Source organism: Camellia sinensis, unplaced genomic scaffold (genome assembly GCF_055761805.1).
Source record: "Camellia sinensis isolate YWXY unplaced genomic scaffold, ASM5576180v1 Unanchor6, whole genome shotgun sequence".
NCBI classification, from domain to species: Eukaryota; Viridiplantae; Streptophyta; class Magnoliopsida; order Ericales; family Theaceae; genus Camellia; species Camellia sinensis.
Window position 1 is genome coordinate 12,767,679 of NW_028129474.1, and position 144,179 is coordinate 12,911,857.

The following is a 144,179-nucleotide window of genomic DNA, read 5'->3' on the forward strand; positions in this document are numbered from 1 at the left end:
TTTGTGGGTTGAAAAGATAAAATTAGTCTCATATTTTTAATATAATTATACGACTTCTCATTTGGTAAGACTAAAAACAATCGAAACCAATGTAGATAGCAAATAAATATCGAAATAAATAAAGACAAACATTCATTTTGGTAGAAAAAAATGATAATAAATATCTATATATATTTATATGATTAACGAATTATTGATGAAAAAAAGACTTAACTGGAGTGAATTATAATCTCAAGGGAGGCCAATATAATTCTATGAAAAATATGTGACTAATTGTATTTTTCTCAAATCTCAAGGGAGGTAAGTGTAATTTACTCATTATTTTTTTAATAGTAATGCCAAGTGTACAAAATTAGTACACACACACAGTACAAAAAATGTATTTGTGATTGTGGGTCATTCTAAAATATATACACCTTTTACCGTATGCAAAGTTATGATATTTATGGTGTTGATTATTACAAATGTATAACTAAATTAGTTTCAATCATAACTAAAAAAAACATAATCAGTTGTAACCAAGTACCACGTAAGGTATAACTAAAGATTTTTTTCGATTATAATTAAAATAATAATCATAATAAGACATAATTGGGCACATGATACATATTCCAAAAATAGAGTGTGTTATAAACTTTTTCGTGATTTGATAATATAACTAATTAAAGGGGCCAAAAAAGTGATATTTCCTTCTTTTTGTTTGATTAAACAATAATTAGCAGCATTGTTATTCAGGCTCAAAAGTTAGACCCACTTTTTAGATTCAGTGATGTGTCAAAAAGATGATTGATTGATAATTTGAGAATATTTAATTATCAACCAATTACTATCTAGAAAAAAAATGGGTGTCAATTTTCTTATAATTATAGCAGAAAGACAGTTAAATACGATGAATTAATAAAAGAAAAAGATTGAGTTTCACATTTTAAATCTTACGATTTTATTCATAATAACATGACAAGTTATAAGTTAATTTTTTAATTTGTCATAAGCTCAATTATGTAGACTTAATTTTTTAACATGTCATTGTGAGACTTAAATTGCCGTCTCTAAGCATTTCTCATTATAACTATCCCTAAAGTGAAAAAAAATATTAAGCATAATAGTGATATTATCTTATGTGTTGTCACTGGTCAATAAAAAGTCATAAAGAGATTAAGTAGATAAGTTTTATTTCCCATTAACTTAACATTATTATGGTCCCTATTATAAATTAAAATTACTTATTAAATGGTGGCCATGTCATACTACATTTAATATTTACTCAATAAAGTGTCACCTCACGTATCTCTTCATCATTAGAAGCCATTACTAGGGCAGTAAAAAAACAAATAGAACTGAATATTTTTGCCAGTTTCACAAGTACTTTTTTTTATCAGTTTATATGTACTTTTTGATAATTTTTTTTGATAACTTTGGCATTGCTCATTTTTTACATCGACAACGATCAAAGGGAATCTACTAGTTTTTATAGAACCATTAACACCTCTTATAAATCTCTTATTTATACGAAACTGAAACGGTGGTGCTACATTTGCTTCCGATCAATTGATACCTATAACATTATTCAAACTAAAAAAGGCGATTCAATATTAAAATCCTCAACTTTGACGGAAAACATTAAAACCAAGCCACCACCTTTTCTTCATCTTTATAAAGCCCTTTACATTTGACCCGACCCATTTTCATTTTGCCTAAGCCTGCCAACCCCTATCTATTAGGATACATAATTATTGTCTAGTTCTCTTTAATAAACTTAAATACCTATAGGTTTTACACATTTTTTGAATGCACCAATAAATCCTAATATCTTTCTTTAACCCTCATCCTCTTATCTTCTCTCTCTACAACATTTCTCTAAGAGCCTTACACTACCACGACCATCGCTATTGTAGCCAACCACCACCACCATCGTTGTCCACCAGTCACAGTCATCATCGCCGTCGACCCATTACCGCTGTCATCTTCCACTCGCCACCGTCGATGTCCGTTCACTACACCTATCAATCTACACTCCACCGTTTACCAACCACCTTCACCATCACTGATTTACACCCTGTTGCCGCCGATCTATACTGTACATCTTCGATCTCCACTCTACCGTCTTCGATCCACCGATCTAGTTCTAAATTTACATCGATCTAGTTCTAGATTTACACCGATCTAATTGTTTCAATGGTGAATTCTACTCCAAATGGCTTCAAGCAACAATGTTTTCCAAATCTTACCCCTCTTCCTCTTTGTCTCTCTTCTCTCTGTCTCTGTCTTTCTATTTTTCAAACCAAATCTGTTGCAAATTTATTTTTCAGTAATGAATTTATCAATCTTTGGTTCTGTATGTGTATGTAAGATGAGAATGTCTTGTGAGTGAGTGTAAGTGTGAATGTGAATGAGTGATTTGGTATCTGTAATTTTTTACAAATCACTCATCACTGAATGTATGTTTAATTCTTTTATTGAACTATTATGGTAAAGACTAATGTGAACAATTTTCAGGTAAAACTATTTTTCCTCTCTCTCTCTCTCTCTCTCTCTCTCTCTCTCTCTCTCTTTCGTGTTGCTACTCAAACTAAGGAGGTGATAGTGACAGTGATGCGATGGAGATGAACGTTTGTTTTTGTTGAAAAATGATCAGAAAAATATCATTGAAAGTCGCCTAAGATTAGAGGTAATTATTTGTAGTTAGAAACGACAGATGGAGGTGGCCACCGGAGGTCAAAGGTAGTTGTCGGAGATGGCTTCCAGAGGTCAGAGATAATTGTCAGAAGTCAGAGGCTGTTGCTCGTAATTGGAGATAACAGTACTGCTGGGGACCCAGTGGGGGTGACCCCAGCGAGTTCGGATCCTCGGCAGCCTTCTTCTGCCGCCCTTCTTGCGGTGTCCCAAAACGACATCGTTTTGGGGCAAGCTTTCAACAAAAAAAAAAAAAAAAGAAAAAAAAAAGAAAGAGGCAAAACAGAACAACCTACAGAGGGAGAGAGAGAAGAAGAAAGAATGGAGAAGGAAGGCAGAGAAAGAGAGGAGGAGGAATATAGGAGTAGGAGGAAGAAGAAGAGAGACGCCGGCGATGGCTTCGTCGGCCTAATGGGAACCCGCAATCTGGCCACTTCGAAGAAGAAGAAAGAGAAGGGGTAGAAGAAGAGGATCGAAACGACCCAGGTCCTTCGAAATCGATCTCAACGAGACCCCCTGCCCTTTCATCGCGAAACCCTCGACGTTGCCCCGGATTTGTGGTGGTTGCGGGCTATAGGTTTGTCCCATTTTTTTTTTCTCTCTCTATGTATATATATATATATATATCTTGGATTTGGTTGTTAATTTTGAACACCTAGTGTTAATTTTTTTCTCTCTCTCTATGTATATATATATTTATCTTAGATTTGATTGTTAATTTTAAACACCCAGTGTTTGTGGTGGTTGCGGCCTACAGTTTTATCATTTGGTTGTTAATTTTGAATGGTTTTTGGAATGTATGAACGTTTGAATGGTGTTTGAATGCCTCTGCTTGGTTCTTTCTCTGCCTTCTCTTCTGGTTCTTGCCTTCTGAATCTGTCTTCTTCTTTTTCTTTTTTTTTTTTGTTGAAAACTTGCCCCAAAACGACGTCGTTTTGGGGCGCCGCAGGAAGGGCGGCAGGAGAAGGCTACCGAGGATCCAGACTCGACCCGAGCACCCCTCACCTCCACGTGAGGGGCTGTGATAACAGGACTTAAAAATAAATAAATTTTTTTTTTTCCACCAATCAGAAAACAGTGGGGTGGTGGGGTCACCCCACTTGGGGTTTGGGCCATTTTCCTGAAGGTAATTGCTAGCAGCAGGGGTCATGACAATAGTGTTATGGTTGATGTGTTGAATGAGATAAGGTAAGGGTATTTTAGGAATATTAATAATTAAAAGAAAAATTTATAGGTAAATAAAAAAGGTTACTATTAGCACTTACCTAATTTGTTTAGACCCCTCAATTCTCACTTTTTTATTATTATTACAATTATATCTTGAAGTAAAATTATATTACAGGACAATCTTTAATGAAACATTTACCCACTAAATAAAGACAACTCTACAATATTGTACATATACACCCTCACTTAAACGTATTTCTCACCCACATAAACCCAACGTATTCCTCTTTATTAATGCCCCGCTTCATCACCATCTTTAAATCCAACATTCCTCTTTATCACCATCCTAAACTCAACATATTCCTTTTCATCACAATTCTAAACCCTGAACTAGAAATCAATAACTGAACTAGAATGGATATATGTTATTTTGTTTATTATATTGAATTTGAAAGGAAAAAAGTGAATTGAGAGTTAAGTTACACAGTGCCGCAATAATTATCTATGTTCAGTAACACAATTTTAAACAAATAATTTATGTTCGGGACCGGATGACATAACTAAACAAAAAACAGTCCTCGACTCAACTAAAACAAAAATTGAATCTCTCCCATTTCTTCCCCATAACGTATCAAACCACATATAACTAAACAATTCATTTAACCATCAAAACAAAACTTACCAATATATTTGGAGTAAAAATTATATATCTGACATTAGTTTAAAGTTTAATGAGTAGACTATGGAAAATAAAATAAAAGAACATTTATCTTTCATGAAGCATATATGTATATATATGTTCATATACAATATATGGATAATATGTATGGATATGCTTATACATGCGATTAAAAAAAGAAGATTTGAGTCTAGGTCCTACTAAGGTTCTAATAAGTGAACTTATTGTCCAATAAGTCATATTATAATTGATGACATTTTTTATCAAACACTACTAAAAAACGTCACTAATTTTTAATTTTTAGTGATAGTTTGAAAATTTTAACACAAAAAAAGTCACTAATTATAAGTTTTAGCGACAGTTTAAAAAAATCATCACAAGAAAATGTTGCTAATTTTCAATTTTCAACAATAGTATGAAAAATTCGTTACAGAAAAAATGTCACTAATTATAAGTCACTAATTATAAGTTTTAGCGACAATTTACAACAACTGTGACAAAAAAAAGTCATTAATTGTCAATTTTTAGCGACATGCACAAAAAATCGTCACAGAAAATTATTTTTAGCGACAATTTTATTATGATTTATTTTCAATAGGATTTGATGGGAATATAATCTAATTATTAGGATCTATTCGTAGTTCACCCTTAAAAAAAATTATTCAAAAAGGGGGCAACATAAAATAAAAAGCCAACCCCAAAATTAAAAAGAACGGAAAGAAATTGTATCTAGGTAAACTTTTATTCAAAATAAAGTAAAATCAAGCATGAAAAAATTATCAAACTACCCAAGGTACTTCATATTAAAAACTTAAAAGAATATACATATTTATTTATAGAAAGGTTAGAATTAGAATTTTTAATCTGAATACGTGCAACAGGGTATAATTAGAATTTTTACATACTACTAATACTTCCCGTACACACTATTACTTAGTACACACATAAAATAATTTTCATGGTTAAAAAATATCTTACTTCATATATTAACTTTCCATTACTAACCCTCAGCAGTGCTTCAGACCCCCCAATGCCACGTGGCAGCCTGCCACTGGCTGAAACCCAAAAAAAAAAAAAAAAAAAAACTATTTTTTTGGCCAATCAGGGAAGACCCCCAGCACCCCCACTGAGGGTCTAAGTCATTTTTCTACTAACCCTATATTAATATACCACTAACTATTTGAATACACACCATTACACACACCCAAAATTATTCATCTTCCCCACAACACAACGGCTAGCAAAACCACTACGCCGTCCTCAGCATCTCACCCACCACCCACCACTTCCTCCGATATCAAGAGACCTATCCTTTTCTTGCTCTCAAGGTAATAAGCTCTGTACACATGGAAAAGTAATGGAAGCCTGATTTGATTTGATTTGATTTGATTTAGGGTATGTTTTTGTAGTTGAAAAAACTTTTAATTGCTATAAACTAAAAAAAGAAAAGTTTCAACATTTACAAATGCAAATTTCATCACGTATATTCACAATTGCTTTGAGTAAAGTGATCGTGTTCAACTTGTGGCTAATAATTATTCAAAATAGAGACATTAGATTTGATTTACACATTGTACTTCCATAGCAATTTATACTTCTAGTTTAGCTCAACTTTAGTTGTTTGAACATAATATTAATGTATAAAATAATAAAATTGAATGAAGTAAATATGTTTAGAATATTTATGTTGAACAAAATAAATAAGTTCATTCTTTATATGTTGAACAATTTCAATTCGTTTTGTTCAAATATAAATAATTAAACATTGTATAAATGTTCAATTTTGATTAACCGAACATGATGAACAAACTCATCTTTTTAACATACGAACGAGACAAATAAAAAACCAAAAATGTAAGTCATAAACTAACATTTTCAATGTTAAAATCAATATTTTCAATGTTTATATCAGAATCAACCATCTCAGTGTCATCCATGGTGTGCAAAACTTCAAAACTAATTGTATTTAATGTTCTTAAACCCTAAATCTTCAAAATGAGTTTGAAAAATAAATATAATGGAGACGAGAAAGAAGTGAACCAATTGATAATGAATGAAATCATTTGTGTATGTTAATGGTGAATATGATGAAATACAATGTTTACATGTTAAAACTCCAAACCCTATAGAGATGATGGTTTGTGAAGAGTATTTTCTACTTTCAAATATGAAATTTTTGAATGGATAAAACACACCCCAAGTTGTCTTTAATGGTCATTTCATTGAAAAATATTATTATAATATAAATTTAATCTATTAATGGTATTAATGGTATGTACTGAAAGTATTAATGATGTGTAGATAGAAGCACCTTTTCAATTTGAATGTCACCATTCCACCAAACAATAGCCTCTTGACAAAAAGAACCAATTAAAAGGATAAAAAATTATGGCAGGGCTTCAGTACAAGTGAAGGTGCTAGCTTTATAGGAAAGTAGTAACATAATTACATAATACACAATCATGATTAAGAACTTAACACATGCATCTGTTTGACTGCATCCATGTACTTGAGCATGTGAGGGCAAGCACCCCTACAATGTGTTTTATACTGTAGGGGTATCTACGTCTACATTGAGAGAGAGAGAGAGAGAGAGATTTCTAGCTGTACATAAATCAGTTTGGAAGGCATTGATTTATGTCTCAAATCATTTAACAATCCTAAGGTTATTACAGAGATGGCCAAGTTCAGGCCTTGCATCCATCCAGGATGAGAATTGCATCTCGGTTGCAGAAGTGCAGTAGAGGTAGGATCTAAACGTGATCAGGAAAAAGTACCGCCTGCAAATGGACCCCCCAAAAAAAAAACAAAAAAGTCAGTCAAACAAACCATCACTTACCCTGCTTCCCCCAAAGAAATTAGTTCTTGGGTATGCATTTATTTTTTCTTCAATTTAATTTATGGTCAACCCATGATATGGACTTACGTACAATGCATATCATTTCTCGGTTTTGACATATTGGTACTGTGTATTGATGCCCAGAGCTTTGTGAAGGATAAAAAAAAGAAACAACAAATAGTTGCACAAGCAAAGGGAAAAACTTCTAAGCTAGTAAGGTAAAATTGACTAGGTATCTGCAATTTGAATTTCAAATCAATTTGATTTCGAATTTTGAAATAAATGCATTTGATAAATCCATTCCATTAGCTATTATGCATAAAGCAACTATACATATCATATACATGCAGTGCACGTCAAAGTTTCATGTTTAAATGGACTGAGGAATGCATAAACACTCAATAGATCAGATGCATGCCAATTACAGATTGAGACCACCAACTTAAGTCAAAAGCAGACTCAGCACCTACTGCAAAATAGACATAGTAGGGAGGGCATATTTTCAATCCATTTTAAACAAGACGCTGCTCTCATTAAAGATTATAAAAAATGAGACATTATGCTCTTGAACAACATATCAAAAACTGCATCTAGAGTAATCAAATCAATCTGAAGTAAATCAGGAGCAAATGCTGGGCTGGCAAAGATCAATTAATTAAATTTGTTTCATCCATGGAATCAAGGCCTCTTCTATCAGAAAGGAAGGAGGAAAACAATGTCCCACGGAGCTAGAGCTGTTAGATTCCATTATTCATTACTTTCGGAAACTTGAACTGACCTTAATGCCTTAGTACCCATATCCATGAGGTATGCTTGATACTCATCATCACCATCTAGAAAGTTTTCAAGCTCCTTACTGTAACAAAAGATATCATCTCGCAAATGCCCAGCACCTGCACACCTGTAGGTTCATTTATTTTTCTTAGGAACTAGTATGAAATAACATGCCGACACAAGAGTAGCATGAATGCAGCAGTCTTTCAGGCCAGAAAATTCCAGTGTCAGCCAAACATTATAAACACCTTGATTGTTATTCAATGCCAATGCCAATGCCAAGAGACAATCCAATCCATCATGCAGCATGCACCCCTTTATCAACTTATAATATGTCAGACTACAATCTATCACCCACCAAATTAGCAAATATCACATTCTAGGCTTTTTGGTAATGAGAACATGATGGGTACCATCCATAAAATAGAGAGAGAGAGAGAGAGAGAGAGAGAGAGAGAGAGAGAGAGAGAGAGAGAGAGAGAGAGAGAGATTTGACTGAGGGAGATATATTGATGAGGTTTTCTTTTCACCAAGAGATGTACAATGATGACAGAATTTTTTTTCTTCTTATTTAACAATTAATTTTATGAGAATATTTACATTTTCTTATTATCTTTTTGTTTTGATAGAAAGAGAGGGCAGAGTATAATTATGACTGATGAGATACATAACAATGATAGAGTTTGTAACCCCTGATATAATAATGATTAGAGATTTTAAAAAAAATGATAGTAGTTTGTTTTAATATGTATGAAATACAATTTAATGAGACAATCTTTTGCCTACTTTTATTTTTTAAAATTTTCTTTTCACTGTTGTTTTTATTTTTATGTGATATATAGATTGTATGACTATCTAGAATAAGATAACCAATAACAGACATATCTTCTTATTAATTTATGATTCTCACCTCGATTCTTTAATTTGTAGTAATATTATGAGCAAGCAGGGAATAGCATCTTCATATGAGAAGCTTTGAAGTTCCACTAGTCAGCTAAAGAGATTGCATACCTTTCTATAATGACGTCAACATCTGCTTTACTCTTCGGACCACATACAAGAACTCTAGTAAGGCTTAGTATATCCCTGTAATCTCCCATTTCCTGTGCCTCTATATCAGAAGCTTGATGAAGCAAAACCGGTGAATGAGGTGTCTGTGATGCTAATTTTGCATCTGCATCAAGTCTTACACAAATAATGGCCATTGCATAAGCAACCCCTCCAAATCCAGTGTGTGACACAAAAAGATAAGACCCTGCAGAGCTGTAGACAGAAGTTATTTTAGTGTAACGACATCATTATTAAAATAAAAACCTAATTTCAAAAACCTAGAGTTCTAAATTAAAAGAAACCTGTCAATCCACAAATTCTTTTGATTGGTAAAGCTAATAATGCCAAAATTGTATTCCAGAAGCCAAACCACAACCAACTTCCACCTTTTTTTCTGAATGGAAAAAGGAAAATACCCTTGCCAGTTCAAACTATTGGCAAATGCCCCAAGATTATGTTTCCTGTTAGGAAAGAAAATTTGGATCCTTGGCAACTCAAAAGTAAAAATGGTCATTTAGAGTTGTGGCATTTGTCTTTTGATAAGTAAGGAAAAATGAAGAACACCAGTGATTCTATTTTCTTGAAACACATCATCTTTGTGTTATGATCCATTACTAAAGCTGTACGGGGATGAAATATCCTTTGCTTTCCGTACTCCTTGAACTCAAGCTTCACATAACGACGTCTGACCTGGAAACAAAGAAATGGTGAGCTGCCCGGCGGTGTGTCGCCGGATAGACCCTCTGACGATCAAGTCAGATCACTTGAAGAAGAAGGAGAATATCGTTAGAGAGAGAGAGAGAGAGTGAGAGCTGTTCTGATAGCATACCTCCAACGTTCCCCTTCCTCTCTTTTTCTAGGCTGGCCATGCAGCCTCAGGGATTGTGCGCGCACTACCTCTGATGTCCTTCCCTGGACAAGTGGCAGTGCTCGCCTCTCACCATCTTACGCGTGTAAAGGCCAAAACCTCCAAACAGTACGTGTAGAACTACCAAACGGTATTGACGCGTGCTTGGAGCGGGTTTCCCCTCTACCACACCATTGGCCCAGGTGGCACACTTAACCGGGACATCAAGACCGAGCTATCCCTTGAAGAAACACAGCTATGATCAATACGGCCGAGCTGTAAGAAGTCGGTCCTTCCGGACTGATTGGCTGTGAGGCGCACCGGCCTTCGCCCTGGTCTAAATTCAATCCGGGCTATGCTTGGCCCGGTCCCAGTCAGGAACGTGAATGCCCAGCTGAACGCCCGTACGAACTCACAGCTCGGTTAGGAACACGAATGACCCCATGCTCCAGTCGACTGATCCAGCTTGGCCCTGCATTACGGCCTGTGGAGCTGCTCCGATCGAGCAAACAGTCCGGTCGCGATAACCTGCGTTAGTGTAGCTCGGCCGTACTTATCTCGGCGCAATTCTCCCTCTCAAAAGCTAAATCGATGGCCATTAGAAACAAAACAAGTGCCCTGAAAGCTCGACTTATAGTATTATCGCTGTTGAAGAACAAGAAGTTTTCGCTAGGTTCAACCTCTCAGAAGATTCAAGGAATCCTAGGGCACCAAGACAAGAGAGGTGATGAAGAAGACGATGATGACCAAAACAAGGCCATTGTGCTCTACAATGCCTTGGAGTTGGTGCCTTCAAGCTCAAGTCACACTCATCTGGTTGAAGATGGTGGTCAGGAAGCATAACAATATTAGTAAAATAACTATTCCAGTATCTAAATAGAGCCACTAAGGCATATGCATTTCATTCATAAATCGTATCTAATATTTAATTTTTGGCATTCTTTAGTATTAAACAACACGTACAAAAGTATTCATTATTGTTTCCTGATAAAGACAAATTAGAGGCATTAAAGACTTCATTAAAAAACTTTTATGCAGATAGCTTTCGAATTCATTTATGTTTTTTATTTACAAATTGGCAGCATTGTTATGCACCTAATTGCCTCAAATAATATTCAGCCTCTTGAATTCTAGTCTGCCAATTTAATGATCTGGTCTTTCAGTTGGACAGTCAGCTTCTCAATTGGCAGGAGCACCAAAGAATCACAATTATTTCATTATCTTAATTCTTAACATCCAATCTGAAGATAAAGTATTAGCATCTGGCTGTTTCAATGATCTTATTGGTATACTTATCAAAAAAATATTATCCATAGGTGGTCCACTGACTGAATTTAAGCATTGGGTGGTTCCTACCTTTATTCCTGGGTCAGTTTATGGACTATTTAAACATGCAGCTACAAGAAAACATTATTCAATCTACAAAGTAATATAAAATACATATTACATGAAAGTTTGGAATTGATGCTTACTCATCTCTACAATATTGGATTGCATCAACATCAGAAGCTAATGCATCTCTCTCTCTAGTTAGTGGTATCCTCCTATATTCAATGTTGTATCCTTCATCTTTCAGAGCAGCATATACTTCCGCAGGTGTCTTTAAATCATCTACGAAAATGTTTTCCCAGTATCCTATAACACTTGCCTGATTTGATGCTGGACTGAATTCTTCGCGATGTAGAAGCATTCGACCACCGGATTGTTTGACCTCAGATATTATATCTTCTTTCAGACGTGCCTCCATGTGTTCCACCTGTGAATGGTCAAAGAAAAGGAAGTCAGTACACCAATTTGGCTTATGTAGTACAGTATTCTTAGTATAAATGATGTTCTGGAATGATGACATACCACTGGACCAGTGATTCCCACATGCTTGAGTGTATCAACAGGTTTATTTAGTTCCCTAAGCACAAATGGTATGCCATTGATATAAACAACAGCTTCTTCTCTTAGATCTGTTAAAATCACTTTCTTAGTGATGCTTCCTTCTGCAGTGGGCTGGGCACCTAAATAGGCCAACATCTCTTTGGCACCAGAAATTGTTGGAGTTGCCATGCTATACACAGGGTAACCATCCACCTGGAGAAAAAAAAAATAGTTTTAGGTTAAAAAGATCTGTGCAATTAAAGTAAAGTTGAAGCCTAGGCAAGCAAATGATGACACTGTTCATTTGAGATATATGCCGAAGATACACAAAGGAATGCTCACATTCACATTCCCAATGAAAGTGCAATTCATAGGTTACTGTTTTCCAAAAGATAGCGTTAACGACGATTTGCATTTCTGCAAGAACTCAAGCAAAGGATGGCAAATCTTGACACTGAATAGAGTCAGTAGATTTTCATTCCTGCTAAACCTAATATTGTTTGGGTTAGGGTCTGTTTCCCATATAAATTAAAGTTCTAACAACCATGTAAGGAGCTTTTTGAATATTCATTAGTTTCGCCTTCAGTTGGTTTGTTCTTTCAGAAAACATTAGGCTTGCTTAACCAGTATTCCTGCAGGAGGCTTTTCCTTTGTTCCCCCACAGAAACATTGCCCTTAAGACATCAAATGATGGTTTTGTTATCTCATTCTACTGATTACCTCAGTATTAAACTTGAAGACAGTTCACCACTTTGAGTCATGAATAAAACCAGAAGTCCGAATAAAAACTTAGCCCAAAAGTTGATCATCATATAAACAAACAACAAATTAAAGTCCATGCGGAGATATACAAAAATGCAAATTCAAAATTTTAGCCATAGCTAAAGGTAGTCTTGATGAGGAAAATTTCGGATATTGTGTTATTAAAGGTGCGTCTAGGCCCAAGTTCCATCCTGGTCCAAGGTTTGCACCTTCTAGTGTTCCAGGCCAGGCGACTTCGATAAGGCGCGCTTACGCGTGCGCTTAGGCCAAAGTCCCATCCAGGCCTAAGGTTTGCTCCTTGTAGTGTTTCAAGCCAGGTGACTTCGATAAGGTGCACAATTGGTTCAAGGCATAGTAAGGCCCAAGGCTTGTGTCTTGAGAGTTTTTTTTTTTATTATTGTTTTAATTAATTTTGTTTAAAATTTGACTATTGATTTAATATGGTGCAGCTACAAAAGATCCCTACTCTTGTTACATATGCCAATACATTGGCCATTCAACCCCAAATCAACAATAGAAGAAAAATTAGCCCTAATTCCTAATCTCTGAAGAACACTTCATTGATGCATGCCTTCATTATCCAATTCAACAGCTCCAAAAATTCTTTTTCATGTTGTTGTATTCTTCTTCTTCTCTTCTTACGTTTCTGTCTCATCTTCTCTACGTTGTTGTCTTCTCTACATCTATTCTCTACGTTGCTATCTTCTTTTCTTCCATCTTCTTATGCTTATTCTTTGGTCTCCTTTTCTTTCACGTCATTCTTTAGACTTCAACCCCGCCCCCCCCCCCCTTCTTATTCTTCTCCTCCTCTCTTTTTTATTCATGTTTTATGCTAAATTTTGAAATATTGTTCATTTGTTTATGTTAAAATAGTAGTGTTTGTTGGTATTTATATTTTTAAATGTTTAGGTGCCGTTTGATAACACTTACATTTTCAGTTTTCAGTTTATATTTACAAAAATTTAAAAAACTCAAATAAAAACTTGTTTGGTAAATTTTTGATTTATAAATCAGTGGTCTCAGTTTATAAATTTGGACAAAAAATGTAAACTCAAAAAATGTGTTTCCATTTTGAGTTGAGTTTTTTTTTTTTTACCACCCAACACTAGCCACCACTCGCCCCCATTTTCCACCACCGTCTTTCGCCACCACCGTCTTTCGCCACCACCACTCGCCCCCCACCACCACCACCTGCCATCACCACTCACCACCCACTAGCCACCACCCACTCGCCACCACCACCACCACCATCACCACCACCACCACCACCCTCCGCCACCCGCCACCCGCCCGCCACCAACCACCCACCACCCACCTGCCACCACCACTCACCACCCGCCGCCACCACCACCACCACCCACCACCTGCCACCGTCACCTACCCACCCACCCACCACCACCACCACCACCACCACCCGCCACCACCATCCATCCACCCGTCACCGCTTTCCACCACCGTCTTCTGCCACCACCACCCACCCACCCGCCACTTGCCACTACTTTCCACCACCGTCTTGTGCCACTATCACCCACCACCTGCCATCATTTTCCACCACCGTCTTCCGCCACCACCACTCGTCATCATTTTCCACCACCGTCTTCCGCCGCCACCACCCACCACCCGCCACCACTTGCCATTTCTCACTTTTTTTTTATATTTTTAAATTTTTTAAAACATTGTCTAAACCAAACGCGTTTGTAGTTTATGTTTTTCTAAAAATAAACAAAAACCAATTTATAATTTTTTTTTAAATATAAACTGAAAACGTAAACGTTACCAAACAGGCCCTTAACATTTCATTTTGCTTATGTTGAATCTTAAATTATTTACTTTTGTTAAATTATATATTTTTTTACGTACAAGGTGCGCCTCACTTTAGTGAAGCCTGCGCCTCTCCTTGTGCCTTGCGCCTAAGCCTCAGAAGACCATGGCACCTTGGTGCACCTATCGCCTTTAATAACACTGAACATTTATTCTTGATTCAACAATTTTTTTATGACAATTCTTGCAATGTCTTTGAGACAACTTTTCACAGCCATGCTATGAGGTTCTTGAAGATTGGGATGTTTGTCTAGTGTTTGATGAAAATTGTAAGTGTGATTTTTCAAGGAACTGATTGTCAGTCCATAATTGTTAATAGCTAAGCCCTGTGGAACTTGATGATATCCAATCACATGTAGTATTCAAACATTTCTCGATGCTTCATGTGTTTTCCTTTATACCAATGAGTTTGAAGTAAGAGAAACATTAGAAGTGAAGTCACCGTGGTATCCAATCACATGCAGTAGTCAAACATTTACTTGACACTTCATGCGTTTTCCTTTATACCGAGAAGTTTGAAGTAGGAGAAACATTTGAAGTGAAGTCACTGTGGCGATATTATTGATTGGTAGTTAATCATTTTACTTGCTCATCCCAAGCTGGTGAGGAGGTATGGTATCTTCTTTGGGTTTTTACAGGATGTCGTTAGTGACTATGACCGGTTTACCCTTAGGTTGAGAGGGAGTAGGATTCTCAAGAAAAGAAGATGATCTTGAATGCTGCTCTATTTTGCATGATGAGAAGCCAATTCATAAATTGAAGTGTTTTTGGCACACTTCCTTCCAGGTGATAGTGACAGGATTTCGTAGTTCTTAGCTTGCGTGTAAGTTGGGTACACATCTTTATTTCCTTCTTAATATGATATTATTCATGTTACTGTAGCACATCACCCTTCATGCTTTTGTGGTAGCTATTAAGATCGATTTTAATATATTTTACTACTTCTTCGGCTTCAGTGGAGTTGTATGGCTAAGATTAGTGTTGTTCAAAAATTAAAAGTCACAAGAGTAATGGTCTTATTCTCTTGTAAATAATATATTCTTAAAAGCGCAGACACATACTTTTAAGAATGTGTCGTATCCATGTGTCACATTTTTACTTTTACCTAGTAAGCTAAATTAAATGCCCTATCAATCACAAAGCTATATTAAACCTACATTCTGGCTATATAAGAATGTCCCTCAGCTGTCCCACCACATATTTAGGTATTGAAATGGATAAGTTTTAGATAACTTTAGCTCAATTATAGTCTTCAAACAGTAAATGATGCCTGCCATACAAACATCATTAACTACCAAAAGAACTTAAATTATAAGACATACTACGAAACGCTAAATCCAAGCATGCATGCTTTATTAGTCTGCCAGCTCCCATCCTCGTCAACCCAGCAAGGCTAACATGGCATTAAGTATTAACATTAGGACTCACGGTTAGATTTTAAAGTTTATTTGGTTTCCATCATACCTTGTAAACATGTGGTGCACCATGAATCTGAATGTTGCTGGAAGTTCTTTGGCCGGGAAAGAAGTACATCTTAAGTATAGAGCCTTTCCCCAGAACTGAACCATTACGAGTCTTCACAATGGCCTCCATTACTGCATCTCCATGTTGAGATTCATGTGGTGCTCTTAACTCCTCCTGGACATAAGACATCCAATCAGATTGAAGTTAAATAGAAAAACCCAACCTCAAGGAACAGCATGTTTTGTGAAAGACGATTTACAGGGACTGTAAAGAATCGCCCAGGCCTTAGTCTTATGCTCCATTTCATTGCTTGGACCTCTGGTCTCTGATACAACCAATTCTTGAATGTCATTCTGGATTCACCTTGTCCACAAAACCCATCAAAAGCTTCACTTCCAAGATATGCTGCAAAAGCAATTAAACGAAAATAACGCTCCAAGTACTCTGCTCCGCGGTTCAGTGCCAGTCTCCTTTCCCTCGGCTCAACATGTTGCTGATTGAATCGTTTTCTGTATTGCAAGACAGCTTGGCGAATATTCTGGAGAGCCGAGCATCTATCAATAATAACATCCAAGGCCTCCCGGCATTCCACTCCATTATCAAATAATCGTGTTATCTTCCACAACAATAAGATGTCATTTATCCCAAATGCATGACTTGGCTCTTTTCTATGTCTACCTTTAGTAGAAACAGAGGTAAATGAAGCACTGTGACCACCAGTTTCTTCACCACTCGATGTACCACCATCCACCTCCTCATGGGCTGTATCATCAAGCAGGATTCTAATGGGTCTCCCATAATCAATTCGCAGTTTAAGAAGGCAAGCAATTACAGTACCGGTGGTTGTCCTTCCTCTACCCATCTGTGAAATTAACTAGCATGAAGGGAAGAAAAGAAAGAAAGGATAGACTATTTCACATGGAAACAAATAAATTTATGGTCACACCAAAGTGCAACAATCTACAACAAATTAAAAGTTTTACCTGGCAGTTGAAAACAAAAGCAGTATCCTTGGGTGCTGAAGCAATATTCATAGCCAAAGTGTCAAAGTCAGAACTTTTGGGAGCTTTACCATCAGTGATAGGAACACGGGCATACTTGACAGGAAAACCCTTAGACTCTAAGCATCTGAAAACCTCCAAGGGGGTCTGAATTACATCAGAGCTCACATGCTCCCAAGCATCAAATATCTGCCTATCATCAGTTTCATGTATAACCATTATAGCACCTCCATAGCGTTCAGCTTCTCGCAGAATATCTTCTTTCAGTCGAGCTTCCATTCTTTGTACTCTTTCACGATCAATTCCCTAAATACAAAAATCATATTATTTAGCTTTTACCAGTATGGTCCACATGACAAATAAAAAGAACTGAAGGAAAATAATATCTAAGCATTGAGATAAAGATACAAGCAAATAGATATATGGTCCTCTAGCATCATGCACCAAACTGCTAGTTTAGATATCATTCTTCATTTTAAGACAGGATTCTGTGAAGAGCTAATTGAAAGACTATAAATTGTTTTCATTTTGTGGAGGAATTAATTAAGACTAGAAAAGATAGAATTAGAAATTAATATATTCGTGAAATAGTAGAAGTAGCACCTATTGGAAAATACGTTGAGAGAGAATATGCTAAGATGGTTTGATCATATACACTGAAGACCTATACATGCAATGGTAGGAAAGAGTGATATGATCACCATAAATGGAGATGTTGGGGGCAAGGGAAGACCTAAGCTGACATGGGATCTAATGAAAAAAACTGATACATATATTTTAAATTTAACTGAGTAGGCAGCCTTTAATAGAGCTGAATGGCGAAAAATGATTCATGTAGTTGACCTCACTTGATTGGGACACACGGCTTAGTTTGGTTTAATTAATATTTGGCACATTCAACAATTCTTCCAAAATCACAGTTGTGTCATCAAATCAAAATGGAATTGGCATGTAAGGTAAAACCAAACCAAACCAAGCCTTGAGTCCCATCAAATGGGGTCGGCTACATGAATCTTTCTTCTCCACACGGCCCTATCGAAGGCAATTTCGTTGGTCAAATTAAGTAGATCCATATCTCTATTTACAACGTTAGCCAATGTTAATCTAGGCCTATCTCGTCCCCTAACACTCCCTTCTACCGTTACAGCATCGCCTCTCTTCACTACTGCCTCTGTTGGTCTCCGTTGAATGTGACCAAACCATCTCAATCGATTATCTCTCAACTTATCTTCTATCAGTGCTACTCCTACCCATTCCCGAATACACTCATTCCTAATTCTGTCTTGTCTAGTCTTGCCACACATCCACCTTAGCATCCTCATCTCTGCCACACTCATCTTATCTACATGTTGTTTCTTGGTTGCCCAACACTCCGTCCCATACAATATCGCTGGTCTAATAGCCATTCTATAGAACTTACCTTTTAGTCTAGTGGGTATTTGTTTATCGCACAGTACCCCAGACGCACTTTTCCACTTATACCATCTCGCTTAATCTTATGGGCCACATCTGCATCAATCTCCGCCGCTGTTGAGATAATTGACCCTAAATAATGAAAATGTTCACTCTTAGACAGTTCTTGGTTCTCAATCTTCACTTCTCTTCTGCTTTCATTGTTACTGTTACTAAATTTACACTCCCTATACTCTGTCTTAGTTTTACTTATCCAGAATACTTTCGATTCAAGAGTTTTTCTCCAAATCTCCAACTTTGTGTCAACTCCTTCTCTAGTTTCATCCATTAGCACGATATCGTCTGCAAAAAGCATACACCATAGCACGTCATCTTGAATATTTCTCGTCAACTCATCCATAACTAAAGCAAAAAGATAAGGGCTTAAGGTAGATACTTGGTGTAACCCAACAGTGATAGGAAATTCATTTGTCTCTCCAGTAGGCGATCTAATAGTGGTCACCACCCCTTCGTACATGTTCCTAATCACATCAATGTAACCTTTTGTCACCCCTTTCTTCTCTAACACCCACCATAGTATATCTCGGGGCACTCTATCATATGCTTTCTCAAGGTCGATAAACACTATATGAATGCCTCTTTTCTTTTCTCTATACTTTTCTATTACTCTCCTCAAAGGATAAATCGCTTCCATTGTTGACCTACCAGGCATAAATCCAAATTGATTCTCTAATACCTCTGTTATATATCGCAATCGGCGTTCCATCACCCTCTCCCACACTTTCATTGTATGACACATTAACTTGATTCCTCTATAGTTGTTGCAATTCTGGACATCTCCTTTATTCTTATATATTGGCACTAAAATACTCTTCCTCCACTCATTTGGCATGTTCCTAGTCAACAAAATTTTGCTAAACAACCTAGTCAATCAAGCAACCCCCCCCCCCCTCTTTTATCCAAACACTTCCGAGCTTCAATAGGGATATCATCGGGTCCTAAAGCCTTATTTCATTTCATCTTCTTAAGTGCAATCTCTACTTCAAAGTTCCTAATCCTGGATAAAACCTATAGTCTTGGTTTATCGTATTACTGGCCATTTCTCCCCCTATTGTCGTACCTCCATGTTCCTCATTTAATAGTTTCTCAAAATAGTTCTTCCATCTTTCCTTAATCTCTTCATCCTTCACCAATACCTTAGAATCCTCACTCTTGATACACTTAACTTGATTAAAATCTCTTGTTTTTCTCTCTCGTATCTTAGCAAGTTTGTATACCCTCTTCTCTCCTTCTTTACTATCCAGTCTAGTGTATAGGTCATCATAAGCTTTCAACTTCGCCTCACTCACTGCTTTTTTGACCTCCTTATTAGCCAATCTATAGCTCTTAAGGTTTTCCTCAGTTCTATCCTTCTGCCACTTTTTAAAGCACTCTTTTTTTGTCTTAACTACCGCTTGAACCTCTTCCCTCCACCATCAAGTTTCCCTAGAGCTGGGTCTCGTCCCTTTCGACTCTCCAAGCACTTCCTTTGAGATTCTCCTCATACAATTAGCCGTCGAGTTTCACATAGCATTAGCATCATCTTCCAAGTCCCAAGAACCTTCCTTATCCATTCTATTCTTAAATATTTTTAGTTTATCTCCTTTTAGGTCCCACCATCTCATCCTACAATGCCCACCATCCTTAATTGGCGTGTAAGGTATAGCAACAAAATTAACATATGAGTCAAGGATCAAAATTTTGCTTCAGTGTGTTATTATGATCATCTTGGAAACAAAAATGTTTTGGAAACATTTTGGAAATGTTTCAGAAATATTAGGGAAATGACAAAAGAATTTGGAAACAATATGAAACATAATTTGACAAAAACTAAAACCTACATAAATTTTAATGCATTCTCAATAATTACATAATTGAACATGTTGATGCACAATCTAGTTAAGATTGTTCATAATTCATCCAACCCATTTCCTAATAGGCAGTTTTGAAGAGTGAGTTGGTTGACTATGGGTATAAGAGTTTAGTTTTGGTGGGGATATGGTCGGGTGTCATATTTGGTGCAAAAAAATCCGTACAACCACCCGAGTATACTTAAAATTAATTCTTATCCTACATGCATCAATTGCTTATTGGCTCTACCGGATTACACTCTATCACGACAATCACCTATCTCTCAGCCATATCTAAATATCTCTTTACAGTTTCTCACCCCTCACCTCCTTCCCTCACAATCTGGCCTCTGCTCAAATCCCTCATTCTCTGCCTTCCTTTCTCTCTCATCTCTCTGTAACTCCCTGTCAAGTCTTACCCTAATCTCCTCACTTTCTGTATATCCTCTCTCTCTCTCTCTCTCATTCATTTGAGGCGATGAGATGGCAGCGACAGCAATGGAGCTGAGACTTTGGTATTGGTGATGACGCTTAGATTGTGGCAATGGCGATTTGCCTCACCTCACCTCACCTCCTCTCCCTCAATCCCTAAAACCCTTTGATTTCCTTCCCCAAAACCCCCTGATCTCCATCTCCCTCAACCCTCAACCCCTCCCCCTCAGATCTTCCTCCCCGGAAACCCTCATCCCCCCTCTGATCTCCCTCTTCCGGAACCATTCTCTTATCAACTCCACCCAAACCCCTCTACATTGAGAACTGTTGTGTTGATGTGCCTTGAAGAATGGACCTTTGTTGCAAGCCAAACAGGTTTTTTGCCGCAAAAAATGATCGGGTTTTGAACCATTGTTCTTTCATAATTGGTTGAGATGTTCTCCAACTGTAAGTACTAGATTCAGGTGATGGGTGGTTGGCAAAACCAAATTGATCCGACCTGTAAACAATCCTAGCACAAGTGACAATCTTTATACAAAAGGTACTTTTGTAATAAAGAAAGAAAATAACCGAATAATGCTTTTTTTACCTTCTCTCTATATCTCCTATTTTCCTTCCCAATTTCTCACATTCTCTAATAATTTAATATTTTTCTTCCTCAAGTCTTTTCTTTTGACAAAAAGAGCAAATAGAAATGACATTTGGCAGATACTAGTAGGATTTGAAGTAACTCATTGTTTTGGTAAGCTTCACATTGTTTCGATGCATTTCTGTGTGTTTTGGGTGGAAACATAAAAATTTTGGTATTAAATTAATCTTTCGTTTCATTTTCCTAAGAAATGGAATCGTTTTGACCATTTCAATAGAAATAAAATAAAAATTTATTCCTTGATCTGAGCGATATACACTTCCACACCCCAGTTTTGCGAAAATGAAATACAAGGTGACAATAGGTGTACCGTGTACTCTAGCATGTTTTTATATGGTCTTTCAACCTCACGAAGCACAAATGGCTTTCCATTGATGTAGATAACAGGTTCTTCTCGCATGTTGTGCCAAAAAACTGGCCGACCACCTTTAGAGCTGCCTATCCTCTGAATGACAGATCTAATTCCATCAATTGTTGGATTTGCAACACCATAAACTGGAAACCCAGGAATTTCTCTAAAATTAGGGGCACCCTCCACTCTTTCTGGTAAGCTAGGGTTTTGACACCCAGGACAATGGTCACTCTTGAGAACAGTTTGACTTCCGAGAACCTCCCCATTTCTCAAGGCAGCAACTACACTCATCTCGCAAGGGCGCCCATCAGCAGATTCAACAATTCTCGTTATTTTCGGTTTTGCATTTGCATAACCAAGTGCTCCCATTGGGTCTCTCCTAAGCAACCTGCAGCGAGGCACAATTGTGACATAAACATGTGCTCATAAATATTTCTAGCATTACAATCCAAACTAAGAAGGGTGATCTAACTTTTACCTGATGCTTGATGGACTGAAAAATGAAACTGGACAGCATTTATCATATAACAAATACTAGAATGTTTACCTGCGTATTATGCTATACAGTTCTGGCCTGGCTTTCATCCAGTCAGCAAAACTGCTTTGATCAGGGGATCTAGGGTGGAGTGCTGCTCTCTTTGTATGGAGGTATACAGCAAAACATATAAGGAAGTAATATCTTTCCAAGTACTCCACAAAAAAAGAAAGTGATGCCTCCCTCTTCATCTCATCTGGTTGATGCAAAATTCTATTGCGATAAGTGGCAATGGCTTCACGTAAATTCTGTAACTTGAGCGACAACAAATGCATTAAAAGCCATGAAGGTCTAAGATTAAATATGAAAATATAAACCTCAAGGACATGAGGTAATGAGACACTGTTGTTAATAAGCGAGAGTACAAGCTTCAAGAGGCAGCAACAAATGGGCACAATAAAGTGAATGTCGTGGCCCCATCTTCTGGGATTTATATCAGATAAACTTTCATGACAAGAACAACAAGATCCTAGAAGCTACAACTGAGTAACGAACCATATAGATAGCTATACCTGCATGGAGGCACATTTATCGATGACCTTATCCACTTGTCTTTTGCCTTCAACACCGCCCTACAGGTATATCACAAGCAATACAAAATTCACAAACCATCTACTTGTAGAAATTAAAGCAATGTAAGTAATAGAACCCAAATCAAGCTACTTTCAACTACCTCTAAAACCCGAATCAAGCTTCTAATGACTACATATTCTCCTCTGCGAATTGCCTCCTCTGAATTTGGAAAAATATCGGTAACACTGGAACCTGAGTTAGAAACTTTCCCGATTGAATTGGTCCTTGGAATACCTATTTCACGCATACATCAGATAATATATGGTACACTAGAGAAGCAAAGAGGAAGAGAAATTTAAAATGGTGGTTCCTCTAGACTAAATAGAAAATTAGCAAAGATAATTGTGAATAAGACACTCCTAATCTTTTTTCCTTTTTAGTCCTAACCCCAAATTTTACTTGTTAATTGCCTTCATCAATTGTGTTGGGTTGGTCACTACGAAGTATTTACCTTTTTGTTCCAAGGCCAATCTTTTAACCATGGTGGTGTTCTGCTTTCCTCTTTTAAATGACAATCATCAAGTATTACAATCAAGGCACATTCATTCAAATGTTAAACCAACTAGGTATCTGCATTCATATGTTAAATCTAATCAATACTCTTTTGGTCATTCAATCAAGATTAACATATGCATCCATTTATGCATTCATATCAACCATCAGAAGTATATAAATTAAAGTGCAAGTATTGTAAAGAGACGAACACCAATAATTATAGTGGTTCGGCACACCCTTATGCCTACGTCCACTACCAGTCTACCATGTTGGCGTTCTCCACCAAGTCAAATGGGTTTTCCCTAGGTTAACCCAAAACCTTTACACCAATAGGTTTTCCCTCGGACAACCTAAAACCTTTACATCAACAAACAAATACAAGTAATATGGTTTTTTTGGCTCAACCCAAAATCAACAACCACCAAGCACAATCCTAATCAAACATTTGTACAACAAGCTTACTGGTAGCCTCTTAGTGTCACAATGTGACCTTAGGTTTGTGACGGCTCAAGTGTATACACAATGTATTACACTTAGGTGAGAAGAAATACATTCAAGATGAGAACTCCAAGGCTCCAATGGGAGTAAGCTCTCCAACCAAGGTTGTATGAAGATACCTCAAACTTTCTCTCTCTTACACATGGATGAAATCATCTATGAGATGTGCCTGAGAGAGTTTCGAGGGTGTATAGGCTCTTACTTAGCTTATTTCTCATCAGATTTCTACCAAATAGGGGCATTTGGTTTTTATAGAACTAGCATTCAATGGCTATTTAATTTTGCCCAGGCATGGTTGACCATATGATGTTGTGGTCGACCATCAAACTCTGATTGACCACATCCACTTATATTGTAAGGTGGACTTCCACCATGGTCGACCACATATCCTCCAGGATGGTCGACCATACTGTAAGGTGTTGACAGGTTGTTTTTCTAGACCTTCCTATGGTCGACCATGCTCCACAACATAGTGACCAAGATGAAAAACTTAGGCTTTATTTAGCCATGTCTTGACTTGGTCTTCGCCTTGTCCAAAGCCGCCTTCTTGCTGAAGAAGCTCTTCCATAGCACTTATTTGATGCCGATGAAGACCTCCTATAGCACTTCAAGCTTCTACAGTGATGTAGACAGTCCAATGAGCTCTCCTCATGGTAGCGGCTTGGGTTCTATCTATGATGGAAACTGCTTGAGTCATGGTGTTCAACAATATTCTGGTCTATGAATCTAACACTCACTGAGCAGATAACTCTCATTACTCTCGTGCTGATTAGCTAGGCATCCTATTTGACGAGCATCCTTTAGCTTTACCACATTTTGCTCTCCCTCCAAAACCATCTTCCAACTTATCAAAAAATTAAATAAGAATAAAATACAATCTAGCATTGTAATTTTAGATTGTTCTTCCACATTTGATGAATTTGTTGTAATTCAATTCATGTAATTGGTAATTCTTGACCAAAAAATGGATAAGCTTCTTGATACAAGGAAGATCATCGGAAAAGAATATGAGTGAGATGGACCCCTTAATCTTGATAATGATCCCTTAGATAGAACATTTAGTGCACCTCCAATGTCTCTGTAGTCATCCATTAAGCAATCTTCAATGTCAACATTTTTTTTCTTTCAATCTGTCTTCTATTTCAGTATTCAAGACTAGCATCAAAGAGTCTCTTTTCCATCAGGAGTCAATTTACTATGTTTAAAGTGATCATACAAAAATCTTCAGTCCTCCAAAGCAGAATTGTTCATCAAGTTGTTCTCGCTCTATTTTTGGCAAATCCATGCCATGGGTCAAGTTATGTAGTTGGTTTTGCATGGGTCTTATTCGTGTTTAGATGGGTTTTAGAAGTCAAAAGCAGGTTTCGTATTTAGAAATCCAACTTTTATATGAGTCTTTAAAGTTTACATATAACGATGCAATTCTTCTAATTCTATAGAGAACAAACTTTTGATAATTTTATGAATCTTTCTTAAAGTTTATTTATGTGTATTTCTATTATATAGATACATAAAACATATTGACACAGAAACCTATTATTCAGGAATATTTTATTTTATATAGAGATAGAAATGTATTCTAGAAATCTATATTAATATATTAAATTATAATAAGAAATCAGATAGTAAAATTGAAAAAAAAAAAACAAAATACAAAAGATAGGATTCCAATAAGAAGTGATTTGTCCATCACAAAAGAAAAAGAAAGGGGCCAAATTCCATTTCTTCTAGGGATGTAAGAAAAACCAGACCGAAATAACTATATTTGGTTTGTTTTTTAACAAGAATTGGTCTGTGCGATTTTTTAATTTTATTTTTTTTGATTTTTGGTTCGGTATTGGTTTAAGCACTTTGTGCACCGAACTAAACCGAAACCGACCGCTTCAACATATATTGTATTTATAATATATATATATATATATATATAAAATCTAATAATATAATGATATTAACAAGTATAATAAATCATTAACCTTAATTAATTAACTTTATCATATCTATAACCTAAGTTTGTAAACTCTTATTATATATAATCTTAACTCTAACTCATTATTCTTGAAACCTTAATATTTTTTTACTTTTTTTTATTTGTATTTTTGTTAATCTAAGAATCGAAAAGTATTTATTAAATGGATGGATTGGATATGTTTGAAGTGGTGGACAAATAACTAATTCAATGTTTTTACATAGATTAGTGACTACACTAAAAAGTAGCTCAAGTTTGAAGGTCCTAAACTGATTAAACCGCACCAAACCAAAGTATTTTAATCGGTTCAATTTGGTGCGGTTTGATGGAAGAAGTAGTCTGTGTTGGTGCTCAAAATAATAAAACCGACATTATCGGTTTGGTTAAAAATTTTACCTAAATACTAACTGTGCTAGATTGATTACATCCCTAATTTCTTCCTTAAACTGTTCCGTAACTTTTACATCAGTGGCATAAAGAGTTTAGGGCATCCCTCCATTTTTGTTTTAGACAAACTTTTCCCTAGTTCAATGGAGGATTGTTGTAGGAATAATGTTCATTGTGATGTTTGTGAGTTTGTGAAACATAAACACTCTTGTTATCTTTTAGTTAATAAAGAATCATTTTTCCTTTTATGGTTATTCATTCTTATGTATGGGGTCCCTCTTGTGTTCTGTCTATTGCTGATTATTGTTGGTTTGTCACTTTTATTGCTTGTTATTCCTGTGTTACTTGGGTGTATTTGCTTTAGACCAAAAGTGAAGTTTTTCTTGCTTTAAGACATTTCATAAAATAGTGCTTAATCAGTTTGCCACCCCCATTAAAGTCCTTTGGAGTGATAATGACATTGAACACATTGATGATGAGTTTTAGGCAAATCTCAAAGAGGATGGTATTCTTTATCAAACCAATTGTGTTGGTACTTTTGAACAAAATGTTGCCATCGAATGCAAAACAGCGTCATCTTCTTGAGGTTGCTTTTTCTCTGATGTTCATGATGAAGGTTCCTAAACCATTTTGGGGTGATGCGATCCTTACTACTACATATCTTATTAAATGTATGCCTTCTAGTGTACTCCAGTTTAAACGCCATCTTGACCTTCTTCCACACAATTTTGTCCTCCCTATCTCTCTCTCCTCCAAGGTGTTTGCTTGTGTTTGCTTTATTCATAATTCTCATCCCACATGCAGCAAACTATATCCCAAGGCTCTGCAGTGTATCTTTATTGGTTACTCTTCTACTCATAAAGGGTATAAGTCTTACGATCCTCACTCTTGCAAGGTTTATGTTATTATGGATGTTATCTTTTGTGAGTTTGAGCCCTTATTCACTTCAAGGGAAGGTTTTTACTAAGGAAAAGATGGTTTGCCCAGATTCATGTTTTTTTCCCACTATTTGTGGTGGGGGGAGGAGACATGTTGTAAGGGGGAGAAAGATAAGTGTGTTCAGGGGGAGTCTAGTAGGTTGGATAGGTTAGATCTCAAGACTTACTTGCGGCGATAAAGAACAATCAACCAATTTGCTGCCACCATCTTCGGCCCCAATTGCATATCCTTCTATGGAGTCTTCAAGTAATGAGTCTTTGGCTACTACTACTACTACTACTACTACACTACTAATGATGTTCCTGTTGGGGATGTTCATATAGTGGATGATAGACTTCCTATTGCTATTAGGAAAGGTGTTGGAACTCTCGCTTAACATCCTGTATCTAAATTTGTGTCCTATGACTCCTTATCTCCGTCATACCGTGCCTTTGTTTCGTCTTTGTCCTCTGTACCTATTCTGTAGGGTTGGAATGAAGCAATTAATAATCCTAGGTCGGAAAAAGCTAGGATAGCGGAGATGACAGCTTTGAGTAAGAATGGCACTTGGAAGTCAGTTTCTCTACCATTGGGAAAAAGGGTTGTAGGTTGGAAATGGGTGTTCACTATTAAACAAAGAGCTGATGGGACTATTGAGAGATATAAGGTGAGGCTAGCTGGTAAACGGTTCACTTAGACTTATGGCATTGACTATTAGGAGACCTTTGCTTTGGTGGCTAAAATGAATTCCATTCATGTCCTTCCCTATGTAGCAAATATGGGATAGCCACTATAGCAGCCAGATGCTAATGGTGATTTGGAAGAAGTATATATGAATGTTGGAAGAAGTATATATGAATGGCCTTCTAGGGTTCTCTTCTCCAACCACTGATGGAAAGGTTTGTGAGTTAAAAAAGGCACTATGCAGATTGAAACATTCTCCTAAAGCTTGGTTTGACAGGTTCCTTAAGGTTATGCTGATGTTTGAACATAAGCAAAGCCATGGTAATCATGCTATGTTCATTAAAGGGCATGAAAATAAAATCACTACACTTAGATCACTATGTTTATCTAGTGGATGGCATAGTAATGACTAGTAATGATGTAGAGGAAATGCTTCAGATTAAAGCTTAACTTTCTAAGGAATTTGAAATCAAAGACCTTGGTCCTTTACGATACTTTCTTGGGATTGAGATTGCTAGATCAGATAAGAGCATCTTTATTTCTCAATGGAAGTATATCATAGATCTACTTGAGAAAATAGTTGGGATGTAGATCAGCGGATTCTCCCATAAAGGCCAATCACAGACTTAGCAGTAGTGATGAATATCATGTGGACAAGGGAAGATAGTAGAGGCATGTAGGGAAATTAATATACCTTTCTCACACTAGGCCAAACATTGCATATGCAATTGGTGTTGTAAGCCAATTTATGCAGGACCCTTGAATTGACATTTGGATGTAGTTAATCGGATCATGAGGTATCTCAAATCAACACCTGGAAAAGGGAGCTTGTTCTCCAATAGTCATTTGATGTTGGAGGTATTCATTGATGCAGATTGGGTTAGTGCGATTGATGATAGGAGGTCTACCTTATGTTATTGTACTTTTGCAGGAGGGAATTTGGTAACTTGGCAAAGCAAGAAACAAGCAGTTGTAGTCAAGTTGACTGCAGCAATAGAAGTAGAATATCGGGCCATAGAGAATGGCATTTGTGAGCTCATGTGGCTTCAAGTTTTATTAGTTGACTTAGGTTTGTTAAGTAGTAGACCCATGAAACTATATTGTGATACTAAGGCTGCTATTAACATTGCTCCCAATCCAATTTAGCATGATACATTAAACATATAGAGATTGACAAACATTTTATCAAGGAGAAACTGAATAGTGGCGTGATTTGTAATCAAAAGATCTATGTATTCACTAAAGGGCTGAATAATAAGGTTTTTCATCCCATTGTGTGCAAGTTAAGCATAAGAGATATCTATCATCTATGCACTAACTTGAGGGGTAGTGTTAAGTTATGAGTTGAGGGATAATTCTGTATTTATCTTCTTATTAGTACAAATACATGAGATTAAGAGAAAAACCCTAATTTTGGGAAAACCTCTCTTTCCATGCAGATTTTTTCCTCTTCCTCATCCCTCTTTCTCTTTTTCTCATCACTTTATTTGTATTATACAATTCTAACTAATTCCAAAAAAGAAAAACATAGACACGACTTGGACACAACACAAATAGTTATATCTTGATATTATATTACTAGGAATATGTTATATTAGATAGTTATATATGTGCATAATTTGTAAAAATTTAAATAATTACTTTATACAGAGTAAATCTTAATTCTAATTCTCTTATATGATTTTTTAGACTACTGGACCATTGTAGAAAGTAAAAACAGTAATTTATCCTAATCATATTAATATAAGCAAGGTGCACATGCTCAAACAACTGCATCCAAAATTAGACAAACTGCAAACATACATAATAGCAAAGTTTCTCTCATCCTCCTAAGCCACCTACTAATACATTTACGTCTCTTTTTTATTTTTCATTTTATTTTAAGTGAAATTTCAATAGGATTATTCTTAATAATTATGTATTTGTAAGGGTATGAGATATTTATATCAATTTATCAAAAGAAAAGAAAAAAAGAAAAGAAAAGATATTTACATCAAATTCTCACTTTAAAAATTATTAGTTAGCAAATGTCCAAGAAGTGTTGGTCTCACGTTTATTTTTTAGAGCTAGACATAGTGTCACGGGCCGACTTCTTTAGAGGCGCAGCGGATCAATTTTTCGCCCGTGTGGCACTCAAACTCTACCAAGTTTAAGCCCACCATAGCTCGCGAGTGTTGATGGTCTCACCCGTTTGAACATTAGGGCCTAATGCTTTGTCAAGCAAAACAACTTCACAAGGAAGCCCCGTCTTCCCTCGGATGCCACAAGTAGGCCTAACGCCTTAAGTGCACCAAGCACGGCATAAGTCACTTCATAGCGCCAAGCTTACCTCAAGCAAGGTGCTCGCCCAACTTAGGTTTATGTCATCAAGGTGCCTAGCCACACAACAATGTGCTAGCGAAGGTCCTCAACTTAGCCGACAAGCCAACATTGCATGTTGGGTCTTTGATAGCATCTCGAAGTGTCGTAGGGTCAAGCATGCCTCAATAGATGCATATTGGATGGCCACTTGGTCATGCGAAACCCACAAGCCACCAAGGGTCAATCTCTCGCCCACGGCGTAATCCTCGTGCCAACACGTGTGTTAGATTCCGCCTAAGGCCATTGCGCACCTTAGCGTTGCACCAACGTGTAACATGAGTAAGGCAATGTCTCAATCCGTAGCTTGCTTGTAGCATAATGTAGTCCCTCAATGGACTTACTCAATACGTAGTTTGATGCCTTCATTCGATAACCCACATATGCGGTGTTGCCTTCCAACCGCTTAGCTTAAGCCACGGAATCCCCTCGTGCAAGGTTGAACCCAAACCAAGCACTTGAGTTGGCACACGAGGCCTTTAGTGGTGCCTCGATAGCCCATTCGGTCCAAAATGAGTCCCAAAGATGCCATATTGCGTGGCATAATGGAAACAACGTAGTGAATCTCTCCCTTGGGAGGACATGCGCAGTGCTTACATTATTGCACCGTCCACGGGGCCCCCAAACTCACATGGAGACTCTAGACACCCCTCTGGATACCTAAAGCCCGTCCTTGAGTTGCCCCAAGGTTGCTCACTTGAAGCCCAGTTTGGGCAGGGAGGTAGGTAGGTAGGTAGCACACCTTGCCCCCTTATATATGCTTGTTAAGTAACTTGTCTTCTGGCAGGAGGAAACATCAATATGTCCGAGGAGTCATAATGATTTTTCATAAATTCCACAAATTGAGAAAAATCACGAAGCTTAGTCGGGAAAACACTTCCCCCAAGACCTCTTTATGGTAAAAATTTCAACCCGAAACTCCTTTGTTTGAATGTCCAAACAACGCGCCAAAATTCTGCACTGTTGGCTGCCATTGCTGGCTGCTGGCAGCACTGGTTGGCTACTAACATGGGCTGCGGCTTTGCCGTTTGCTGGCTATTAGTGGCCTACATGCCTTGGGCTGCTTGGGGCCAATGTTAGGCCACGTTGGGGCACTTCCAACGGCCACTCTTGAGCACTCAAATGGCCACATCACCGCGAGCGAAACGTCACGGAGTTAGCCTTGCAAGGCAACCCGTGACACATGGCCAAGAAATGGACACGTTGGAAAATGAGTGTGGGACACGTGTTCAAAATTAAAAATTTTATTTTTAATTATGGACATAGAAAAAGAGCATCGGACACATGTCCGAGAGTGTTTGAGGAGTGTCAGTGTCAGGTGTCCGACGCATACCCGTCATTTTTTTAGAAGTGTCTGCACTTCTTAGTTTAAAAGAGAGGACTCAAGGGTGAGGGTGGGTTGACAACTCCCATGTGTGTGCCTTGCTCTACTTATTTAGAGGCTGCCAAGTGTATTCATTATGTATCTATTTCAAAAGATAAATAGAAAAAGAAAAAAGGGAGGAGCTTAAGAGGTGCTTGTGTAGACACGTCACCTCTCTCTCATATTAAAAGTTTGATCTAAGCTTTCGATTTGGTTTCTTATTTTCAAGTTTTCAATTTAAACCCTTTGATAATATTCAGTCTCTGCAACACATTTTCCCTCGACACATTTGAGTCTCAGTTGGCTTCATGTCCCATTCCTTAACATGTCTATCAAGTATCTGCTCTTTTGATCAAAAGCCTTGACAAAACCACTCTTTTTGAAAGTCTCAACCCCATCACTGAAAATAAGATGGAAACTACTATTTTACACATAACAAGGCTTTCGACGTAAGGCTTTTCACAGGCAAAAATAATTGTATGGCTCAGCGAACAAATCCTCATGAGCAGGTTCTAGTTAATATCCTAGCAGAATTGAACAGGCCATAAACTTGACAAGCACCACACCATATGAACAACATAAGATCATGAGACAATATAATAAAGCAAACAAGAGAATTCATAAAGCAAAAACAACTACCAGATGCTCCAATTCGATTAAGATAGACCAATGTAGCAATCACCATCCCAGTTGTAGTTCTTCCACGCCCCATTTGGCAATTAAAAATTATCTCTGTGTTTATATCAGCTTGAGAAATTTTATTAACCTAAAAAGAAGGAAAAAAAGAAAAAAGAGAGGAAACAAGTGACATCTCTGCAGATCTTTTACAGGAAAATTAGAAATGCTGACTACATGCCACAACCACATCCAACACAAAAGTTCTACAATCCAAGCATCTTATATGTGCAAAATGTACATGGTACACAGATACACAATCCATGAATCAAATTCATATAACATTTAGGTGATAAAAGTGTCCTATCAGAGCTTTGTGCCACAGTCACATGCCAATATAATGCACATCATGTGGATATATCCAAGAACTGAACCAATATGTTTCTATAACTCGTACATAATTACGCTTGGGAAGAGGACCAGCTGAATAATACCACTGGATTTGATTTTAAGATTTGAGAAAATTTTCAAGATTTGGTTCATGAAGTTTTAAAGTTTTTCAATTACTTAGTGTTCCAAGATTGGGATAGATACACATGAAAGTTTTGTTACAAAGGTGAACTCAATGCTTTTTGTTTACAGGCTTAATTAGTCATTTTGGGTCATGTTTATGGGCTTAGTAAGTTTAACAAGGTCCAAATCTTTAGTCTCACTTTGCTTCTGAGATTACCTGGCCACCATATTTCCCTAGCTTCCAAGTGGGAATTGTTTACAAATAAAAACATACATACTTTGTTTGTAAGTAAAGAATAAAAAAAGTCTGAAAAAGTCCGTTAATATAAATTTTTTTTGGGCATTTTACTTAGGTTTAAGTGCCTAAGATATTTGGTGTTGCATAGGGCTTTTGTCTTCCATTCATTATTTTTTTTTTATATATTTAAATTCTTCAATCTTTGAATTCTAACATCTTTAAACACTTGCTTTTCTAAATAAAAGATTTCAGTGTAGATGGAAGTATATTAATATCATGCAATACTAAGTCCTCTCCATAAAGGACTAGTTATCTAAGAAATCAATAAAAGAGATAAAAGACCCGAGGAATTCCATCCAAAGTGGAAGTTTAAAGCATAGAATTCCTCAATCTATAGACAAGGCATCCCAATATCCTCAAAATTCCTTATCTATCCTCTTCCCTAGATACTCCATTAGACAAAACAGATGGCCAACCATGCTAGTGTAAACCTTATCCAGAAACAACCACAACAATGTGTAAACTAATCAAATTAAAAATTGTAATTGGGCTACTTTCTTATGGATCCCTAATATGGAGAGACCACATACCAAAGGTTTCTACCATCCTCACTTGAAGCATAAGGTGATTTACATTTTCCTCAGCCCTCAGGCACATGCAATACCAGTTGGTAAGCATCTCCACCCAAAGTATAAGTAGTTAAATGGACTCTAACAAAATACAGCATACAAAACCACCAACTTAGGCAATTAAGACAACCAATAGCCATTCTAAGAAACTCCACAACCACCTATTTGGTTGGGATTGCAACCACCTTCTCCCCTAAACAAAAGATACCCCAGATCATGGAAGGAACTAACCTCAAAGTGCTGGTAGGCTAGATCTTTGAAGTTGTCATTGCCCAAGCTCTCCTTGTCTTCATCAGACACTTCAGAAACCAAACCAACATGAGAACCAACTTCTGATAGCTTCTTCTATTTAGATTATCCCCTCCCTCAATTCCACCTACCCATGAAAGGCGCAAGACCCCTCTCTCCTTTCACCCAAAAAAAAGGCCCTGTGACCCATTCACTGGGTCTTGCTCTAGTTCTTTCCTTCCTGGATCCTTTCATCTGCCTCGGGCTTCCTATGATCACCACTAGAACTCACCTGCCAATAGTTTCCCTTTTCCAACCGTGGCTCGCATAGGAATTGGATCCCAATTAGCCTTCTGAAACTGCCAATCCATTCTATTTTACCTCATAACTCCTAAAAAAAGGCCCAAAATACAATCTGCTGGTTCAACCCACCCCTCTGGGCCTAAGCTCTTTCAAGGAATGCTATAGACTGGAAGAATCCCACCTGGGTTCCTCTCTGCCCAGAATTGACCCGACTTAGACCAGCTGCATTGCACACACGTTCCTTCTAATGCCAGTTGTTCCCTTATTACCATCTGAGGAAACAACTAATGACTAACGCTGCCACCCCATGCACCTCCCAAGGGGGAAGACAAAGTACCTTGTCTATCAAAAAAAATTGAAAAAGCACTAATTTCCTGAAATTGGCACACTCAATTTATCTTTTCCTCCCTCTAAGACATTGCTAAAAGGACACTAACTCACAACTCTCCACAGATTGGAAAATGCATTAAAAACAATTCAACAATGATATTAGCACACTGCCTCAATTGGCACCTTTTATGCTAAAATGAGAATTCAAAATGATGTTCCATTTCTTATTATCTCAAACATGGAATGACATTCATATAAATCAAAACCTTTAAAGGGTATTTATAGTCACGTCTTTACAACCATAATAAGAGGATGGGCATTTAGTGAAGTTGCCAATATAGCAAACCTCCAGAATATTTTTTTTTTGGGCAGAGCAAACATGTATAACGAAACCTCACATGCAGACACAAGCATGAAAAGACATCACTACAAGTAGCTAACACTTCCAACAAGGAATGACATAATGGGAGCTCTGTCATGCATCAAATGATTAACAAGTAATACATATAAAATGGGATGAGTTACATTTCCCAAGGAACCATGTTAACAGGTTTCACTGAAGTATCAGATGGCAAGTCTCTTTGAAAACTAATGACATAAATTAAACCAAAAGCAAAAACATGGACACTCACCAAAATATCAAAATCCTGCTCCTTTGGTGATTTCTCATCTGTTACAGGAACACGTTCATAGTCAACAAGGTACCGTTTTGCTTGCAATTCTTCATACACCTAGCTTGCAGAAACACAATTGAGATAAATACAAGAACCTGTAGAGTAAATTGTGTTTCCACAACCCTCATGACTGAAGTAACAGATAGGTATACCTCGAGTGGTGTTTTAACAGAATCACGTGTCACCGGTTCCCATTGATCCACCATCTGACCATCTGGAAGTTCATCAGTTACAAGGATCTTATTTCCATATCTGTTGAGTCAGGTGTGCAAATAAAATTTGCTATCATGCAAAGCAAGAACATCAATTGTAAAGGCAATTATACAATTAATGTAATACCAGTGTTATTAAAGGTGATAGGCGCACTAAAGCACCACGGTTTCCTAGGGCTTAGGTGCAAGGCGAGGTGCGAGCTTCATCGAAGTGAGGCTTATGAGTAACGATAAAAAATAGATAATTTAATATAAGCAAATAATTCAAGATTCGACAAAAATAAAATGAAATATTAAATATATGAAAACATAAATACCAACAAACACCAATATGTTATCATAGATAAATAATGCAAGGTTCACATAACACAAACATCAAACTCATAAATCTTAAACAATTGAAACAACAACGAAGTCAAAGTGTTGAACAAGGTAAGCACAGAGAAGGATAAGGTGGCGATGAAGAAGAAGAAGAATGACAACTCTTAGTCTAGTCGAAGAGAAAGCTTTATCTAGCCACTGTCTTTGTATAATTAAGACTCAAAAAGTGTTAGGTAGAATGTATGTTTAGGGGTTTAATCCAGTACAGCTGCAGGTAAACAAAAAAAAAACTAATAAATAAATATATAAAAGTGATCAAGTGAAATTAAGAGCTGCAATTGTAATAAACAAATATTTTTTAAAAGAAGCATGCTTCATGCGCCTTTATGGGGCTTGTTTTACATCGCCCGGCCTAAGATGCTCCGAAGTGCACTGATTGTGCCTTGGGCCTAGGCGCGTTTTTAATAACACTGTGTAATACACTAGAAATGAAAAACAAATTGCAGCCAAAGAAAGTACCTTGCAGCCTCCAGTAGGATATCTTCTTTCAATCGAGCTTCCATTTGTTCAACCCGATCCCTGTTGATACCCTAATTTAATGTAAAAGTTATAAGTGTTGAAAAAGCTAAAACTAGAAATTGGAAGCAAGGAAGAAAAGTTTAATGCGGACTCCAGTGATGAGGCCCCAAAGACACAAAGCTATTAATGTGTGACACAAATGTGGATGCCGTAAAAACAAATATGAAAAAAATGTTGATCAATAAAGAGAGAGAGAGAGAGAGAGAGAGAGAGAGTTGGGAGCAAAAAATGTAAAGAAGTTAAACTGCTTTTTTTCTTGGTTAATAGGAACAAAAGAAAATTAGAAATTCAAAATTAAATTCCAAACATGGTTAAAGAGTGAAAAAAACTAAATTATTTTGTAACTAAACTGGATTTAGAATCTTGATGAAGTCCATAGGAACCAAGCCTTAACTACAAAACAGTACCACTCCTCAAGCTTAACCATTTCTATAAATTCATTAAATATCATAAAATATTCCTGATGCACAAGCTAGCTAAATTTTAACTCATTATGTGTTATTTTTATTTTAATCTGAAGGGTATTTATAATTGAAAAGCCGAGCCCACACTTCTCCTTAAAACCCATGTATTAAGAAAAGGGAAACTAGAGCCTTATAACCAGTACAGATGAGGCAACTCCAGGCGATGTGGGACACATTCCAACACACCCTCCTAGACCACAACATACAAAAGCCGAACAAACGGCACAACAATCACAAACTCAACTAAGCTCTGATACCAAATTGAAAAGCCTAACCCATACTACTCCTTAAAACCCAGGTATTCAGGAAAGGAAAACTTGAGCCTCATAACCAGTACAGATGGGTTAACTCCAGCCGATGTGGGACACATTCCAACATTTATGTACTTTGGATATTATAATATAATATAAGTGTCTAAGAAAAGAATCCTAATTGTGAATGGGATTCTATCATTAAGCATACACTGAGTGTTCTCTTCTCTCTCTTCTTATTTATTTATTCTGTCCATTGTGAATCTAACATGGTATCAGCTATAAAGCATAGACATGGATATGACACAGACACATCAAATAGAAAACTCCAACAAAGTGGGAATGTTTACATGAATTTCTAGACTACTGAACCATAATAGTAAAAAATCAGACAAGCTATAATGAACATATATAATTGCAACATTTCCCTCATCATCTTAAGCCATCTACTAATACATTTTAGCATCTTTTTTTATTTTTGATTTAAATTTATGTGAAACTTCTTAAACTTTGAAAATCACGTGTTAACAAATGTCTAAGAAGTGTTGGTCTTATGTTTATTTTTTTGTGATAGACATGATGAGTGTTGGACACGGGTGTGAAATTATGATTTTTACTTTTAATTATGGACACGGAAAAAAGAACATTGAACATGTGTTTGAGAGTATCCAAGAGTGTAGGTGTCTGACATAGAGACGTCACCTTCTTAACAGTGTCGTGCTTCTAAAGGTATCAAATCTTGATCTTCATCCTTGACGACCCCATTACCAGTACTATACTCCTTTTTCATGTCTTTAGTATTTATGCGTAGTCATAAAAACAAAAACAAAAACAAAATCAAAATCAAAATCAAAATCAAAATCAAAATCAGTATGATTGACTAGGGGTGGGTATTACCTAGTTTTTTTCTTGAACTTTTCTCAAGTAGATGCATTTTTCCAAATTTTGTTTAATTTTCCCGAAAAAAATGCCTATTTTTATGAGATCTTCGATCAACTGTTTTTTTGCTTGGCTTGGGTGTGGTATTGAGGGTGGTTTTCTGGCCTGTTTTCTTTGAGTTGCTGATTTGTTTCCATTTATTTCAGACTTCTTTGAGTTGTTTTAATGCTTTCAGCCCTTTTTGGTTCAAGTCTTTTCTTTGAGTTGTTGGAATTGTGAGTTGCTGAATCAATCAAGTGGTAGTGTTTCTATGCTATTCCCTTTGTAAACATGACGAAAGGCAATAAGCCTCCCAAAGGTAGCAATAAGAGTATGTTGAGTTGTGTTTGGGACTCTTGGGGATAGTCCATCTCTTCAAATAGCCTTGTTAAAATCATGGCTCTTTGTCCTCTGTATTTGGGAAGGGTTCCATTCACTGCTCTTCATTGATTTCTCTTTCCTCTGTCTTTTATGTTCACAATTTTCAACTAACTTGCTCTATGCCAGAAGTCATACTGCTTTTTTAAATTGTTCCGCAACTTTTTGTAGGAGTTAGTTTATCTTCATGATGGAAAGAAACCAGTGAGCTGTAAGTGGGTATTCACCATTGAGTAGAAAGTGGAAGTGACGATTGAGACTCAGACTTATGGTATTGATTATCAGGAGATCTTTGCCCCTATGGAAAAAATGAATTACATTCGTGCTCTACTTTATCCTATTACAAATCTACGTTGATCCTTATAATACCTAGATGTGAAGAATACATTTCTTCATGGTGATTTGGAGGAAGAAATATATATAGATATGCCACCAGGATTCTTAGCTCAATCCACTTTTGGAAAGGTTTGTAGGTTGAAGAAGGCTCTTTACTGGTTGAAATAGTCTCCTAAAGCTTCGTTTGACAGGTTCTTTAGGGATATGATGAGATGTGGGTACAAGCAAAGTAACGCAGAACATACTATTTTCATCAAATGAGACAACAATAAGATAATTGTTCTTATTGTGAATGTCAAAGACATAATGGTGACAGGCAATGATATAGGGGAGTGACTCAACTCAAAATTAAATATCTATAGAGAAAGGATATTCTTTATCTTCTTCATGAAACATGCATGTTGGTATGTAGACCAGTAGATTCGTCAATTGAAGCTAGTCATAGTCTTAGCAGTGGTGTCGGTGATCTCATAGATAACGAGAGGTACTAAATACTTGTGGAAAGATTCATTTGTTTGTCCCACACTTGACTAGACATTGCATATGCATTGAGGGTAGTTAGTGAGTTTATACATGATCCTTGTCCAGTGCATTTGGATGTAATATATTAAATTTTGAGGCTTCTTCCTGGGAAAGGGATCTTGTTCTCTCAACTATGATCACTTGAGATCAAAGGCACTTACTAATGCATATTGGGTAGGTTTAGTTGATGATACACGAACTACGTCAAGGTACTACACCTTTCTAGGGGAGAATGTAGTCACTTGGCATGGCAAGAAGCAAAATGGTGGCAAGATCCAGTGCAGAGTCAAGATTATGTCTCATGGTACATGTGAGTTTATGTGGCTCTAGTCCTTGTTAGGTGATATCAAAATTGGTTGTGGTGAACCCATGACATTGTATTCTGACAACAAAACTACCAACAATATTGCTCATAATCCAGTTTAGCATGATAGAACCAAGTATATTGAAATTAACACACTTCATCAAGAACAAGTTGAATAAGGGTTTGTTTTGTTTGCCTTTTTTAAGTCTGAATATTAGTTGGCTGATGTATTCACAAAGGTCTTAGTTTTCATTCTATCATTTGCAGGTTTGGCATTAGAGATATCTTTGCAACAACTTGAGGTGGAGTGTTATGCTTTATTTTATTCCGAGGAGTATTTACGTACTTTGGTTCTTCTAATATAAGTATAATTGTCTAAGAGGAACACCCTTAATGGGTAATCATTTGCAATATATTGGGTGTTGTCTTCTCTCTCTTCCTATTCTTTAGTTCTTCTTTCTACTGTAAATCTAACATAACTCAAAATTAAAAAGCAGATGCCACAAGGCCTTGACTGTTCAATAACAACACACAAAAACCCAATCAAACTACATTTCTTACATAAGAGTCCAAATTAGATTATAATTGTAAAAATCAGAGAAAAAAACAAAAGATTACAATTTTAAAATTGAAATACAAATAGAAAGGAAACTAGTTAATTGATCTAAACAGTTCATTTGCTCTAACATAAGCCCATCCTTAAGTTCATGTTGCTACATTGACAAATTGTACAGTCTAAGAAAACCAGCAACCACTAGAAATTAAAAGATATACTCCTGTATTCTCTGAATCAACTCCAAAACTTATGAAGGAACCATTAAACAACCAACGTAACCAAAACCCAATCCAATCCAACGGCTAAAAAGATATTAATTTATGCAATCAAGCCAGAAAAGAAAAGGTAATATTATTATTTATAGAGATGTTAAGAGGAATGCAAGCTGAAAGTAGCATCAAGATTTAAAAATATACACACACACATATATATATATATATATATTCAAAAATACATGCAACCTATAAGGATGACATTGTTTTTGCAATAACACACCGTATATTCAAGATTGGAGAAGGGCCTCTCCACATCACGTAGAACAAAAGGGCGACCATTAATATATACCACCTGCTTCAGAAATAGGATTGAAACAATAAATAAGAAAATATAAATTCAATGCATTTCAGTAATCTTACAATACTGATCAAGTTTTAAAATGCCAAACAAGTTGTTGAACATGGTCAACAAAATAAAAAATATTTAACCACAAATAGAAACATTAGGTGCATTATGTTTTTAATTTTTGATCTTCTTTACAACTGATGCTCACCAAATTGCTAACATTCAAATTGGCTGCATTTTTTCAGTCAGAAATTATTAAAATTTTATCCTTCAATGTTATGTTTTCTTACAAGACTATTCCATGTGCCATCCACAAATTTCATAATGGTTTCCTAATAAACACCAACATTTGAAGATGGGTTTTGTGTCCATCTGTGTCATGGCAAGGGCACGTGCGGTTCCACCCGTCTGATACACCACATGGCATGCCAATTTTTAAATCACTATCTTTTTGTAGGACACATTGGGGACGCTGCCTGTGTTTGGACACACCCCAAGACACCTTTGTAGGCTTTTTTCTATCTCCAATGATTTTTTTTTGATAAATAACCAAACTTTATTGAGAAAGCATCAAGATGATGCAAAGAATACAAAAGTGGCCTCAAAAGCCCGGGCAAACTACCAAATCAAATCCTCCACAAAATCTACAAAAGCCATTGCATCCGGATCTACTAACCTATCACCCAACTATACAAAACTGTAAGAAGCCGCCTCTCTAACCAAGGGATGGAGTGAGCCACCTCTTGAAACACCAGCCTATTATGCTCCAACCAAATCAACCACATTAAGCAGTGCGAAGCAAGAATCCAAACCTTTCAACGCCTCCTCCCAACCCTCCCCCCTACCCAACTTTGCACAACTGCGAACACAAAACCAGGTTGAACCCAAACTAAACCAAAATCTGCAACCACAAGCATCCAAAGACGAGAAGAGACCGGACAATGAATAAGCAAATGGTCAACCGACTCCGTTGCCCCACTGCACAGACAACACCAATTTACCAAAATATGCCCACAACGAATCAAATTATCAATAGTCAATATACGGCCCAAGCTTGTTGTCCAAACAAAAAAGGCAACCTTGGACGGCGAGCCCAACACCCAAACACCTTTCCACGGATAAATCATAGTGACATCATGAACATACACATCTTGAACAAGCGCCCCATAGAAAGAAGACACCGTAAAAATACCTTTGGTTTTAGGATAATCCCAAACCAAGGAATCCTGACCTGCCCTCCCAAGATGCAAACCATATAAAAAACCCAGAAGTTCCACTAGCTGAGCTTGCTCCCAATCCTAGACATTGCGACGCAACTGCACATTCCACACCATCAATTGCCCCTCCCCAACCCTCACTTCACCAACCAACACCTCACAATCAGCAACAATATCAAAGATCAAAGGGAATCAAAACTCTAAAGGCAAGTCACCACACCACCTATCCTGTCAAAAACAAACTCTATCCCCCACATCCACTTTCAACCTCACCCTTCTCCAAAACGCCTCCTGACTAAACCAAATCCCTTTCCATAAGCCATAACCATAAGAATGACCCACCTTACCCGAACACTACTCCCCCCTTCCCACACCAAACTTAGCAACCACCACCCTCTTCCAAAGTCGCTCCCTCTCCTCCGCAAAATGCCACAACCACTTCCCTAACAAGGCCAAATTGAACAAGACCAACCTTCGAACGCCCAAACCCCCTCTAATCAATGTAAGCCGCCCTCCCTTTGACAAATACTGCCGCTGCTAATCGTCGTTGCATTTGATCCACCACCCTATCCCATACCCCTTTTGCCTTAAATGAAGCCCCCAAAGGCAAGCCCAAATATGTGACAGGCAAAGAAACCACTTTACACCCCAAGATAACTGCCAAAATAAAAGATCTCGCCACCTCCCCCACTGGGATCAATTCTGATTTTGCCCCCAAAGCCCGAACACTGCCTCAAAGCACAACAACACACATCTCAAATGCCTAATGTGGACGCCCTCTGCATTACATGAGCGCGTCATCTGCATAAAACAAATGAGACACCTCCACAGCCCCTGGGGCCACCTCTACCTCAAACCCTTTCAACAAACCTCCTTGCACCGTTCTTGCCAACAAATGTCCCAAGCCTCCATAACTAGGATAAACAACAAAGGAGATAAAAGGATCACCTTGCCGCAACCTTCGATGAGTCGGAAAGAAACCTGTCGGGGACCCATTAGCCAAGATCGACATCCTCACGGTAGAAATGCAAAATTGAACCCAACGCCACCACCTATTCCCAAAACCCAACCTCTCCAACATGTACATCAAGAACTGCCAATTCACATTATCATATGTCTTCTCAATGTCTAATTTACAAATAATCGTCTCCTTCCCTTGCCACAACCGCGAGTCCACACACTCATTCGCCACAAGCACCTCATCTAAGATTTGCCTACCCCCCAAGCTGGTTATGATATTGATTTCATAAATTGGGTTACATTGTTTGGTATCAGAGCAAGGCCCATATTCTTTGTTCCATGATTCCATTTCATGAATCGATTGAATGAATTGAGAGGGAAGTCACTCAGCTTGTCAAGTTGTCATAACTAGACTTGATTTGTAATTTGTAGAAATACGAGTGCTAATTTTCCTTTTGCTTGTGTCGATCTAGCTTTAGAACCTTTTCGCAGAATTTGTATGGCCTCCAGTTTGAATTCTTTGGTCTTTGAAAGAATTCGTACCTTGTGAACTCACTGACTGATCTAGATTGGTTACAACAATTTGAACTTGACTCGACTTCATAGCAACTTAAATAATGACTTGAGACTTCATTGTGACCTTGATAATCAATCAACCATCAAATATCAACATCATTACTGGATTCTTAGTTGCCGATCTTAGAGTTGAGTTGAAAATTGATTGCGAGACACTTAGAAATGTTTTGTGATGGTCACTAGCCTAGATCACACTGAATTTTGTGCTCGTTAGCCCCAGATACTAGATTATGTGCTTAGTAGCTCTATGTCTTCCAATCGACCAAAGTTAAGCACCTACTAGATTTGAAGTCGCTATTTGAGATAGAACTTGGATTTGTAGTTGAGATATGAGATTATTAAACTTGGATTCAAAACTAAAATTGGTTTGCAATGTCTCTGATTCACGCCAAATGTTCTCTTTCATTTGTAGTTTGCATTGGATACTTCCAATCGACTTGGAGAGTTCTAATTTTGGTTCAAATCTTGTTAGAGGGAGTCTCGTTGCAATTTTGAACCTGTTTGAAATTTTGAATCGAGCCTATCTGGACTGTTTCAAAGTCATAAACCTTAATCACGAGTTGATCCACAGCCTCAAATGCAATCTCTGATCCGCTGAACATATTGAATCACTTTCGTGTAAATATTTTTGAACTAAGTCGTACATGTGCGACTGTTTCATCGATTGAACTCATCAATTGGCTTCTAATTGAGTATTGACATCAACAAACAACTCCAATTCATTTTGAGTTGATTTTGAAGATTGAATCGAAGCTTAGATTGGCTCGAATTCTTCTATTCTTGCATTGACTAGTCTATCTGAGTCAAATCATTGTTTGAGTCTTGTGAAGGTTTTTTCAATCTCGACGTTGTGTTCTTTGTGATTCTTTTGTTCAATTGGAGATTTAAGGTGTTAGGCTATTTCCTTGATCGTCTGAAGTGTGCTACTACTGAGACTAGTAGTTTGACTTGGAGGGCATTTTGCAGATTTTTTTGCTCTTGATTCAATATCACTGTGTCATGTGCTTCGCCTAATGGCTTAAACGGGCAAAGGTAGAAGGGGAGGCCAAGGTATAGCTTTTGCTGTGAGTTTGGAAGAAGTTGAGATGAATCCTCCAAACAGAAAAAAAACAATGGCAACCAAAATCAAAGGACTGAGATTGAAGAGTTCAGTAAACAAGTTGCAACCTTGATTGGAAGAGTGCAATGTTTGCAAATTCTGACCAATAATAGTGATGGTTCCAAGGATCATCAAATTCAATTTTGATAATCCTTTTAGTGCTCCACATTGGCTTCAAGCATATTCAAATAGATTTAAATCTAAAGGGAATAATGACATCTAGGATGATGAACTTCCTGAATTCCATGAAAGTTATATTCTGGATGTGTTTGTTGAATGTTTGGACAGTATAGTATTGAGAGTCTTTTGAAATATTGTGATGTTATGGAAGGACGGTGAAATTTGTGTCTCAAAGCTTCAAAAGTAGAGCCTCTGAATGGTGGAAACAATTGAAAATTTATAGGCAAAGGAATTGAGAGAAAATGAAGAAAAAGCTCGAGGAACAATTCTTGCATACAACCTTTGTTGGTTGAAACGTGACAAAGGAAGAGTGTTTCAAGGTCTGGACATCAATACCAAGGCATCTCTGAATTTGGACACCATTCTATAAAAGTTTCCCAATCAGTTATTTTTTATTAGTGTTAGTAAGAAAGTCTTTTGATAATGGACAACATAAGGCACTTTTTAGTGAGGTAATAGTACAAAGTTGTGATGATGATGAAATCTCCATCTTTAGTCATGAAGAAATGGAAGAAAATTGTGATCAAGATGTTCCCATCCCTTTTTTTTTTTTTTTTTTTGTTTTGATCAACAACAAAAGATTTTATTGATAAATCAAAAAGTGAGTGAGGATAAGGCATCCTCTTACAAAAGGAAAAAGAAATACAAAGAACGTAATTGAAACAAAATCATCTCAAGCAAAGCCTACACATCACACACTGACAACCAATTTCTAGCCAACAAAAAAAGTGAAACCCCCTTAAAGAGAGAATTCCCTGACGCCCAAAAGGAAGTTAAATGACAAACTTTATCCTAATAAGTAATAAGTAATGCTAGTATGTGTGGTCTGTCCCATGCCTATAAATAGGTTTTTGGGATCCTAATAACGGAACTTTTGACAAATAGAATTGCATATTCTGAGCTTAATGCTTTTTATACCAATTTGGGAATCTCTCTCTAATGAAATTGATTTCCTAAATTTGGTTCCATTAGGATTGGTGGAAGAGCAGAGTCATCCACCTATATATCACTGCCCATATAAAAAGAATGAAAGCTATAGGAGAATCATTTTGTGGGTGTCATGTTGGAGGAATTCATTCTCTCAAGTGTTAACTACGTAATAATTACATTCTAAGATGAAACCAGTTAAGCAAGAGCATCATGGATTAAAACTGAAAATGCCACATACCAAAGGGAATGCCAGTCGCCAGTCAAGGTGTACTGGTCAACATACCAGTGAAATTTATCAGCATGGGTGGTACAAGAATGCATTAGAGCATACTTTGTCATGAACTAGAAACAGTATGGTATCCACTTGGTGTAGTTGAGCGATGGTAGTTGACTATAGATTATTGTGGTTGTCAACTCAGTTGTACTGAATTCTAATAATAATGAATAATCTAGACATCACTTTGTATGTCCACATCTGATAAATGACTACATGTGAGCAATTTTACCCAATAAAACTCATCACAATGTTGTGCAAAATTGACTTCTAATATAAGAGTTCATATGAGCTAAGAAGCATGTGGCATGTCTTTGTCGAACAACGATATTCGTCGAACACTTTTTTTATACGTGCCAGACACAAGTCTAACCATGTCCTATTAATTTTTATAATTTTTTTTAGACCTAGATATGTTTTGAACACTTGACACACGTGTCTATTGCTCAGATACACGTGAATCGTGATGAAACACATTATAAGTTTGAACAAAATAACTTTAGATATGATAATAAGGAAAACAATGTTAATTTATACCTATTAATCCCTCCTTTAAATTTGCGGAATTAGTGCCCTTTTACATTTATTTTATTACATTTGAATGAAACATTCATGAATATAGCATATAATAAATATATAAAAATTCATATTTTGTGCACATCTCCCAGCACATCGTGGCGTACTTTTTTTGAAAATTGTGTGTTGGTATGTTTGTGTTCATGCTTTTTATAATAGTGTTTTGATGACTTCTAAATCTTTTAACATATATCGATATTCAACTAGATTTTTTTAATTTCTTTATCTTCAAAAATGTTGTTGAGGTCAAAGTTTTCTAAAGCGTTTTTCTCTTTTAGAATCTTAACATTTCCAGCGTTACAACACCGATAGTGGTGCTTTATCCACACAAATAAATAAATAAATAAACAACTTGCAAGTCATCAACTTTACCGGCTCCTCGCGAAGGTTAATCCAAAGAACTCGTGTTTGCTTCCCATCCATTTGAGCCCCAATGTGGTTAAGAACATTCCGGATGCCGTCAATTGTGGGAATTGCAACACCATGGACATGCAACGAGTCAGCCTATTACAAAACAAGAAAACAAAAATAAGTTAAATAGAGATGAAAAGCAAATTAAGGATGCCATGACACACATCAGAGATTTTCATGTAAGGTTCTTAAAGTGTGAATAATTGCTGCATCACATGTACATTGGTAAATTTAGAAACCAAATATGCAAATAGAATTACCAACACATCAAACCCACATAAGGTCATCATATAAGCATCCATCCAGGGTGGAAATGCAATGGCCACAGTATTATAAAATGCCAGTGTATCCATGAACCCCACAATTGTTTCCAAAACTAATGATAATTTAATTAACATGGTTACATAAAGTTTCCAAAAAGAAAAGGAAAAAGATCTGTGAGTTTATTGGCACATATAAGACCACTAACCATTCAAGCAAATACCCAACATGGAAAGGAGGATGGATTATTAAGAAGCCTAGAGATTTAAAGATGATATCAGATGTTAAGAATGTAGGCAGCAGTACAAGTGAAGTCACAGAAGGGGTTGGAAACAGGTTTAAGGATGACAATCAACCAAGTTCTATTATTAGTGCACAAGTCTCCATTGTAATCGTGGTTCAGTGATGCAAGATAAAAATGAAATCAGCTCAACCAGGTAAATCAACCTCCATCCAGGGTCTGAACGAACATGCATTGGGGCTTTTGTCAAAAAAGTTAGGTTATTTTTGTTCGGCGCTTTTGTCAGAGGAATAACTTCGTTTGAGACGACTGAAAGATTAAGTGGACAAAATTCAGGAGGAGGAGAACAAAAATTAGGGTCATTACTCCCATGACTCTGTACCAAAGAAAGAAAAAGTGTTGGGAAGGCAAAAGAAAAGAAGAGGAAAGAAAATAAGATAGATGTGGGAGAATTGTTGGGGGCAAAACCTGACGGTAATTGGGAGCACCATCGATCTGCGGAGACAAGCGTTTGTTCTGGCAGCCAGGGAAATGATCACTCTTGAGAATGGTCTTCTTGCCCAGCACAGATCCCCCTCTTTGCTTCATAACCTGCTCCGGCTCCTTTGGTATCGACATGCCGCGCTTCTCTGTCGCTGTCTCTCTCTCTCTCTCTCTCTCACACACACACACACACACACACACACGAGATACGATTACAAATTACCAATCACGATAACAACGCTCCCTCTTTTCCCAAAAAAAAAAAAAAAAAACACTCCTCCGTCGTCTTCTGTATGTATGTATGAACGAACTCCTTACATACCTACCATATCACCAATGCGGTTCAGCGGAATTGAGAAGAGTCGCGCGCGAAGAAACCAAAGCCACAACAAAATGCGTAGCCGATTCTAAACCAAATGGAAGAGATGAGCTCTTTCTTTCTCAACAAGAAAGAAAGAAAGAAAAAAAGAAAAACTGATGAAAAGATTATTATGCAAGATGGGTGGATGGAACGACGGACGAAGACGAGTAATGGATAATTTGTTAGCAGTAATTTCTAGATAAATTTATCGAGCATTTTTTTGATCAAGACTTTACTCTTTTGGATTATTAGGGACTGTTCACTCTTTTGTACTTGAGCTATACTTAGACATCGCAATTATCAAATATTCTACTAAATTATATAGGTGTGAAATTCATACAAATTATATGTGTGTAAGTTTTATATTTATATAAAAAATTTAATAATTCATTTGGGGTTTGTAGTATTTTTTTGTATTTTACTTCTCAAAAAATGAATGAGAACACAAATTAATACTAATGATGTGAGAGTAGACCCAATTCATTTTTACAATATTGTTGTGTTTTTTTTTTTATAAATAAATATCACATCATTAATAATTGTTTTAAAGCACCATTTTAATGGTATCCAGCATTGCCCGTATATGCATATGCTCACCCGATCTGACCCACCCGTGTGACGTGAAAGGCGTGCACTGGCCTTTTCTTTAATTGACGGGTTGTTTAGGAATTTCAAACGAGTAAAAAAAATTGAATTATTTATTTTTAGTAATAATTTTTATTTTTGTTGATTTTTTTAAAAATTCTTTTGGGATTTTAAAAAAAAATAATTTTTTTTATCTCGTCAAATAAAATTTAAAAGTCCAACATTTTTTTGATCAATTTTCGAAAAAAAAAAATTACTAAAAAACAAAATCTAAATTGAGCTCAAATTCGTGGTGCCATACATAGGGACAAGCCTTGTGCAAGTTTAGCATCTACTATTTGCTCTACAATTTTTTTTTACTTAAATTTAATATTTAAATACAATTTAAATCTCACTTTTTATTTTATTTTTGTGATTTTAATATTCAAACTCATAATCATTTTACTTTTTTTTCTACAAACATTATATTCAATTACAAAAAAATTCAAGCCTTTTTCTAAATACAAATATTTTAACCTATCAAAATAGTGAAAGTAAATGAATAAATTGGAAAAGTTGGGGAAATGGCTTTGGGAGGAGACGGATGGATGTATATAAGCCTTGTAATAATATTTGTTAAATGAAAAAAAAAAAAAAACTTGTAATGATAGGAACACCAGAGAGAAAATTCTTCACTTGTGATATGATATGTAAGGTTATTGATTCTTTTGGTAATTTTAGGTTCATTTGCTTATTTAATAAACTGGTCAAATCACAATTCACAATATGTCATGAGATTAGTTTGCACAGTTCACCCTAATAATGTCATGAATTTATTACTCAACGTGGAGCATGGACGTGTAAATAATTGTCATATGATACTAAAATCCTTGCAAAGTTGTGTAAAGACCTCTAAAACATACCATTTTTCTCTTTTATTATTATTATTATTATTTTGTTGACAATCATTTATTTCTTTTATTCTTTGAAATGCTTGAATTTGGATTTGAGTTGAATTACAAATTTACACAAAATCTCCTAAGCTTTTGAGACTTCAAGTTTTATAGTCATCCGCAGCAAGGGGGGCAAAGCCGGTTGGGTAGAGGGGTTTGAATATTGGGGATGGTGGTGGGAAGGTTGGTGGAGTGGTGGTGGGTTTGCAGTTGGCGCATGGTAGGCAGGGGAAGGGGTGGTGGTTATGTGGAGGGTGTGGCGCTAGTGGGCTAGCATTTTTGGTAAACAACAAAGGAAAGTCACCATCACCTGTGCAAAAGGTTCAAGCAACCAAATACAGCAACAATGATGCACATTAAAAGGTAGAATGTGGCTATAAATTGAGAAGGCCATTACCCAGCATCAGTACAATTTGGCAACACGAGATTCAAGCAACCAAACAATAACAACTATGCACATTAAAAAGGAAGAACGTGGCTATAAATTAACAAGGCCATTATCCAGCGTCAGTACAATATGGCTATAAATTGTCATTGATTTTTCTTTTATTTTTCACAAACCAGCATATCATTTGTTCACACATACAAACAAATAACAAGGATCACATCTGCCTTTGTTTCATCTTAAACACAACACACACACACACACACACGCATATTAGATCAAATTCCACAGCTTATGGATAGCACTCTCTCCATAGAATAATCAACTGTCAAACTGACACATCAAGAGTAGCATCCATATTAGCGAACTCTTTAATCAAGTTTTTGGATGAAGGCAAGCCACCAGTCACATCCTCTTCAATGCCACATTCATTTGTTCCTCTTTTGATCTTGAAGTATCCATCCTGCCATTTAAAAAGCTAGTTGAGTATTTAATAAGGTCATATTTTAATGTAGCTAATTATGGAAATAAAATAAATGACATGTAGAACATACATCACCCCAGCTTCTATTCCACTGATTTGCAAGAAGCTGCAATACAGTTGAAGTATACAATGAGGATACTGTCTTAAATATGGATTTTAAAGATAATAATGAGAATATCGTCTTAAATATTGATAATAATGAGGAACATATCAACCTACCCAATAATCCTCCCCATCCTCAGTAGTTCCCCATCCAATTAGCTTTACAGCATGACCACCCAAGACATCACCTGTCATGTGCTTGTAAACACCTGACTTGTAATGAGCAAAATCCTGATCCAAAAACAAGTATGGCAGTTAAATAAAAGATATACTATAAACAAAACAACAGTCAAGTTCAAGAAGCTCATAAGAAATTACTTTCAATATACAAAGCATTTTGCAGATGAAGTAGAGAAAACCAAAAGGAACAAGATACTTAAGAGAGAGAATTTATCAAAATGTGATATAGAATCATTCTCCGACTAAAGATTCAAGCAGTGTGCATAATTCCACTGAGGGTAATCTTATGTTGTAAGGACTGTGGCATATTTCTTCAGCTTCATGAACTCACATTATGGGTTGGAGGGCCAAACTAAACACAACAGAATCACATCCACACAAGCAGCACTGCATTATAATTTCACCACAGAAGTTCATGAGTTTTTTTACCTCATAGACAGTGAAAGAGACCTCAACTGGTCCATTTGTATAAACTTCTGCCATGATATTGTTGGGATCTGAGTGGATTCTGTATGCACTGACACTGAAATGTTTTGATTGCCTCCAGAGCAGGTTCTTGTTTACGCACTTCCTCTTACACTTTGGTGTAGCATACGCAGGTTCACAACCCGGATGTGAACATCCAGTATTATCAAAATATGGGTCACACTGCCAGAACAACATTTTTTTAGATATTTAAGAATGCACCTCGGCATGTATGCACATTTGTAACTTAGCCAATGAAGCCATTCATGACTACTTTATTACAGAGCATAAATGTTCCTACCTCTTCAGTGACGACACCATGGTGGACAAAGTATCGCCATGCATAAAGAGGATAACCACCATCACAACCATCACCGCACAAAAAGCCACAGCATGCTAAGAGATCATTAACAGATAGAGAAATATTCTGCAATAAAGGAATGGTAAAAAGATATATGCCAAAATATCTTTATAACAAAAAATTGGAGATCTTCAGTTTGCTGTCTGTGAAAGTAAGACCTTACCATGCCAAAATGGATACAAAAACGATCAGATAGTGACTCAACAGCACCAAAAGCCCAACAAGAACCACAATGACCCTAATTTACAGAAAATCAGATCAGATGACAAATCTACAAGGATCATTTTGTGGAAAAGAAAAATGCATAGAAATGGCAATGTGAGTCACCTGATCTTTTAATGCGGAGCATTCCAGTTGTCAACATAGAGAAGAATAAAATATTAGCACCTTCAAAAATAATCATAAATTAACCAAGACCAAGCAAGTAACCAACCAAGAATTTTTCCAATGCTGCTACATTGAGGCCATGCTGTTCTGGCATCAAATTGATCCGGCAACTTCACTGTTTTTGAATGAGTGATAACAGGAACATTCTTCAAATCATGCTGTGGTGTTGGTTTGACTCCAAGAAGGTGCTTAAATTGGCCAACCTGCAAACCAAAGGAAGTTAAGGGAAAAAAAATAGAGACTTGGCAACAATGGGGCATAGAACTGAAGTTACCTATGTATTAAATGGATATGAGTGATATAGCAAAACCGAAGGCCATTGAGAAGACTCACAGTGTAATTAGAGAATCGAGGACTCATATCAGCTTTCCATCCAGCTCTGGGGTTTCCATTTACCAGGTTAATAATTGACTCCTGCATCACCATAGACATGGCCATAATTTCATAATCTGGACAAGCTTGTACATGTTATAAAAGCAAGAAGGTAGCAAGTACCTGAAGAATCTTAGAGTTCAATTTTAGATGGGAAATCGGTTCAACTGCGACAGCCTGCATATAGAGAACTAAGTAAGTCCAAAAAGTTCATCATTAAATTTACCTTACAAAAAACAACAACAAATTTAAATTTACAAAGAAACAAGAAAAGGGAGCAGCTTATAAAGTCACCAAGACTTCTCATCCATAGCACCGCCATTGTCTCTCATACATGAAGTGTTACATTTGATCATTGGAGAACAAGTTTCGGATGCACAGCAGGCAAGGATATCTTACCCACTTCTTTTGTCAACAGCACTGCTAACACCCTTCAAATGTGTGGGTTTTCATGGGATTTGAGTTGATGGAGGAGTGAGGTCTGAGGGAAATTAGGGAGGAAGTGGGGAGGGGATGAGTGAAAAGGAAGAGAAATTAGAATGAGAGGAGGTACAGAGATATGAGACTCTGTGAATGAGAGATAATTAGGCACGGAGAGAGAGAGAGAGAGAGAGAATTCCAATGTGATAGGTGGGATGAGGCCAACAAGGGGATAGGTGGGATGTTTCTCCAGATCTAGAATTCCAATGTGATATAGAAGAGATGCAAGTCTTAAGAGAGATATGATGTCTTCTCAATTACCAATGCTTCCTACCATGCACTATTTATTATTACTACTTTCGGTTGGTTAGATTTGAACGGCTGGATTAATTTTGAAACCGCTGCCGACCGATAAACCAATATTTTGAAGGATGCGCCAACCGAGACCAACTGCTGTATCTCACAAAATCGACCACAGCTGTGCAGTTTGATTTGGGTCGGAGAGTTGAATCAGGTTATGTGGGTTACTGGACAGCCATAGTTGCCAACAGGTTGAGTTGAATGGTTGCTTTTTTAGTAGAAATGAAGGCTCAAGTAGTGGGATTTAATGAATTCCAAACCTCCTATGCAACGGATCCCTACTTTAGCAAGATTCTTTAAGCCTTGCAAAGAGGAGATAGAACTTCCCATCCTAATTACATGTTGAATGATCACTTCCCCTTTAAGAGATTGCAACTGTGTGTTCCAATTGTTCTTTGAGAGAGCAATTGTTGATGGAACTTCATAACAAGGGACATTTTGGCACAAGCAAGACTCTTGGTTTACTCCAAAGCAATTACTATGGGCTGGGAATGGCTATGGCCCCAAAAATACTACCTTATTAACAATGGGCCCAGCCCAAACAAGGGAGCCCATCAAATAAATATCACACCCGCATCTATAAAAGGAGGGCATCCCATGGAATGAAGGTATGCATCATATCTCTGCACCACACAACACACTCACTCTCTTGAGTTCTTCATCTTCTCTATTTACTTCAAGTTGCTAACTTTATCATCGGAGTGTCTCCCGATTGGGTGGCGCTGACTATGTTTATCCTTGCAGATCTACCGGAGTCAAGCTCTTCTCTGCGTTGGATCTCTTCAACAATCCATGTGAGAGGATTTTCCGGGTCTCACAATTGGCGCCGTTTATGGGAATCATCTAAAGAGTTCAACGAAGAAAATAGCAAACATGTTACTGTGTGTGCTTACAAACTCCGTGGAAAACTTTTGTTCATTGTCAATCTTGATGAAAATTTTGTAAAAAACAAAACAAAGTTCATAAATCTACTTTTGAGTCCTCTAAAAATGGGTTTCACACTTTTCTTTGTGAGCGCAGATTTTCGACAATACAACATGGGTTGTCCTTCCAAACCCACCCTGGGACTTTATTTATTAATTTATTGCCTCACAAAGTTTATTTTAAAGTTGATTCTTGATACATACATGTGCACGTGCTAACAATCAACAGGAATTAAAGAATTATGTGTTATGGCTCAATAACAAATAACCGAACGGCCGACTCGCCCCCAACTTTAGTTCGGCAACGCTATAGTCATCCTTATGGCGACACCGTCGTCCACATGAAACAGTTCAAGAATTACATACAGGATCAATTTCAGAATCAACAACTAGGTCTAAACTCTAAGACCCAAAACCAGAGCACAACAGAGCAATATAGCCAAGACCCTTCACTGGCGAGGCTCCAGAATTCTGCACAGCAAATGGGTACACCGATAGATCTATGGCTATGAACAATTCACAAGGTTCGTACCCAATTTCCTTGGCTTCTCAAATACTTCATCGCCGACATGAATTGATCGGCAAACAATCACTCGCCGAGTTCCAATCCCATCAACAACATTTGAGGCTTTATCTTCGAAACGTGAAGCCTTGTGCTTACCAATATGCCTCGCCGACCAAGCGGTTTCAACAAAGTAAGTAACTAAGTATAGCAGAAATATTTTGACCGACCAAAGAAGTTGCCGAGTTACCAACAAACATTTCGACAAGCCGAACAATCAAGAGGTTGCCGACCAAGTGTTTCGGCAACCCAAACGACCAAGAAGAGTTTTCAACCCCTCTATTTCAGCCGCCAAAGTTACCATAGTTATGAAATATTTGCTTACCGTTTCGAACAATCCCCGAGCAATTTCCACGCCGAGATGTAAACTGGCCCCTATTATTCGCTGCCAAGTGTGTACTCAACAATCGTGAGCCTCTTCAAGTTCTCTTCAAGCACATTTTTCCACCAACTACACTTTAGCGATGAGCCGAACAAACAAAAACAAGAAAAACAATCTAGTTTTTTGTCAACTTTAGGTGTATAAATGGTGGAATGAACAATAGGCCGCGAGAGGAATCCAACACCGCAAAAATGAGGCGAATCGGACTTAAAACGAAGGAGATACAAGGACTCAAAGTCAGGGATTTAAATCTAACAAATTCTGCTTTTTCACAATGTGCTGCATGAAGAAGATAACATCAAGATTTATCGTGCGCTTCTCGGCGCAAAGTGCTCCGTTGTATCTTAGCGCGTTCAAGTTAATCGGGTGGTCCGATAACCTGGGGGATGCCTACTCTTGCATTTTTCGCCGTGTAGAATCCATTTTGGAGTCCAATTTTGCAAATTTTGAGTCTCACATTGGGATTAATAAACCGGCAAATCAGGGACGTTAAACAACAGATCAATGGTCAGATTGTGTCCAATTGGCATGCAATTTCAACAGTAAGATCATGGAGCTAGGCCACAATCATCCGTCTTCGTCAATCATTCATTCATCACCTTGGCCATCTACTGCCAACTGCGACAATACCCACAATTCAAATCTTTTTATCTACGGCTCTGCAACATTTGTCATCTGCTCAAAAAATAAAAAAATTAATAATAATGACAAAAATAAAATAAAATAATCTGGAGAGAATTTTAATTACAATGAGCGGATCCTGATACTTTTGAGTTTACTGTTTTCTAAATCTATATCTCCCATATCATTTAATGAATTTATAGTTTACATGCATGAAGATGTGGACTTTATTAAGGTTTGCATGGAGATGGCTTGATACATTATGATTGGCTCAACAATATTATTTGGCAAGACAAAAGGAGAAACCAATTGTTTCGGCAAGTTAAAGACCAAGACGAAGTTGGTAGATCTACAATTGGGTCTTGGCACTCTCTAGGAGAATGATCGGCTGATCAACGAATATGAAGGTTGCCGAACAGGAGGATTGGAAACATTATCTGAGCAGTCAATTTTGATGAACAAAATCCTTGACAACAGCCATCGCAAGCTTGTTGAGTCATCAACAAAATCCTTATGTAGTGATCATAAGCTCAAACTCAAGATCCGGCTATCACAAGTACGCCTACTCGGCAATGTCGAAGAGTCAAATTACAATAATAAAGCCCAACGATGAGATTACTTACTTGGCAAAGTGGCTATATATAATGCTTGACAATTCGGCAACATAACCCGCAATTCGGCAACATTGTTTATTTGGCGTCACCATTGGCCTACAGTCTGTTGAAGCTCATCCATCCTCCTCGGCAGTACATGGGTCATTCAGCAATGCCGAAAAGCAACTAACTTGTTGCATTCGCACAAATTGACCAGACTATTTTTCAACGCTCAGCACTGAACTATCACGAGCAATGCAAACCAAGAATTTCGACAGCAGTTATAGGACACCTTCGGTGAGCCAATTACATTGCCGACTTGCCGACTTGCCCATTTTCTCTCTCTAGAAATTGGGTCCATATTCTTTTTCATGAGAACAATTGCTTAGCCAACCGGAGGGTTCATGTCGACTAGAGAAGTCTGGACTCACCGACTAAAAGAGCCTTACTAACCGATGGCCACCAATAGTTGCGAAACGGACCAAATTTTCAGCACACTGACATTTTTGAAGTTATTGAAATCAAGTTTTGACCATACCAATGTGAAGTACTCATTGAGACGAGTCCAACCTAACAAATCGTGTCAAAATTAGAGTTCAAACGAAGTGTACAAGCTCGTCGAAGTTTGTTGAGCAATGCCATTATTTCGCCAGAGAAGACGACTAGAGTTGGCCAACCTAAGAAATTATTGTGTGCATTGCGGCAAGGTTACATCCAGTAGGTTTCACACCAAGGCCATGCATGAACCACAATCAAGTTCAAATAAATAACTTGCCGAATACAAACACAATGATCTGTTGTGGCAAAGTGGTTAAGTCTTATTCTTTCATCCAAAGAGCACAAGTTCAAATCTTGCTAGCAACAATTTCATTTATATTTTTGCCAAAGCCGCCAAGCCGAGCCGAGCCGAGCCAAGCCGCAAGCCACCAAGCCGAGCTGCCAAGTCGTCCAACGCAACATATGTCAGAGAAATTATCCAGTGCTTCGTGGAGCCCAATTCTCCACCGATCGGATCCATCGAATCAATTTTGGCTAAAATTACGCCATCAGGAGTCCGATTCCAACGATCCAATAGTCTTCTGAACACATTTGTACGGTCTGATTTCTCAAATTCCATACAAAAAATTTGCAAATTTTATATGCAAGGCCACATATCGTAACTAAAACAACATTTTTGCGCCGCGCCTGGAGTTTGCTCAATGCCAAATTCAACCACTACAACTTATTGGCAACTTTCTGCTTATATCATCGTCGTCACCAACGCCGCACCTGCCCCGAAACATGGCACACCGATCCTCGGGGCAAGGTATCCGCCTCAACAATTTGTTCTCAGCTTACTCCTCGGCAAGTCCACGTTGGACAAAATACAAAACAACAAACACAAAATAGCAACTTAACTAATCTGCTTCCAATATTGGTGTCCGTTTTTTTGCTTCCCACTTATTGTGATCACCAAGTTTACAAATCCATGACACAGTATGCACTATTCCATATCCTTGCAATGTCTGACATTGAGACAAAAGGCTCCAAATTCGAAGCACGAAAACCTCCGAATTCGGAGCAAAACCCTAGTTTTCTATTCATATATACATATATACATACATTCATGCATACATGCATTCATATAGTCATTCATGCATTCATTTTATTCATTTATCAAATACATTCTTTATTGAGAGACCTAACGTTTATTTGAATAGTATAACTCGGCAATAAAAACTCTCATCATTCCTTCTATTGCAGAAAATGAAAGTTTTGGGGCAATTGTGGTGGCCCAAAAAATATTACCTTACTAACAATGGGCCCAACCCAAACAAGGGAGCCCATCAAGTAAATATCACACCCCTATTTATAAAAAGAAGGCATCCCATGGAATGAAGGTATGACTCATATCTCTACATCACACAGCACACACACTCTCTTGAGTTCTTCATCTTCTCTATTTGTTTCAAGTCGCTAACTTTATCATTAGAGTGTCTTCCGTCGGCAACCCCAGTTGGGTGGCGTCGACAATGTTCATCCTTGCAAATCTATAGGGGTCAAGCTCTTCTTTGCGTTGGATCTCTTCAACAATCCATGTGAGAGGATTTTCTGGGTCTCACACTAGGTATGTGGGCAAACTTTTGCAACGATGTGTTAATTGGTAAATTATAAATGTTGATGCTTAGAAATTGAAAAACTATCCAATGAATATATGGCATGTCATATTTTAAATTTAGAAAGAAGTACACAAATAAAAAAAATTTGATTGAAGGAAACAGAATAGGCATAACTTTAGATTTTCCTTTTTTGTCTTTTGATTGGCTTTTTTAAATTTAACCACTTTGAGCTTTTTGTTATTGTGAAATATATAAATTAGATATAAGGGGAAGGAAACACTTGGGGAGTGTCTTGTGTAGAGAGAATGTCCACTTTATCTTAGAAATTAGGATTGGAAGTTTGAAAGTCATTGATAACCTAATGCATTACTACACTACATAAATAATATTGTAGATGTGTATGCTACTTATATATATATTTTCTTTTGGGTAAAGACATAAGCTATTTATATGTTTGCTCTTGTGCATGTATTTCTCTCTCTTGACTTTGTTCTCCATCACTCTTCTTTATCCTCTTTCCATCCTCTTTGTTCCTGATGAATCAAATGATCAAAAGTTGGTTAATAAAGCCCCTGCACACCTAGTTATAGACAACCAACTCATCTACTAACACAAACACATGACAACCACTTACATCAACACTCATGCCCTTGAAAGTGATTTTTCCAACAGAAGCAAACGCAACAAAAACTAGTCAAAACACATAAGGAGCCAAGTGTTAGACATTGAAGGCATCAGAGATGTTCAGGTGAGGGGGCAAATGCACTTGATAGGCATTGTCATTTGTCTTGCTCAAAATCTCACAATGACCCACTTTTCGATCCGTCAACTTCATATAAGAACCGCGGGGCTTCCTGTCCTTTGTCAAAACTACCGAAACAAGATCACCCACTTTGAAGACAACCTTTCACTGGTGTAAGACAGTTGCGACTTTGTACTTAACATTGGATTGTTTGATTTGGGCCCTCACTTGAGCATGCACTTGTAGCATAAACGCAGTCATATCCTCTGCTTTGACATTGACCCTCTAGAGATAGGCAAATGAGCTAGATCCACCACACTAAAAGGTTTAGCACTTAGTTGCATGAAGCAGGAGCGTGGCCACTTAGAAGAGTCGTAGGGCAGGAGCTCGCAGAAGAGGAGATCGAAAGACAAATCGAGATTGCCTTGCTCTCTCATCAGAGGCGCGATTCTTCTCCAATTCTTCCTTAGAAGCGCAAAATTGCGCTTCTTCCTCAGATTCGTGATGAGCTTCGACGATTCCTGTTACTAAGCACCACAAATCACTTCAAAAGGAGACATGTTATAGAAGAATTATAAGCAAATTCAGCCAAAGTCCCAACCCTTAGGGTGATCTCCAATAAGAAATCTCATTAAGTTCCCAATAATCCAGTTGACCACTTGCGTTTGGCCATCAGTTTGTGGATAGAAGTTAGTGCTAAAGTGCAAATTGGTACCAATCTTCTTACATAAAGTCCTCCAAAAATGACCAAGGAATTTGGTATCACTATCCGACACAATAGAAATAGAAACCCCATGAAGATTGTAGACTTCCTTGAAGAAGAGATTAGCCACATTAGTAGCATCCATAGTCTTCCGATAAGGGATAAGATGTGCCATCTTAGAGAAGCGATCAACTATAATAGAATCACGCTTGTGTAGGTGTCAATCCTAACACAAAGTTCATGTAGTCCATGCTAATGCATTGCCAAGGACCATTAGGCACCGGAAAAGGCAAGTACAAACCCTCATTGGTAGTTGTCCCCTCACTCCTTTGACAAAAGAATTGAAACAACAAAATTGAGAATCTTGAAAAAGAAGAGAAGTTGAAGGAAAGTACTCAATAATGTAGGAGACAAAATAGGTCTAGGGTATGGTGAAAAAAAGCAAGTTGTCAAACCACAAGTACATAATACCATAGAAGATACTTGTAGGAGGAATACTCAACCTAAAAAAGTAAGACAACCTAATCTCTCACAACCCAAGTTACATCCACATAGGTCCTTGTTTGTTCCTATCTGTTTTATTCTTTCAGATGTTGTATGAGAGGCCATGTAGTTCAAGACTGCACTAAGAGGAGGAAACACAATAGTAGTACTGCATATTACAGAGATGAGCTTAGAGTTCAGAGGCAGTGAAGTTGCTACAGTCCAAAAGTGATAGGAAGAATTCTTGATTTAGTAGAACAATAGAATGTCCAAGGTCAGAAGTCAGTCCTTTCTACTTCAATCCATAAACTGGGGGAGGTGTACTCTTTGCCTAAGTTATTAGGTATGATCTTAGCTGTTTAAGGATCCTTGTGTATCGTGTCTATTCTTTTTGTCCCTATGAACTGCTGCAAATTGTTTTGCTGAAAATTATTTTGAAAAATATAAAAAAATTTACTGAAAATTAATGTCATTTATTTTGATATTGCAATGTGGCCTAACAATTAGATAGATCTTATAATTTGCAATAATTTGTTTGTTAAAAGAGTGGCCCCGTGGTCAGGCCCACATTTTCCAGCTCTTGACGTGGTTCAACCTTTGCCTCCTCTACTCTCCTTTCCTTTCCCTCACTCTATATATAGATCACCTATATAAATTAGATTAGCCTAGAGTAGGTTTGCTAATGTTAAAAAAAAAAAAAAAAAAAACTTTACATTTCGTTTGTTTGTTTGGGTGGAGAACATTTTTTACGGAAAACTTTGAAAAATAAGGTCAATTTTGGCTATTCTAAATAAGTACACACTTTTTATCTTTTTTCCATCACATCATCTCTCTACTTTTCTGCTCATCTTTTCGTAAAAAGACAAAAAGTGCACTTATTTAGGTCATCCCAAACAACTCCTAAATTTCAGAAAAAAATATTTTTTTATGTTTGGTGGTGGTAGTGGTGGTGGTGGTGGTGGTGGTGGTGGTGGTGGGACGAAGGTGGAGGTGAAAGTGGTGGCATGGTAGTGCTATTGTGCAGTGGTAATGGCGACGGTAATGGTGGTGGCGACGATGATAGTGCTGGTGGTACTGTGGTGACAGTAGTAAGCCTTTAAACGTGTTTTAGCGAAAAATATTTTCTGTCCAAAGTAGGCTTGTTTCCTGTGGACCATGGAAAATGTTTATATTAGACTTTAGTTTTTCCCAAACGGCAAAAAATACACGAACATTTTCCCAAACAAATGGAGCGTTATTGATAAAATATTTTTTTCCGAGAAATGAACTTTGTTTTGTGGTGGACAATTATAATTATACCAACTGATAATTTTTTGAGAAAATAATCAGTGTCCAAGTACAAATTCAAGTTTAAAAACGAATAATCTGGAGCATAAATAGATGCAGATCCTCGACCTAAGTCCAGCCAAATCAATCAGATCTTAAAAAATAAAAGCTACCGACACTGGTACCTTAGTTACAAAAAATAACAATAAAGCAAGCAAGATAAGGGAAAAGAAAACGACAAGATAATCAGAGCACGCAGATCCTTAATTTCAGCCAGCCAAGTCGGTCAGATCCGAAACAATAAGAGCTTCTTCTTATGCATTAGTTGAAAAAAAACAAAACAAAACAAAAACAAAAACAGAAAGGATAGGGATGGATAGAATTATCAACCTGTAGTTGAGACGTGGAGATGAACCCCAAAAGTAGCAGAATCGCAACGTACAGCTGGGCCGCGGCCATTCCTCCCTCGAATTGACTGTATAAACGGGGAGGCGAGGACCTTGAGTGGATAAAGGCGGTAGCGAAGTTGGATGATCGCAAATTGGAATTCGGAGATATATGTCGGCTTATAAACAAACTAGCATATGTAAATAATGTTAGGATCATAATACATTTGTAATCGTAATATTATTTAAATTTAAGATAAAAATATAATTATAAAAATATATTTAATAGACTACACTCTACAATTCAAAACAAATCAAATATAAAAAAAGTTAATAATAAATATCTAATAATGCACACCAATCAGTACTCTGTAATTTAAAAGAAATTAAAATTAAAATATACACCAGTTAGTATTGCTGCTGCCAATTAAATTCTAACTACATAAGAAAAACAAACATGAGTCTTTATAAACAACAAAGACCAAAGCTTGGATCTAATACTTAGGCCAAGTTTGGGGACTTTAAAAAAAGTCAAAAAGTCAAAAAGTTACTCAAAAAGTTAAAAAATTAACACTATTCACCAAAAGTCAACAATTACGGCTGCACAACTCCCAATTCAAATTTTTCCCTACAAATCAATTTTTACAATTTTTTATTACACATTTTTCAATAAAAAGTCAAAAAGTTAACCCAAACATCCATATTTTCAACCTCAATTTTTTAGTCCAAAAAGACAAAAAGTGTACTTTTTTAGTCTTCCCAAACTTGGCCTTAATGCACCCCTCAAATTGGATTTACTAACAATTTTTCTACTTTAAAAATGTTGTCACTAATAAATTTTTATTTATTGACAGATTATAAAAATATGTTTTATAAAGATGCTTTGAGATATTACTTATCATCTCAAAAACATATATTATAAACAGATGCTCATTATAAAGATGCTTTAAACATACTTTTATAAACAGATGTAATTTTGAACATAAGTAATTTTTACTTCTTATAAAAACATGTTTTATAAAAATGGATATTACATGGAGTGCAGTAATTTTTGATCAGATGTTTTAAAAATGAGCAGATGTTTTGTAAAAATTCAAAATTCCCAAAGTAATATTACTTCAAAATTTTGAATTAATGGATTCTGAATTTTTATAAAACAGATGTTTTGAATTCAAAAATTAAAATTTTGAAATAAAAAATTAATGAGATGGAGTGCAGTAATTTTACAAAAACATCATCAAAATTGAGTGCAGTAATTACACCTGCTCCATTTTTGTTCAAAATTACTCCATTTTCAAAATTACTCCATTTTTGTTCAAAAACATCTGCTCAAAATTACATCTGTAAAATCAAAATTACAGATGTTTTTATAAAAAATTTTGAATTCAAAATTACTGCACTCCATTTTTATAAAAACATCTCCAAAACATCTGCTCATTATAAAAATTCAAAATTCCCAAAGCATGTTTTACTTCTTAAAAATGGATTCTGCAATGTCTTGATTTTCATTGATAGACAATCAGCTTGTTGATAGACAATGTCTTGATTTTCATTGAAACAGACCCATGCTATTCCTGCCTCTCCATTTTTGCACTTCCATGCTCCATCTACCACACATGTATATAACTGGAAAACAGAATTTAAAGATAGGTTATTAGCAAGAAGACCACAATTCTCTGTATTTCCATCTTTTTCCAAAGATATCAGTAAGACATTCTAAAATATTATCATTGGAAAACATGAATGCACAGTTAGTCCAATGTTGATGAATCTCATTAGCAATTGAAATAGTTCTGCTCTATTGTCATCTTTTCATTATGGAAGACCACACTATTTCGCTGCCTCCAACTTGCCCATAGCAAGGCAATAGATTGAACAATCATATCCTCTTCTTTAATCATTGTAACCCAATTGATCCACCATGTTTAAAGCAAACTGGGTGGCCACAGGTAAAGTCCAAGCCCCTAGAAGTACCTCTCCAAATTCTTTGTGATACATGACATTGAAAAAAGAGATGTTCAATGGTTTCGGCCGCATTCGCAAATCAATCACACTGGATTGGGAATATCTCTTATCTTTAACTATCATCTCACAGATACTATATTATGAAGACACTTCCACACGAATACTGCCCATTTAGAGGGAATTCAAGATTCCCAGAGTTTTTTCCAAACACAAAAATCAGTTGCATTCACACCACGTAAATCTTATAATCCTTATTTATCTCCGTACCTCATAACTCAAAAAAAATACTTTCCATATACAAAATAAAAATAGAGCAGATTGTTTGAATACAAAAATAAAGCAGATTGTAAAAATAAGGCAGATTGTTTGAATACAAAATAAAAAAATCAAACTTTGAATATTTTCATAATATTCCTTTAAACCATGGTTGCTATATCCACCAAAACTATTCCTTTAACATAACCTATGACCATCAAAACATTCAATTAAGATTCTAATAATAGATTCACCCATAGATTTGTATCAATATATGCATGAATTGCAAATCAAATCATGACCTGAATCGCAAACTGCAAGATTCTAATAATAGAGCAAGCATCTAATACAAAAGTCAAACTTTTGAACAACAAAAAACATGAGTTGGACAAAAAAAAAGCAAATAAATAAAGTGGCTTACATAAAGGACAATTGACAAAAAATTAAAATTTACAAAATATTATCTAACTGGATCCAAAGTATCAATTCCAACAGATGTTGGACTCGAATGAAAAAGGATTAAGAGGATCATGGAATTGATGTGAGGGGTTAGGGATGGATATATTTCTAGGAGATCCAAAGGAGTCTTCCAATGTATAGTTATGGATCCAATAGAATTCATAGGTATTGGGAAAAAAACCCCTATCAAAAGATCACTTCAAGACCACCACACTAAACACATCTAAATTCAAATAAAAATTAGGAAAAGGCAATACTTACACGTTCTATGGCTTCACGCTCCTCAGGTGTAACTGTTACAGACTGTGGCATTGCTGCAGCAAGCTGTCCCAGTACGTTACTGATAACATATTAACAGCAAATTAGGACCGTGAACATTCATAACTATCATTTAAATGAATATAACCAACCAGAGAACATACCCCTCTCCACCTTCAACAGGTTCATTGATCAGGCGAACAAAATCAGCCTGGTGCTCCTGAATAAGCCTCATCAGGTGAGGGTTTTGCTTCCCCAGCTCCTGAAGCATGGGCTATCAATAAGAAGAGTAACTGAGGCTGTTTAGGGTGGGTTTTTTTCTTCTTCTTTTTTCAGAAGAAAAATGAAAAATAAAATGTTCACATTTTTAAATGTTAGATGGACAAACAAAAAGACTGGCTGCAGAGTGGCGGATAAGAACCTGCAAAATTTGTGGATTGGCCTGCACCATAGCTCGCAAAGCTTGGAACTGAAATAGGAAATTGAAATGTTTATTAGTTTGATTTATTTGTTAATACAATCAGTGTTCATAAAATTTGTGTGTGTGTTTAAAAAAAACAAAATCAATGTTCTTAAATTTTCTGTGTCTTCATTTTGTGTGTTTAAAAACTGTGTTCTTAAATTTTTGGTGTGTTTAAAAAATTCAATGTTCTTCAATAATTCAATGTTCTTAAACAGTTTGGGATTTTTTCTCATCTCACTTTTTTAAGCTTTTTTTTTTTTTTTGTGTATAAATTCAGTATTTTCAATGGTAATACCATCTTGAACCCGAACCAGAAAACCCAGCAGCACAAACCCATGAAATGGATAGCTCAAGAAAACCCAATTGTCGATTCAGTTAAAAAATGGAAGAAACTCTCAGACCCATTCAAACAAACACTTAATGGGTGTGACTTCTAATTCTAAATGATAGAGTCTTTTTCCCCTTTTTCTTCCAAATTTCTCAGCAACCAAACTTAGACTACACAAAAGAAATAAATAGAATGAACGACATAAACTCATTCAGAATAGATTTCAGAATAAATCTGGAAAGCATAGATTTCAGAATAAACAACTATGTTAACTACTCAAGAACTCGAGGAGGCTTATAAGATTTCCATGAAAAAAATGATTCAAAAATTTCAAATCAAAGGGTTGCGAATTGAAGCCAGTCGGAGAGAAGGGAGAGATAAAGAAGAGGAACAAAGAGGGATTGAGATAAACAGAAATGAGAATCTCACCTAAAATATTTTTCTGCTTTCTTCGCAAGCCTTTTAAGGCAAAATCTGAAATCGCAATTCAAAGCAGAGGGCTGCGAATTGAAAGAATATTAAAAGAGTAACAATAAAAATTGCAGCGATATCAAGAACAGCTTAAATTTGTAAGCAGGACCACTGAATGGTCCAGCTAAGATAACTTCATCATACATAAAGAGTAAGGTAAAGATTTAGAAATGAGAAGACTTTAACCTAAACCACTTAATAGAAAATCATTAGTTCATAACTGAATTTAAACCAGTAACAGACAATTTTAACCATCCACCAACTTCTTGATGATTAAAGAGAAGATTCAGTAATGCTCAAGGATATGCAAATTAATTACACCTGAGACATATGAGATGGGTTCTGAGGCAGCTGATGAAAAATCAAGTCCTTCACCACCAGCCATGATTCCAATCATTGCAATCTGCAGAAGACAAATAACAAATTATTACCAACCTGCAGAAGACAAAATGCCTTGAATCTATTTCTTTTCTTTTTATTTTCCAATAAGTTACTTGTCCATTCAAATGGATGCAACCATAAGCAAGCAAACCTAGGATAATCACATAAAAATTAAGATATCAAAAAGGATGTGCACATAACATGTTGCACTAACTCCAGCAGAATGTCCGTTTTTAACAAATAACTGATTATGCTGTCTACACAATGTTCAAACCCTCCAAAATGACTATTAAGCTTGTAAACATCATAGTAGGGTACATCATATTTGATTGTATAATGTGTTTGAGAATTAGTATTTGATGGTGGGGTAAGGCTGTGAAGACGAAAATTAAGCCACCATAGTAGGGTAAACTAAAAAGATGGGGAAGATGTGATAAAAGGGCATATTATACTAATAGAATAATGTTGGAAAGTAACAAATTCTTTAATGGTGACAGATTTTGAAGGCATTATACCTCAAATTCACCATGATAAATTCATACCTTCAAATAAGATTAATAAAATCCATTTTATTTTAAAACGAAACTCTATAAGAGGCCATCATAAATAATTTTTAAAATCTCAAAAAAATGTGTACTAAAAACCAAAAAACCATTATTCAACCACTATTCAGAGCAGTTCTATCTCTAGCAACAAACCACTGTTCAGCAAAGCAGTTCTATCTCCAGCAACAAACACCAACAATCCATTATTCAACAATCCACTACCCAACTGATTTGATAAAATAGTTCTATCTTATTTTATGTTCTATCTACAACATAAAATTTGAACAAAAATAAAAATTACAAATAACAGAAATTAGAGAGTTGTAATTCATAAAATTTTATATTCTAGCGTATGCCCGTGCCTGAAGGTACGATATAAATAATTTTGTGATCAACATACAATTGTAATTCATACGTATCATATTAAAATTTATTATGAAGTCAGTAATTTTTTTGACAAAAATATTGAAAAAATATAAAGAAATACTATTCTTTTTAAAAAATTGTAACAATTTTACTTGTATCTTAAGTTTTATAAAACTCAAATAAAATAACAACGAAATAATCCAAAACTCCGGTGATGTAAGTCACAAAGAAGCACCGAAATACTCCCACAGCCGGCAAACAAATAATTATTCTATTATTTATATCCATTGGTATGTATAATACTACCAAATAAATAATTATTATGTTGTTTAAGAATTTCAATTTAGTAGTTTGTCCAACAAACAATAAAAGCAAAATAAATTAAGATTTTAAAAATAAAAATAAAAATAATAATAAATACAATATTTTGATTTCTCAACAGTCGTGGAATTTTCTAACATCTTCCTGGTTGAATAAATTAAGATTTTAAAAATAAAAATAATAATAAATACAATATTTTGATTTCTCAAAAGTCGTGGAATTTTCTAACCTCTTCCTGGTTGATGGTGGGTCACCCAAAGCTCTTTCTTTTTATTTTTCTTTTATTTATTTATTTATTTATTTATTTATTTATTATTTTAGACTTCACTCTCTATCGCTTTTTCTGCTTGCTTTTTTCGTCCAACCAATCACATTCCGCCCGCATGGTCTTCGTTTTGATGATCCAATTTCCAGAGTCTTTAAAGCTTACAACAACTTGAAAGTGCTCAAAAAGTTCAACTTCTGTCAATAGATTCTAACACCTTCAGATTTTAACACCTTCAAACTACTGATTTATCTGCTAATAGATTCTAACCAAGCAAGTCCCCATGGTTGATTTGGAGGTTTAAAAATGTATATCCGTGTCTAAATTAATTATAAGATTAAAATATAATTAAATTTAAAAGTATTGATTTAAAATGTAATTTATCAAATTTATTGACTTTGAAATGAATTTTGTAAAAGTACCCAAACATAAATACATTTGCAAAAACACAACTTTTTCTTATCAGAATCAATACTCAATACTTGCAATTCACACATTCCCAAAATAAAATAAAAGAAGAAGAAGAAGAGAATGAATGAAAGATTTTCAAGGAGAAATGAAAATTCAGCAATTGAAACATTAGAAAGCCCAATCTGAAATGAAATTCAATCATTCAATTACGTACATTGCATAAATAAAAAAAATTAAAATAAAAATTGAATGGATTCATCAAAGACATCAAGTTAGCTTAGATAAGATTCATCATCGATCCATCCATTTAATAATTATTATTTTTATTGATCTGAAAACATTATATCAAATGTTGGTATCAAAAATCTCTGATACTTTAGTCTCTTTTGAAAAGATGAAAAAAATCCAACTTATAAATTTATTGACTTATTTAAATCATATTATATTTTTATTTTTTTTATATTTTTTCATAATAAATTAAAAAAAAAAATCGGTTCCCAAAATAAGCTAAAGTCAGCATCAAATCAGACCATACTATCATCTCATATTGCACATTGAGATCATCAAAACCAAGGTACATTTCATGAACTTCTTTCAGGGAGTTAGGTTAAGAATGTGATAGATTTCAATCATTTTTTACCATATTTTAGGGTCTTAAACATTTTACTACGAACATCTTCAACCCTTCATCAATTTTATACACTGGACTTTACATCTATTTCAGTCCCACAACTTTATACACTGGACTATGAGAATGAGAACATGGAGAATATCAATTTTATACACTGGACTATACATCTATCAAGTGAAACCCATTTCAAACCCAAAATGTTTTAAAAATAAAAATATCCAGATTCAAAATCTATGAAAACAGAGTGTATAAACTGGGTTTATATATTCAAAATCTGGGTTTATATATTCAACTGGGTTTATATATAGAGTGTATGAACTGGGTTTATCTATGAAACAGAGTGTATCCAACGGTTGAATTAGATTTTGGGTTTACATAGATTTTGGGTTCATAGATTTTGGGTTTACATATCTATGAAATAGATTCAAAATCTATTCAACGGTTAAGAATGTTTCAAAATCTATTCAACGGTTAAGAATGTTTCAAAATCTATGAAACAGATTTTGGGTTTACATATCCAACGTTTATCTATTCAAACTCATTTCAAAATCAAAATCTATTCAAACACCCACATGTCAAAATCTATATCTATGAAACAGAGTGTATTCAAAATCTATTCAAACTCATTTCAAAATCAATCCAACCAAACACCCACATGTCAAAAATATCTAGATTTAACTTTACAAACCCACAAAAAATTCAGATTCAAGCAAAAAAAATATTATGAATTGCAAACCCACAAAAAATTCAGATTCAAGCAAAAAATATCATGAATTGAAGTTGGAAGTTCTAGTTTACCTTGCAAGGGGAGAGAGACGAAAGAGGAGGGTGAGAGGAGAGGAGGTGGTCGGTGATGTCGTCGAGAGAGGATGACACATAGAGGAGAGGTGGTCGGTGGTCGTCGGCGTCGCGATGGTCGGTGGTCATCGCACGGGATGGGCTCCGATGGAGGTAGAGAGAGAGAGAGAGAGAGAGAGAGAGAGAGTTCAAAAATTGAAATGAGAGAGAGAGAGGAGATGAGTACCTTGTGATGGAGAGGAGAGAGAGAGATTTTCTGACCATTAGATTTTGATGCCGTTGATGCTCAAAGAGCATTTGGGCGGGAAACGAATACATCCTGACCATTGAAATTTAGATGGGACAATTTAAACCATTAGATCAAAATATATCTCACATACATTTTATACATTTTCAAAAACTCTTCTCCCTTATTATATAGATATATATATATATATATATCTTTGTTGAATTTTTAGGCCAAGTTTGGGAAAATTAAAAAAGTACACTTTTTTACTTTTTATGAAATATGGGTTGGATTTGGGTTGGGTTTGAAGTGATGTGTTAGAGAGGTGATGTGACTTAAATAAGATGATGTGACTTAAATAGGATAGTGACTTTTTGACTTTTTGAATTTTTTGGAGGATGCCAAACTTGGCCTTATTGTTAGTTTGTCAAAATTATAAATAGGGCAATGCGGGGACCAGTGGAGGGCGACCCCAGCACCTCCAGTGATAGTTGGCAACTGTCCACTGGTTCAAAATAAAAAAAAAAAAAGAAAGAAAAATTCAGCCAATCAGAGATGACCCCCAACACCCCCACTGGGGTCTAACTCATTTTTCTTATAAATAACTGCCTCAAATTTCAGACAAGACAAAAAGCATTTGAGAAATTTTATTACCACATACTTTTCTATTTTTGTAGATATCATATTTCAATTCATATATTTAATAAATTTAAATATATATATATATATATATTTATTTAGTACACAATTCATTATATCAAATATACTCTTTTCTTCATCCTTTTAACACTAAGGTTAGGTTTGGCATCTCCAAAAAAAGTTAAAAAGTCACTATCCTATTTAAATCACATCATCTTATTTAAGCCACATCACCTCTCTACCATATCACTTCAAACTCAACCTATATTTCATGAAAAGTCAAAAAGTGCACTTATTTAGATCATCCCAAACAACCCTTAACCCTAATCTCTAACCTTAACTAGCCACTGTCGCCACCTGCACCCTAGTTGCCGCCGTAGCTCGTCATCGTCATCTCCTTATCCTTCTCCTTCTCACTCTACTTACCTCACAACTGCCAGCCTCACTACCAAATCGTTTTCCACCTCCTTTCTCCTTCCACTATTGACATCACCACCTCTTCTACTTATTATTATTATTATTAGAGTAATGATTGAAACCCCCACCCCCACAAGACCCCCATAAATCTGAACCACTCATGATGTGGATCCCACACATACATGAGTGGGCCCTATATATATATGGAGGACCTGGATCACTTTGGGGATGTGGGGGTCATCCCCAAAGGGGGTCCCAAATATTTTCGTTATTATTATTATTATTATTATTATTATTATTATTATTATTATTTTCTTCTCTAAAAATCCTAGTGCGCCGTTCTTCCTCCCTAGTTGACGTCATTCTTCCTCGAGTTGCAAAAGAAGAAGAAGAGAGAGAGAGAAAGAGATGCGAGTTGTAGAAGAAAAGAGTGAGAGAGACATGACTAAGAAGAAGAAGAAGAGAGAATGTCGGGGTGAGACCGATGATGGTATCGGTGATGGAAGGCGCGATCGTGATAGTGAAGATGGTGGAGGTCGCAATGGTAGGGGCTGTCGGGATGGGCTATCACGGGGTGACGAAGATGATGGAGAATGGTTGAGGTGGTCAAAAGAGGAGGCCGGCGATGGTGCGACGACTGATTAGGGTTAGAAATTTTTTGGTGGTTTGGGAATTAGGCTCCTAGATGTGTAAGATAAAGGGTATTTTGGTATTTTTATTTTAAGATAAAAATGTAATTCGAAAAAATTCATTAAGTGTGTGAAGGGAGAGAAATTGGTGATTGGAAATAGAACTTCCCACACATTTGACTTTCTCACAATATGAAAATTACATTTTAATCCCTAAAATTTACACTTGCTCATAATGCTTTCAATATGGTTTCGCTCTTGTTATCTCTTGACTTAAGTTTTTATTAAAATTTTTAAGACGCCCCCACCTCTGAACACATACCAACAATCCAAACCAAACCCAACACATACACACACACACACACACAAAAAAAAAAAAAAAGGCAGTTCCAATGCATAAAGCTCCTGTCACAAAAAAAATAAGGCAGTTCCAATGCATGAAGCTCCCTTTGTTGAAGTGTTCGACCTTAAGGCATGTACACTCCTTGTTTTAAAATAGACAAACACCTTCCTTGCCATTAAAATGTATCAGCGAGAGTTAACTGTTGACCAAGTCGATAACATAAAATGATTATTATTATTTATTTATTTTTGCATGCAATAAAACAATTTTAAATTCAATGCCATGTCTCTAAAATCAATAAAAACATTTTCAATAATGACCTTCAATAATTGAGCTACCATCTACATCTAATGTATAAATTCACACACTACTACTCTATAAACTTGAAATTCAAATTGGGTCTTAACTAAATGCAAACCTTTCCACTCTTTTGTAGTTACTTCACTTTTCATATGTAGATATATAAGTGATATTAATAACAAAGCCTATGTAAGGTCTATATTTAGTGTTGAAAATTCAACTTTGAATATCTTTATGCCCATGGAACCTCTATTATCACAAAATAAGCCCACAATATCTACCTAAATGGTTCGCTTTGTCTTCACCAAACCCTATAAACAACATGATCTCCATATTTCAATTGTAAGACATTTGATGGTAGGGTATGTTAGTGTTAGGACTAGTATTAGGTTGACAATTGCATGACTTGTATGTACAACCTATGAGACCAGGAAAATCCTCTCACATGGATTGTAGAGATCCAACGAAGAGATAAGCTTTGCCCCTGTAAATCTGCAAAAATGAATATGGTCGGCGCCACCCAACCAGGGTTGCCGCCCGGAGACACTCCGATGGTGAAGTCAATCACTAGATTCAGAGAAAGAAAATGAAGAGTGTTTGTGTGCTGTATCACAGAGAGAGATGAGGCATACTTTCATTCCATATGATGCCCTCCTTTTATAGAGGGGGGTGTGATATTTACTTGATGGGCTCCCTTGTTTGGGATGGACCCATTGTAGGCCTTGTTTGAGTTAACCCCAATAAGCGGATATATATATATATATATATTTTCTGGCTCCTACAATTGTCCCAAAACTTTCATTGTCTGCGGTAGAAGGAATGAGAGTTTTTCTTGCCGAGTTACGTTGCTCAAATAGCTGATAGGTTTTTTGATAAAGAACACTCTGGATAAATGAATAAAATGTATGAATGAATGACTGCATGTATGCTTGAATGTATGCATAAATGTACGTATGTCTTGAATGTATGTATAAATATACATATGTCTATCATAGGATGAAATCATATCACATGAGTTCCAAATAAATCATAAAAATGGACCACGGTATTATTACTCCTGGGCGAGGGTGTAGGCCTGCGGTATTATTACCCCTGGGCGAGGGTATAGGCCTTTGCTGATGGCGCTCCATGCCGAGTGCGAAGATTATGCTGTACTCGGAGACTTATGATAAATTTAAGTGGCGATCAAGTGCTAATATTGCAAGGATTTTGAATAATGCATCCTGTGTCAGTGATGGCCTATACTGAATGAGGTAGACGTGTTAATCACAAATGTGGGGGCCGAATATTGGGAGTCGTAAAGTGGGCGAACATTATTGGACCTGGAGAGCCCAAATATATACATCACATTCGGCCTTGTCTTGCACAAATCTTACCCTATTTGGCCACAAAGCCGGTTGAGTAAGGGGCCGAGTGAAAAGCGGTTTGCAACAGAAGAAGTCGAGTAAATAGTTATACGGCGAATTGAAAGTGGGCCCAGTCCCGAGGCCCAAGAAAGAAAAGATATAAATAGAAGAACATCATCCAGAAAGAGGTATGCGAGAATCATTACGCTTAACTTAAAATACAAGTAATTCAGAGAGTAAAGACTGACTTGCCTGTCGGAGTGCTAATTCCGGCACCCTCGACCGGAGTGTTTATTCCTTTTTAGGTTGTTAGCTGAGGATCTCGAGCGCCCAGGTGGATCAAAAGAGTATTTCCAAACCACCTTCCCCACAACAAATAATATTGCTCCGCTTGTAAGGAATTGCCAAGTAGATATTGGGCCAACTATTTAATTGCCGAGTTGGACGGTTTGCGTTTAGTCTAAGGTAGACTAGCTCCATTGCTTTCGAATGACAGGTGTTAGTCGGAAGTAATGCAGATAGGACTTGCCGCACTGCCCTATGTTGCAGGGAAAATTCGACTTTAGTAAAATGACAGTGCGCAAAAATATGCGAACTGCCAACTGCCAAGTGTGTAATGTAGTGTCCAAAAAATTGGCGCTTGCTTCGAGCTGTGTGAAAAGGAGTGGGAGTTTGTAACTCAAATAAATGTCGTTGTACTGTTTGGACCAAGTTGGCCGAGTATGCATGTATAGCAGAGGTGCTGAGAAGATGATCGGCTGATGTGCCCCAATTGGAAAGCGAAAAATTGACTAAGATGTCCCAGTGGGCAATTGTTTTGCCAAATAATTTTGTTAGGCGAATAAAGTTGCCAAATACTGTGGCCAATGTTGCTGCATAAAGTTGACAATGCATAAAGTTGACATATAATGTTGGTTAGCTGAATAAAGTTAATGTACGGCTGAATAATGATCATGCATAATGTTGAATTAATAATGGTGCCGAATAATCTTGCCGAGTAAAGTTGATGCACTACCGAGTAACTAGTGTCAAAACATCGGTGTCCGTTTGATAAATAATGTGATTGTGTCGATCTTTTGGTCGGCGATTTTTCTTAGCTTCACGGTGTGTCGGGATCCCTTCGGAGTTAGATTTGCTAAGAACTTGGTTGGAAATGGTTGCCAATTTTATTGAAGTTGAGTTTCTTGTCCAACGTATATTTGCCCCATTGCTTCTGAATAAGATTTGTGATTCGAAAGGAATAAAATTGACTTGGGCCAAAATTGCCGAGTAGGCCGATAACAATTTGAAACGGATTCTGTGCCCCTGTTCGGTGCCGTGGCGATATCAAAATGGAGCAGAGACAAAGTAGGGTGCGTGGTGATATGCGAAGTGAGAGCCATTGTGCTTAATTCTTTGAATAAAATTTTCATTCTTTTTTTTTTTGTTGAAGTTGAATTTGAAAATTTTGTCCATATGGATCGGTCCAGAATGCATCAAATAGCTAGAAACGAGTATCGGATCATTGGAATCGAATTCCTGAGGGCGTAGTTTTATCCAAAATAGATATGAGGGTTCAGATCAATAGGGTGTAAGGCAACTGCGAAGCACAGGATTATTTCTTCATTGCTCGTTGGGTCGTCTTCTCCAGCGAAAGAATTCATTTTCTGGGCAAACTTCGATCTGCCGGTACGACTTCGTTTTAGCACCGATTTTGACGCGGTTTGTTGCGTTGGACTCATCTCAATGAGTACTTCACATTGGTATGGGCAAAACTTGAGTTTGACAGCTTCGAAAATTTCAGTTGTCGGAAAATGTGAGCCATATCGCAATTTTTGACATACTTTGGTTACTTCTTAACTTCTCAGGTTGGTGGGTTTGGACTCTTTGAGCTGATACGAATCCTACGGTATGTTTAGATATGGATTCTGATAAGCCGAGGTGCTATTTTTATGCCGAGATCGTAGTGCCAAACAAGTTGTGAATTGATAATATGCAGATTTGCAATTTCTAATATGCCAAGTAAGTGGCCGAATAAGCCGAATAAATTGTCGGAATTTTGTTGATAATGTGCCGAATAAAAGTTGTTGAAGCCGAGTGATAATATCCAGTGAATAAAAATTGCCGAATAAGTCAATAAGTTGCCGAAACTCCTTGTTGATAATATGCCGAATAAGCCAATAAAATTGTCGAATAAGCTAATAAAATTGCTGAATTGTTCGTTGGGCCTGTGGATGTAAGTTGGTTCGTTGGTGGTTGCCGAATATGCATAGTTGTGATAGCCAAATGTAAAAGAAATTCAAGTTGGGGTGAATGATCGGTGAAAATGGATGATTATGGCCTAGCTCTAGGAGCTTGCTGTCAAAATTGCATATTGATCGGACACGATATGACCGATGAACTATCATTTAATGTTCCCGATTGGTCGGCTTATTGATCCTAATACGAGACTCAGAATTTGCAAAATTGGACCCAAAAAATGGATTCTATACGGCGAAAAATGCGAGGGTAGACATTCTCGAAGTTATCGGATCACCCGATTGATCCGAACAAGCTAGGATGCAACATAGCACTTTGCGCCGAAAAGCACACAATAAATTCTTATGTCATTTTCTTCATGCAACATATCGTGAAAAGCAGATTGATTTTTAGTTTCAAACTCATAACTTTGAGCTTTTGTATCTCCCTTGTTTTATGTCCGATTTGCCTTATTTTTGCAGTGTTGAATTCATTAGTGTTCATTCCACTATTCAGATGCTTCATTCTGTCGTTATTGGATGCCGTCGGACCTTCGAAAGCTGACCAAAAATAAAATTATTCTATCACTTTTTTGTTTCTCTTTTTTTTTTTTTTTTTTTTTTTTTGTGGGTGTTGTTCGGCTCTTGTCCTCAATTAAAGTGTGGCCTGCAAAAGGTGGGTGTTCGGCAAAAGGTTCTCTTGGCAGAATGCGCTCAGCAGAAGAGTGTGCTTGGTGAGGTTCACAATGGGTGTTCAAGTCGCACTCGGCAGTGAATAACTGGCAGCTCCTTAGTTTGTGGGATAGCTGAAACACTTGGACACCATCTCGGCAATTTCCTTGGTTTATCGAAACGAGGTGTTGCAAGCATTGATCTTTTGGCAACTTGACAACTCGGCAAGAGGAATTTGGCAATTCGGCAAGATGAATTCAGCTTTGCTGAGTTTGGCAATTTAGTTGTTCGGCTATTTGCGGTAATTAAATGACCTTGCATGGGCTATTGAGCTCGAAGCTTGCAGAGCGAAGTTACCGAATACAAGAATGAATTACTGGAGGAGCCGAACAACCTTGGTGTTCTATTTTGTTTTCCGAAAAGCTTCGTAGAAAGAAGACAATGCCGTTGAAGCTTCAAAGCATGGTTATTGAATTCTAGAGAGAGAGTATAAACCCAATTGTAGAGCTGTAGTCTGTCTTGCTTTCCACCATTTTTTTTTAATTGATATTGACAACCAACAATAAAATCAAAACAAGTTTTGTGAGAGAATAAATAAATAAAGACCCAAGGGTGGGTTCAGCCGAGCAATCTTTATTCTATTGCCGAAAAGCTACTTTCATAAAGAAGAATGTAAAACCCAATTTTAGAGAAAGAAAAACTGAAGACCTAGCCTTGGATTCTAGGGAAATTTTTAGGTATACATGCAAACACGTTGAGAATCAACTTTAAGATTAGGTTTGGGAAACAAAGAATAAATAAATAAATGGACAGACCCATGTAAGAATTTAGCCGAGCAACTTTATTGAATTACCGAAAAGCTGTTCGCACCAAGAAAAGTGTGAAAACCATTGTGAGAGAGAAAATGGAGATGTAAAAATAGACCCATGAATTTTGCTCTGTTTGAAAACTTTTCCATCCACAATCGATATGAGCAAAAGTTTACACAAAGTTTGTACGCAGACACATACGTATATACAATTCAAGAACCTATTTAATTAGAGAGAAAATAGATCACCATCACATTGTTGTTGAATTTTTACTTACAGTACCATGTTTGTTATTTCCTTCGTTGACCTCTTTCAGACGTTTCCTACAGACGGTGCCAATTGTGAGACCAGGAAAATTCTCTCACATGGATTCTAGAGATCCAACGAAGAGATAAGCTTTGCCCCTGTAAATCTGCAAAAATGAATATGGTTGGCGCCACCCAACCAGGATTGCCTCCCGGAGACACTCCGATGGTGAAGTCAGTCACTTGATTCAGAGAAAGAAAATGATGAGTGTTTGTGTGTTGTATCACAGAGAGAGATGAGGCATACCTTCATTCCATAGGATGCCCTCCTTTTATAGAGGGGGGTGTGATATTTACTTAATGGGCTCCCTTGTTTGGGCTGGACCCATTATAGGCCTTGTTTGAGTTAACCCCAATAAGCGGATATATATATATATTTTTTTTCTGGCTTCCACACAACCTTAGGTAGAACCTTTGTCACTACCATGAGATCACATTGGACTACCTGCGATATCTTAGAAACTTGAAGTGCCATGGGAGATTTTCATTAACATGAAAGAAATATTTTGGAAGAGCGTCATTAACATGAAGAACTCTTTGGAAAAGGCCATAAAAGTCTAAGTTTATTAGCTTGGTTGACCATGATGTGGAGCGTGGTAGTCCTCAAAGAGGTTCTAATTAGTCTATCCCACAGTGATGTGATCAACCATAATGGAAATCCTAAGAGTCCAGAAGACTAGATCATAGTATGGTCAAGGGCTGGTGATCAACCATTGGAATTTTTTTAATAATAATATCATATTAAAGGTGAAATTATTATAAAAGGTATTGATAATTTTTTATTACAAAAAAGGTTCAATGCATGAGATAGAAAGTGAGAGGGAGATTTATGACCAGATATGGGCCGAGCTAGTTTGGGCTTCAGTCAAAGTCTTTACTCGGATAAGATGAGGCAACGCGCTCGACCATGGTTTTAACACGGTCAAACGTTGGATATGCGTGGGATCGAGATGTTAGCTCGGGCGAGCTCAGGATAGAAGTTTGAGGTGCTAGCCCGGTATGGAGATGTGTATTTCATTAAGAGTTGGATGGAATTTGTCCTTGGAAGACCATGTTCGACCGAGCAAGAACTTGTTGTGGATTGGCGAGCTCGATTGAGCCAAAGTGAAGGTTTATTTGTTAGGACTGGACAGGCAGCGCAGTCCTGAGGGAAGATTGTGGTGCTATGCTGGGAATAGCTAGGTAAGGAGTGCTACGTGGCATAATTGGATTACAGGAAGGAGATTCTGTCGTTCGTAGGCATCAATACAGTTAGGCAATCTCACTATTTAGTGTTTGGTAGTATTTATACTTACACGTGGAAAAAGATGAGAAGGGAACATGTCCACGTGTTAGAGGGATGACGAATAGAGATAAGTGCGCAAAAACTATATAAATGGTGCTACGCCTCCACGCACAGGCCTGCAATTCTTGTTATCAAAGCTATCTGCATTTTGTCTCCGCTCTCTTTCTTTTTCTCTAGTTGGGCTAACTTGATCGTCGGAGGAGTCTTTCGGCTGCACAACTGCTGGGTAGCTCACCATCTTCTTATTCTCAGGTTGAGCCGCGTGACTTAGAGCTTGGATACGAGGAGTACGGAGAGTGAAGAATATTTCCTCCCCGTACAATTGGCCCTATTTGTGGGAAGACATTGACAGATAAAACCATGTCCTCCAAGCTTTTCTGATCACTTTTCCATGGTGCACAACGACGAAACCCCACTGTCTGTTACTGACGGCGTCACTCCAAAGTCAGTCCGGAGAAGAGATGGCCATTCCGCCATTCCGACTATGGCAAGCCTAGAGACTTCCTCTCAAGGGCTACCCAGAGACGCGTGAAACAAACGCGTGAGGAACATTGACCATTCACAGAGTCCTGAAAAGCGCCAGTGACGAAGAGAATCATATGCTCAATGCTTAGAGCACAAACTGAAGGACCAAGATACCATCATTCAGAGGATGGCAGCTGAGATAAAGGTGTTGAAACGACAAGTCAAAGGGAAGGGTGTTGCTGGAGTGGGAAACCACAGCGAGCGCACCCAATCCCGTCGTTCGAGTAGCCAGAACTAGCGGAGGACACCCTTTCTTTCCATCACCAGAAGCTATGAGATTGGTGCTTCTGACTTGCTAGTGGAGAAGTCATGCACGCGAGAGAGCAGCTACCGTCATTCACGTCCATCGATGACGTCGAGATACTCTTACTTTGCCCGTTTAGAGGACTTAAGGAACGTCCTAGAAGAATGAGCACGTTGGCGGGAAGCATAAAGGGTGCCAGCATTGCAATGGTTATCCCACGGAGGTCGTGCCAGCGAAGAGGTCATAATGTCGACGCCATGCCTGGCTGCGTATGTGCCATTGGACAGGGACTTGGCGAGGCTGAGTGCTGCCCCTTTCTCCCTTGAGATAGAAACCACACCGCTCCCCATTGGCTTTCACCAACCCAAATTCACACTGTATGATGGAAAGACCGATCCGTACATGTACGTGAGCCACTTCTGGCAAGTTATGGCTTGCTATAGGCGAAACGATGAACTTATGTGCCTTATTTTCTTGTCAAGTTTGGGTGAGTTGGGCCTGAAATGGTTCGAGAGGATGCTGGAAGAAAATATCAAGAGGTGGCAGCAGCTGGCGAAGGCGTTCGTGACCCGATTCAAGACCAACACCAAAACACCCAAGGAAGTCGACCACCTTCTGGGCATCAAGATGGAACCAGACGACTCACTCAAGCCGTACAACTCCAAGTATTGGGAAACATTCAACAAGATTCTTGATTGCCCGACCAACCTAGCAATCACTCAATACAAGAGCGGTTTCCTAGTCGGACATAGACTAAGAGACTCGCTCACCATGAGTCAACCAACAACCATGGAGTTGCTGATGCAGTGCATCAATGAGCACATTCGAGTTGAGGATGTTGCGACCGCAACTACCGTGAAGGTGAATCCGATAGTGAAGGACAAAAGGGTGGCCGAGAAGGTTCACGCAGTTGGACATGAGGCAAACCGTCCGTACAACCGCGAAAAAGAACAAGACTACGGTGCTAACTACAATAATCGGGGCAATGGTCGTCACAACGACCGAGCTGACTACCCCCGTGATGCCACAAAAGATGCAAATAGAAAGTCGAATGCTCGAATAGGCATTACCACGGTTTTCAAAATACCAATCTATCGCATCCTTAACGAGATCCGTGACAAAGCACATGTCTGGTGGTCGGCTAAGTTGGGCGATGTGCAAAGGGGCTTTGTGGGAGCCGAATAATATTATTACGTAGGGTAGCCGATTTAGTTTAAAGAAAGAAATCAAGTTATGTACTATACGGCTCTATCTTGGAGGGACAGAGGCCGAATAACCAGATCGACCATAGAATCAGCTATAAACTGGGCCGAGTACGAATAGGTAGGATAGAATAGCCGAATAACCAATTATTCGTTGGTCGAAAGGTGGGCCTAACCATCAATATCAAGGATGACTATAAATAAGAGGAGCATAAGCTAAGAAAATGTATGTGAGAAAAAATAAGATTAACTTAAGACACAAGCAACCAAGAGAGTATACACATCCGTCGGAGTGCTAATTCTGCCACCCCCGACCGGAGTGTTCATTCCTTTTTAGGTGACTAGCTGAGGATCAAGAGTGTCTTATAGGATCCAGAGAGTATTTCCAAATCGTATCTCCACAATTGGCGCCGTCTGTGGGAATACTCAAGCACATCTATGGCGGGCATGACAGAAGATCCTCCGGCAGTCGCTGACAACCTTACGCCACAAGATGATACCACTCTAAGAAACATGCTTGGGCCAGAGAACATTGTTGCACGAAGGGCCTTGAACTTCGACTCAGTTGCCCAGACCTCACCATCGACATCAGCATATGAGACAATGCAAGCGATTATGGATCAGGCGAAGCAAAATGAACAAAGGTTAGAAAACATGGTGGCTGAGAACGAGCGCCTTTGACAGGATTTGGCCCTGGAGGTGGCAAAATCCCAACAGGCCGCGTGCCAAGATTGGGGACGACCTTTGGGAAAGGATGGTCGACGACCTCGAATTCGGAGACGTGATAGTGGCAGTGACTCTAACTCATCATCTCTAGAATCCAAAAAGAAGGGACGAGTCGAGGTCTCCAGTTCTTCCGGAGGAAGTCCGCGTGCGCAGAATAAGCGAAGAAGAAATGATTCAGATGAAGAGGATCAACATAACCCCTTTGTGCAACAGATCGCTAGGGTAGTGCTACCCAAAAAGTTCAAAGCTCCATTGTTCACCCTATACAATGGAAAATCGGACCCCACTGATCACATTCGTTATTATAAGCAAGCCATGACGTTTCATGCAGACGACAAGGCCCTCATGTGTCGAATATTTTCGAGAAGTTTGGGACCATTGGTCGTCAGATGGTATTATAAATTGGAACTAGCATCGATTAAGAGCTTCCACCAACTCCAAAAATCCTTTAAGGCAAGGTTCATCACCAATGAGGTCTAGCCGAAGCAAGCCGATTCCCTTTGGGCAATGCAAATTCAATCGGGAGAAACCCTTCTTGCATATTCGGCGCTATTGGGAATGCTTTAATCTAGTAGACGATGCCTGCAATGACTCCATGGCCATCACCGCCTTTAAGATGGGATTGGATCCTGATAGTGCCCTCCGTAGCTCCTTAACCAGACGGCCCCCCAAAGCAGTTTGGTCGTTAATGAAGAAAGTCGAGGAATACTGCAATTTGGAAGATGATGCGCTGCGGGTCAAAGCCGGACACAAGGCCAACAAGACGGCCCCATCTGAAATCGTTCAGCTGACACACTTTGTACCATCATGGAGCCCTGAACCACGGAATCGGGCTAAACGAGAGAAAAGACGAGATTCACGCGATCAAATGACCAATGTTCACATTGAGCTAATGAACAACTTCAAGTGGATAGCAGGTGCATAAGGCGCGCAGGCAAGAAATATACGGAGTTATTGGAGCCGATCAGTGCGGTTATGTCTAAAGTCCAACACCTTCCGTTCTTTAAATGGCCATCGAAGATGGTGGAACCTCCCGACACGAGGAGACGGGATAGACGGTGCGAATGTCACAAAGACCACGGCCATGATACCGATAGCTGTTATGCGTTGAAGGACCACCTTGAGGAGTTGGTACAAGTTGGTCGACTTATGCAACACGTTCGAAAGAACAATTCAACAAAAATAGTAGCTTTACGGCAAGATTCATCTCCACTCGGCGTAATTCATATGATATACAGCTTGCCGACGGCATCCGTGGTACATACAATTCAGTCGCATCCTAACCCCCAAAAGCAAATCACACTAGCAAAACAGCCCCATGAAGCTGTGAGTATTACTTTCGATGATTCTAATTTAGTCAGCGTAACGCTCCCCCACACTAATCCCTTAGTCATCAAATTACGCGTAAATCGATTCACCGTTGAACGTGTTTTCATTGACCAGGGAAGTACTTCAGAAGTAATGTACTACAAGACCTTCATTAAACTCGGCTTCACTGAGTTGGACCTGTCTCCAGCTGATCATCCGTTATTCGATTTTAATGCTAATCCGGAATATCCTTTGTGCAAAATCATACTACCAGTTCAGGCAGGCTTCCGATCAGTGGATGTAGAATTTTTGGTTGTCAAGCTTCCTTCACCGTATAATCTCATCATGCGACAAACTTGGTTGCATACCATGCAGGTTGTGCCAAGCACCTATCATCAACTACTTCACTTTCCGATTGAACGCGGCATAGAGTAAATCTGAGGTTCCCAAAAATTGGCGCAGGCATGTTATCTTCTTGTTGGAAAGACACCAAGAGAGCTGGAAGTGAATTCAATTGAGGTGCCGGATCGAGAGAGCCTCGACGACGTTGGGCGGCTCCCAAGTGAAAAGGCAACTGGAGCCTTGGATTGGGTTGAAATTGACGGGAATCCTGACAAGTTCTTCATGGTCGGTGCTTCCCTGAATAAAGTCGACAGACAAGAGCTAATATCCTTCTTACGCGGCAACCTTGATGTATTTGCATGGTCACCATATGAGATGCCGGGGGTTGTAGACGCGCCCCGGGGGGCCTCATGCTATAGTTCGGACTCAAATGTCACGGTTCTAAATCTAATCCCGCAAAGTGCAATGCGAGACCGATAAATCACCAAAGAGTCCAAATCCGGCAAATCGTTTTGGAAAATTAATTTTTAAGAAAGAAGTGCCAAACATGGACTGCTTTGCCAGATATAGAGTCGCCACCTAAATATTTTATTTTGGGGGAATTTAGGAAACCTTGACTCATGCCTAAGGCCACGTGTCCGTCATCACCAAAGTTGTCTCGGCTCGGGAACTTGGGTACGATTGGGGAAGGTCATCTATGAGCACCCCCGCTCGCCCAATCAAAGATCGGCCTGTACTAAATATGATATTTTGTTTTGAAAACATATGTGCTCTTATTCCGGTTATTAGCTAGAATTTACTATGTGATGCGCACAACACACAAGTATAGACTAGATCGCCTAAGTTGGAACAAAACATTTCATGTTTATTTGTTTGAAAATGGTTTGATAGTGCTACTCGCAAGTAGGCTAAGACGTGGATTTGCCACCCTCGAGTGGGCTTAGAAAAACATGATTTTGCCACTCTTAAGTGGGCTTAAAACACACATTTTGATGAATTGTTCCAATTCAAGTAATCTAAACTTCACCCACAGGCATTCAGGCAGTTTATATCACTTAAGCAGATAGCCTCATGGCAAGCATGCTATCATGGCAACACTCACACTCATGCAAGATGCTAAAGCATAAAAGCTTACCTAGTACTCCGAGCCAAAACAAGAAACTAGTTAGAAATCATGCATGATCCTAGTTCATGTTAAGATGGCTAATGTAACACATGCAAAATGCAACTAGAATAGGCCCGGCTAATCTAAGAATGACATGTGAAATGCGACAACTCGATACACGTATTCAAGTTGGAATTGAGATACTATGCAATTAGTATAATGCCCCGAGCCCGGTGCGTGCAATAATTCCCTCAATTCCCCATGAGGAGTTGTCAATAATTTCTCGACTTATAAATCATCTTAATTATAACTTGTTTCGAAATCATAGTTCATAGTGCTTGACCAAATCGGTTTAAGATTACTAGTCAATGTCCTTATCCATTTTAACAATCAGTAAAAAAAAACAAAATTACATTCGATTTACCTCGGAACTCACTGCATACATAACTCTCTCTTAAAGCCGGTCACACTCGACATAATTCAACGATCATGCAACACATAACTTATCAGAATGCCTAATACAATAGCTTTTCAAAATCACAGGTCTAAACATTATTAACGTTTAGTGTTTAAGCAATTTGTCTAAACAGATAACAGGTAACTACCAATCCAAAAAGAACAACTGATAACATACACCTTACTTAATCATTTGCGTATAAATTGCCTTACCAATCATTGTTCATTTTCATTCTGTTTAACCAGACGGAGGTAGGATCTCTATCCTTATTCTCGCCATGTTCTGCACAACCAGCAATCACAATATGCACATGGAATGTCCAACCGACATAAATCAGAATCGTTAGCGTTAACAGGTTGCGTTTAACGTTGCCATCATTTTCTTTCATATGCACTAAGGATGTCATACATGAGGCCTAAATCTTTCTAGACATCCTAAAGCTCAATGGATTCGTGTGTGAGATGGCAACTTGTGCTCTGATACCACTTGTCACGCCCCGCACTTGCCCCTAAAAGTTCGGGCATGACCCATTCAGAAACGGACACTTAACCTGACATACATATCATATGGGGCCTGAACGGAAGCATTTAATATTATAATTAACACAGAATAACATCCATTGAGCTAACACTAACATGCCAGGATCACATACTTGAGAGCCATTTATCTATATGCATACCCATACACACACTTGAGCGCATAACCAAACATTGGTAAAGAAAGGGGTCATATACATACATTTTAACTTAGATAGACAATTAAAGTGCAAACCAAAATCTTAATAAAACTACACATAAATGCCTGGGCTTGGTCTGGGTGCCTGGACATATTGAGGTTGACAACTGAAGGGTGAGCATCAAGGGTTAAGACGGACTTCCAAAGTGATTACCTACAGAACAGACATAACACAAAGTGAGCAAGGCTCAGTGAATAATAGTACACAAACGATTCAATGCTCAACTTGAATTATAATACATATCAATGCATATAAAAATGCAGAGTTCACATCGTTAGTTTAAAGCATGATATCTTGAAACATAATGGCTTGTAATTCTTGAATAGAGTGGCATAAAGCCCTTGAATATAGTAGCATTAAACGTTTAAACATGTTGGCATATAGCCCTTGAACTTATGGCATAAAGCCCTTGAACATATTGGCATATAGCCCTTGTACATATGGCATAAAGCCCTTGAACATGTTGGTATGAATTCAAGAGGTGTCTCACATGGATTCTAGCGGTGACTCACACCATAGCACTTAGTTCCGTGTAGCACTTTGTTTCATATCATAATAACTTATACAGAATGGCCATAGGCCTCATAACTTGCACATATGTATGGGCTCAAGAGGTGGCTCGTACGGATTCTAGAGGTGACTAGCATTGCAGCACTTAGTTCCGTACAGCACTTTGCTCCATACCGAAAATACAGAATGGCCTCTGGCCTAATAGATCATACAGAATGGCCATAGGCCCATTTGGCTTTAAGCCTAGTTCATATATGTATGGATTCAAGAAGTGTCTCACATGGACTCTAGAGGTGGCTCACAATGTAGCACTTAGTTCCAAGTAGCACTTTGTTCCATACCAGTAATTAATAGGTCTTACAGACCAAACCATACATATCATGTCATACCATAAACGGAAACAAATTCACACATGCATTATACTTGAAGCATAAATAGAAATTAGAATTCATACTTGATTGTACTTGGCACTCCAATAGTGCTAACAAATCCATATATAGCATTCTTGTTAGTTCCATAAAGGAATTCCTCGGTACTAAGAACTTGTAACGTCCTTGAACTTGTAACATACGTGAACCACGGTATCATTACCCCCGGGTAAGGGCCTTGTGCTAAGGATGCCTTGAATACCTTTCTATAAATGAACAATCATTCAGTGATTCAAAACGTAACATGTTAGAAAATAGGGCGTTTCTTGTCATATCATGTTATTATCGTACGCTTAACAAAGATAGAATAATTCACATTCTCATGTGGGTCACATACTAATGTTAAACTTTTGCATTTATGTCGTAGATTCTGAATAACTTCAAGTTCATGTGTAACACAACAAAATAACTTCAGATTCATATGGGTACATATAGCTTTCCAATTAGTTTGACTCTTTGAAGGTGTCCACACTTGATAACCTATAACCAAATGGCCTGTGGCTTATTAATCACAAAACAGTATGCTCTCATATTTACACAGAATCCATTCTTCAAGAATGAACATAAATTCTCTCATTCTTTAAGTAAGAAATGGCGTAGTTCACTTGAGCTATTGATCAGTAGCATACAGAAGCATACCCCTTTGTTATTTGTTCATATATGTTAACATAGTTGACCTGCAATTAACAGAGTACTAATGATAACCGTTGGATCATTCACATGAGTTCTCATAGTTAACTTAAGTTTAGTTGAACGTTCCTGATAATTATTAACGAAGGGTAAGTACATTTTACAGATTGAATAATTCTAGAGATATGCGGATACCATAGTTCCATAATGCTTATACGTTCCATTTGTTCGTCATGAATCACTATAGCTATCTTGCAAATAACAGAACGTTAATATTCATAGTCAATAGTAAACAGAATGTACTGCTCAATAATGCCTCTAGACTTTCCAATCATCAACATGTTAACTTAATTACTTGCAAAGAACATAATGTTAACAATGAGAATCATTGACACTATTTGAGAGGCTATAGTAATACTACTCACAGTGCTACAACGAGGTACTTGTCCCTCCTGGAGTGTGCCCTGCACACATATATAACTCACACATTAGTTTCTTTCCTTATTCCATCATTTTCGGACTCGTTTCACTCCAAATGAATTTACATATATCAAAAAGGTGTCAAATATAAATTCCAAAAATATTCGAGGGTCGAGCACGCAAAACGGAGCAAACCATTTTTTCCAGCATGGGCCGCACGTGCGGCTGTGAGCCCCGCACGTGCGGCAAGCTTTCCTGCACGTGCGGCAGTGACTCCCGCACGTGCGGCGATTGCCCAGATTCAGTCCGAAATTTGCAGCAAAATCCCAGTTTTTTTTGTAAGTGTTTATAAGGCTCCAAGTAGGTTTAAAACTCATGTTAATAAAATTACAACACATAACAATCCTACTATAATTAAACCTACAATCCTTAAAGCTCATAAACACAATTCAATTTCATAATCTTCTCATCTATACACACACACACACACATGTATCACCACCTCTTCACATAGATAAATTCAAGCTTAAAATTGAGATATTAGAATGCATAACTTCTTACTAGATAACTCAAGTTAAATCAAAGTAAATAAATGATAAGATTATCATGCTAACCATCTAACACACACACAAGAATTCCATTACAACTCTACATCACACAACATCAAGGAATTCCCATCCATTTTCAAGAGAGGAGTTAATTGAAGTAGAATCTACATACCTTAAGCTTTAAATCTCTATAAACCCTTTCTAATTTTTTCCAATTCCTTCCTTGAAGGGTTCTTCCTCATCCTCCCTAATTCTCCTTTCCTATCCCTCTTGAGAAGATATTTTGAGTTCCCCAATTCTAAGTCAAATGTCTAGGGGACAAATATATATATATATATATATATATAAAAAGTGAATAAGGACGAAATTTAATCAGTTTAATCATTCCAAATCAAATTTTTACAAAAATGCTTATTATGACTTAAAAATTATGCTGATCTCAATTGTACAATCAATTCCAGATTATTAAGCCTCTAAGGCCTTCAATTTCTGATCCAAACATTCTACTTGTAACAGATATTTTTCTTGTTAGACAGATATACGTTCATAAACATAGGACTCAATTAACTTAATTTAACATGGAATTTCACAATAAGCGTATAAATGTACAGAATAAGGGACTGAAAATATACCAGAATCATAGACGAGGGTCGGGTTGTTACATTCACACACGCACGCACACTTATTACAAAGTCGCCCTCTCGACGGAGGGTCCGAAAGAATAATTCAAACCGAATAATAAATAACTATCCTAGCTAATTAATTATTACAAACTCTTAATTAATTAATGAATTAATTACAAAACAATCTAAGTATGAAACTAAAGAGGCCGCCACAGCTCCGCCCTGGAATGATTGACTGATGCATGTTCGATTGCCTCGCTCGGAAACCCGTTGCCATGCCGCATGTTGCCTCTGCTTGCACTGTTTTGCATCTTTGAAAATTGTGAAAATCCTTAGAATGCTTCTGAAACACTCTCTGAGCACTGTGGGAGGTCACCGACCAAAAGATGGAGTCACTGGCCATGGGAAAATGGTCATCGACCAAAAGTGGAGCTCTCGGCCAGATTAAGTTAGCTGGCCGGCACTGAAGATGGCCGACCGGCCATCCCTTCCTGCAGAATGCTGTTTTTGCTGTAGTAGAGGACAGACAGTGCATGGCAAGGCGTTTACAAGACAATGTGTGCACGACCACCCTCCCTATCATACTATGAACTCAAGGGAGTATGGCTCTCAACCCTCAGACCACCAATCACGCATTTCAATGCATGATGGCCAAAGGTGCCAAGTGTGCAAATCAATGTGGAGTGAATGCAACAAAACACATGAATGCCTAGAACTCTATCATGTTTGATCAAGAGCATTGGCGACCGAGGATTGAGGTACGTTTCATCACTTCAAGTACGAACGTCCCTCATTCCTCGTGTTTGGTTTGACACCCCAAACCAAATACAATGCAATATGCAAAAGCAATGTTATGCAACCTAAGCATGCCAAATGCAATAGGACTCAAGTATGCACACAAGACTAAGGTAGCAAGCATGCCAAATGCAATGCAACCTAAGCATGCAATTTAAGCTAATGTAACATAAGCACGCCAAGTATACAACAATGCTATGTAACGCAATTAGCTAAATATCATGCGATATACCAAACATGCAAACATGATACAATACAAGCATGCAAATATCATGAAAGCAAACATGCTTAATGGACTTAAACTGAAATGGGCAGACCTCAGCCGTGCCAAAACAGTAGCCAAAGTGCCAAGAAATGATGGACAAAACACACCCAAACATGCGCATGTAAAGGTCCAACACTTAGGCTCAAAAAAGGTCGACTCTTAAGCACATTTAAAAGAGACAAATATGGACAAGTAACAAGCATGATGAGCTCTGAAAATATGCAAGGGATGATGCCAAATCAACCAAGCCATGCAAGTAAAGCATACAAAGGAGCCTAAAACTTGAGACTAGCCAAGGGGCTCAAGCCATGGCTATGTGAAGCAAGCCCCAAAGGGCCAAGGGGTCCTAAAACAGTCTTGAGGCAGGTCCAAGCAAGACCAAAAGTGAGCTCAAAGCTAGCCAAAACAAGCTAGAATACAATGCCAAAACAATGGGGCATACAACGCTATCAAAGAGGTGTTATACTACGCCCAACACAACCAAACATGGCATGATTTAAGCAATGGAAAACAGAGTTATGGCATGTTGAAACAAACTCAAAAACCCACTTAGATGGTATCTAAATGGTCTAAGCATAGAGGCATGCACAATGGTCCAATCTTGAAGCATAAAACACAAACCTTCTAATGCATGGAAAATGTTATGAATGTGGATGCCTGGCCACATTATATGGACTGAAATCTCACGTGAAATGATGCCAAATCATAAAAATGCGCCAAGTAATGTAATCATGCGACTTAGGCCTTCAAAGCTAACAAGCTAGGATGAACTAAGGCTATACAAAACATGACATATATGATCAAAACGACACCAAACAGAGCTTTAACATGTTGAAATATGACTAAAAGTTCCTTTGGGTCGAGTCAAAATATGCGAGCATGATAGTCCAAATGCAAGATACATGTTATGGCAAATGAGAGGATTGCAAGACAAGTGTATGGTGTATGCAAGAGGCCATCAAACCAACATGAAACAGAGGTACAACATGATCAAACAACACCAAATACTTACTAAAATGGAGTTAAAACAAACTAAGTAAATATACTACCATTATGAGCCCTTAAGGTAAGCAAATGAAACATAAGGAGAGAGGGGTGTCCCTCCCCTATACAAGACCTCAAAACCACTTCTCCACCACTGAAAATCCTTTGGATTTCAGTGGTGAGAAGGTTGAAACAAGAAAGGTTCCAAAGCCAAAAGGAAGAGGCACAAAATGAGGCCAAACAAGGCCTAAGGGGGGGTAGACAACCCCCAACACAAAAGTGACCTTAATGAAACATCTCAAGCATGAAAATAAAGAACTTTTTTCAGTAGGACACTAAGCCTAAAACAGCATGCAAGTATTGCTAAAAGCTTAAGCAATAATGGGGAATAAAGGAGTAGTTTCTCACCCTTGAAGAACACTTCAAGAACACTAACTCCAGCACCTCCTTCTGATCAAAACCAACTCAAAAACTCTGAAATCAACTCCTTAGCACCTCAGTAACTAAAGGATAGTGTAACACTAGGTGCCTTAGTGCAAAAATATGAACAAAAACACCCTTTAGAACACTATTACACACACAAATATAGAGATAGAGAGATATATATAGAGAGAGTGATATATCTTCTCTCTCAGATTGTTCAACCTCTAGAAAGGGAGGAGAGGCCCTTCTCTTATAGAAAATCAACTTCTAAGCTTCTTAGAGAAGCTAAGTGTAAGGATGGAATCCCTCCATACACGTGTATGAAGGGCAGAGTCTGTGCTCACTAGCTGGCACAGCTGGCATGCACAATGCCTGAAAAAGGCAAAGAAAAGGCCTCGGTCAGAAAATGTGGCCGATCGACCAAAACAATGGCCCGCCGACCAAATACAGTGCCAATCGACCAATACATTTGGTCGGTGGAAAGAAAACAAGGCCGGTGGCCTCAGACCATGGCCGGTGGGTTGAGGGAATGGCTAGCAGGCCACTTCCTACCCTTAGGTGGACAAACCACAAGTCCTTGGTCCACAACCAAGCACAAAACAGTCAAGTTGAGAGATCCTAAGGCAAGGCGCCCAACCGAGACTTCCGAGAACTCAAAACGAACACGAACATGGATGATCATCGAGTGTTCAAACGATGACGTCCAAGTCTTAAGGACGGTAAAAAATGGGGTGTCTACAGGGGTGGATCCATCTGTGTCCCAGCACGGCTTAAACGTTGATCCCAAATGTAAGCCAATTATTCAGAAAAGCTGGCGGTCAGCCGCGGAACACATTGTTGCTGTGGTTGAAGAAGTTGATTGGTTGCTTGATGCTGGGGCAATCTGTAAAGTGACCTATCTTACGTGGCTGTCGAATACTGTAGTTGTAAAGAAGAAAAATGGAACTTGGTGTGTTTGTGTGAATTTCACGGACTTAAACAAAGCTTGTCCCAAGGATTGCTTTCCCCTTCCTCGAATAGACCAACTCGTAGATGCAATGGCACATCATCAACGTATGAGCTTCCTGGATGCCTACAGAGGTTACCATCAAATTGCTATGCATTCGGAGGACCAAGAAAAAACTGCATTCCTTACCCCAAGTGGAACCTATTGCTATAAGGTTATGCCTTTCAGGCTGAAGAATGTAGGGACAACCTACCAAAGACTAGTGACTGCCATGTTCAAGGAGCAACTCGGCCGTACCATGGAAGTATACATCGATGATATGGTGGTCAAGTCCAAAGAAGAGCAAACTCATCTAGCCGATCTGGAAGTGACATTCGACATTCTTCGCAAATACAAAATGAAGTTGAACGCTTCCAAATATGCATTTGGCATCGGATCTGGCAAATTCCTTGGCTACATTGTTAACCACCGCAGAATCGAAGCCAACCTAAAGCAAATCATAGCAATTCAAGAACTTGGCTCCCCTCGGTCGGTCGAAGAGGTTCAGAAGCTGATGGGAATGGCCGCCGCACTCAATAGGTTCATCAGTCATTCCACAGATCGCTGCCGACAATTCTTTCATACCCTTCGGCAAGGTAAAGCTTTTGAATGGACCCCCGAGTGCGAAGCCGCTTTGGACGGTTTGAAAACTTACCTCTGATTAGCTCCACTCTTGACAACACCTTCGACAGGTGATTCGTTCATTTTATATCTGGCAATTTTCGACCGGGCGGTCAGTGCCGTACTGTTAAAGGAAGAACTAGGGGAGCAGTGACCAGTTTATTATGTGAGCAAAGAAATGGTTGACACCGAAACATGTTACCTTCTATTGGAAAAACTCGTCCTTGCTCTCGTCATGGCAGCAAGAAAACTGATGCATTACTTTAAGGGGCATACCATTGGGGTACTAACAGACTACCCCCTCCGGTCAGTGTTCCGTAGCGCGGAAGCATCAAGGCGCGTTTCAAAATGGGCTCTCGAACTCAGCCAGTACGATATCCAATTTCTACCCAGAACCTCAATCAAGGGGCAAGTGCTCACCGACTTTGTGGCCGAATTCACTGGGTGTCTCGCCGACTTTAAGTCTGATGAAATTCAACCTAAGCCGAATTGAAGAATTTATGTTGGGGACATTTGGCAGTTGTATTGTGACGGGTCATCCAACCAACGTGGCAGTGGGGCGGGCGTAGTGATCATGGCCCCTGACGGGGCAATAATCGAGCAGGCTGTCAAACAGGGCTTCGAAGCATCGAACAATGAGGCCGAATACGAAGCATTATTAACCAGCTTACGGAATGCACTTGTCCTTGGTGCTCGGCGTCTGCTTATCTTCTGTGACTCAAAACTAGTCATCAACCAATTAAAGGGGGAATACACGGCCAAAAATGACTGTGTGGCAGCCTACATGAAAACGTCGAATTCTTTGCTGGCAAAATTCGACCATCATGAATTGAATCAAATAACCCGAGATTAGAACAAACATGCAGATGCCCTGGCTTGCCTAGCCTCCGCCATCAACTTAGAAATTAAACGGACAATTGAAGTAGGATTCATCCCTGAGTCGAGCATTGCCCCTTCGGAGTCAATTCAGATCAATATCATAGAATCAGGTCCAAGTTGGATGGACCCTATCACTGCATTCCTATCTTCTGAACAGCTCCTAGCAGACAAGAAAGAGGCTCACAAACTGCGAAAGAAAGCCCTGCGATATTACTTAGATCCGCAAGGAAAGCTGTACAAAAAATCATTTTTTGGTCCATACCTAGAATGTGTTCATTCGAATAAAGTTGAGGAACTCTTGATTGAAATACATGAAGGTAGTTGTGGTGCCCATTTTGGCGGGCGTTCTTTGGCCCATTGAGCTGTAACACAGGGGTACTATTGGCCGACCATGAGAGCTGATGCCGAGTGTTACGTCAAAAAATGTGAACAGTGTCAGAAGTTTTCCCATTTAACTCATTTGCCTGCTGAGGAGTTAAGCTCTATCACCAGTCCTTGACCGTTCGCTCAATGGGGACTTGATATCGTCGGACCATTGCCACGGGCCCCAGGGAACAAGCGATTCTTGATTGTCGCGACAGATTACTTCACGAAGTGGGTTGAAGCGGAGGCACTAACACACATTCGAGATACTGATGTTCGGCGTTTTGTATGGAAAAACATCATAACACGATTCGGCATTCCAAGAGCACTCATTTCAGACAACGGCACCTAGTTTGATTGTGGCGTCTACTGAGAATTATGTAGCACGTATGGTATTCAGCCCTATTTCTCCACCCCGGCTTATCCACAGAGCAATGGTCAAGCTGAAGCATCCAACAAAGCCATCTTGGAAGGCATCAAGAAACGGTTGGAGAAAGCCAAAGGCAGGTGGGTCGAAGAGCTCCCCAGTGTGTTGTGGGCTCATCGCACTACACCAAGGCGGTCCACTGGGAAAACGCCGTTCGCCTTATGCTTTGGAACCCAGGCAATTATCCCCCTGGAGATTGGCTTACCCACTCTGAAAATGAATGTCTTCAACTTGGGCTGTAATGACATGATGTTAGCATTGGATCTGACTCTGATCGAGGAACGCCAAGACCGTGCCCTCGCATCTATGGCGCGGTATCAGCAGCAGCTCGCTAAATCATATAATCAACGCGTACAGCTGCGACGTTATATACCCAGAGAATTGGTCCTCAAGAAAGTTCTTCTCGTTACTCGGAACCCCGCTGATGGAAAACTAGGTCCCAATTGGGACAACCCCTATCAGGTTGAATCAATCGCCGGCACAGGGGCATACCGGCTCAAAGACATGTCTGGGAGAAGTTTGCCATGCCCTTGGAATTCCACTCATTTGCGTAAATTTTATCATTAACCCGACTTGTGGGGCATGATAACTTGTTTTGAATATTCGCCGTGTACAACTTTCATTTTTACAATGCAAGGCCTCTTATTTCCTCGTTATGTGAAATTTAGTACGGTAAATCAAAAGCCTCCGGATTCGGAGCACCCTTCGTGGATACCATGATTGGCCAAAATAAAAGCCTCCGAATTCGGAGCCCTATCCGTGAATGACACGTTTGGGCCGAATGAGCCTCCGGATTTAGAGCGCCTTACGTGGATACCACAATTAGCCAAAATAAAAGCCTCTGAATTCAGAGCCCCATCCATGAATGACACGTTCGGCCCGAATAAGCCTCCGGATTCGAAACGCCCTTCGTGGATTCCACGATTGGCCAAAATAAAAGCCTCCGAATTCGGACCAAAATGAAAGCCTTTGAATTTGGAGCCCCATCCGTGAATGACACGTTTGGGGCGAATAAACCTCCGGATTCGGAGCACCTTCGTGGATACCATAATTGGTCAAAATAAAAGCCTCCAAATTAGGAGCCCCATCCGTGAATGACACGTTTGGGTCGAATAAGCCTTCAGATTCGGAGCGCCCTTCGTGGATACCATGATTGGCCAAAATAAAAGCCTCCGAATTCGGAGCCCCATCCATGAATGACACGTTTGGGCCGAATGAGCCTCCGGATTTAGAGCGCCCTTCGTGGATACCACGATTGGCCAAAATAAAAGCCTCCGAATTCAGAGCCCCATCCGTGAATGACACGTTTGGGCCAAATAAGCCTCCGAATTCGGAGCGCCTTTCGTGGATACCACGATTGGCCAAAATAAAAAGCTCCGAATTCAGAGCGCCTTCGTGGTTAACACGGTTGGCCAAGATAAAAGCCTCCGAATTTGGAGCCCTTTCCGTGTATGTCACGATTGGGCCAAATAAACATCCAGAATCGAAGCGCTTCGTTGACATCGCAGTTGGTCGCCGCAAACGCGATTAACAGTAATCGATGGTCATGACTTAATTTACGAACAACAATTGAAACAATATAGACATTTAAAATAAGATGTTTCATTCAATAGATTGTAAATACATAATTCACACCAAATTTGTAATAGGTCATGCACATCTTTGATCTATTTCATTCAATACATGCATAAAAAAAAAATAAAAAAATAAAAAAATGAAGAGAAATCTATTATTCGGCACCGTCCTCATCGTCAATTTTCTTGGCTTCAAAAGTCGTGAAGGGCAAATTATAACTCTGATATGGAGGTGACGCCGAATCAATGCCCGTTGCCTGTAGAGCCTTGGTCCACCCATGCTTGAATCCACAATTTTCGCATTGGCAGACCTCTTCGGTCAGCTTTTCTCTCGTCTTCTCTATACCAATCTTCCGACTGTCAAAAAATCCCTCTTCACAGACCTTTGTCCTTATCGTTTCTTTAGCGAACATGCTCGTCATATCTCGGTCGGCAATGGCCTGGTTTAGTAGCCGTTGGTTCACCCTTTCCTCTACAACTAGGTTACCTTGACCTACCGCATGTTGCCCGACAGTTTTTGCCTGTTTTAGTTCTCGCTCGGCTCTCTTTACGCACGCCTCTAAGTTTTGAATGCGCTCATCTTTCTGCTCAATCTCCCGTCGCACGGCACAGAGACACATGCCGATTTCATATGACGTATAAAGCCCTTTCACTGCTCCATAGATGCCCTCCTGAAAAACTTCAAAATCAGGTCGCCCAACCATCGACTGCTGGACTTCCGGCGAAAAAATCTGTTAGGCGAATTCAACTGCCACGTTTGGATTGCGGATGATCGAATCCGCCTCTGTCATCGATTTGTTCCCTACGAAGACTAAAAAGCTCAACGGGCGTGGTGCCCCACTGGTCTCACTTCGCGAGCGAGGGGAATTCCCCCCTGTTGCCTTTCCTTTCTAGGTGACCTGCTTCAACAACGAGGAGAATGACGCCTTTCGCGCTCCCCCGATGTCTTACTTCCTGTTCGCAACGGTTCGCCACCTCGATTCATCGCTGAATCTAGCTCAGCCAGTGTCTTACCCTCTCATCTGCTGTTGAAGTTTAGTCTTCTAGACATCTAGTTCAAGCCCACTACTCTTCTCCCTCCTGTGATCTGCCAAATTTGGACACCAATATGGACCATAAACGAACGCAGCCGCCACCCTTCTTATTCATTGTGAGTGTAGTGTTCCCAAAGTGTTCCTTTTAATACTCTGCACTGTGAACTGTCGTTGTTCGGCAGTCCTGTTCATCAATTTGCTGGGGCAAGGGAAGATTTATTAATCTATTTGGCATAAGTGTCAGAGTGCGCAGAAATGTTATTCTGCCCTAGCCAATCCCTGAGCTGCTGTCGTTCGGCGGTCCTGTTCATCAATTTGCTGGGGTAATGGAAGATTCATTAATCTATTCGGCGCAAGTATCAGAGTGCACCGAAATGTTATTCTGCCTCAGCCAATCCCTGAGCTGCCATTGTTCGGCGGTCCTGTTCATCAATTTACTGGGGGCAATGGCAGATTCATTAATCTATTCGGCCTAAATATCAAGGCTATGCGCCGAAATGTTCTTGTGCCCTAGCCAATCCGTGAACTGCCGTTCGGCGGTCCTGTTCATCAATTTGCTGGGCCAAGGGCATATTCATTAATCTATTCGGCTAAGTAGCAGTACTATGCAGTTATTTTAGCGCTGAATTAATTCAGTAGTTTGTTCCATTCATGTTTTTACATCTTACTTAGCAGATTAACAAGCACATGCATCAGGCAGAAAGGCAAAGGCAATCTTCATTCATAAACTGAGTACAAACAGAAGTCACTTTGGAAATGAAAACTACCCTACGATAGCTTCACACAAAAATAAATAGTGAAAAATTTAACAAATCTAACAAAACCTACATACACACGATACCAAAACAAAATGAAATATACTTTGACCCTAGGTCAGTCTTCAGGGTTAGACTCCAACAGCTCAACGTCTACCTACTCGTACGGAATCGGCTGCTCTGATACCACGTTAACGGCAGCTAAGGCTTTGAACTAGCCGTGTTTGAACCCCCTATTCTCGAACTAGGGCATTTCCTTGACATAGTTCTCCAAGGCCACATTCTTGCCAGCTTGGAATGACTTGGAAATCTCGGATTCGGCGCTCGCCATCGCCCTCTTCGACTCCTCTAAATCGGCCTCCAGCTTGGCAATCGTCTCGTTGGCCAATTTGAGCGCTTCTTTGCTAGCGTTCGCCCTTTCCTCGGCGGCTAATCTCAATTGGTTAGCAGTCTTGGCCTTATCTGCTTCGACACAGGCCCTCGCTCTTTCTTCCGCCGCTTTCATGGCCTCACACTCGGCTTTGAGAGAGGCCTCTGCTGCCTTGTCCTTTTCGTTTTCCACCTTGGCTGTGAGAAAGCCGATATGTTCGATAACGTCATGTTGGTGACGACCAATCTCAGCTATCCTTCCCGACGCCTACAAAACAAGGAATCAGTAAGTTAGTTGATATAAAAAACTTTTCTCTTGTTTAGCCTTGCAAAATTATAAATAAGGATCATGTACCAATATCACCGATTGAGCGGCTAATGCGATGGACAGCAGATCAGGCTCTACCGTAAAGGTTGCTCTGTCAACCGGCAGAGAAATGGAGGAGGCCAAGCTCAAGGCCACAGTAGCATCTTTTACAACCGATGCATCAGAAGCAACCGGCACATTTTTTTATCCTTGGTTGTATTGTAAATGGCACAACCAGGTCCGATTCTTCCACGCGTGGCTGTTTATCCACTAGGTTTTCCGAATAATCGGCTTCGTGTTCGGCCGGACGTTTTTCCCCCCTGTGCTCCGTCACTTGACCCTCCTGTTGATCTACAACAGGTTCCGTTTCGGCCACATCATTCTGAATCGTCTCCTCAACAGGAGCAGGTGGAGGAGATTCTACCCTAGCGTCGGGTGGAGGGGGTGGAGGTTCAGTTCGCTCGGCTTCGGCTCTCCTACGGGCAGCCATCCTCTCGGTATTTTTCCGCCTGGCCATTTGACTAAGCGATTCTCCAGCCATGTTGTCAGGATATGAGTCGGGTAGGTCTCCTAAGTCGGTGAAAATATCTTCGAAGGACACGTCCGCTTGGCCAGAAGTGGATAGAGGATTGAGGCTGACTTCTTCAAAAGGAAAATTTAGTGCCGCGTCAACCTCCTTCTCTAGTCCGTCGGATCTGTTCAAGGAGGGTTGATTCGGCTGCTCAGCGACTCCTTCGTCCGCTGGCTCTGAATTTGAAGCTTCAAGACCAATCTGCCTAAGGTTCTTGAAGCTCGGAAAAATAAGCGTCGTAAGGTGTTGTTCACGCCTCGGAATCGACATGTTATTTGCAGCCGAAAAAGTAGCGTAAGTTGGCTCGTATCTTAAAAGAATGTGGGCCACTGTAGACGCCCCCGGAGAGCTCCCGAGAGAATCTCGTTTTGTTCTTTAGCTACTACAGTTCGGACTCAATGTCACGGTTCTGAATCTAATCTCGCAAAGTGCAATGCAAGACCGATAAATCACCAAAGAGTCCAAATCCGGCAAATCGTTTTGGAAAACTGATTTTTAAGAAAGAAGTGCCAAACATGGACTGCTTTGCCAGATACAGAGTCGCTACCTAAATATTTTAGTCTGGGGGAATTTAGGAAACCCTGACTCGTGCCTAAGGCCACGTGCCCGTCATCACCAAAGTTGCCTCGGCTCGGGAACTTGGGTACGAGAGGGGAAGGTCATGCAATGAGCACCCCCGCTCGCCCGATCAAAGATCGGCCTGTACTAAGCATGATATCTTGTTTTTGAAAACACATGCGTTCTTTTTCCAGTTATTAGCTAGATTTACTATGTGATGCGCACAACACACAAGTATAGACTAGATCACCTAATTTGGAACAAAGCATTGCATATTTGTTGTTTGAAAATTGGTTTGAAGTTTGCTACTCGCAAGTAGGCTAAATCGAGGATTCAATGAATTGTTCCACTTCAAGTAATCTAACCTTCACCCACAGGCATTCAGGCAGTTACATCACGCAAGCAATTAGCCTCATGGCAAGCACGCTGTTATGTTAATACTCACACGCATGCAAGATGCTAACACATAAACACTCACAGTGTACTCCGAGCCATAACAATAACTAGTTAGTAATCAATGCATGATCCTAGCTATGTTAAGATGGCTAATGCAACACATGCAAAAATGCAACTAAAAATAGGCTCGGCTATTCTAAGATGGCATATGAGATGCGATTAGATAACATGTATTCAATTTGGAATTGAAATACAATGCAGTTAGTATGATGCGCCGAGCCTGGTGCATGCAATACAGATGAATGATGCAAACATGCATAGCATAAGGATGCTAAATTAAATATGCCCTAAAACTAACCATTGTAAGCGATTAAGTAAAAGGGAGAAAGAAATGGGGGTTGGAAGACATGCATCACACACATGCATGCTTATTACACCAATTGGCTCTCTTGAGGGAGAGACCGAAAGAAAAATACAAATCAACTAATTAACTAACTTACAAGGTAATTAATTATTACACAACTCTTAACTAATTAAACAAATTAATTAAGCTATGAAAATAGTAAAGTAGCCTCAGGAAAAGGAACAAATGCATGCTTGGTTCGCTTCGCTCAAAAATCCGTTGCCATGCCTCATGTTGCCTCTATTTGCATTGTTTTGCACTTTTGAAAACTGCACAAGTCTCTGTGATTCTTCAGAACCACTTCGTGGTCATGCTGAGAGGCCATCGGCCAAATGGAAAGGCCATCAGCCAAGAGATGAAGGTCATCGACCAAAAATAAGGCTCTTGGCCAGACATTGTTAGCCGATCGACGCTGAATATGGTCGATCGGCCATTTCTTCCTGTAAAATACTCATTTTGCTGTAGCAGAGGACAAACAGAGTATGGTAATACATTTACAAGACAATGTTTGCAGCTACACCCCTTATCATGTTTAAGACTCAAAGGAGTGTAGTTCTCAACCCTCGAGCCACCAATCACGCATTTCAATGCATGATGGCCAAAGGAGCCAAGTGTGCAATTCAATGTCAAATGAAATGCACAAAAACACATAAGGTGGCCTCAACCTCTATCATGCTTGATCAAGAGACAAGGGATGCACACATAATGCAATGCAAACATGCAAGCATGATGCGAACAACTCAAGCATGCAACAAGTATGCAACTAGATCATGCAATGCAACTAATGTGCAATAGGCATACTACCTAAACATGTGAAGATACATGACATGCAACAACATGCAAAATGAAGCAAGCATGCAACAACATGCAAAGATGGACTTAAACTAAAGTGGCAACTCTTAAACGTGCCCCAATCAGTGGTCAAAGTTATGAATTGAAAGCATGAAAATGCAAAACAAACATGCACATGTAAATGGTCCAACACCTAGGCATAGGAGGACAACTTTCAAGAGCATTCAAAAAGGGACAAACATGGACATGAGACACACATTATAAGCTCTGAAATCATGCATAGAAAGGTGTCAAACCAACCAAACAAAGCAAGCAAAGCATACAAGAAAGCCTAAAGCTTAAGGCTAGCCAAGGGACTCAAACCGTGGCTATGCAAGGCAAGCCCCAAAGGGCCAGGGGCACTCAAAACAGTCCCAAGGCAGGTCAAGACAAGACCAAAAACATGCTCGAAACTAGCCAACACAAGCTAGAACACAACACCAAAAGCATGAGGCATGCAAGGCCACAAAAGAGGTGTTACACTACACCTATCAAAACCAAACATGGCATGAATTATCCAATGAAAAATAGAGTTATGGCATGGTAAAACAAGACTAAAAACCCACTTAGATAGCATCCAAAAGACCTAAGCATGGAGGCATGTACAATGATCCATTAATGAGGCATAAAACATCAACTCTTTAAAGCATTAAATGAGTGATAGGTGCAAGTGTATGAGCATGAAACATGGACTGAAATAACATAACAAATGATGCCAAATCATTGAAATAAGCCAAGTAATACATGCTAGTGACTTGGACACTTGAAGCTAACAAGCTAGGATGCATTAGGGCTATACAAAGCATGGCATATATGATCAAAACAATACAAAACAAAGCTTAAGCATGGTAAAACAAGGCTAAAAGCTCCTTAAAGTTAAGCCAAAACATGCAAGCATGATGGTCTAAACACAAGATGCATGTTAAGGCAAATGAGAAGATTGCAAGACAAGTACATGAAGCATGTAAGAGGCCATTAAACCAACTCAAAACAAAGGTATAGCATGATGAAATAACATCAAATAATTGCTGAAATGGAGCTAAAATATGCTAAGCAAACATGCTACCAATGTGAGCCAAATATACAAGCAAATGAGACAACAAGGAGAGGGGATGACACTCTCCTATTTAAGACCTCAAAACTACCTTTCCACCACTGAAAATCCTCTGGATTTCAGTGGTAGAAAGGTCATGCAAAGACAAGAACAAAGGCCAAAAGGGATGGCTCCAAACAAGCCCTAACAAGGCCTAAGAGGGGGTAAACAACCCCAAACCAAAAAGTGATCTTAAACAAAGATCTAAAGCATCAAAAATTAGAACTTTTATCAGTTAAGAGTCAAGCTTAAAACAATAAGCAAGTATGTCTAAAAGCTTAAGCAAGAATAGGGATTTAAAAGCAAAAAGCTCACCCTTGAAGACCACCTTCAAGAACACAATTCCAGCAGCTTTCTCTGATCAAAACCACTCCAAGAACACTAAAATCAACGTCAATGGACCTCAGCTCCAAGAGGATGGTGTTCTAGTGTGTGTTTGTGTACAATAGTAAGACAAAATGACACTTTTGAACACAATAAGAACAAACAAGAGAATATAGATACAAAACTATATGTATCACTCAACCCTAAATTTTCTGAACCACTGAGAAAGGAGGAGGAGCTCCCTTCTTATAGAATTCAATTCCAAAGCTTCTTGGAGAAGCTAAGCCAAGGGGCAAATCCCTTCATACACGTGTATGGAAGGGGTGAATTGTGTATGCCAGCTGTCACAGCGGGCATAAAATATCTGCAAAAAGCAGATGAATAGGGTTCGGCCAGAAAATATGGCCGATCGACCAACATAAGGGCCGACTGACCAAAAAAGGTGCCGATCGGCCAACACTTTTGGCCGATGGCAAGAAAACATGGCCGATGGCTTCATGCCTTGGCCGATGGGTTGAGGGGATGGCCAACAAGCCACCCTCTTCCCTCAGAAGCAAAAACACAAGTACTTGGTCCACAACCAAGCACAAAATAGATAAGTTGAGAGATCTTGAGGCAAGGCGCATGGTCGAAACCTCCGGGAACTCAAAACGAACACGAACATGGATGATCATCGAGTGTTCAAATGATGACGTCCAAGTCTCGAGGATAGTCAAAAATGGGGTGTCTACAGCCACCCTTCCTTGCTTCTGGAGATTCGAACGGCTAAAGAACTGGAGTGCGGTTTTGATCTGCGCAAGTATAGCGTCGTCGACCGAGACAAGAACTTTTTTCAAATCCTTTCCTGCACAAATAAAACGGTAAATACGTAGAATTTGAACCAGGCAAATACTTAATAAAAATTCGTGGGGGGTTAAATGGCCACTTGGTTCGCCTCTTCGCCTGGGCATTGGATCTAGGCGATCTTCGCCCTTGTCGAATTCCCAGTTGCCGCGGACAACGACCATGACATCATCAACAAGCTTGCCAGAGCTGGCAAACATAGTCACCAAATGATGGTCGGTGTCCTTGGCCCTGAGGAAGTAGCGCCCCTGCCGGCCAGAGGATTTGGCCAAGTCATAACAATGCCGAATAACAGGGATTCCAAGGTTAAGCCTAAGGCATCGATTTAGTTCTATAATTCCCATTATTATTTGGTAAAAAATTATGTTTGGCTGAGAAGGGATTAAACCCCAATGGCGAAGGACAACTCTAAAAAATGAATGAATGAGGAAACGGACTCCGCCCTCAGTGATTAACAAGAGAGGGAAGACGATTGTACTCTCATCAGTCCTCTCCGTGTCAACTACATTCTCTGCCAAGAGTGACAGATGGACGCCGGCGGGGATGGAAAAATGGCTACGGAAACCAGAGACTCGATCCGCAGAAAAAAGGGCTCTCAAATGTTTTGCCATCATAGCCAGTAAAGTGGACACTCTAAACAGAAAACAAACAAGGAAATGGGAGTCGAAATGGGGAAGAGAAAAACTTACAAGAAATGAGGAGGACAATGAAGAATGGAAAGAAGTTGCAGAGGGCGTGAAGCGAGGGAGGTAAACTGATAGGCAACGAGAAACCTTGTGTATTCAAAAAGCATACAAACGAAGAGACAACACGGTTTCAAATCAGGAGATTATAATCATTCCTAAAAAGAGTAGGCGTTCTGATGCTTGCATTGGAATAAGGGAAATCGCCGTATTTTTTGACCCTCCAAGTCCAAGACCAAACATGCCAAATAACTGACATTAATAAGATGTTTGGGGGGTAATTGTGGGAGCCGAATAATATTATTACGTAGGGAAGCCGATTTAGTTTAAAGAAAGAAATCAAGTTATGTACTATACGGCTCTATCCTGGAGGGACAAAGGCTGAATAACCAGATCGGCCATAGAATCAGCTGTAAACTGGGCCAGGTACGAATAGGTAGGACAGAATAGCCAAATAACCAATTATTCGTTGGTTGAAAGGTGGGCCCAACCATCAATATCAAGGATGACTATAAATAAGAGGAGCATCAGCTAAGAAAAGGTATGTGAGAAAAAATAAGATTAACTTGAGACACAAGCAACCAAGAGAGTATACACTGACTTTTCCGTCGGAGTGCTAATTCCGGCACCTCCGACCGGAGTGTTCATTCCTTTACAGGTGACTAGCTGAGGATCAAGAGCATTCTACAGGATCCAGAGAGTATTTCCAAACCATATCTCCATAGGCTTCAATCTGCAGTATTGTTGCACCTTCCATGATGAGCGTGGGCACCGCACCGAATACTATACACCTTTGAAACAACACCTGGAAGAGTTGGTAGTCGTTGGCCACCTGGACCGTTACATCGTTAAGGCCGCATCCAAGCTCAAGCCGAGCCAAATGGCTTAGCCACTTTAGATGCACCCCCCCAAGGACTAATCAATGTGATCCATGGGATTATCGAGCCAGCGTAGGTATGCGAGCTCTGGGGGATAATAAAGAAGGCAGAGCATATGAGAGAAGTTATGTTTGTTCAACTTGCCATAAAGAAAGGCAAGACCGAAGTAAGGGACATCCTCGCCTTTTCTAGTGGAGATCTGGAACGGATCTAAACCCCATACAATGATGCGCTGGTCATCATGTTGCGCGTCAAAGACTACGACATTAAATGTATTTTGATTGACCAAGGGAGCTTGATCAAAATAATGTATTATGACGCCTTCAAGTAGCTCAAGTTGGAAGACAAAGACTTAGCCCCGGCAACCTCGCCACTGGTCGGCTTCAATTCGCAACCAGAATGGCCAGTTGGGAAGATAATCTTACCGGTCAAGGCGGGGTCTGTTGTGAAGTAAGTCGAGTTTTGGGTATTGAAGGTGCCCTCGACTTACAACCTGATCCTAGACAGATGATGGCTTCATGGCATGAAGGTGGTGGTGTCGACTTACCACAAAGTAATGAGGTTCCCCTTTGCTACCGGGATGATCGAAGAAGTATGGGGTGATCAAGTTATGGCCAAGTAGTGTTTTGTGGCCGTAAATGGAACCCGAGCTGCCAAAGGTTTCGTTTAGATGATCGAAGGATCGGAAGATCAAAGTGTCCTGGATGATGTGGGAAAGAGAGCCGAGGAAGAGGTTGTCGAAGACTTGGTGGAAGTAAGGATTGATGAGAGCGACCTGAATAAGTTCTTTTTGCTCGGATCATCCTTGTCCTCTCATGAATGGTTAGAGATCGTGAACTTCTTGGTGGCAAACATTGAAGTGTTCGTGTAGATGCCTTAAGACATGCCTGGCGTTGATCCGAACTTTATTTGCCATCAACTCAATATTTTCCCTGATGCTCGACCAGTAGTATAGAGGTCAAGGCGATCAGCATTTTACTACGCTGAGGTGGTGGCGAAAGAGGGGAAAAACTTGCTTGAAGCAGGGCAATTCAGGAGGTGCACTACCCTCGGTGTATTTCTAACACGGTCGTTGTATCGAAGAAGAATGAAAAGTGACGAGTTTACGTCGATTACAAGACAGTGAACAGAGCATGCCCCAAGGATAATTTCCCATTACCCCAGATCGATTAACTGGTGGACCTTACAACCGGAGGCAACAGACTCAGTTTCCCAGATGCATACCACGGCTATCATCAAATTGCCATGCACGAGCCTGACTGGGAGATTACTTCTTTCACTACACCAAGGAGATTATTTTGCTACAAAGTTATGCCCTTTGGGTTAAAGAACGCTAAAGTGACTTTTTAGAGGATGGTTACCAAGATGTTCGCCCTGTTTCTTGGCCGGACAATGGAGGCATACCATGGTGGTCAAAAGCAAGAATGAGGTTGACCACTTGATCGATCTAGCGAAAATGTTCACAATCCTTAAGCGACACCAACTGCGCCTCAAAGCCTCAAAGTGTGCCATCGGCGTGGGATCAGGGAAGTTCTTGGGTTTGTTGGTGACCAATCGAGGAATTAAAGCAGATCCCTCTCAATTCAAGGCCATCCAAGAGTTAAAGCAGCCCAACTCAGCAAAGGACTTGCAACATCTTGCCGGGATGGCAGCTGCGCTTAATAGATTTATTATATCTGGTTTTAACACGACACTTTATTATGTTCCAAACTCGGGTTTCATGGTTCAATGTTGTTGTTCATCTCTTATTCCCCTTGTTGTTCCTTGGATTGGTCATTTGAATTGTTGTTGTGTGTTTGGAACAGGTTGGTTGCTTGTTTTTCCAAACCTTTGTTGCCTAGATTTTTTACTTCTTCGCTCGAGCGGGTTTTGTAATTTTGCTCTTTCGCTCGAGCAGCCATTCTTGTGCTCGAGCAGGCTTTGTAAACTCTCAGTATTTTTGTAGACCTATAAATACTGGATGAGTGTATTCTACGCTCGAGCGGGTGGACGCTCGAGCATCCAATCTTGCGCTCGAGCGATGTCCTTCGTCTGTAAAACTTTTGAATGTGTGTATTCTACGCTTGAGCGTCACTTCTTATGCTCGAGCGTCACTTTTCACGTTCGAGTGGACTGCGTGTCTAATAGATCTCGAAAAAGACATTTTCATCACATTTTCATTACTCTCTCTCTCTCTAAAACTTTCCAAAAACCTAGATCTTGAGTTTTTCTTTCTAAAACTCATATTCTCTCTAGTTTTTCACCTAGATTCATTGGGATCTTCACCCTAGTGCCTTTGAGAAAAAGGTAGAGCGTCTTAAGAGCTCCGTTTTGATCCGAGTAGAAGTTGGTTTCGATGTCTTTGAAGCTTCTCCTTTGTTGCTTTGGTCTTCTAAGCTTGAGGTAGGGATTTTCGTCACTTTCAAGTGGTTTTTAGCTTAGTTATTTGTCGTTGTGTAAAAATGGTGGGATTTGGGAGTAGTTTGAACAAACCTAGGGTTTGGGTGTGAAATAAAAGAGGGGTTTTTGATGAATGGAACATAAATGGTTATGGAGTTTGAAAATGAGGTTGTATTGTGTCAAAATTGTTGATTTTGGAACTTGGGTTGATATTTGGAAAAATGGGAAGTTTTGTTCTAAATGGATCAAATTGTTATTTTGTATAATTAACGGAAATTGACATTGTTAATGTGAAATTGGAGGATTATTGATATAAATGGTGGAGTTGGACACGTGTTGCCTCTGACCTATGGAAACTTGATTAATTTATCTATTAAGAAGATTATATGTAATAACCCGACCCTCGTATGTGATTCTCCTATATTTTAGTCTTCATTCCGTGCTTTCAAATGCTTAATGTGAAACGTCATGAAAAATTAAGTTTAAGTAAATATATGTCTTATGAATCGAACCTGTATCTGTTTAATAAGGAAAAGCATCTGTTACAATCATAATGTTGTATCAGAAATTGGAAGCCCTAGAGACTTAATTATCTGAAATTGCTTATATATATGTGATCAGCATAATTTTTAGGTAATATTAAGCATGTTTACAAAATTTCAATTTCAGCATGATTAAACGATAGAATTTTGTCCTATTCACTCCTTATGGATATATATATGTAGCTATCCTCTTATGTTGACTTATGAACTTGGAACTCAAACTATCCTGAGAGAAGGAAGTTAGAGAGAAAGAAGGGTTTGAGGAAGAAGGGTTCTTCAAGGAAGAATTGAGGGAAATTGAAGCTTAGGTAAGTGTAATATTCCTAGTCCAATCCTCTTCCTCAATTTGAAATAGGAAGTTCTTATTATGGCATGATCTAGAGTATATTGAGAATCTTGGATGAGTATGTTGAAGTTTTGGTACGTTAATCCTATCATTTATGTGTCTCCTTCATTATCACCTTGGTATTTATTCTTATGATCATGATTTTATGCCTTTATGTTATGTTGGATGCAAGTAAAGTTAAGAATTTCAAGAAATGGAATTGTGTTTAGGAGTTTCAATTCTTGGTTAATCAAATTGAGTTATGTTCATGGGTTAATGCAAGTTAGATTGTGTATGTGATACCTTGAATTACATGTTTTTGAACCATGATTTAGTATTGAAAAGATCCATCCTTGAGCCTTGAAAACATTCCCCAAAAGATGAGTTTGATTGCAAATTTTTGGACTGCCAAACAGGGGATTGGCCGCACGTGCGGAGGCTATGGCCGCACGTGCGGAGAAGAGGGAAAAATCTGGGTTTACATACTGTCTACGGCCGCTCATGCGGAGGAGGGGGACCGCACATGCGGTCCATGTCCGCTCGTGCAGAGGGGGCTGCCGCACGTGCAGCCCAGGTCGGAAAGAATACCTGCTCTGTTTTGCGTGCTCAACCCTCTGTTATTTTTACAATATTTTTGATGATCTTTCGATGGTTGTAAACTCATTTGAAGCGTAATGACTCAAAAATTATTTTAACAAGGAAGAAGAAAGCTAATTTGTGAACTTTAAATGTGTACAAGACATACTCTGGGAGGGACTAACACGTCATCACAACCCTCTGAGTAATAGTACTTCGATGTACCTTTAACCGTTAATAATTATCGTTATTGACGTTATGATTTTCGTCGTAAGAATTATGTTGACATGTATGCTATGTATGCTATGTAAGAAACATTGTGAAATTATGGAAACACCAAAAGAGGTTGTGAAGTTATGTATGCCATGTGAGAAACATTGTGAAATTATGGAAACATCAAAAGAGTTTGTGAAGTTATGAACCTATGTGGCCAAGGGCCAATTGTGAAATATGAAATGGTGAGGCTGAGGGCCAACTTGTGAAGTAAGAATCAGTAACTTGTGAAACTATGAATCTCAGAGGTCGGGGGCCAATTTGTGAAGTTGTGCATCTAAGTTGTGAAACTAAAAAGCCAAGGGCTCATTTGTGAATGTGTGAACTCTTCAGGCCAAGTGCCAAACTGTGAAGTTGTGAACCGACAACATTGTTTTGTTTGACCGAACGGAATCAGACTACTACATGATTTCTGTATTGCTACACTTTTATGTGTGTTACATTTTTAATTAAGTAACTGATGCATTTAAGTACTAGTGTTCACTGAGCCTGGTTCACTTTATGTTATGTCTGTTTCTGTAGGTAATCAATCAGGAGGTCGGTCCTAAGCCGGCATCGTCACCTTTTTGTCAGCCTAAGCGTAGCCAGGCACTGGGTCAAAGCCTTAAATTGTTGGTGTTGTTTTGTTAAGTTATGGCTTGCACCTTAGTTATTGGCTTAGAATGAGATGTACATAATGTTTTGTTATACGCCCAACCATGGGGAAATTCTGTATATGTGTATGTATATGTTTATAACTAGCTCTCACGTATGTACCTCTCTATGTCTATTCGTTTGATACTACGTCTGTGATCCTGGCATGGTAATAGTAGCTCAATGGACGTCATACTTTCTCATATATTGTTCTATGATGTCAAGGCTTCCGTACAGGCCCCTAAATTATATATATATATATATATATCAGGTTAAGTGTCTACTTCTGTGTAGGTCATGCCCAAACTTTTAGGGGCGAGTTAGGGGCGTGACAAGTGGTATCAGAGCACGAGTTGCTATCTCACACATGGATCCATTGAGCTTAGGGTGTCTAGAAAAGCTTTAGGTATCTTGCATGACATCCTAAAAGTATATGAAAGCGCGATGGCAACATTAAGTGTACTCTGATAATGCTAACAACTTTGAATTATGTTTCTTGTATATAATTTATTATTGTGTAGGAAATGGTGAGAACAAGGACAGAAGATGCGGAAGATGCTACTTCTGCACGGTTGGATAGGATGGAGAGAATGATTATGGAAATGGCGGAGACCCTACGACAACAACAGCAACAGCCACAACAACAGCAACAGCCACCAGAACAACCGCCACCACCACCGGTACCTCCATCGGCAGTACCAGATTTTCATGCTGAAGACCGAACCATCACCCTTACTAAAGAGTTTAAAAAGATGAAACCGCCAGTCTTCAAAGGAGGCATAGAACCAATGAAAGCTGAAGCATGGATGTTGGGAATCGAGAAACTATTCGAAGTTTTCCCTTGTACAGAAGCTCAAAAAGTGCAATTGGCTGCTTTCACTCTTGAGGATGAGGCGCGGAGATGGTGGATGCTCACAAGGATCATACACCCAGGATTAACATGGGATAGATTTCTAGAATTGTTCTACGACAAGTATTTTCCCCAAAGCATGCGAGATAAGAAGGTGACTGAATTTGAAACTCTCAGACAAGGGAACAAGACTGTTGCTGAATATGAAGCCCAATTTGCAGAACTAGCTCGGTTTGCGCCTCATATGGTGGATACGGATTATAAGAAGGCATGAAAATTTGAAGGGGGCTTACGGGGTGCCATTCTAGACCGGGTCAATAAGTTAAAGGTACCTACTTATGTCGATGTGCTAGAAAGGGCCGTTATAGCAGAAGGGAATCTTGCTGCTCAGAATCGAATTTTCGAGTGGAAAGAGAAGAGGCAGAATAATCAATGGTCAAAAGGATCAGTTACCCCACCAAACAAGAAGCAGAATTTAGGAAACTTTAGCATCACCACCCCTACCCACAACTCCACTCCGGTGTGTCTAGATTGTGGAAGGCAACATCGAGGGACTTGCCACTGGAAGACTGGAGCTTGTTTTAAATGTGGCAAAATGGGTCATCTAGTAAGGGATTGCCCGCAATGGACTCAACAAAAGGGCAATAGGACTGCTACAAGTTCTGCAGGGTCTACACCAACCCCCAACGCGAAGGTAACTGCTAAACCTACTAATAATAAAGATACTGCAAGGCAAGGTAGGGTGTTCGCATTGGTTCCAGGTGATGTACAAAATGCGGCGACAGTGGTGTTAGGTACATTTATTGTTTATGGCCATTCTGCGCATGTATTGTTTGATTCTGGCTCCACCCACTCTTTTGTGTTGAAACTATTCACCCCTAAGTTAGATAAAACTGAAGAAAACTTGCCTTATATGTTGTGTGCGTCTTCCCCTTTGGGAGACTCTATGATCTGTGCTTCGGTATATGTAGCTTGTGAACTTCAACTTGGGGATATTTGGGTGTATGCTAACCTGTTACCTCTCGACATGACCTCCTTTGATGTTATTCTGGGAATGGATTGGCTGAGTGATTATCGTGCGACTATAAATTGCTTGACTAAGCAGATCAATTTCCATTCTTCGGGGCAACCAGAGTCTATTATTCAGGGGCGGGAAGTGACTTCGCCACCTTATCTGATTTTTGCTGTGAAGGCTTGTAAGTTAATACAGAAAGGATGTCAGGGGTATTTATGTAGTGTTTTGGAGCAACAAGTGATGAATGTGGGTATTGATGTGATTCTAGTGGTCCGTGAATTTCCGAATGTTTTTCCCGAAGAATTGCCAGGGCAGTTGATAGACCGCGAAATTGAATTCACAATTGAAGTGGCACTAGGAACTCAACCCATTTCGAAGACTCTGTATAGAATGTCACCAGTTGAGATGAAGGAATTGAAAATACAGTTGCAAGAATTACTGGACAAGGGATTTATCCGTCCGAGTGTGTCTCCGTGGGGTGCACCAGTTCTGTTTGTAAAGAAGAAGGATGGAACACTCCGGCTTTGTATCGATTACAGGGAACTTAATAAAGTTACAATCAAGAATAAGTATCCATTGCCAAGAATCGATGACCTATTTGATCAGCTTCAGGGGGCACAAGTCTTTTCCAAGATTGATCTACGGTCTGGATACCATCAATTAAAGGTCAAGGCTGATGATGTTGAAAAGACAGCTTTTCGAACCCGGTACGGTCATTATGAATTTTTGGTTATGCCCTTCGGAGTCACAAACGCACCAGCAGCTTTTATGGATTTGATGAACCGTGTTTTCAAGCCCTATTTGGATGAATTCGTGGTGGTCTTTATCGACGATATTCTCATATATTCAAAGAATGTAGAAGCTCATGAGAACCATCTTCGCTTAATCCTTCAAACCCTCTGGGAGAAGAAACTGTATGCAAAGCTGAAGAAATGTGAATTCTGGCTACGAGAAGTGGCATTTTTGGGGCACGTTATTACAAAGGAAGGAGTTTCTGTCGACCCACACAAGATTGAGGCAATTGTGAAATGGCCAACTCCTACTAATGTGACTGAGGTGTGTAATTTTATGGGGTTAGCTGGCTATTACAGGAGATTTGTTCAAGATTTTTCTAAAATTGCTGTGCCACTTACACAGTTGACTCGAAAGGGAGTTGCATTCGATTGGTCAGAAGAGCGGGAATCTGCCTTCCAGGAATTGAAGACAAGGTTGACAACAGCGCCAGTTTTGGCTTTGCCATCCGGTACAGAAGGATTTGTAATCTACAGTGATGCTTCGCATAAAGGGCTTGGTTGTGTACTTATGCAAAATGGAAGAGTCATCGCTTATGCTTCTCGGCAGCTGAAGCCCAATGAGAAGAATTATCCCACGCATGATCTGGAGTTAGCTGCAGTAGTCTTTGCTTTAAAGATATGGAGACACTATTTGTATGGCACTACCTGCGAAGTATATACTGACCACAAGAGTCTTAAGTACCTTTTTACTCAAAAAGAGTTGAATATGCGGCAGCGACGGTGGTTGGAACTTCTTAAAGATTATGATTTGCAGATTCATTACCATCCTGGTAAAGCCAACACAGTTGCCGATGCGCTCAGTGGGAAAAGTATGGGGATTATGGCAAGTATGGTTACAGGGCAAAAGAAATTGGCAATTGAATTGGGTAAGATGGAATTAGACTTTGTGTTACATGGCCAAGAAGCTTTAATGGCAACAGTAATGGCTCAACCAACCTTACTAGAAGAGATCAAGTTGCATCAAATGGAGGATGACACTTTAAGGAAGATATGTGATGAGTTAGAGACAAAACCAAAACCAGAGTTCAGTTTAATGGATTCGGTGCTCAAGTTTTAAAACAGAATATGTGTCCCTAATGTGTTGGAACTTAAGCGGAAATTGATGGAAGAAGCACATGCCTCAAGATTTGCAATACATTCGGGAAGTACTAAAATGTACCGGGATTTGAGGCAAAATTTTTGGTGGCCAAGTATGAAAAAGGAGATCGCGGAATTTGTTTCTAAGTGTTTACAATGTCAGCAAGTAAAAACGGAACATCAAAGACCAGCAGGATTATTACAACCCCTTCCAATCCCGGAATGGAAGTGGGAACATTTGACCATGGACTTTGTTGTGGGACTACCATGGACTCCCCGTGGTATGAATTCGATATGGGTCATTGTAGATCGGTTAACTAAGTCTGCCCACTTCTTACCAGTGAAAACTCAATATAATGCGGATAAGCTTGCAGTACTGTATATGAATGAAATTGTAAGGCTTCACGGTGTTCCCATTTCAATTGTGTCGGATAGGGATCCCAAGTTTGTTTCGAGATTTTGGCAAAGTCTGCAGGAAGCTATGGGCACAGAACTTAAGTTCAGCACAACTTTTCACCCTCAGACCGATGGTCAATCCGAGAGAATGATACAAACTTTAGAGGATATGCTCCGAATGTGTGTGCTGGATTTTCAAGAAAGTTGGGAAACTCATCTACCGTTGGTAGAATTTGCATACAACAATAGTTACCATTCGAGTATTGAGATGGCACCTTATGAAGCTTTATATGGGAGACCATGTCGTTCCCCAGTATGTTGGGTTGAAGTTGGGGATAGCTCTTTACTAGGGCCTGAAATTGTACAATTAACAACGGAAAAGGTGAAAATTATCCGGGAAAGATTGAAAACTGCTCAAAGCAGACAGAAGAGTTATGCGGATAACCGTCAAAGAGATTTGGAATTTGAAGTGGGTAGTCATGTGTTCGTGAAAGTCACATCGCTGAAAGGCCATCCGAGATTTGGAAAAAGGGGTAAGTTAACACCCCGGTATGTTGGTCCCTTCCAAACTCTGGAAAGAGTGGGCCCGGTAGCTTACCGAGTAGCCCTCCCACCGAGCATGAGCCAAGTACATAACGTGTTCCATGTCTCTATGCTTCGAAGATACCTGTCAGATCCATTTCATGTCATAGAATACCACCAAATTGTGTTGGATGATAAGCTAAGCTATGAAGAAAAACCACTTCGAATTTTGGATCGGCAAGTGAAACAGTTACGCAATCGAGAAATTCCAAGGGTAACAGTAGAGTGGCAAGAACATTATGGAACCGAGGCTACTTGGGAAAAAGAAGAGGATATGCAACACCAGTATCCGCATCTGTTTTCGTTTTGAGGTACAAGTAAGTTTGAGGGACCAAACTTATTTAAGGGGGGGGAGAGTGTAATAACCCGACCCTCGTATGTGATTATGCTATATTTTAGTCTTTATTCTCTGCTTTCAAATGCTTAATGTGAAACGTCATGAAAAATTAAGTTTAAGTAAATATATGTCTTATGAATCGAACCTGTATCTGTTTAATAAGGAAAAGCATCTGTTACAATCATAATGTTGAATCAGAAATTGGAAGCCCTAGAGACTTAATTATCTGAAATTGCTTATATATATGTGATCAGCATAATTTTTAGGTAATATTAAGCATGTTTACAAAATTTCAATTTCGGCATGATTAAATGATAGAATTTTGTCCTATTCACTCCTTATGGATATATATGTAGCTATCCTCTTATGTTGACTTATGAACTTGGAACTCAAACTATCCTAAGAGAAGGAAGTTAGAGAGAAAGAAGGGTTTGAGGAAGAAGGGTTCTTCAAGGAAGAATTGAGGGAAATTGAAGCTTAGGTAAGTGTAATATTCCTAGTCCAATCCTCTTCCTCAATTTGAAATAGGAAGTTCTTATTATGGCATGATCTAGAGTATATTGAGAATCTTGGATGAGTATGTTGAAGTTTTGGTATGTTAATCCTATCATTTATGTGTCTCCTTCATTATCACCTTGGTATTTATTCTTATGATCATGATTTTATGCCTTTATGTTATGTTGGATGCAAGTAAAGTTAAGAATTTCAAGAAATGGAATTGTGTTTAGGAGTTTCAATTCTTGGTTACTCAAATTGAGTTATGTTCATGGGTTAATGCAAGTTAGATTGTGTATGTGATACCTTGAATTACATGTTTTTGAACCATGATTTAGTATTGAAAAGATCCAACCTTGAGCCTTGAAAACATTCCCCAAAAGATGAGTTTGATTGCAAATTTTCGGACTGCCAAACAGGGGATTGGCCGCACGTACGGAGGCCATGGCCGCACGTGCGGAGAAGAGGGAAAAATCTGGGTTTACATACTGTCTACGGCCGCTCGTGCGGAGGAGGGGGACCGCACGTGCGGTCCATGTCCGCTCATGCGGAGGGGGCTGCCGCACGTGCGGCCCAGGTCGGAAAGAATACCTGCTCTGTTTTGCGTGCTCGACCCTCTGTTATTTTTACAATATTTTTGATGATCTTTCGATGGTTGTAAACTCATTTGAAGCGTAATGACTCAAAAATTATTTTAACAAGGAAGAAGAAAGCTAATTTGTGAACTTTAAATGTGTACAGGACATACTCCGGGAGGGACTAACACGTCATCACAACGCTGTGAGTAATAGTACTTCGATGTACCTTTAACCGTTAATAATTATCGTTATTGACGTTATGATTTTCGTCGTAAGAATTATGTTGACATGTATGCTATGTATGCTATGTAAGAAACATTGTGAAATTATGGAAACACCAAAAGAGGTTGTGAAGTTACGTATGCTACGTGAGAAACATTGTGAAATTATGGAAACATCAAAAGAGTTTGTGAAGTTATGAACCTATGTGGCCAAGGGCCAATTGTGAAATATGAAATGATGAGGCCGAGGGCCAACTTGTGAAGTAAGAATCAGTAACTTGTGAAACTATGAATCTCAGAGGTCGGGGGCCAATTTGTGAAGTTGTGCATCTAAGTTGTGAAACTAAAAAGCCAAGGGCTCATTTGTGAATGTGTGAACTCTTCAGGCCAAGTGCCAAACTGTGAAGTTGTGAACCAACAACATTGTTTTGTTTGATCGAACGGAATCAGACTACTACATGATTTCTGTATTGCTACACTTTTATGTGTGTTACATTTTTAATTAAGTAACTGATGCATTTAAGTACTATTGTTCACTGAGCCTGGCTCACTTTATGTTATGTCTGTTTCTGTAGGTAATCAATCAGGAGGTCGGTCCTAAGCCGGCATCGTCACCTTTTTGTCAGCCTAAGCGTAGCCAGGCACTGGGTCAAAGCCTTAAATTGTTGGTGTTGTTTTGTTAAGTTATGGCTTGCACCTTAGTTATTGGCTTAGAATGAGATGTACATAATGTTTTGTTATACGCCCAACCATGGGGCAAATTCTGTATATGTGTATGTATATGTTTATAACTAGCTCTCACGTATGTACCTCTCTATGTCTATTCGTTTTATACTACGTCTATGATCCTGGCATGGTAATAGTAGCTCAATGGACGTCATACTTTCTCATATATTGTTCTATGATGTCAAGGCTTCCGTACAGGCCCCTAAATTATATATATATATATATATATTAGGTTAAGTGTCTACTTCTTTGTAGGTCATGTCCAAACTTTTAGGGGCGAGTTAGGGGCGTGACATTATATATCTATTTAGAAAATATCTGTGTTGGGCTATTAGTGGTGGATAGCTATGATTGTTGTAGAAATTGTATGAGGATTAGGTAAATTGAAACTAATCTATTGTTGATTGTCATTGAATATGACTATGTTTAAAAACATTGTACATGTATGATGTTTAGGAGGAGAAATGAGATGTACTCCATTATTTGGAAGGAGATAGGGGATGGACTCTATTGAAATTAAGTCGGCCGGAGTGTCCAGGGTGAAAGTCTCGAAATCTTGCGTATACATAGGTGCCGATCTTACGGATGAAATTTCCGTAAAATGGTAGATTGAAGTGTTTGTGTAGTAATTGTGTTAATTGGAAATTACTGAGTTGTAGTTTTAGTTGGGTTGTTGAAAGATAATGAAATTGGCTCATGACTTGAAATGAATCGAAGGAAAATTGATTAAGATATGAACTTGGTACTTTATGATTATATAAAATGTAAATGTTTTGTCATAGGCATTGTATATGCACATTGCACTTATATCTTTGTCAAATCTCATATATTGTGCTAGATTATTCCTACTAGGCTTTGGCTCACCCTATTTGGGAAAACCTTTTTTATGTGTTGGTGATATGCCTCCGCCAAGGCAATAGCTTAGGGAGACTTTTGGGAGCACCAGTTTTTTCTTTTATTCTATTCTTTTTGTATAGCCAAGGGCTTGAATTGTATTGAGCTTAGCTCATTTTTGTTATAACCAAGCAATGACTTGAAAAGATGTATGCCCATAGGGCATATGATTATTTGTTTAGTTTTTAGTTATTATATCAATACAACACATGTTGTAGATTCAAGATGTATAGTCTGTGAATGTATATCGCATGTGTTAGCTTTTCTACACGAACTCTGATGAATGAAAGTATATTATTTCTATTATCTTTTCGCTTGTGGGTTGGATTCATTGTATTATTTTTGGGGCATTACAACTTGGTATTAGAGTGTACCGGGTTTGAATACTTTGGGTACGTGGGAAGTGATTATTACTACAATGGGTTTGTCTCAGTTAGTTGAGACGTTAGTGTGTATTGTATGCTTATGTAATAACATGCTTATATGATTATATGGGTATGTGATTTAGTTCCTAAGATATTGAGTGGGTCTACGGGTTTCTGGAAGTCCTATTAGTAGAGCACTTGATCACTGTTGTTTCTAATTGGAACTCTAGCAACGCCGTGGGACGGTTATTATCTAACAAGGAAATTCGTATGTGTTTACGTGACTATGTGCTTATATGGAGTGAATTACTATTGTCCAACGCAATAGGACACAAGTGAGTTAGCTTTAGCACATTTGTGAATGTGCTAATCTCTTGTGTTACCTTTATTAGGATGTCAGGATGTGGTCATGGTGGTAGGCGCGGTAGGCCTAGGAGGTATGAGGTGCCTATACCGGATGATATTTCGGCACAGGAGGAAGAAGTTGGTTAGGCCAATGTGGCCGAACCAGTGGGTCAACAGGCTATGGGCGCCCTAGTCCATGAGATAGCCGAAGCATTTTGGGAATTTATGAATATTCTTAGAGTTGAGAATCAAGTCCAGGCCCAAGTGGCTGAGGTAGGGCCATCTTTTCTGAAGAGAGAGTTTTTCTGGTCAAATCCGGATGAGTTTTTAGGTGATCCCAAAGAGCCACTGAAGACAGATGAGTGGCTAGAGCAAATAGTGAAGACGTTCGAGATGCTTGGCATTGAGGACGACCAGTTGAGAGTGACCTTGGCGTCTTTCCAGTTGAAGGGAGATGTGGGTCAGTAGTAGAAGTATGCGCGTGGACACATTGGGGTGACTTGAGAGGCATTCATCAATGCCTTCTAGGACAAGTTTTTGCCTCCCACAGTTAGGGAGAAGTTGAGAGATTAGTTTTCCAAGTTGGTGTAGTTGAACACACCAGTGGTTGAGTTTGAGGCCACATTCACTAGCCTCTCTAGGTTTGCTCCTGAGCTTGTGATGACTGAGGAGCGCCGTTGCTTAGAGTTTGAGAAACGATTAAGAACTGAGCTTATGTTTCGAGTAGTTGAGTCCATGATTAGAGATTATGGGCGCCTTGTGAAGGCGGCGGCCCATCTTGAGACCATTATGTAGGCAGAGGAAGAGAGGATGAGGGGCTTTAGGAGGAGTCAGGACAGTCCAAGGGACAGTAAGAGGTAGAAGGGTTCTAATCCCCAGTTGTCCCAGGGAGCTCAGTTGAGGTCCACTTTTCCAGTACCGAGTTCGGGTTTGGGAGGGGTGGCCAGGGAGATTTTACTTGTTTTAAGTGTGGTCTGTTGGGCCACAAGTCTCCAGCTTACCCGCAGAGAGGAGGACGGCAGCGAGCAGCATCATCTTCGGCTCGTTCTCAGGACCAGTGTCAGGGGAGGAGGCAGCTGCTCACTTGTTACCAATGTGGGCAGGCGGGGCACATGAAGAGATTTTGCCCACAGTTGGGTGGCATATCTGGTTGTTTGGTTCGAGGCAGACATAGAGCCACCAGCCTACACAGTCAGCACAGGCCTCGAGGGCCAATCAGGGAGCCTCTTTGGCTCAGTCAGTGCGTCAGGTTTATGCTCCGAGGGGTGTGTAGGTTAAATAGAGACCTACGGGGCGTGTGTATACTGTTACAGCGCCAGACCTTTGTACCTGCTCCTTCTATAGTGAGAGGTACCTTCTTGTTTTGCAATTCAGTTGCTAATGTATTGATTGATACTGGTGCATCCTATTCTTTTATCTTGTCTGCATTTGCATCGATTTTGGGGTTAGAGTTGGCTCAGTTAGCATCTCATATTTGTGTAAAATCACTTATTGGTAGTGAGGTTATTTTGAAGCAGGGGTGTCAGAGTTGTGACATAGAAGTTGCCAGTCGTCGACTTCTATTTGCATTTGTATTGATTGACATGTCTAGTTTTGATGTTATTTTGGGTATGGCCTGGCTATCGTCATACTGGACTATTATAGATTGCTACCGTCAGAGGGTAACTGTTTGTACCCTAAGCGGTGATTGTTTTTATTTATTGGGGGATCGGATGGATAGAGTGTTATCGCCGATATATGATCCGCGTGGGTGGAGTGAGCTTAGTTGCCTTCTTGTTAGCTTCTTAAGTAGTGAGTGTGATGAAGTTTGGGTTGAGTTGCCAAGGGTGGGTTGTGAATACCCTGTTGTCTTTCCCGATGATCTTACTTGTTTGCCACCTCATCGAGAAATCAAGTTCTTTATTGATTTAGTGCCTGGCACAGCCCCAGTTTCTATGGCACTATATAGATTTGCATCTTCTAAATTGAGTAAGTTGAAGATTCAATTCCAAAAATTGCTAGATAAGGGTTTCATCTGCCCTAGTACTTCACCTTGGGGAGCGCCAACTCTCTTTGCTAAAAAGAAAAATAGAGCGTTGCGACTTTATATAGATTACTGGAAGTTGAACCACGTAACTGTTAAGAACATATACCCAATGCCTCATATAGATGATTTGTTTGATCAGTTGAAGGGGGTTTGTTGCTTCTCTAATATAGACTTGAGATTGAGTTATCACTAGTTGAGGGTAAGGGAGGAGGATGTGACGGCCGAGTTCCTTCCCTTTCTCTTTCTTCCTTCTTCGCTTCATCCTCTATTTGCCTTCATCGGATTTGAAATGTCCGGGATGGTTCCTCAAGTTAAAATTCTAGTTCTTGTTTTTGTCGGTGTTAAATTTTGTTTGTTCCGGAGGATGCGTGGGTGAGTCTGAAGTGTCGGCAGTGAAGTAGAATATTTGGGTGGCTGGGCTTGGGCCGCACGTGCGGGGCTGGGCCGCACGAGCGGTGGGCTAGGCCGCTCGAGCGGTGGAGGCTTAGACCTAGAAAATCCGATTCTGCCTAGAGTGCACGAGCAGAGAAAATGGGCCGCACGAGCGGTCAAGGTGGCCGCACGAGCGGTGGGGAAGGCCGCACGAGCGGCCAACTGGGCAGTCCGTGCCCTGTTTTCTTATAACGTTTTGGTCTGAATATATATCACCTCTAACTTATTTTTCTCTCATTCCAAACCTAATTTCTCTCCTCCTTCTCTCCAGAAAACACCTTAATCACCCAAAACTCTTTGATTTTTGTGATTCATGGGTCAAGATCTCCATCTTCTTTCTCTAAATCTTGGAGATCAAGAACTAGGGCTTCATTTGGATTGAAGAAATCAAAGCTCACTCTCATCTTTCAAAGCTAGGGTTTCATCTCATCTTGTTCTTCATCAAGCTTTGAGGTAGGGATTTCTTGAGTTATATATACAAGTTTTAATGTTGATTTAAAAAGGGTTTTGAAGTTTTGAGTTGAATTCTTTGATTTTGATTTCAAAATGAAGAGGGTCTTGAATGTGAGTTTGTATTTCAACCTTTTACTATTATTTTGTGGGTTTTCCTCTATTAAACTCATGGAAAATGGTGTGATGGAGTTCCTATAAGAAAATGATGGAGTTTTGTTTTTAATAAAAACCCTAGAAATTGGGGATTTTCTTAAAAAGTAGAAAGGCCTATGGAAGTTCCTCTTTTCTTGTGATTGAAGGATGAATGAGCATTGATTTTATGATGTAGTTGCTAATAGCAATTTCTTGATGTATGTATAAAATGGAGGTCCACTTTTAAAGTCCATTGATAAATGTATATATGTGTAGAGTTGTAAGATGGCAAGTTGTTGAGTGCCATAGATGATGTAAAAATGTTTAATTTTAATGAAATGGGAAAATAAAGTGAAAGATGACATGCTGGACATATTGAAAGGGTTGATCATAATGAATCATTGTTGAGAAATTGTGATGGTGTGTTGAAGACACATGATTATTTTGCGAAATGAGAAACGTATTTGTGAAAGTGAGAAAGGTATTGTTTATTATTGTTGTCAAGGCATTTTGAAAATAGAGAAGTGTTATGAGATATTAATTATTGCATCTCATTTCCATTTGATTTAATATCACCATTGTCTATGAAGTGAATCATTACCATTGTTGCATTCTCATCATGTTTACTTGAGAAGGATTATATTGTGATGAGAACTAATGGAAATGTGTATGGGGTAAATACGTTGGTAAGTCCGGATAAGGGGTGTAGATGAATTTGATAAGTTGGCCTGAGTATCCAGGGTGAAAGACCCGAAAGTCGCGCAGATAGGTGTCGAGCCTTCTGGTTAATACCGGAAAAAATGACAGTTTGGTAGTACTCGTAGAGTCTACTTGCAGACACCGGCCTAGGAATTACCAGTGTCGTATTTACCACCCCTGTTGATTTAAATATTGAAAGTTTGAAATTGATGAGATTGCATAATACTATTGAGAACATGATGATTTTGAAATAGTGCATTGAAATAAAATGTTCCTTCAATATTGGCACTTGCATGGCATTACATATACATTTTATTTAACGTTGATGAAATTGGCATAACTGTATATACTTTGTGTGAGGAATCTCTACTGGGCTTTATGCTCACCCCTATGGGAATTGGTGCAGGTAAAGATGCGGTGACCCCGCCAAGCTAAGGGCGTGGAGATGTTTTGAAGAAGAGTAGTTTGACTCTTATTTTGTTATGATATCTGTTGTGAGCCAAGGGCTAATGTGTTTGGGTCTGAGAGACCATTATGTGTAACCGGGCTATTGCCTTGGAACTTGTAAGCCCTTAAGGGCCTTATTCATTGTGATTTAATGATTTCTTTTACATGCAGTAGATTCATGTACTAGTGAGTAAACAAATGTATAATGATATGTGAGAATACTTTGGTAAATATTGGAACCATGCAAATGAATTTGAGCAATATCTCATTTTGGAAGTGGTTGATGTAATAGTTTTGTGAGTTTATTTTCGGGACGTGACAGAGGATATCCCGAAGACGGCATTCCGTACACGGCATGGCCATTACGAGTTTCTGGTGATGCCCTTTGGGCTAGCCAATTGTGATAACCCTATTCCGTTTTGTGCTAATTGGTCCTTAATATGAATATGATTATGTGTTTAATGTGATTTTGTGTGCCATCATGTAAAAATATGTGGCTTTGAATTTCTATCTGTTCACCGTAGAAATATCTGTTTGACTATTTGCTTTGGAAATTAGATTGAAGGCCCTATCGGCCACAGAAACTGAAATCGATTGCGCCTTTGTGATTGCGTAATTTTTAGAGCCTACGGTGAAATTTAATTGAAAATTGATTCGGGTCAAATTAATCAGATTAAATTAATGACTTAATGCTCATTATTTTTGTATAAAAACAATGTGTGTGAGTGGGGCTATATTAAAGGCCTTATTATGTTCAATTCCTTCATTTTATATGATTTTGGCTGATTAAACTCTCTAGAGAGTGAGAGAGACCCGAAATTGAGAGAGAAGGGGGGGAATCATCTAAGTTTGCTCTTGAAGCTTGGAAGTCTTGAGGGCTAGCTCAAGAATTAACCATAGTTGTGAAGATTAAGGCTCCTTGGTGAGTAATTCATGAGTTTAATGTTGTAAATTATGTGTTCAAGCTAGTTGGGTTATCAAGAGTGAGGATTGAAATGGAATTGAGTTGGTTTTGTTGGATTAAAGGTCAATATGTGCATGCATGTATGTAATTACTTTGAAATTGCATATTTGAGCACCAAATGCATGATCCATGTAATTTTTTAATTGAAGCTCATGTTCTTGACCATCTCTCTATCGTATAAGTTGAGAATGAGAGTAATAAGTCACATGCATGTGCCATTCATAAGGGTGTAAGTGTTGAATGCATGAAATTGTTATGTTGATAAAGGAATTGGTGGAAAATGAGCCATGCATGTGTTTGATTTATGAAATTGAGCTTCAAAATGTTGTAATTTGATGTTTGTAGCATGTTAGCACAAGTATATTTGAATTATATGCATGAAATGTTGATTGGGATGCTGAAATTGAACTCAAGAACGCTGCTGGAAAAACCCAAAAAATTGATGTCCGCTCGAGCGGGGGAACCGCTGCTCGAGCGTGAAATTCGTGCTCCCAGCATATTTTTGCAGACATGGTTCCCGCTCGAGCGGGGAAGTTGATGCTCAAGCGGGGAGCTATGTAGATAGACTTTCCGCTCGAGCGCCCGAGTTCACGCTTGAGCGTGAATTTGATGCAACTAGTACTTTTGCAGACCTATTGGGCCCGCTCGAGTGGGGACCCTGTTTCTAAAAATTTTGTGTGATCGTTCTGTGTTTCGTTTTCCGTTCTCTTTCACTTGCAAGCACTCTTAGGCATGCATTAAGCATTGTAATTGGGTTAAAGAGATAAGAATGAAGCCTAAAGAGGAATATGTGAATTTAGAACGGATCGAATTGTTTGTGACCCTTTTGTGTTCATGGAATGTGTAAGGTCGAGCTCCAGGGCAAACCAACCAACCGATCACTGTGAGTAATGTCTTAACAAGATATTTGAGATATGTCATTGTCCAATTGTTTACTTTTATGAAAGTTTTGTAAGTTCATTAATTTGTATGGTGGACAACGATTGATATAGATGATTGGGCCGAAGGCCGATTGATATAGATGATTGGGCCGAAGGTCGATTGATATGAATGATTGGGCCGAGGGCCGATTGACATGAATGATTGGGCCGAAGGCCGATTGATACAAGTGATTGGGCCAAAGGCCGTCTGCTGTAACTGTTTCAAAGATTGCTTACGTATTTTCCTTATTCGATATTATTCACTGGGCTTTCGCTCACGCTCATTCATGTACATGTAGGTGAGCCAAGGGACGTCCAGAACCAGCCTCGGTGAAATTATGAGAAACAGTCCAAGTTTTGAGAAGTCAGCCCAAACGTCTCACGCATGAGACTGTCTTCGCCTTTGTCCTTTGTTCATAGTTTTGTTATGTCGGCGAAAGCATTGGACTACTTTTGTATATAAGTCTTGGGTTTGACTGACTTAAACTTGTATGATCCTGTATGTACAGTGTTCTGTGTTAGTACATATTTTGATGTGAGTTATTAACATATAAATGTTTGAAATGTTATGGTGTGCATATAAGCACAGCTCTATGGACAAAGTTTTAAATTTGCTTCCGTTTGGCCCCTTTACTCTGATGAGTTTTGTTTTAGTGGTTTGAGGTCGTAGGTAATCTCGTGATTACTGGCCGGTTATGGCCTTAACCCATAGGGGCGGGTTCGGATCGTGACAGAGTGGTATCAGAGCACGAGTTAATAACTCACACACTTGTCCAAAAGAGCAATAAGCGTCTAGAAAAGATCTAGGATGCATTCATGTGATAAGTATGAATCTGAAAGCATCAAGAATACGCTTAACTGTTAAATGTGAACAACTATGTGTTATACGTTTGTGAACCGCTTGCATTTCAAATTATTTGATTATGCATGCTCTTTAGTGTATGCATACCTGCGTATCTTTTGTATAAAGTATAATGCAAGTTTAATCAGATGGTGAGAACAAGAGGTGATGAGATAGAGGAATCTTCGACTGCCAGACTGGATAGAATGGAAAGACTGATTCAGGAAATGACAGACACGTTGAGGCAACAATAGGAATGGCAACAACAGTGGTAGCAGCCACATCCTCCACCTCCGCCTTCGGCACCTCCTGTGCCAGATAATCAAAATGATGACCGAATCATAGCTCTCACCAAAGAGTTCAAGAAAATGAAACCACCATAGTTCCATGGTGGATTAGATCCTTTGAAAGCTGAAGCTTGGGTCCTCGGCATCGAAAAATTGTTTGAAGTGTTCCCGTGTTCGGAGACACAGAGAGTGCTTCTAGCCACCTTTATGCTAGAAGACAAAGCAAGAAGATGGTGGATGTTAATGCGTGAGAATTACAAAGATGCTGATTGGGCAAAATTTATGGAAATTTTCTATGACAAGTACTTCTCGCAGTGTGTCCGGGATAGGAAGGTGGCAGAATTCATGGAACTGAGGCAAGACAGTATGACTGTAGCCGAGTATGAGGCCAAATTCACTGAATTGGCCAGGTTTGTGCCACACGTGATTGATACAGACTATAAGAAGGCGAGACATTTTGAAGGCGGGCTTCGAAGCGACATTCTAGAGAGGGTGAATGTCTTGAAGCTGAAAACCTACATTAGGGTACTAGACAGGGCCATAATATCAGAAGCTAATATAGCTAGACAAACTAAACCGACAACCAACTGGAAGGGTATTAAAAGGCAGGGCTTCTTTTCAAAGAAGAAGTTTTCAAAGAAGCAAAATACGGGCTCCTCGAATACTTCTAATTCTTCTCGAGATACAACCCCATTGTGTACTACTTGTGGTAACAGGCATCGTGGGGCTTGTTACCGTGTGTCAGGAGCTTGTTTTAATTGTGGTAAACAGGGGTATATGGCCAGAGATTGCAAACAGAACAGTGGAAAATTTGCTGCTAGTTCGACAGCATCAGTCCCAAAACCAGGAAATGCTACGAGATCTACTCCCGCCGGAGATACCGTGAGACAAGGGAGAGTTTTTGCGCTTGTTCCGAGCGATACCCGGAATGCCAACGCAGTTGTCTCAGGTACCATTTCTATGTGTAATCAGGACACCTTTGTATTAATTGACTCTGGATCAACACACTCATTTGTAACATGTGCATTTACATCTAGATTGAACAGACCTTTAGAATTACTGCCATATCTGCTATGTGTGTCTGCTCTATCTGGGGAATCTATATTGTGTGAATCTATATACCGATTTTGTGATATGCGTGTTGAGGATGCTATCCTACATGTAGATTTGTTACCCTTGAACTTTAGGCATTTCGATGTAATTTTGGGCATGGATTGGTTGACCAAATATTGTGCCACCATTGATTGTGTAACAAAACGGGTTGTGTTTAAACCACCAGAACATAAAGAGATTGTGTTTGTGGGTAATGGGGTAGTGCCTTCACCTTATTTGATATCTGCAATGAAAGCATATAAACTGATCAGGAAAGGGTGCCAGGGTTATTTGTGCTATGTGCTGTCTGAACAATCTATGAATGTTGAATTGAATGATATCCCTATTGTTAGAGAATTTCCAGATGTGTTTCCAAATGAATTACCGGGGGAATTGGTAGACAGGGAGATAGAGTTTACTATTGAAACTGTGCCAGGCACCCAGCCCATTTCTAAAACTCCTTACAGAATGGCTACTACCAAAATGAAAGAATTGAAAGAACAATTGCAAGACCTGCTTGACAAGGGGTTTATTCGACCTAGCACTTCGCCCTGGGGTGCACCGGTGTTGTTTATGAAAAAGAAAGATGGAACCCTACGCTTGTGTATCGACTATCGAGAATTGAACAAGGTAACAATAAAGAATAAATATCCCTTACCCCGTATTGATGACCTATTTGACCAGTTGCAGGGATCACAAGTGTTTTCCAAGATTGATTTGAGATCCGGGTATCATCAGTTGAAGGTAAAGGCAGAAGATGTTGAGAAAACTGCATTCAGAATGAGGTATGGACATTTTGAGTTTCTTGTTATGCCATTTGGAGTGACTAATGCTCCGCCAGCATTTATGGACCTAATGAACCGAATTTTTAAAACCTACCTTGACGAATTTGTTGTGGTTTTTATTGATGACATTTTGATATACTCTAAAGATAGACTTGAACACAAACAGCATTTGAGAACTGTCCTGCAAATACTTAGGGAAAGGAAATTGTTTGCTAAACTAAAGAAATGTGAGTTTTGGTTGGATGAAGTTGTTTTCTTAGGGCATGTGATCAACAAGGAGGGGATTTCAGTGGACCCACAGAAAATAGAGGCAATTGTGAACTGGTTTACATCGACCAATGTAACAGAAGTCCACAGTTTTATGGGTTTAGCTGGGTACTATAGCAGGTATGTGAAAGATTTTTCGAAAATAGCTATGCCTCTTACCCAACTGACGCGCAAAGGGCAACCTTTTGTGTGGAACAATGAAAGAGAATTAGCCTTTAATGAATTGAAAACTAGATTGACCATTGCACCGATTTTGACACTGCCATCAGGTACGGAAAATTTTGTAATTTTTAGTGATGCGTCTTATAAAGGTTTGGGTTGTGTGCTAATACAGAACGGAAGGTTATTGCTTATGCCTCCCAACAGTTGAGGCCGCACGAGAAGAACTACCCAACACACGACTTAGAATTGGCCACAGTTGTTTTTGCTTTGAAAATCTGGTGGCATTATTTGTACGGGGCAAAGTGTGAAGTCTACACGGATCACAAAAGTCTAAAATACTTCTTCACACAGAAGGAGTTGAATATGCGATAGAGGAGATGGCTGGAATTGATAAAGGATTATGATTTAGAGATTCGGTATCACCCCGGGAAAGCTAACACAGTTGCTGACGCCTTGAGCAGAAAATCAATAGGGAGTATGGCTTGTTTGCTTACTGAACAGAGAGAGATTTTGCAAGATTTTGAGAAGTCTGAAATTGAAGTGGTAATGTGTGAACAGGGTGGATTGATAGCCGCTATTACAGCCGAGCCGGCAATCATTGAAGAAATCAAGCAGAAACAGAAAGAGGATGAATTCCTCAAGAAAGTGATTGATGAATTTGAGACAAGTCCGAAAGTGGAGTTCAGTATTGAAAACGAAGTGTTGAAATTCCGAAACCGAATGTGTGTCCCTGATATCCCGAAACTAAAGAAGAGGGCTTTAGATGAAGCCCACAGATCCGTGTTTGCTATGCATCCGGGCAATAATAAAATGTATCGGGATTTGAAACAAACCTATTGGTGGCCTAAAATGAAGAAGGAGATTGCAGAATATGTGTCCAAATGTCTTCAGTGTCAGCAAGTTAAAGCTGAACATCAGAAACCGGGCGGTCTACTGCAACCTCTCCCTATTCCTGAGTGGAAGTGGGAACATGTGACTATGGATTTCGTTGCTGGCCTATCTTGGACTTCTCGAGGTATGGATTCTATTTGGGTTGTAGTTGATAGACTGACTAAATCTGCACATTTTCTACCTGTTAGAACTACGTTTAATGCTTATAGATTAGCTACCATATATGTTGATGAGATTGTCTGTTTACACGGAGTTCCGATATCTATTATGTCGGATAGAGATCCGAAATTTGTATCTAGATTGTGGAAAAGTTTTCAGGAAGCTATGGGGACAGAACTAAGGTTCAGTACTGCATTCCACCCACAGACAGATGGGCAATCAGAACGAACAATACAGACTTTGGAAGATATGCTTCGAATGTGTGTTTTAGATTTTCAGGGAGTTGGGAAGACTATTTGCCACTTGTAGAATTTGCATACAATATCAGCTTCCACTCTAGCATTGGTATGGCACCGTACGAGGCTTTATATGGTAGGCGGTGTAGATCACCAATTTGTTGGACAGAAGTCGGGGATAGAGCTTTACTTGGGCCTGAAATTGTGCAAGACACTTCTGAGAAAATCAAGATTATTCGACAAAGGCTCAAAACAGCTCAGGACCGACAAAAGAATTATGCAGATGTTCAGAGAAGTCCTCTTGAGTATGAGGTTGGTGACCATGTGTTTATCCGTGTATCTCTGATGAAAGGCCAAGTCAGGTTTGGAAAAAAGGGCAAGTTGTCGCCCCGTTACATTGGGTCGTTTCAAATTTTGGAAAGGCTTGGTCCGGTTGCCTATAGAGTTGCTTTGCCACTGGGATTCGAACAAATCCATAATGTGTTTCATGTGTCGATGTTGAGGGGTTACCTCCGAGACCTGTTTCATGTGATTGATTATCACCGGGTAGCTATTGATGAAAATATGCAGTAGGCCGAATAGCCGGAGTGAATCGTCGACCGGCAAGTGAAACAACTGAGAAGCAAGTCCATCCCAATGGTGAAAGTGGAATGGAAAGAACACTATGGGATGGATGCCACATGGGAAAAGGAGGATGAAATGCGACTACGCTATCCACATTTGTTTCCTGACGAAGGTAAAATAAGTTTGAGGGACCAAACTTCCTAAAGGGGGGAAGACTGTGATAACCCTATTCCGTTTTGTGCTAATTGGTCCTTAATATGAATATGATTATGTGTTTAATGTGATTTTGTGTGCCATCATGTGAAAATATGTGGCTTTGAATTTCTATCTGTTCACCGTAGGAATATCTGTTTGACTATCTGCTTTGGAAATTAGATTGAAGGCCCTATTGGCCACAGAAACTGAAATTGATTGCGCCTTTGTGATTAGCGTAATTTTTAGAGCCTACGGTGAAATTTAATTGAAAATTAATTCGGGTCAAATTAATCAGATTAAATTAATGACTTAATGCTCATTATTTTTGTATAAAAACAATGTGTGTGAGTGGGGCTATATTAAAGGCCTTATTATGTTCAATTCCTTCATTTTATATGATTTTGGCTGATTAAACTCTCTAGAGAGTGAGAGAGACCCGAAATTGAGAGAGAAGGAGGGGAATCATCTAAGTTTTCTCTTGAAGCTTGGAAGTCATGAGGGCTAGCTCAAGATTTAACCATAGTTGTGAAGATTAAGGCTCCTTGGTGAGTAATTCATGAGTTTAATGTTGTAAATTATGTATTCAAGCTAGTTGGGTAATCAAGAGTGAGGATTGAAATGGAATTGAGTTGGTTTTGTTGGATTAAAGGTCAATATGTGCATGCATGTATGTAATTACTTTGAAATTGCATATTTGAGCACCAAATGCATGATCCATGTAAGTTTTTAATTGAAGCTCATGTTCTTGACCATCTCTCCATCATACAAGTTGAGAATGAGAGTAATAAGTCACATGCATGTGCCATTCATAAGGGTGTAAGTGTTGAATGCATGAAATTGTTATGTTGATAAAGGAATTGGTGGAAAATGAGCCATGCATGTGTTTGATTTATGAAATTAAGCTTCAAAATGTTGTAATTTGATGTTTGTAGCATGTTAGCACAAGTATATTTGAATTATATGCATGAAATGTTGATTGGGATGCTGAAATTGAACTCAAGAACGCTGCTGGAAAAACCCAAAAAATTGATGTCCGCTCGAGCGGGGGAACCGCTGCTCGAGCGTGAAATTCGTGCTCCCAGCATATTTTTGCAGACATGGTTCCCGCTCGAGCGGGGAAGTTGATGCTCAAGCGGGGAGCTATGTAGATAGACTTTCCGCTCGAGCGCCCGAGTTCACGCTTGAGCGTGAATTTGATGCAACTAGTACTTTTGCAGACCTATTGGGCCCGCTCGAGTGGGGACCCTGTTTCTAAAAATTTTGTGTGATCGTTCTGTGTTTCGTTTTCCGTTCTCTTTCACTTGCAAGCACTCTTAGGCATGCATTAAGCATTGTAATTGGGTTAAAGAGATAAGAATGAAGCCTAAAGAGGAATATGTGAATTTAGAACGGATCGAATTGTTTGTGACCCTTTTGTGTTCATGGAATGTGTAGGGTCGAGCTCCAGGGCAAACAAACCAACCGATCACTGTGAGTAATGTCTTAACAAGATATTTGAGATATGTCATTGTCCAATTGTTTACTTTTATGAAAGTTTTGTAAGTTCATTAATTTGTATGGTGGACAACGATTGATATAGATGATTGGGCCGAAGGCCGATTGATGTAGATGATTGGGCCGAAGGCCGATTGACATGAATGATTGGGCCGAAGGCCGATTGACATGAATGATTGGGCCGAAGGCCGATTGATACATGTGATTGGGTCAAAGGCCATCTGCTATAACTGTTTCAAAGATTGCTTACGTATCTTCCTTATTCGATATTATTCACTGGGCTTTCGTTCACGCTCATTCATGTACATGTAGGTAAGCCAAGGGGCGTCCAGAACCAGCCTCGGTGAAATTATGAGAAACAGTCCAAGTTTTGAGGAGTCAGTCCAAACGTCTTACGCACGAGACTTTCTATGCCTTTGTCCTTTGTTCATAGTTTTGTTATGTCGGCGAAAGCATTGGACTACTTTTGTATATAGGTCTTAGGTTCGACTAACTTAAACTTGTATGATCCTGTATGTACAGTGTTCTGTGTTAGTACATATTTTGATGTGAGTTATTAACGTATAAATGTTTGAAATGTTATGGTGTGCGTATAAGCACAGCTCTATGGACAAAGTTTTAAATTTGCTTCCGTTTGGCCCCTTTACTCTGATGAGTTTTGTTTTAGTGGTTTGAGGCCGTAGGTAATCTCGTGATTACTGGCCGGTTATGGCCTTAACCCATAGGGGCGGGTTCGGGTCGTGACATTAATGCTCTAGTTGTGTTTATTGATTTGATGAATTGGATCTTCCGTGAGTTCCTAGATCATTTTGTGGACGACATCTTGATTTACTCACCCTCCGATGAGGAGCACGAAGAACACTTGCGAGTGGTGCTTGAGTTGCTTAGAGCCCATAAATTGTACGCTAAGTTTAGGAAGTGTAAGTTCTGGCTGAAAAAGGTTAAATTCTTAGGCCATGTAGTATTCGCGGAAGGGGTGACTGTAGATTCATCCAAGATAAAGGCAATGCAAGATTGGGTACGACCTATGAATGCTTTTGAAATTCGTAGTTTCTTGGGATTGGCCGAGTATTACCGTCGGTTTGTAAAGGATTTCTCTAGGCTAGCCTCACCTTTGACTAGGCTGACGAGGAAGGGAATCAAGTTTGTATGGAGTGAGTCTTATGAGAAGTCGTTCCAAGAGCTTAAGGTTAGACTCACCACTGTTCCAGTGTTGATTATTCTGGAGAGGGGCTTGGGCTATTCAGTATATTGTGATACCTCACGAGAAGGTTTGGGTTGTGTATTGATGCAAGAGGGGAAGGTAGTAGTCCATGGCTCATGGCAATCGAAGACACATGAGATGAATTATCCTACCCATGACCTAGAGTTAGCAGCAATGATCTTTGCTTTGAAAATTTGGAGGCATTATCTATATGGGGAGAAATTTGAGGTGTTTTCTGATCACAAGAGTCTGAAATATCTGTTTTTACAAAAGGACTTGAATTTGAGGTAGAGAAGGTGGATGGAGTTCATAGAGGATTAAGATTTCGAGTTGCATTATCATCCAGGGAAGGCCAACGTTGTGGCCGATGCTTTAAGTAGGAAATCAATTAGCAGTGTAGCTTGTATCGCTATCCGAGAATGGAAGATTTTGGGTACTCTTGGTGAGTTTGACTTGTATCTGGGAGAGTCTGCTTGTCACGATCCAAACTTGCCCCTAAAAGTTTGGACATGACCGGCTTGGACATAGACCTCAAAACCAAATAAATCAATAATCAATAAACATCCTATACAATATTGGGGCCTAAAACGGAAGCAATTAATAATCAAATTTGATGTCCATTGAGCAGTGTTTAAATGCCAGGATCACAAAACATTTCCATCACATATCTTAGTATATACATAAGTCACATCCATATGTATACATATACAAGCCCAACCCAATGAATGGGGGGTATAGCCAAAAACATCAAATGATTAAAAGTTATACATGTTAATCTACGTTTAACAAAAGTATTAATGACCCAACATTGTGTACTATAAAAGGAACTCTACAAAAGGCAAAAAAGGTTTCGCTTCAATTGATTTGACACAACGGGGTCGACAAAAGAGCTGTTGAAGCTGGACTAGGGCTGGTCCCCAGGCTGATTACCTACATAATCATACATAATATAGCATGAGCGAAGCTTAGTGAATAATAGCAATGTAAGGAAAACTCATGTAAATAAGCATAAGACACAATGAACATAATATTATAAGTCATGTGCTTGTTTTGGTTCTGAATTCACTCCCAAAACGGCCTCGGGCCCAACATATCAACAGCTGTTCAAAACATTAGAGGGTAGATGGAACATCGACATATCTCCATCTCCCTCGGCCTTAGGCTATGAGTCATAAACAATTCATATCGTTATAGGGTCGATGGAACACCGGCATATCCCCATCTCCCTCGGCCTTAGGGCCACCAATAATAAGTAGCTCACGTCAGAACGGCCTCAGGCCCATTATTGTAACAGAAACAAAACGACCTCGGGTCCATATTAATACCATTGTTCAATCATTTTGGTTCAAGTGTTCCAATCGTCCACAATACCAAGACATATGCCATTCACTAGTAACAATATACAAATGATAATCACCGGAAGTAAATGAAACATAACATTACATTACTATTACTCACTGTGATGTGGAGGAGCAACAACCCCTTCCTGTACGTGACCTAGACATAGCATACAACTCGTAAGTAAGCCACTTTTCTTTAGTCTTTTTCTTTTACTCAATATCCGATTCGTTCATCTCTTATTTAATTATAAGCATTTTAGAAGGACTACATGTACATATTAGCAGTTGTAGAGGGTCTAACAGAGAAAAAGAAGCATACATAATTTTTTCCCTTGGGATGCACGTGCGGAAGTCCTTCACCGCATGTACGGGAAAGTGGGCCGCACGTGCGGCTTCGCACATGCCTTTATTTTAGAATTTCAAATTCTCCTCATCTGTTTTCTGCACGTGCGGTTGTGCCTCCTTGTAGACACCCCATTTTTGACCGTCCTCAAGACTTAGACGTCATCGTTTGAACACTCGATGATCACCCATGTTTGTGTTCGTCTTGAGTTCTCGGAGGTTTCGGTTACGCGCCTTGCCTCAAGACCTCTCGACTTGTTTGTTTTGTGTTTGGTTTTGCACCAAACACTTGTTGTTTTGCTTATGAGGGTGGGAAATAGCTTGTTGGCCATCCCCACACCTCACCGGCCATGGCCTGAGGCCACCGGCCCTGTTTTCTTGCTACCGGCCAAAAGTGTTGGCCGGTCGGCAGTGTTTTTGGTCGGTCGGCCATTATTTTGATCAATCGGCCACTTTTCCTGGCCGAGACCTTTTCTTGAGGGAGCTTGACCCTTTTGAACCTTTGTTTTAGCTTCTTGAGAAAGCTTGAACCTTTTAAACCCTTGTTTTAGCTTCTTGAGGAAGCTTGACCCTTTTGCTCCAAGCTTCCAAGAGAAGCTTGAACCTTTCTTAGCTTCTTGAGGAAGCTTGACCCCTTTGCTCTAGCTTCCTCAAGAAGCTTGACCCTTTTTGCTTTCACTTCTAAGAGAAGCTTGGCCCCTTTGCTCCAAGCTTCTAAGAGAAGCTTGGACCTTTGTTTCTCTATAAAAGAGGGCCTCTCCTTCCATTTCAAGGGTTGAAAAATCTGATATATAAAATATATATATCACTCTCTCTCTATATCTCTCTCTCTCTCTACATTTGTGCGGGTTAGAGTGTTCCAAAGTGAGTTTTTGTTCTTGTTTTTGCACTAGAACACTTAGGAGTACACTACTTTTTCGTTACTAAGGTGCTAAGGAGTTGTTTGAGGGGTTTTTGAGTTGGTTTTGATCCAAAGAGGCTGCTGGTTTGGTGTTTTTGGAAGTGGTCTTCAAGGGTAACTCCTTTTCCCTCTTTTATTCCCCATTTTTGTACACACTTTTAGCCTATCTTTCATGCTGATTTAAGCTTAGCTATAAACTGAAATTTTTTTGTATTTGCATTCTTTTGAAGTTTGTTTAAGATCACTTTTGTGTTTGGGGTTGTTTACCCCCTCTTAGGCCTTGTTTGGCCTTTTTTTGTGCTTTTTTTTTGTGAGCTCCGGGACCACCTTGTATTGGCCTCCTCACCACTGAAATCTAGAGGTATTTTAGTGGTGAGGATGGTGTTTTGAGGTCCTAAGAAGGAGAGGGCCATCCCCTCTCCTTGTTGTCTTCAAAACTTGTCATTTTAGCCTCATGTGTGAGCACCTTTCTTAAGTTCATGTTGGCCATGTCGTAGCTGGTATTTGTGGTTATTTTTCCATGTTATATCTCTGTTTCAAGTTGGTTTAGACACACCATGCGTGCTTTGCATACTTGTCTTGTAATGCCATAAAATTGCCTTAACATGCTTTGTGCTTTGAGCCTTGTTTCTAGAATGATTTTGGCTTAGCTTTGTGAAGCTTTTATGCATGTTTAGATGTGCTTGAGGTCTGATTTTGGTTATTTGGGTCGTCCATGACTTGCTCTGTATAGCTACCATGCAACCTAGCTTGTAGGCTTTGAGTATTGGATCCTCTAGCATGCTTTACTTGCACTTTTTTAGTGGTTTGGAACCACTTATCATGTCATTTCAGTCCATATAGCATGCTTGTATACTTGCATTTATGGCTCCTTTGATGCTTTAAAAGGTTTATGTTTTATACTCCATGTTTGGACCTTTATGCATGCCTTTAGACTTAGGCCATTTAGATGCCATCTAAGTGTGTTTTGGGCCTTGTCTCGACCTACATTGGGACTGTTTTGAGTCCCCTCGACCCTTTGGGACTCGCCTTGCATAGCCATGGTTTGATCCCTTAGATTAGCCTTAGGCCTTGGGCTTGGTTGCATGCTATGCTTGCCTTGTTTAATTGGTTTGGCACCTTTTCTAACATGATTTCAGAGCTTGCTATGCTTGCCTTATGTCCATGTTCATCCCTTTTAAGTGTGCTTAAAAGTCCCCTCTTTGTGCTCAAGTGTTAGACCATGTTCGCATGCATGTTTGTATGTAAATTTGCCTTCATTTCCATAGCATTTTGGCTAATTATTTGGACATGGCTGAGGCTTGTCCATGTTAGTTTAAGTCAACCGTTTGCATGTTGTTCAAATGTTGTTACATTGCTTCATGCTTGCATGTTTTGGTTGCATAGTGTTTTGCATGCTCATTGCTTGCATTATTGATACATGCTTAGCTACATGGCATTTTGTTGCATTGCTTGAGCTATATGGCATGTTGTTGTATGCTTAGGTCGTAATGCATTTGGCATGCATTCTCTCTTTTAGTTGCCTAACATGTCGTTGCATGTTTTGCCATTGATATGTTGTTACATGCTTGCATGTGTGCATGTTTGCCCTCATGTTCATATTGCATGCTTAGCTTTCATGCTTAGGTTGCATTTGGCATGCATGCCTTGCCTCTTGAATCACCATGATAGAGGTTGGGCCCCTTAGGTGTTTGTGTGCATTTCATTTGACATCAAAATGCACAACTTGACACCTCGAACCATCATGCATTGAAATGCGCGATTGGTGGTCCGAGAGTCGAGGACCAAACTCCCTTGAGTTCATAACATGATAGGGAGGGTGGTGGTGCAAACATTTGCTTGAAAATGCATTGCCATGCCTAGTTTGCCCTTTGCTGCTGTCAAAACAGGATTCTGCAGGAAGATATGGTCGACCGACCATATTGAGTGCCGGCCGACTAAATATATTTGGCCGAGAGCCATACCAATGGTCGATGACCAGTTTTCCCTGGCCGGTGGTGTTTCCTCTTGGTCAGTGACCTTCCACAGTGATCAGGAAGTGATTCTGGAGCATCATTGAGACTTGCACAATTTTCAGAGGAGCAGAGCATGGTAAACAGAGGCAGCTTGTGCATGGCGATGGATTTCTGAGCGGAGCCGAGCATGCATACATTCATCCCTCTTCCCGAGGCTATTTTACTGCTTTCAGTAGCTTAATTAATTTGTCAATTAGTTAGGTGGTTTTGTAATTAAGTAATTAGCTTGTTAGTTGATTAATTTGTATTATTCATTTGGTCCCTCTGAGAGAGGGCAAATTGTGTAATAAGCATGCGTGTGTGTGATGCATGTCTTCCAACCCCACGTCTTTCTCCCTTTTATTTACCAGCTTTCGATGGTTGGATTTAGGACATATTTCAATTAGCATCCTTATGCTATGCATGTTTGCATCATTCATATGTCTTGCATGCACTGGGCTCGGCGCATCATGCTAACTGCATTGTATTTCAATTCCAATTTGAATACATGTATCAAGTTGCATTTCACATGACATCTTAGAATAGCCGAGCCTATTCCTAGTTGCATTTTTCATGTATTGCATTAGCCATCTTAACATGAACTAGGATCATGCATTTGATTACTAACTAGTTTCTATTTTGGCTTGGAGTACTAGGTAAGCATTTACGCTTTAGCATCCTTGCATATGTGTGAGTGTTGCCATGATAGCATGCTTACCATGAGACTAACTGCTTATGTGATTAACTGCCTGAATGCTTGTGGGTGAAGGTTGGATTGCTTGAATTGGGACAATTCATTAAAATTCGTATTTTTAGCCTACATGCGAGTAGCAAACCTCAAACCATTTTCCAAACAAACGGATATGCGATGCTTTGTTCCAAATTAGGCGATCTAGTCTATTCTCGTGTGTTGTGCGCATCACATAGTAAATTCTAGCTAATTAATTGGAATAAGAACACATATGTATTCAAAACAAAATATCATGCTTAGTACAGACTGATCTTCGGATCGGGCGAGCGGGGGTGCTCATTGCTGACCTTCCCCAATCATACCCAAGTTCCCGAGCCGAGGCAACTTTGGTGATGACGAACACGTGGCCTTAGGCAACGAGTCAGGATTTCCTAAATTTCCCAAAAATAAAACATTTAGGTGGCGACTCTGTATCTGGCAAAGCAGTCCATGTTTGACACTTCTTTCTAAAAATCTGTTTTTCAAAACGATTTGCTGAATTTGGACTCTTTGGTGATTTATCAATCTCACATCGCACATTGTGAGATCAGATTAAGAACCGTGACTATTTGAGTCCGAACTGTAGCATGAGGCCCACGGGCTTGTCTACACTCCTATACGTGCGGCCATGTGCCCCCCACGTGCGGTCGTATACCCTGTTTCAAGCAGTCTAAAACTTAGATAGCATTCAGCTGACCAAACACATTACAAGGTGCGAAATATGGAAAATCATCTCAATATTATGACATATTATCACATTAAACATGAATCACAAGCATAATTAGATCATAACCCTTTTCAAATTCATATATACAACTCCAATCTTTTATGTTTTCATCCATACTTGGTTTATCAAAAAATATATATAAACATCTAGATGTATGTATGAGTTCAAAACATGTAAAACTAAAGAATAAGAGGTAATTCCTCTCAACATAGTTCAAGACAACCCAAGACACAAGAATCATCCTTCAAATCAACCAACTACCATAAGCAAGACTCTTATTGCAAACCCTAGCTTACATGAATGTAAAGATTTCCTTCTCAAATCAATTAGAGAGAGAGAGGTTAGGATATTCGAGTTAAATTATGCCTACCTTGAACTCTAATCTCTAAAATTCTTCTCAATTTCTTCAATCTTCACTCTTGTTGAAACCTTCTCTCTTTTCTCTTCCTCTCTAGTACTCCCTCTTTCTTAGGAGATGCTTTCTTTTGTGATGAGAAGCCCCTAGGTCAAGAGTCTAATGGACCATTTAAAGCTTAAACTCAGATTAATCAATTTAATCATTACGAATCAATTTTTTACAAAAATTTATATTAGGATCTAAAAATCATGCTCATCACAATTATAAAGTCAATTTCGGGTTATCGCACCTCTAAGGCTTCCAATTACTAGTTCAAACGTCGCAATTGTAACAGATTTTTAACACAACTGACAGATATGATTCCATAATTATATAATTCACATAATTAAACACAATTTCACATGGAATTTCACATTAAGCATATATTTACATATCTAATGAAAGGCTAAAAGCATATAAGAGGGTCGGGTTATTACACTGTTGAGTTTGCAGCCTTATTTTCTGTGGTTGCACCACCTACACTTGTGAACCGAGTGTTAGAAGCGCAGAGGGGTGACCTTGAGGTAGAATCCCTCCGAGATAAGGTTTCCAATGGGAAGGTATAAAGAGGCTTGACTGTGTACCTCGACCAGAGTGTGAGATACCGTGATTGTTTATTCGTCCTGCAGTCTTGCCGAGAGGAAGTACTCCGAGAGTTTCACTATTCACGCCTTGCGGTGCATCCGGGAGGCACAAAGATGTATCACGACCTTAGTCTCCAGTTTTGGTGGAGGGGTATGAAGAAGGATGTAACTGTGTTTGTGTCGAAATGCCTTACTTGTTAGCAAGTGAAGACCGAGCATCAGAGGCCAGTAGGTTTGTTGCAACCCGTGCCTATAGCCAAATGGAAGTGGGAACATGTCACGATGGATTTTGTTGTGGGCCTTCCGAGGACTCAACAGGGTAGTGATGCCATTTGGGTGGAAGTTGACCGATTAACCAAGTCGGCACACTTTATACCCATACGTAAGCGATTTGGTAGATCATCTTGTTGACCTTTACATAAGGGACATGGTGAGGTTGCACGGGGTCCCTGTGACAATTGTTTCGGATAGAGATCCATGTTTCACTGCTCGGTTGTGGTAGAGCTTGCAAAGTGGATTGGGCACCAGACTGAATTTTAGCACAGCGTATCACCCTTAGACTGACGGGCAGTCTGAGTGTACCATTCAGATCCTTGAGGATATGCTTCGAGGTTGCATCCTTGACTTTAATGGGTCGTGGGAGAGGCATTTTCCCTGAGTAGAGTTTGCCTATAATAATAGTTTCCAGTCAAGTATTGGAATGGCACTATTTAAGGCCTTGTATGGTCGACCGTGTAGGTCTCCAGTGTGTTAGGCCGAGGTGGGTGATTCACCTTTGTTGGGTCCAAAGTTGGTTCGAGAAACGACAGAGAAAGTGGCACTTATTTGCAAGCGATTAGTTACGGCTCATAGTCGCTAGAAAAGTTATGCCGATCGTAGGAGGAGATGTTTGTCTTTTGAGGTGGGAGATCATGTCTTTTTGAAGATATCACCTAGGCGGGATTTGATCAGATTTAGGAAGAGTGAGAAGTTGTCCCCTTAGTTTATTGGCCCCTTTGAGATACTTGAGCAGATTAGGGAGGTAGCTTACCGTTTGGCATTACCGCCACAGCTTTCCGAGGTTCATGATATGTTTCATATTAGCATGCTTTAGAAATATGAGTCGGATCCATCACACATGTTGGATTGGACCGACTTAGAGGTAGATGAGGATGCCTCGTATGAGGAGAGACTGGTGAGAGTCTTGGATACCCGGGACCAAGTTTTGCGAGACAAGACGATTCCCTTGGTTAAAGTATTATGGAAACACCACGGAGTTGAGGAAGCAACTTGGGAACGTAAATTGGAAGTCCGAGAGAAATATCCAGACTTATTTGTTAGTGTTTGAAAATATATTGAGATTTTGATTATGCTAATGAAATGTAAAAGCATTGTATATGTTTTAAAACACGAGAAAATTGTATATGTTATGGGGTGTTTGGAAACATGAATTCAATATAAGCATTACATATGTTTTGAGAATATGGAATATCGTGTGCGTTGTATCACTTTTGGAAATATTGTATATGTTGTTTAAGTTTTGGAAATACGAGTTTATTATAAACATTGAATATGTTGGAAATATGAAATGTATATTCATAATGTGATGGGATTGAATGACTGGTAAATGGGTCATGGTGTTTGAATTGAATTGTAACCATTGTGGTAATGGCTTAAAACATAATTTTGAAACTTGAATGGCAATTTCGGGGACGAAATTCCTTAAGGGAGGGAGGTTATAGCGACTCCGGTTTTGACCTAACACTTTATTATGTTCCGGACTTGGGTTTCATGGTTCAATGTTGTTGTTCATCTCTTATTCCCCTTGTTGTTCCTTGGATTGGTCATTTGAAATGTAGTTGTGTGTTTGGAATGGGCTGGTTGCTTGTTTTTCCAAACCTTTGTTGCCCAAATTTTTGCTTCTTCACTCGAGCGTCCATTCTTGCGCTAAAGCGGGCTTTGCAAGTTTGCTCCTCCACTCGAGTGGCCATTTATGTGCTCGAGTGGGCTTTGTAAACCCTCAATATTTTTGCAGACTTGCAAATACTGGATGAGTGTATTCTACGCTCAAGCGGGTGGACACTCAAGTGTCCAATCTTGCGCTCGAGCGATGTCCTTTGTCTACAAAAATTTTGAATATGTGTATTCTACGCTCGAGTGTCACTTCTTGCGCTCGAGCGCAACATTGTATCTAACGCTCGAGCGTCACTTTTCACGCTCGAGCGGACTGCGTGTATAATAGATCGCGAGAAAGACATTTTCATCACATTTTCATTCCTCTCTCTCTCTCTAAAACTTTCCAAAAACCTAGATCTTGAGTTTGTCTCTCTAAAACTCATATTCTCCCTACTTTTACACCTAGATTCATTGAGATCTTCACCCTAGTGCTTTTGAGAAAAAGGTAGAGCGTCTCAAGAGCTTCATTTTGATCCGAGTAGAAATTATTTTTGCCGTCTTTGAAGCTTCTCCTTTGTTGCTTTGGTCTTCTAAGCTTGAGGTAGGGATTTTCTACACTTTCATATGGTCATTAGCTTAGTTATTTGTCGTTGTGTAAAAATGATGGGATTTGGAAGTAGTTTGAACAAACCTAGGGTTTGGGTGTGAAATAAAAGAGGGGCTTTTGATGAATGGAAAATAAATGGTTATGGAGTTTGAAAATGAGGTTGTATTGTGTCAAAATTGTTGATTTCAGTACTTGGGTTGATATTTGGAAAAAAGGGGAGTTTTTCCCTAAATGGGTCAAATTGTTATTTTGTATAATTAATGGAAATTGACATTGTTAATGTGAAATTGGAGGATTATTGATATAAATGGTGGAGTTGGACACGTGTTGCCTCTCATTTATGTAAACTTGATTAATTTATCTACTGAGAAGATTATAAATCTATTTAGAAAATATCTGTGTTGGGCTATCGGTGGAGGATAACTATGATTGTTGTAGAAATTGTATGAGAATTAGGTAAATTGATACTAATCTATTGTTGGTTGTCATTGAATATGACTATGTTTAAATACATTTTACATGTATGATGTTTGGTAGGAGAAAGGGGATGCACTCCATTGTTTGGGAGGAGATAGGGGGTGAACTCCATTGAAATTAAGTTGGCCGGAGTGTCCATGGTGAAAGTCCTGAAATCTTGTGTATACATAGGTGCCGATCTTGCGGACGAAATTTCCGTAAAATGGCAGATTGAAGTGTTTGTGTAGTAATTGTGTTAATTGGAAACCACTGAGTTGTAGTCTCAGTTGGGTTGTTGAAAGAAAATGAAATTGGCTCATGACTTGAAATGAATCGAAGGAAAATTAATTAAGATATGAACTTGGTACTTTATAATTATATAAAATGTGAATGTTTTGTCACAGGCATTATATATGCACATTGCACTTCTATCTTTGTTAAATCTCATATATTGTGCTAGATTATTCCTACTGGACTTTGGCTCACCCTATTTGGGAAAACTATTTTCAGGTATTGGTGATATGCCTTCGCCAAGGCAATAGCTTAGAGGGACTTTTGGGAGCACCAGTTCTTTCCTTTATTGTATTCTTTTTGTATAGCCAAGGGCTTTAATTGTATTGAGCTAGCCTCATTTTTGTTGTAACCAAGCAATGACTTGAAAAGATGTAAGCCCATAGGGCATATGATTATCTGTTTAGTTTTTAGTTCTTATATCAATATAACACATGTTGTAGATTCAGGATGTATAGTTTGTGAATGTCTATCGCATGTGCTAGCTTTTGTACACGAACTCTTATGAATGAAAGTATATTATTTCTATTATCTTTTCGCTTGTGGGTTGGATTCATTGTATTATTTTTGGGGCATTACAACTTTTGTATTATTTTTGGGGCGTTACATATTAGCCGGTCATTAGATCGTTGCTGCCCTTTCTTCCAAGCCCTTAAGGCGAAGTTTTCATGGGATGAGGAATGTGACAGAGCCTTAGCTGCACTGAAGACATATCTATCCTCCACCGCACTTCTTGTTACGCCGAGGTGAGGAATCTGGCCGTTTCTTAACATGCAGTCAGTGCGGTGCTTGTTAGGGCAGAAGGCATACAACATCTGTCGATCTTCTATGTGAACAAGACCTTACTCCCAGTAGAATCAAGATACTTGCCGCTCGAGAAACTTGCCTTGGCACTAATGATGGCCTCCAGGAAGTTGGCCCCTTATTTTATTGTGCACACGATCGTTGTGCTGACTGAATTTCCATTGAAAGCCTTGTTTGAACGGGCATAATTCTCTAATCGAATCTTGAAGTGGGCAATTGAGTTGAGACAATTCGACGTCAAGTTTCAACCCAGAACCGCCATCAAGGCCCAAGCATTGGCCAACTTCGTCGTAGAATTTTCACCTGGAACTCATTCGGTTTGCCTGGTGGACCTTACCGACGCAACCGAGCTGAGAGGGGTAGGCACTGCGAAAATTGCATAGCCAACTCCCACTTCGTTCCACTTCAACCCTCCTAATGAGCCACACATGGAAGGTGACGTGGAAATTGTGCACTA

The 144,179-nt window shown here is 39.0% G+C and overlaps 4 protein-coding genes and 2 long non-coding RNA genes across 31 annotated transcripts; 1 reads left to right on the forward strand and 5 right to left on the reverse strand.

The window, feature by feature from the left end:
- Window positions 1-6,917: 6,917 nt before the first annotated feature.
- LOC114256974 (metal ion-binding protein) lies at window positions 6,918-48,252 on the reverse strand. 25 transcript variants are annotated; one of them, XM_028196680.2, is made up of 19 exons: window positions 47,584-48,252; window positions 46,575-46,706; window positions 40,325-40,396; window positions 36,041-36,111; window positions 35,141-35,240; window positions 34,947-35,045; window positions 32,098-32,224; window positions 22,890-23,023; window positions 22,729-22,788; window positions 22,229-22,464; window positions 21,640-22,069; window positions 16,929-17,252; window positions 16,205-16,807; window positions 15,946-16,119; window positions 11,881-12,111; window positions 11,502-11,785; window positions 9,144-9,395; window positions 8,137-8,259; window positions 6,918-7,299 (listed from the first exon to the last, which is right to left on the reverse strand). In XM_028196680.2, the coding sequence occupies exons 1-19, from the start codon at window positions 47,731-47,733 to the stop codon at window positions 7,167-7,169; spliced, it is 3,735 nt and encodes a 1,244-aa protein (XP_028052481.2). In that variant the 5' UTR covers window positions 47,734-48,252; the 3' UTR covers window positions 6,918-7,166. The 25 variants fall into 25 exon arrangements, with proteins under 25 accessions (XP_028052481.2, XP_082768952.1, XP_082768954.1 ...); XM_082912826.1 differs by having other exon boundaries at window positions 16,205-16,819; XM_082912828.1 differs by having other exon boundaries at window positions 22,229-22,470.
- Window positions 48,253-49,935: 1,683 nt separating this feature from the next.
- On the reverse strand, window positions 49,936-62,194 carry LOC114256972 (cathepsin B-like protease 3). The gene is made up of 11 exons (XM_028196670.2): window positions 61,757-62,194; window positions 52,336-52,389; window positions 52,174-52,254; window positions 51,887-52,043; window positions 51,781-51,785; window positions 51,617-51,691; window positions 51,394-51,519; window positions 51,057-51,275; window positions 50,565-50,678; window positions 50,416-50,451; window positions 49,936-50,324 (listed from the first exon to the last, which is right to left on the reverse strand). Exons 1-11 carry the CDS (start codon window positions 61,970-61,972, stop codon window positions 50,190-50,192), a joined length of 1,218 nt encoding a protein of 405 aa, XP_028052471.2. The 5' UTR covers window positions 61,973-62,194; the 3' UTR covers window positions 49,936-50,189.
- Window positions 53,663-55,025, reverse strand: LOC145818226 (uncharacterized). The gene is made up of 2 exons (XR_014359653.1): window positions 54,803-55,025; window positions 53,663-53,835 (listed from the first exon to the last, which is right to left on the reverse strand). It is a non-coding gene; the product is annotated as an uncharacterized LOC145818226 (long non-coding RNA).
- LOC145818225 (uncharacterized) lies at window positions 58,016-60,807 on the reverse strand. Its single transcript, XR_014359652.1, has 2 exons — window positions 58,807-60,807; window positions 58,016-58,705 (listed from the first exon to the last, which is right to left on the reverse strand). It is a non-coding gene; the product is annotated as an uncharacterized LOC145818225 (long non-coding RNA).
- A 487-nt stretch (window positions 62,195-62,681) lies between the features above and the next one.
- On the reverse strand, window positions 62,682-66,569 carry LOC114257002 (ubiquitin receptor RAD23d). 2 transcript variants are annotated; one of them, XM_082912845.1, is made up of 5 exons: window positions 65,910-65,943; window positions 65,111-65,158; window positions 64,854-64,963; window positions 64,693-64,771; window positions 62,682-63,378 (listed from the first exon to the last, which is right to left on the reverse strand). In XM_082912845.1, exons 2-5 carry the CDS (start codon window positions 65,138-65,140, stop codon window positions 63,190-63,192), a joined length of 408 nt encoding a protein of 135 aa, XP_082768971.1. In that variant the 5' UTR covers window positions 65,141-65,158; window positions 65,910-65,943; the 3' UTR covers window positions 62,682-63,189. The 2 variants fall into 2 exon arrangements, with proteins under 2 accessions (XP_082768971.1, XP_028052514.1); XM_028196713.2 differs by lacking the exon at window positions 65,910-65,943 and adding an exon at window positions 66,273-66,569 and having other exon boundaries at window positions 62,683-63,378.
- Window positions 66,570-106,426: 39,857 nt separating this feature from the next.
- LOC145818263 (uncharacterized) lies at window positions 106,427-113,465 on the forward strand. Its single transcript, XM_082912904.1, has 4 exons — window positions 106,427-106,744; window positions 110,271-110,753; window positions 110,928-112,109; window positions 112,281-113,465. The coding sequence occupies exons 1-4, from the start codon at window positions 106,427-106,429 to the stop codon at window positions 113,463-113,465; spliced, it is 3,168 nt and encodes a 1,055-aa protein (XP_082769030.1).
- The last annotated feature ends 30,714 nt before the right edge of the window (window positions 113,466-144,179 follow it).

What these genes read in the sequence shown, in the direction of transcription:
- LOC114256974 (XM_028196678.2), bottom strand. Translation starts at nt 47,733, where the DNA reads ATGTCGATACCAAAGGAGCCGGAGCAGGTTATGAAGCAAAGAGGGGGA. An exon ending in TTAACCTTCGCGAGGAGCCG is followed by an intron (nt 40,400 to 46,574) that starts GTAAAGTTGATG and finishes CTATTTCTGAAG; the next exon opens with CAGGTGGTATATATTAATGG. An exon ending in GTGCACCACATGTTTACAAG is followed by an intron (nt 12,112 to 15,945) that starts GTATGATGGAAA and finishes TTTTTTCTCCAG; the next exon opens with GTGGATGGTTACCCTGTGTA.
- LOC114256972 (XM_028196670.2), bottom strand. Translation starts at nt 61,972, where the DNA reads ATGATCCTAACATTATTTACATATGCTAGTTTGTTTATAAGCCGACAT. An exon ending in CTCGATTCTCTAATTACACT is followed by an intron (nt 52,044 to 52,173) that starts GTGAGTCTTCTC and finishes TTTGGTTTGCAG; the next exon opens with GTTGGCCAATTTAAGCACCT. An exon ending in TCTCTTTCACTGTCTATGAG is followed by an intron (nt 50,679 to 51,056) that starts GTAAAAAAACTC and finishes TTTTTGGATCAG; the next exon opens with GATTTTGCTCATTACAAGTC.
- LOC145818263 (XM_082912904.1), top strand. Translation starts at nt 106,427, where the DNA reads ATGGTGGTCAAAAGCAAGAATGAGGTTGACCACTTGATCGATCTAGCG. An exon ending in TTCCAAACTCGGGTTTCATG is followed by an intron (nt 106,745 to 110,270) that starts GTTCAATGTTGT and finishes ATTATTGTGTAG; the next exon opens with GAAATGGTGAGAACAAGGAC. An exon ending in GGGGTGCACCAGTTCTGTTT is followed by an intron (nt 112,110 to 112,280) that starts GTAAAGAAGAAG and finishes CATCAATTAAAG; the next exon opens with GTCAAGGCTGATGATGTTGA.
- LOC114257002 (XM_028196713.2), bottom strand. An exon ending in CCAATCCACAAATTTTGCAG is followed by an intron (nt 64,964 to 65,110) that starts GTTCTTATCCGC and finishes TCTTATTGATAG; the next exon opens with CCCATGCTTCAGGAGCTGGG. An exon ending in AGCGTGAAGCCATAGAACGT is followed by an intron (nt 63,379 to 64,692) that starts GTAAGTATTGCC and finishes TCTGTTTTCCAG; the next exon opens with TTATATACATGTGTGGTAGA.